The sequence below is a fragment of the Crotalus tigris genome, unplaced genomic scaffold (assembly GCF_016545835.1).
Source record: "Crotalus tigris isolate CLP2741 ecotype Arizona unplaced genomic scaffold, ASM1654583v1 scf7180000018954.1357295, whole genome shotgun sequence".
Lineage (NCBI taxonomy): Eukaryota > Metazoa > Chordata > Lepidosauria > Squamata > Viperidae > Crotalus > Crotalus tigris.
Window position 1 is genome coordinate 821174 of NW_024097293.1, and position 125553 is coordinate 946726.

Below are 125553 nucleotides of genomic sequence, written 5' to 3' on the forward strand. Positions count from 1 at the left end.
TGGACTATATACTGCCATCTAGCTGGGGCCCCAAATGAACTTAGACAAAAGAGAAAACTTAGAGCCATGATGGCAAACCTATGGCACGCATGCCAGACTGGGCACACATGCCAGAGGAACACTTCCCTCCCTCTTTCCATGTGCGTCTGACTAGCGGGAACTGGAGAGGGCAGGGAAACCAAATCCAGCAGCGCTCTCCCAGGAATAGCTGTGAGAACTGGGTGGTGTTCTGTCCCAGCCTATGTCCGTCCTTGTGTCACAAGAACAAACCCCTCTTTAACAGTAAGCTGGAAAAACCAACCTCTTTTTATTTCCAAAACAGTCCAGATAAGTTTTTCTCCAAAACAAAAACACAGAATACTTTCCTAGCAGATAATTAGTTACAAAAGCAAACAGAGCAAGAGTTAAACAAGAAATTCACTGGTAAAACAAACAGACCATGATCCCTGGGAGTTCTTTACAAACGGTCACCTTCAGCAACCAGCACTGCCCACACCTTCCCTTTTTATAAAGCAGTTCCAAGGCATGGCTTCTCAATGCCTTCTCCCCCCCCCCTGGAGTTGTCCTATTGACTGCTGGTGACCTGCTCTAGATAATTGCCTGTGTCTACGAGCATCAATAATGTCTACCAGCTGTGAATCCTCCAAGTCTGATTCATCTTCCCCACACAGCTGAGTTTCATCCAGAACATGATTGGAGGGGCCAGGCTCTTCATCAGATTGTGAGTCTTGTAACTCATCAGAGCCTCCCTCTGACTCTGATGGCTCTCCAAATGCTGCCTCCGCAGCTGCTGCCTCCTCCTCTGATTCCCGGGACTCAGCTGTTGGGAACACAGGCTGGCATGGAATCACCACACTTGGGGAGAGGGGAACTATAAAAGGAGCAGGTTTTGGCAGGAGTGCAGTGAGAGCGAGTGAGTGAACAGACAGCCTTTGGAAGCAATGGTGGGCATGAGTTTGGAGACAAGTAGGATTGGCATCTGCGCTTTGCAGAAGGCTAGTGAGGGAAGAAGGGCACCTAGCTTTGGAATTTGGAGAAAGGGAGAGAGAGAGAGGAAGGGGAGGGGGAGGAAGGCCAGGCCCACCAGTGCCACTGATAGATGTGCAGCCAGGCCTGCCCAGATGATGCCGAAGCCAGCCAACCCTTCTGTGGAAGCATGGGGGGAGGGGCGAGAGCAGCTACCACCAAGCACCAGGCCTGCCTCCCTTCGGGCTCCCTTGGCTTCTCCTCCCCTAGGCGGGGGCTGGTCAGATTCCACCCCCCCCCCCGGGTGGCGCTGCGCCTGTCCCTGGCCAGCCCTCCTCCATCCTCCTGCTGGCGGTCCGCGGCTTACCAAGCTGGGCGGCGCTTCTCCCTGCATGCATCCTCAGGCGGAGGAGCCGGGCAGCTGCGGCTCTCCCCTCCAGCTTCCATCAGTCCAAGGCCCGAGCCTGGCATGCCCGGCTGGCCGGCGATGGGTGGAGAGCACCAGACGGCAGCAGTTGCCTTGGGACGAGTGGTAGGCGGGGTGGGCACTCCTGATGTCCGCGAGGGAAGAAGTGGCGAGGAGGCTCCCAGCCCAGCCCAGCCCTGGCATGGCAAGCGAGGCAGCAGCCTGTGTGTCACCATGCGCGAGCGTGCCCCCGTCCTGCCAGAAAAGTGGAGCCGCATCTGCAGCAGAAGAGCCTAGGCGGGCAGCAGAAGGCATGAGGAAACCCGATCCCAGCACAGCCCCTCCACACTCTCCTCCTTCCCCTTTCGGAAGAGCTGCGGGGCTCACACAAACACAGTGACATGAGGGTGAGACAGACCATGCCAATCAGCCTTGGTGCTGCTGAACTGGCACCCCTGACTCAAGAGGGGAGACCCCCCTGCCCAGCGTTCTGCGATTAAGAGGCTCTGCCAAGTGTCTTGGGGGGGGGAATCAGAGGGGCAGTGAGCCCACCCAGATGGCCTCCAAGGACTGTTTGTATCACTGAAAGCTCTGTTACTGTGTTTTGGGGAGGTGGAGTGAGTGGGGCATTTTTATTTTTTTGCCTCATTTTGCTCTTTTAAAGAGAATGCGCCCCCAACACCCTCCTGCATAGCCAGAAGCCTTGGGCCATCACTGTTCACGTATAACGCTCCCCCAGCCCCTCTCTTTCCCTTCCTTTGAAACAAACAACCCCCCCCCCCAATCCTCCTGTTCCTGCCTTCTGAATTAAAACAAGAGAAAGCCAAGTTCTTTCTTTTGTGGTCTTTACAAATTTAAACCACAGCTAGAAGGAAGTGGGGAAGAAAACCATCGCAAGACACTCTTCTGTTTTAACTTTTTTTCATTATCGCTTTTTGGAGTTTTCATCCTGCTTTCATGAGAGGGCAGCATTTGGGTGGGGGTGTAGCTGCTCCCTTCCCCCCCAAGCCATCAGCTAAGCAAGACGCCCTCCTGCCCCACCAGCCAGAGATCCCCTGGATCTCCCCCAACCCTGCCCGGCCCCCACAGGTATTCCTCTCCAGGAGCAATGAGCTGGCCACACCCACTATAGCCACACTCACCTGGGGGGCCACACTCACCTGGCACCTGGCAATACATAAGTGGTTTTGGGTTGAAGTTTGGGCACTTGGTCTCTAAAAGGTTTGCCATCATTGACTTAGAGCAATAGCATTTGAAGCACCTAAAAACTAATTTTCTGCAGAAGAAAGTTTTCTTCAAAAGTTTATTCTCTATTCAAGCTGAGCAATATGCAATCACAGAAAATAGTCCTTAACTTACAACAGTTTATTTAGTGACCGTTCAAAGTTACAATGGCACTGAAAAAAGTGACTTATGACTGTTGCAGCATCCCCATGGTCACATGATGCTTGGCAACGAGTTGATATTTATGATGGTTGCAATGTCCTGGGATCATGTGATTAGCTATTGCAATTTTGTGATAAGCAAAGTCAATGTGGAAACCAGGTTCACTTAACAACCATGTTACTAACTAGCTGGGTTACTAACTTAACAATTGCTTAAGTGATTCACTTAACTATGGTAAGAAATGCCGTAAAATGTGGCAAAATTCTCTTAACAAATGTCTCACTTAGCAACATAAATTTGGGGTCCTAAATTGAGGATTAACTGTATATAAAGTAGTTCCAAATGTTTACACTAATAGTGGGAGGCTTATTACGACTATAGAATGTGTAAGAAAGCAGAAGAAATCTTGAAAATATTTAAATATATTTGATAAAATGCAAGGGTAGGCTCATGGATGTCCGTATAACAACGATCCCCCATTGTTAAATATGAAACAATTGGGAAGCTAATTGGCAGGAAAGCGGAATCTATATACGGATTTCTATGGAAACTTTTTGCTGTGCCAGCTGGATACAAATGCTTGGCTAATTGAAGTAGAAACATTTCCGGATAACCGCGGCTTGAGCACAGTGAAACGTAAAGAGAAAAAACAAAGAGATTTCCTCGCAACTCTCATTTCCGTTATGCACGTGGATGATTTTGTTATGCAGGGTCAATCGCCCTGCGCAAAAGAGGGCTGAGAGAAACATATTTGCTTTTCTTTCAGCATTCATAGGACATTTACTGAGACGAGATTTTAAGCAACTATACCAAAATAAACTTTGATACTTCCTGCTTTTTTTCCCCCTCTCCGCAACGCTTGCCCCGCATATTGCCATAATCAATTGGGAACCGGACATCTTAGAAAAGCGCTATGAGGCTGTGACTCTTGGAGTCCCAGAATTCTAAGTCGAGAGCCGAATGCCGGGCGGAAATCACTGCCTCAGATTCCTCAGCCGGAAGCCCGAGGAAATAGAAAACAGAAAGCCGAATCGGAAAATCTCCCGGGCTCCTTTAATAAATAAATAAATAAATAAAATCAAAGAAGGCTGAGCCCTCAGCTGGAAAGGCCGACAGCTTTAAAAAGCACCACTCGTCTCCAGCGAATGCATCTGAGTCCTTTCGGAGAATCGGCAAGTAGGCGGAGCTTGTGAGTATAAGACGGAAGTTGCCGATGTTCTTCCGGGAAGGGCCGAAGAGGGCTATCCGTTGCCGTCCGACTTACACACGGATCCCGCAATAGGAAAATCAGCACCGGCGGTCGCAGCGGCGGCGTTCTGAGGCGGGCCTGCCCTGGTTGCTTGGCCCTTTCCCTGGCTCGCTCGCCTCCCCGTCTCCCTTCCTTTCCCTCCTCGCCCGGCTTCCCCGCCCTTCCCCGTCCCGTCTTTCTCGGCCGGCGAGGCCGCGGGAGTCGCCGTCCCCCTACCTTTCCCTCCTTCTCTTTTCTTAAGAGCCGCGCACTATTGGGCTGGGCCTGGCTGCGGGAGCCAGTGGGACAGGTCGAGGCCAGGGTCAGAAGGGCGAAAGAACAGTTCGCCGAGCCACCAGAAGCCGGCCAAGATGATCAAGCTATTCTCGCTGAAACAGCAGAAGAAGGAGGAGGAATCGGCTGGCGGCACCAAAGGCTCCAGCAAGAAAGCCTCTGCCGCGCAGCTCCGCATCCAGAAAGGTTAGGGGAGGGAGGTCGGGGGACAGAGGGGCAGCTGCATTTATTTCTAGGGGAAAAGAAAGCCAGGCCGGTGAGGGCTGGGCTGCTCCTGTTTTTCCTCCTGTGCCACAAAGATAAGATAGTATTATTGTGGGTACCTGCGTCGGTGAACGCGGGACGACAGGATTAAAACTTTGCCCACCGGGGGCTTGCTTGTTCCCGTTGATGAACATCACGTTTTTTCATTTTCGAGCCTTAGTGTTTCAGCTTTTCTTAATACTTTTATCTAATAATCCTCAGCAGCCCTTTAAGGTAGGCCAAGCTTTGGTAAGTGGTTGGAAAGCCTTTCCTGCTAGTGACTGCTTGATGAGTTCATGGGAAATCATTGAACAGATCCTGATTCCTTTTGCTGCCAGAACTCTCTTGAATTTTAGGAGTCTGGCTTTTCAGGCTCACAAAACTAGGGTGGTCTGATTTTCTTCATAGAATAAGTTATAAACACACTATAATGACCTAAAGTAATTTGTAGATACCTGAATACTTTCTCAAACTGCATATTGCTGATTATTTTGTTTTCTTGTCCTTCCTCTACAACGTTTTGGCAATTGAACAACTCAATTTTTTAATTAATCTATCTTGGGCACATGCTGTTTTATCATTTCAAATATTTTGTTTAAAATCATTTTCTTTTTCAAATTAATCCATGCCTATAACTTACTGTCTTCATTTCATTATAGTAACTTGATTGTTCCTTAATAGTTGTCAGTACTCATGCAAAAGCACATTTTCTTTCATTTTGTAAGATATACAGTGCATATAAATTTCCAAAAAGCTATCCTTGATCCATTTTAGGAAGATTAGATTGTTATGAGATTGGACCAAATTTACCTTATGTCTTGTAGTTGGGGAAACTGACTTTTTTCCCCCTTTTCTAAAAGTTTTCAGAGAAGTGTATCAGTTTTTAACTAATGATCAACATAAAGAGCAATTATATATTTTAGTTTGGGAATAGAAGCTTTTCTACTGAGTCAGAAGTCTCTCTAATAAGCTGTCTTTTCTAAACTGGCAATTTCTTCTGCTTTTTCTGACAGATATAAATGAACTGAATTTGCCGAAAACATGTGAAATAGACTTTTCAGACCAGGATGATCTTCTCAATTTCAAGCTAGTTATCTGCCCTGATGAGGTGAGTGATGTCGGTATAGGAAGAAACTTTAAAATGTTACTGCATATTGTGCTATTTAAACCCTGGAGCCCCATTATTAGTGAGTTAATAGGCTGTGCTCTGTGCTGTGTGACTTTCTCCCACCTCCCCTTGTATGTTTTTCTCTGTATAATGGATGATTGATAGAATGGTTTGGAGAAAAACTACTTATTGAAAATAATTTTAATCATTAGGGCTCTTGTATTTGAAATAGTGAAGATGATACTGTCTGGGCCCTTTTAATATTGTTCATTATATCTTGCCATATTTTTTTAACTTCTTATACATAACCTTCTTAACTTGTCACTGCATCGTAAATATTAAACCTGTTTGCTTTTTTGTTTTTAGGGTAATTATAGTAATAGATTTCCCAAAATTGCCTATTTTTGAATTTATCTGTGCAGAATATATTATGGATATAAAAAGCCTACACACATGTTAAAATGCCAGGTTTCTGAGATGTAAACAATTAGACCAAGATGAGCTTTATCTTGGTCTGATATTTTTACATCTCAAAAGCCTTCCAACAATGAGATCTCTTTGAGGCTTTTGTAAATTCTATTCAGACCATGGTTTTTGCTGTAAAAGGCACCTGAGTAAATGTTAGAAAAATCTTATTAGAACAGGGGAACTTACTATGGCCCTGATCAGAATCATTTCAATTGATTGCAGGTGTGTACTAACTACTAATTAACATCAGCTTCAATGTGATTGGTTAATTTTAAACATAGCCATCTTCCTACTTATAAGAGAATGTGCAAGCTTAATGTAGCTATGTTATAATACATTTGTTATTGTTACTCCCCCCCAAAAGAGATTGCAGTTTGTTTTTCAGTTGAATTGTATGGCATATATGTTATTTTAAAGATGGAAAAAATTATGAAAGTGATTTATCTTGGTCTGATTTTTTACATCTCAAAAGACCTAGCATTTTAACAGAGGTGTGTAGAATTTTTATATCTACTGTAAATGGCTTTGGCCATACCACATGAACGTTTTACCAGTTCAGAAGCTGGTCTTAAGTAATGATTGGTTACTGGTTACTTTGGTTGAGAAACTTCATGAGTGGGATGATTCAGTAGACCAATATATTCTGTGATATTGACATTCATACCACTACATGTCTGTTATATTTTTACTTTTGTGCTTTAAGTCCATTATTGCTTAAAATTGTTCACATTTTGAATGCAATGGTCCATTTTGTACATAGGCTAACTGTGAAGGTAGGCAAAATGTTTTCACAAAATAACTTTTCTAAAGCGGGGAGAATGTTGGATGAAAAGACAATAAGGAGAACTTTAACACATTCTATTTTTAGTCAATCTGATGTGATAATCTTAAAGCACATGTACAAAAATACACAAGATGAATCTGTGTGACAGCTTTCCTTGCTCTTTGATCCAGAATATTGAAGCACAATCCCATTCAGAAGTCAAAATGTTAGCAAATAAAAACTCTGTCCTCTTTCCAGTACAATGTTCTGTCTTCTACCTTTTTTACTTCTTTACTTGCAGAAATACATGTAAAGCTAAGCAACTAAGAATTCCCCATTTTCCGTGTATTTTTGACCTATTCTAGATTGGGTGGCTGATTGTATTTCCAGGATTTGGGAGTGTGAAGTAAAGAGATATGCCCTAAAATGACAACCATCTAGGGAAGCTGATGGTTTGTGTTGGGGCATTGGAAAGTGAACTGCTTTGTTGTAACTTTAGTGCTGTCCACCTCCCATTTTCCCATATCTGAAATGTATGACAGTTGTTTCCTTCTATTTGGAGCCATACTTGCTTAAATTGTCCAATGTTTTCTTTACAGGGATTCTATAAAGGTGGGAAATTTGTATTCAGCTTTAAGGTAAGCAATCTGTCTCTGCTTGTTGTCTAAGATATCTAATAGGTCAAATACTGTATATGTAACTTTTTTGATGCACAAAATAACAGGGATAATACCGTTCATTGGAGTTCAGCCATCCTTGTGTAATTTGGGTAGCAACATATGGATGAATGGTGTCAGCATAAGAACAATTTAATTCAGGGCAGAGGTTGGGAATTATAGTTTGCCATAAATCAAATGTGTTTGGTTGCTTCATTGTTTTCTACTTAGAGCTGAGCTGGGTTTAGCTTCTGAAGTGAGGAAAATCTCTTACATTTTTGGACTCAGATCAGTTGATTGATTACTTAATGAGCAATTATGTAGAATAGCAAGTATGCTTGGAACTATGATAAAGATTATGAGGGGAAGTTAACAAAGTTTGCTCTAGGTATTTTGCCTGTTAAAGGGTGTTAATTAAAAAAAATCAGTTGCTGAGAAAAACATTTTGAAAAGAGTACTAATAAGAAATAGTCTTGAATTATTGCTGAAGAAAGCAATTCTTAATGGCTACTGTCTAAGATACATTGGATCAGCTTCTGTGTATGGATTTTCAGAAAGTTGAAGTGATTTGTATTTCAGAAATTAATTGTAAGTTAATTACATTTGAAAAAGTGGACATTGTGTTTGAATATATCATACTAATGACTCGTGGATTATTTGATAGTCATTTGCACATGACAACCTTCTATGTGATTTCTGCACAAATCATGAGATTAGAAATCAGATCCATTATTATAATTTTTGTTTCTTAAAATAATACCTGAAGAAATTGCTTCCATGATGTATTAAATGTCTGAAATATAGGCTGGCTTGCTAGCCAGCTATCCCATAGTCTTCCAATAATTTGGTTGTGTATATGTTCAGTATATACTTCATAGGTGTATATTGACATCCCAATAGCTTCAGTTTTCATTTAAAGAAAATACAATAATGAATATTAATAGATATCTGGATACGTAGATTGCTTAAAGCACAGGATAGTCAAAAATTGGCTTGGATTTGAATTGCTTTTATATATTAGAGGAACTTTTGCCAGTCTTTCTCATAAAAATGCTTAGTGTAAACTATGTATACTTCCCTTTGTGTCAAAAGTAAGTCTATGAAAATCTTACAACAATTGGATTAAAATAATGCTAATACAGAAAACTTTGAGTGTGTAGGTTTGAGAAAGCCTGTGTCTTTACTAACTTTACTAAAAAATCTGTTCAGTGAATCAGAACTATCACTAGAAATTAGGAAATTTTATGGCTGTTTGTCAGAAGAGAAAAGAAAGGGTCTAATATTCATATTTCTGCTGAGAATTCCAGGGAGAATCAGTCTTTCCTTCCGGAGGTGACAAAAATGAAATTGTAAGGATCTATTCCCTCAGGAAAGCAAAATTCTTGTCTCCATTAACGTTAATCAAAAGAACTTTTACTGAGAGATAGTGGATGCAGAAAAGTTAATCGAAATGTGGAGGTCTGCACAAAGTGCAAAACAATTCTTTCGTTTTTTCCCACACCCACCCCCCCATACTATCCACCAGCAGCCAATATGATGCCGCAGAGATGTTATGAGAACACTGAAGTGCTGGGTAGATAACAGATCACTCCTATGGCATGGTGACCTTGGAACCAGGCTTGAACCGGCTGAGAAAGGAGTCTGCTTCTTCTCTGAAAATAGTCCCCGTCCCTAATTTCCTAACAGTGCCAGAAGCCTTCCTCCGCCCCAACAGAATGGCAGGACACCTGCATGATCGACCTGACAGAAATATTAAAACAGTTCTAAATAAAGTGATTAGAGGGAAGGACTCTTATGGAAAGTTTTCAAAAATACCCAGTATTTTCAATTCAGTGAAAGTATTTAAGATCCCTGCCTGTTCATGAAAAAATGCTACTGTCTTTGAAACAATTTCATTTTTATTGCATCCTTGCAAATTTTCAAAGTAGTATGTATGGTTCATTATTTTACTCTGATTATTATTTGGATCTTTGTCAGTGTTTATACTCATAAAGATTTGGAGCTCATAATTCCAGCAACTTAATTGTAGCAACTGTTTTCATATTGCTCTACAATCAAGTTCTTAAAACAAAACTGTAATTAAAACAGCCATATAAACAAATGCTTCACACTGAAATCTTGATTGAATAGTGGATATCAATTATCTGGACACATTGCATTGTATACATTGTCAGAGAAGCCAGGATTCCTCTCTGGTTTCTCCATTCTAGTTTGGGCATTGCATAACTCAAAATATAATTTACCTTCTGTACCATTTAAATATGGCAAAACCCAAATCTACTGGCAGAAAATTAGTGAAGAATGGGAAAGTCATAGAACGCTGTGTACATGGCCCACATTTTTGGCAGCAATCTTGAATGGACAATACCTAACATGAAAAAACTGACAGAATGTCTTTCTCTTTTGTGTTTTGCTTGCAGGTTGGGCAAGGTTACCCGCATGATCCCCCCAAAGTCAAGTGTGAGACTATGGTGTATCACCCAAATATAGATTTAGAAGGCAATGTTTGCCTAAATATTCTCAGGTACAAAACATGTTCTGCTGTTCTTATATATTCTCTTTTCATTCCTATGTATTATTTTCTTGTTTGCAGGATTAGAGGAAGTTTTAAGAACAAATGTTGGGGAAATATCAGACAACTTATAAAATATTTTTTTATTTTGAACTGAGCACAATGCTTTTTGAGGCGACAAATATTCACTGATTGCTCAACTATATACTGAATAAAGGATGATTCACAGATCATAAGAAAAAGGAGCAGGCAAACCTTTGCCTGGGAACTCTGTCGCCCCCAGAGTTGCCCCTGCCCATTATTGCTGAACATTGGTGGCACATTTTTTTTTCACCATCTTAAGGCAAACACACAAAATTTACTGCAAGTTCTACAGTTTATCACAATTTAATCAAGTAACAATCCCTCCAAATTAAAAACAGAATTAGCAGCTCTCACTTTGAATCACTGCCAATCCATTGTGGCCCTAGGTTTTCACAAAAAATGTTAGGTGCGATCTCCAGATTTCAACAGTTATTGACTGCTGATCACATGAAGTGTTAATACCACTTTATAATGCTTTGGTAAGACTACACTTGGAATACTGCATCCAGTTTTGGTCACCATGATGTAAAAAAGATGTTGAGATTCTAGAAAGGATGTCAAACTCGCAACGTCACATGTTGTGATGTATCTCAACTTTTTTTCCATTGCTGGCAATGGGGTGGGCACGGTTTCAGCATGATACATCCGGCCCATGGGCCAGCAGTTTGACACCCCTGCTCTAGAAAGAGTGCAGAGAAGAGCGACAAAGATGATTAGGGGACTGGAGGCTAAAACATATAAAGAACTGGAATTGGGCATATCTAGTTTAATGAAAAGAAGGCCTAAAAGCGACATGATAGCAGTGTTCCAGTATCTCAGGTGTTGCCACAAAGAAAAGAGAGTCAAGCTATTCTCCAAAGCACCTGAAGGCAGGACAAGAACAATGGATGGAAACTAATCAAAGAGACAAGCAACCCAGAACTAAGGAGAAATTTCCTGACAACTTGCCTCCAGAAGTTGTGAATGCTTCAACATTGGAAATTTTAAAGAAGAGATTGGATAACAATTTGAAATGGTAGAGGGTTTCCTGCCTGAGCAGGGAGTTGGACTAGAAGACTCCCAACTCTGTTATTCTGACTTCTCTGCTAAGCTATGTTGTTTGTGTTCAGGCAAAACTTCACATTCAGTTATAATTTTTGTGTTTATGAATCTAGCTACACTAAGTGTGGAAGAGAGCTTGCAACAATCATGCTAAACCCAATGCCCTCAGGATGTATTGAACTGGCACATGCAGCCAGCATGAAGGCAATCTTCCATCCTAGTGGGTATATTTCTGAGCACTGCTGTTTTTTTTGTTTTTTTTTTAAGTATTTGGGATGTTGAACATATTTCATTTTTTAAAAAAAAATCCTCTTATGCCATCATAATTAAAAGGGTGAGGAGAAATAAAAACCTGAAAGAAGCCTGTCAAAAATTTTACTCTTGGGATATTGTCAATATTTAATTACATGAAAATGTAATTAAAAGTGTCTTATGTTTTAAAGGTCTAAGAACTGTTGACTTCATTTTTAAAGGATTTGGAATATTAAACATATTTCAATTTGGATCAATTCTCATAAAATTTTATTTTAATAATGTGAATTTAAAATTTTTGTTATTTTTGGGTAAACTTTCCTCAGTTGGTGTTCATTTTTTCCCCATTATTTTTCTGGCCCACAGAGAGGACTGGAAGCCTGTACTAACAATAAACTCTATAATTTATGGCCTGCAGTATCTCTTTTTGGTAAGTATATGTGGAAAGGAGGTCTGAAATAGTGACATTAAGGTTAGAGCACTATCTTCCTGCTCAGTCTCGGCAGGAAAATTAAAAGATTGGGGGACAAATGATACAGTAAGCAAAGGCAGTGTGCTCCTTGGGAATTCATAGTTTTCTAAGTTAGATGGATTGTGAATGAAAGCAAATTTGTATCATTACATTTTGGGAAGATGTAGCTGATGCTGTCTACCAGTTGGAATGGGAATTTCCCTGTACACAAGAATGTACTTGATAAAATCTGAAAAATAAAATGGTTGGAAGACTATAGGGTGTGGCTAATATGAAAACATTTGCATTTAAGTAGAGTGTTTTATTTCAATTTTTTAGCTTTCTAATATTGTTTTTCCTGAAAAACTCTGACTACTCACAATTAAAGCATTTGTTTCCAACCAGATGGAACTTTTCTATAATATCCAAAAGTATGAGCTCAAACTTTTTTGTCTTGTCCCTCCTGTTTTGCAGTATAGTGTCTTGGTATGTTAACTATGTTTGGTGAATATTACCTCAGTGCATTTATTTTTATGGAATAAATTGGAAATTAAAAAATATTTGGCATGCTGTATTTCTAAGATGGCATCATAAATTTGACAGTTCAGAATGTTCCACTTACTGAAATTTTTATTTATTTAAGCACATTATGAAATGAAGAAGTAAATATCCATGTGATTGTGTGATAGCCTTGAAGTGGTATGATGAATGTTACATCAGTGGTATGGTGGGGCTATACTCCAAAAAGTTAGTAGGGTAGAGGGAAAATATGAATATTTTGCTTAGGTTCAATTTAAATTGCTACATCAAATATAATTAATGTTTTTCTAGTTTTGTCATTTCAATTTGAGAAATAAAAACTGGAATATTTAGAACAGATTTAGATATAAATCCCTTTGGCCTAAATATTTATAGCTTAAATAAAAAGGGCACCCTGTAACCTATTGTATAAAGAATGCTAAATGACCTATTGTATTAATAATATTGTCCTTTTTCATCTACAAAAATAAGTTTTAATCATTTTAAAGAAGATGGATGAATTGGGTATTAATAATTTTGATATTTATAGAGCATTGCAGTACAATTAAAATCAGGTTATAAAATGGCATGTAATGTAGTTTTTTTTTTTAAAAAAAAAAATACACATGTATTTTTAAATGTATTAAATGGAATTTTTGACAACCTGACTTGCACAAATGATATGAAGTAGTACAAAAATTCCTCTAGGCTTTTAACTTTCTAGCCTATTGGCAAAAAAAGATCATTTTCCAAAAAGCAGTTTCATTTCATAACAAATAGTAATTTTCATATATTGGGAATCTGGTTCATCTTACAGTTTGGAGTTGATCGGTATAATGATATAGGAGAATGACCTTGGGAGATCAGGTGAAGCTACTTAAGGAATGACCAGAAATGAAAAAGCATAAGACACAACTGCCTATAGAAGGTGGAACAAGAGGCTTGGGAGGGATCCTCCCTAAATTATTAGGCTGTAAAAGAGACAGCAAGAAAATTATACTTTTGAAACTTGTATTATTTTAATATAGTTTTATAATAAAGTAGAATTAGCTTATCTGATGATATTTCCTGTCTGGTTTACCCAGTAAAGCTGACATAAATTTTGCAATTCTCAATTACAATTCTCCTGCCCTCAGTTTTATAGCCCAATAATTTAGGAAGGGTCTGTTCTTTTGGAGTGCTGTTTATGCTAGTTGGCAAATACAGGGCAAAATTATACTGAGTAAAGAGTGATTTTTTAAGAGATAGTAAGATGTTGTTTACTCTTGCAGCCTGATTAAAATGGATTCCTTGTACATGAAAATCTTTAAACTGCTACAAAACTGTGGCATTTAATGGTGTTCTCTTCCCTCTCTAGGAGCCAAACCCCGAAGACCCCTTGAACAAAGAGGCTGCCGAAGTACTCCAGAACAACAGACGCCTGTTTGAGCAGAACGTCCAGCGCTCGATGCGGGGTGGCTACATTGGTTCCACCTACTTTGAGCGTTGCCTCAAATAGAACTGACTGGCTCCGGGCACAAACTTGCTCCCTCTCCCCCTCCCCTCATCTCCCTTCTAGCTCTTCTAAGGGACTCAGCCAACACCGCTGCCTTCAAGGGGGCACAGGAGTCAGAAATGGCAGGCGACCCCCTCCATCTTCTTTTTTTCTTTTCCTTTTCCCCTCCATCTGCTCACCTGCTGCCCTTGCCAGCCTGGAGCTTCAGCAACCACTGTCTCACCAGATCCTTGTACCTCCCTCACTGCTCTCTCTCTCTGCTGCTGTGGGGCGAGGGCTGAGGTTACTGCTGCTTCTTTGTCTCACTCCTTATGTTGGGGTAGCCACCTATTCCTGACTGTGTGGAACCCTATCTGTCTTTCTGGGAACGGTGGTTTTGCTGCTAAGAACAGAAAGCTCCCTATGTGCTCTGGCATTCCTTCCTGCAGTGCAGTGTTATTCAACTGCGAGATCTGCAGGCCACTTGCCTCTCCTTTCCTCTCCTGCTGGGCACCACAGCTTCTGACCATAACTATTTATTAAATGGGGGAGGCTCTTGAGGACTGGTGGAAGGCCAGAGCAGGATGCTCAGCTGCCTTCACTCCACCCCAGGCATTGTGGCTCAAGGGGGAGGGGCTGGGCTAGGCCTGGGATATTTCTTCTAGGATCAACTCACTTGGGTGTTTGGTTTTTAAGGAAAAGCTAATAAAGCCATCACCATCACACCCACCAATGCTCATAGTAGTGGTAATAAAAGTAACAGGGAGACTGCTGATCCTATTGTTGTTTACCAGGGCCTGCCCAACAATGAACTCTACTCTGCCTCTCCAGTGACTCCTGCAAGTCCCTGGCCAACATAAAGCCACTGTAATTCTAGTGTGTCGGGTTATTAAAGGGGAACGTTAGCACATTCAATTTGCCTTTCATTTTCTGCTTCCTTCTTCCCTGGTTGGTGCAGGGGTGGAGAGGGCAGGGGAAAGTGATGTGTATTGGCTTGGACAGTGGTCACAGGGAAGTTCTGTGCCATCCTGAGAAATGGGAGATGGTCTGTGTATATAGGAAGGAACTGGAGGTGAATGCTAAAGAGGTGATGGGAACAACATTTTGACAATATTGATTTTGGCATACTAGTTGGACACATTTCTCCCATTAATAGTACAGTTGCCACAACTGATACAGAATAAACTGACTGCATACCTGGGCATCTGAGTGTAGGTGTTAGAACAGAATTGATTTTATGACTGTTCTATGATACAGGATCTAACAAAGATGCCAACTTTCCACCATAATAAATTCTGCTTTGCTGATAAAATCCCTTTCACAAACTGCCTCTAGAAAATTGTATTTCCTACCAATTAGTGATACTTCCTATTTGTTCTAAGCATATACATCCAATAGCTGTGCTGTAAACTTAACCTGGTCTGGATCTATGCTACAATTGATATGCTGGATTGCATTTGTTTTACTAGAATTGGAGAGAAACTGATGAGAGATTTTACGCAAAACTATGTAAACCCATCATAGCCTTGAGCTCCCAAATTCAAAAAAAAATCATCAGTACACCATACAAATATATATTCAATGCCTATATATACAAAGAAGAAAGTTATAAGAAAATCTAAAGAGTTCTATCTGTCCATCCTAACATTTCCCAGTCTCCTGCTGCTTACATTTTGAGAATTGTTAATAGACTAATGAAATTTTCTAATGTAGAGGTAGTCCTTGACCAACAGTTTGTTAAATGACTGCTCGGAGTTACAACAGCACTGAAAAAAGTGCCTGACTGCTTTTCATACAACAGTTGCAGCATCCCCATGGTCATATGAGCAAAATTCAGATGCTTGGCAACTGGTTCATATTTATGATAGTTGCAGTGTCCTGGGATCATATGATCCCCTGTTGTGACTTCCTGAGAAGCAAAATCAATAGATTCACTAAACAACTTTGTTACTAGCTTAACAACTTCAGGAATTAACTGTGGCAAGAAAGATTCATAAAATAGGGCAACACTTAAATGTCTTATTTAACAACAAAGTTTTGGCTCAATTGTAGGTCAAGAACTATCTGCTTTACTTTAGTAAATGAGCTTTTTCTCAACTTTCCATCCTTTCAAAATAGGCACTTTTATTTTGCCAGTTGTTTGTAAAACAACTGTTCAAATTAGCTCCAAGTGAAATACGTTCCCATCTTTCATGGTGTACTAGTAGCTGAATGAAGTCTACAGACAATCCTGACTTCTATGAAGTTTCTAGCTTCTGTTCTGAAGGTGCAGGTAGTGGATCTGAAAATTTAAGCCTATAACCTGTCCTGCATGAACCACTACAAATTCTGTTCAACTAATGCAGAGGTGTGGTAATCTGTGAATAGTTAATGATTCAGGATTGCAGAAAGACAAAAGATTTTTCTAACCTAAAACCTATAAAAATAATTTACAAACTGAAACATGCTTGTCTATTTAGCCCTGGGGTGTCTCAGTACTAATAGGTCATGACCATAATAAAGTGCTCTCAAGATAGTGCTTAATTGCTGTTAATAAAACAAAATTGCTACTTTTCTGTCTCCCACACCTTTTTCCTCTTTCATTTGTCATTTTTATCGCCTCAGTTTGTGATAGTATAAGGCATGTGTCTTAATGGCACACACTAGGAGTCAAGAAGACAATAGGAAAGGTCAGCTGTCATCACCACCTTGCTTCAAGATTTTCAGGAGCTTCTGTTTAGCTCTTACATCATTCTTGGGCATTTTGTGCTAACAGTCATATAAAATACTGCATTGTCCTCTGTTCTTGCTGTCTAATGAGATCATTGCTTATGTGCATCATGAATCCTTGGCTTGAACCAACTGTTATTTAAACATACTGTGTCTCTACATTTATGAATGGGTATGCTTATGCATAATCCTGGCCTGACTTGAGTGATGCAGTTGACATTTAATTTCCCACCATCTCCAGCACACCTGCCAATATAGCTGAAATATAGCTGACTGGAGGAGTTGTAGTCTAGTATCTTTTTTAAAAAGAAAATGACACTGACAAGGATGGAACTAGAAATATTATCTATCTAAACCATATTGCACAGTCACATAGCATATTTTTAATGCAGTGTTTTTAAGACATGTAATCTTAAAACACAGAGCTTAAAAAAATACATCCTGAAAACGGGGTGGGGTGGTTAAATTACTTCTTGCCCCAAAATAAAGATCAGTGTGATGCACTTTTTGGCTATGAACAGACCTGCAATGTAAATGATAAAATGTTTCACTGAATCACTTTGATCTCTGGCCAAGTGAAGGAATGACTGAAAAACAATTTTCTTTTTGCATAATTAACATAAATTCCGGCCCAAAAGATGAGATGTCATGGACTAATCCATGTAATATTATTGACAGCACCATGAAAGGCGTTTATCACTTTTTTAAAAATTTCAGAGTTCATTTTCAAGTTCTAACTACATCTAAGCCTGCTTACCTTTTTTTGAACTCAAAGTAGGTTAGCTATGTGCTATATCTAACATAGTTTTATATAGTTAACTCTCACATGGAATGAAATTTGACTGACTGGATTAAAATGACATATTTTACCTCACTGTGATCTGTAGAACAAAATAGAATCAAAAGAATCCTGACCAAGCACCCTGCAGACTCAGCCATATGTATTATGGCAAAAGTATATGTGTCAGAAAAACCAACACATGTCAATTAGTATGCAAAAGTAACAGAAACAACTTTGCAGGTGATCAGATAAAAAGAGATTTGCAGCAGGCTGCACAGCAAAATTTCCATACAAAGAAAGTGGAAGGTTCATTTGCTAACAATAGTGATCTAGTCCGGTCTAAGGCTAAGCACTGGCACTGTAGTTTGAAAAAATGTCCATATCTGCTGAATTTGGAAAAGCTAAATCTCCAAACTACAAAAGTTGAAGACTAATAGCATAAATAAGAATAAGAATGAATTGCTACAACTGCACCTTCAAACCTTTCTAAATATTTTTGGTGTCATTTTTATTTTATTTTTTTAAAAAATCAAGTCCTCAACACATATGGCACTGCCTATATAGGCAAGGGCACATGTAAAACAGAATAATTATGGGTTTTGATTTTCCTTCAACCATAGAAAACTCAATTTTAAGCCAATCATTTAACCAATCTATTTCTCAAGGTGGCAATTGTGAAAAAAAATAATTTTTAAAGAAAGGTTATAATACTGAAATTACTATTTTATGGCCCAGTCATATTAAGTCATACTAATTAGTCATATTAAGATATCAACACAATTGCATATTAGCCTGTCAGAAAAGGATATAGATGATTAAGTTTTTTAAAAAATCAAATTAAGCTTGCTGATTTGGGATTTTATTTTCATTGCTATTAAAGCTGAGTGGCAGCTTCATTTAAATTCCTATATCCACATTCACTGCTATGCTTGCATTTTCAAATCCCATTCCCCTCAAAAGTCTGGATCCAGATGGATTGTACCACATATTATGATCTGGTCAGTTTACACAAGCTCTTACTGAACATATATATGCTCATTGTAAATAGCAATGGAACAAATACCAAGAATTCTACATTCTCTTTCAGAAAGCGGTTCATTGATAGTAGGACTGATTTATTATTTTTGTGGAAATGCCTTCAAGTCAGTCTTGACTCTTCGCAGCAGCCTGGAGAAGTCCTTGCAGATTTCTTGGCAGGATTAGAGAGGCTGGCCCAAGGCCATCCAACTGAGTTTGTGATTAATCAGAACTAGAACTCATGGTCTCCCTGTTTCTAGACTTATGTGTTAATCACTACACCAAAAACTGGCTAATATACAACTTTTTTAGCATGAATGCTGTCCTTGATAGCTCATCATCCATCGGGGAGTAGACTTTACTGACTAAAAATGATGATTAAAGGTAGCATTTCCTCTCCACCCTATTGTGTTTTGTTTTGTTTTCTTTTTTTTTTTTTAACACGGCTCACTTTCGCCTCTGGTGGACAGTTTGGAATGTCCACCAATGGAAACCATGGGCGGGGGAGAAGGGAAGAGTCTCTTTATGCTTTTGTTAGATCTCTAACACAGTTGTCACCTAAAATTTCCTGGAAGTACCAAGACAGGCAGACAAGACTTTCATCTCCTACCGTTTCCTTCCCCTCCTTCTGTCTCTGTATCTAATTTCCGGTTGCGGCCCGCCTCCTATTATCTGAGCAAATCAGGGAGGCCTTCGGGTTTTTCCACCCGCGTGACTATGACGCCAAAATGCCACTCCCGTGACGTCAGTGGGCTGAGGCGGAAGAAGAGCGTAGAGGAAATATCGAGGTGAAGCGACGGAGTTAGGCGGCTGCTCGGTAAATAGTTTTGGGGGGGTGTCGGAGCGAGGTCTCGGAAGCTTTTATTGTTGGGGGAAGTCCTTTTCTGCCTTTCCCCCTCTTTTCCATCGTATTCTCCTTTGTTTGTGGTTAGACTTAAGAAAATTATGTCTATTTGGAATTGTGTTTGGGCTTTCCCCCTTGCTAGTATTCCCAGCGCCCACCCGCAACGCCCTACAAGCACAAACCTGCGTCGGGTACATCATCTAGACCAGGGGTAGGCAACCTTGGCTCTTTTATGACTCGTGGACTTCAACTCCCAGAATTCCTGAGCCGGCTGGCTTAGGAATTCTGGGAGTTGAAGTCCACGAGTCATAAAAGAGCCAAGGTTGCCTACCCCTGATCTAGGCGACTTTGTCTTGGACAGAGCAAGCCTCTTCGTTTTATATTGTTTGTCCCTTTTTGCCCTGCTATAAAGTAAGCTCATCTAGTCTGTCCTTCAGCTGTGACGGACTACCACTCATATCATCTCCACTGATGGAGGGAGGAGAGCACATCTGGAGTGGTGGCAAGTTCTGGAAGAGTACTGTAAAGATTTCTATTTGTATTTGATTGGAATAATGTATTGAATGGGTATGCTAACATTTGGGTAAGGAATGATGTTTTTTTCAATACTCTAATTTGTTGTAATTATTAAATTTATATTTCATTCAGAACCTACTGCCTTTGAAAAATAAATCCACAGTCTGTTAAGGTAAAGTAACATAGCTGAATTTTTGTACTCAAAAGTTTCTTAACCAAGGGGGCTTCATTGTGACTTTATGTTTAAAATTGTTTTGGTCCAAAGAGAAATTGATTTGATTTTATTTGGCTTGATTCTCTTTTTAATTCTTTGCTTTATCTATGGTGGGTTAGCTGATGTTTATCCTATTGATGTGTAAATGATGGTACCATCAGTTAAACCAAATAAATATCAGGCAGACCATCCTTTCAAATCATTTCATTTTAAGTTATTTAACATAGTGCAAATTTAATTTCTTTAACGTCCTTATAAATAAAAAAGAGTTAAATGGGAAACAATTTTTTGTTAGACAGTTTCTGAAGATGATTGAAAGATTTGAGGATTTCCAGACTGTATGGTTGGCAGGTCACAATCTTTAGTAACTATCAATACTATGACAAGATTGCTTGTCATTGTATCCACCTTATTCGGATGGATATTCTGTATGACAAAGATGTAACCAGCTGAAAGTTGCTTAACAACTCTCTCATTAATAAGTGGACTTTTTTCTAGCTCTCCTATTGACTACTGATGCTGGGAAATACTTCAGTAATATTAGAACACCTGAGGTTTCCTGTCATGAGGGTTTTATCTCTCTTAACCCAAAACCTTTACATAGATAATTGTAGATTAAATATATTTCTGTATAAGAAGGAAATATAATATATTTTTGATAGGTGCATTATTTACATTATTTAGCTCAACCATTGAGCCCCTTAATCCCTATCTAATGCTATCTAATTTATGACAGGCAGGTTCTAAATATTTCCAAGATTGTGACTCCTGATTTTTAGAACTCAATGAGAGTCATTAAAAATACAAGCCCATTTGTATTGTTCCATCCTTTCATTAGAATAGCTCTGTTTTAGGCTTGAGTCTAATACATGTAGAAACCATTTGGGAAAAGTACAAAAGTGTGACAAAGGTTAGAACCAAGAGATCTGGTTATATGAGATCCAGCAGTGACAATAAAGCTTAGTTTTAGTGCTAAAGCTTCATCTTAATATTAACTGTGTCCCTTATGTAAAAACTAATAAAAATTACTTATATAGAGATATGATAGATTATAGGTAGTTTGGTCCTTGCCCAGTCTAAATATAGATCAGAGGACTTTACCACCAAGAATTCCCATCTAACACGTTCATATCTTTGGAGGGTGTCTGGGTTGAGAAAAGATGTCTGAAAGAGCAAATGTTGTTTTGTTTCTTAGAGAAGGGTTACATTTTTATTTTTTGCTTGTAAATAAGTAGGTTTTTGCTCTGCCGTATTTTTTTTATTTCTCTTGACATAACTATTAGTAAGTATACCACATATTCAGATTGTGTGTTGGAGATGGCATTGATATGGGTTAATGATTCATTGCCACAGAGGGATCTACCTTCAGAAGTGTAGGTTCTCTAAATAAGAATGCATTTCAAAATATTTGATAACTGGATAAGGCTGGTTGAGTTAGATGGCAATAGGGAAGAAGTCACGATACGTCGTGCGATGTCACGTGACGTCACGAGTTTGACATGCCTGGTCTGTAGCCATGGTCCATGGCCACAAAAGGCATTTAAAGGGGATTGTAGTGAAGAAAAGATTGAGAACCGTTGAGGTAGAGCAATATAATAAAATACAATTTAACATAATTCATACAATGTAATACAACACAACACAAGGTTTTGAAGAATGAACAGAGGCTTTTTTTTTGTAATTCTGTTGAGTTTTTGATACATAGTTAGGGCAATAAGAAAAGTTTATATAAAAACTGCAGCAAAAACCTGGCTTAAGCTTGCTGAGTAATGATAGAACTAACACAGAGAGAATTTTCTCCCAGAACAGTGAATGTTGGCTAACAGGCTGCGAAATAGGCTGGCCAGTATGCGCACATGTGTGCATGTGGTCCCACTCACACTAGTGCCAATGCGGCTATGCAAATAGGGCGCTGTGTGACGAAAACAGGGTACTGCATGGTGAAAATGGGGCAGTGCTAGTGTCACGTGAGTGCTAGCACTGCCCCGTTTGCATCACATTTGCTCACGGCCCTGTTTGTCTGTGCGCATGCGTGTACGTGTAAAATGCTTTTCTCTCCCTTTCCCTCCGCCAATCGAGAACGGTTGGAGATCTCTGTTCTAGGTTGTTCCCATTCTGAAATGTAGTGTATTTATCATGAAACTCTAATTGTAATTTTAGTAATCTGATTGGGCGTTTCTTTGGTCGATGACTATATATTTTAATAAATTAGAGTTTCTTGATGTATTGGCCAAATGTTCTTGTAGTTTTTAATACGATGATACTTTGTTCCTATGTTTCCGCATCTTCCGTTTTCTCAAGACTTGTAGGCTGACTCGTTTTCTGTCAGGATGGATCTACTGTTTGGGCGCCGGAAGACCCCAGAGGAGATGCTACGGCAAAATCAGCGGGCTCTGAACCGTGCCATGCGAGAATTAGACCGTGAGCGGCAGAAACTGGAGACCCAGGAGAAAAAGATCATTGCTGACATCAAGAAAATGGCTAAGCAAGGACAGATGGTGAGTTTGGAAAGAAAGGACAAATATGGTTTTTGAACGTCACCAGAAGAAAATCTGTGTATCTGCTTTCTAACCTAGTTCTTCCATCTCAGGATGCTGTGAAAATCATGGCTAAAGATCTGGTGCGAACAAGGCGCTATGTTAGGAAATTCATCCTGATGCGGGCTAACATCCAGGCAGTGTCCCTTAAGATACAGACACTCAAATCAAACAACTCCATGGCTCAGGCAATGAAAGGTGTCACCAAAGCCATGGCTACCATGAACAGACAGGTGGGTAAGCTGCATACTAGTTAAGCTGCAGAAACTCTCTTAAACTGCTCCTTTTGAATCTATACCAGTGATGGTGAACCTTTTAGAGTCCGAGTGCCCAAACTGCAATCCAAAACCCACTTACGCATCGTCAAGTGCCAGATGGGTGTGGCCCATTGGCTGGGTGTGGCCCATTGGGTGGGCGTGGCTGCGGTGATAATGGCAGACTGGCTGGGGCTAAAAAGTTCAATACATCAATTCCAACTTTGCAAGATCTTTTTTTTCCCATGAGAAGTTGAAATTGACTGATTGAACCTTTTTTTTTTTGCACACGGCGGCAGAGGCCTAAAGTGAAAAGGTTTTATAAAACCCAGCTGAAGGCCTAGGACTGGGGCGATGGTGCATGTGCCCACAGAGAGGGCTCTGAGTGCCGCCTCTGGCACCCGTGTCATAGGTTTGCCACCACTGATCTATACCATACTCACTGATCAAGCATCTGATTGCATTCAGAAGGTCCCACTTTAAATCAATCTGCCTAAAATTCCAGAGAATCAACGACAGATTAGGCATCTGGAACTAGAAATCCAAATAATTTGATTTAATAAAAGGCAGCTTTCTAAAAGCTATTTTGTTATTAGAATAGAGTAACAGAGTTGAAAAGGATCTTGGAGGTCTTCTAGTCCAACCCCCTGCTCAGGCAGGAAACCCTATATCATTTCGGACAAATGGCTGTCCAGTCTCTTCTTAAAAACTTCCAGTGTTGGAACATTCATAGCTTCTGGAGGCAGGTTGTTCCACTTGTTAACTGTTCTAACTGTCAGGAAGTTTCTCCTTAGTTCTAGGTTGCTTTTCTCCTTGATTAGTTTCCATCCATTGGTTCTTGTCCTGCCTTCCGGTGCTTTGGAGGATAGCTTGACTCCCTCTTCTTTGTGGCAATCCCTGAGATATTGGAGCACTGCTATTTCTTTTAATAGTATATGTGGGTTGTTAAATAGATATTATATGTAGTCCTTGTTTAGCAACCGCCTCATTTTAGTGACCATTTGCAGACTGATGAAGAAATAATTTTGCAGTCCTCTCATTTACGATCTTTGCAGGTCTATAAAACAAAAAAACTTGAAAATGAGGTCATAAGTACAGTGGTGGTTTTGTTAGTGATCACTTCACGTAACCACTGAGTTGTTGATTACAGTTGTGGTTGCTAAATGAGGATTACCTGTAAAATCTGTTTTGTTTGTTTTTCAGAAAGGGAATGAAATTGAAACTGCTTAATGCAGAGGTGTCAAATGCCCGTCCGCGGGCCAGATGCGTCACGCAGAAGCCGCATCCACCCCATTGCTGGCAATGGCAAAACAGTCCCGATACGTCGCGTGACGTCACGTGACATTGCGAGTTTGACATGTCTGGCTTAATGGGAAGAACTAGACAATGGAGACTAGGCAGAAAATGTAGCACAGAAACATTTTAAATTGATTAATTCAGAAAATGTGCCACTTAAGGTATCATAACAAGTTTACAGATACTTTTTTCACCTTACATTGAATTGTTTTTCAGCAGGATTCTCCAGACTGGATGCAATCTGTCCAGAATTATTCTCACTATCACTTGGTCAATTAATATTTTTTTTAAATGAACATTCAACCTCTTAGTAACAGTAATCTGCTACTCTAGTGATGTTACTTCACTCGCTGTTGCTCATTCCTGATCACCTCCAGGACTGTTTTTAATGCAGCTGTGTGGACTGTTAATGTCGATATCTAGGATGGATCATGGAACAGAGTGTAATCTGCTTCTGGGTGCAATTCAGGGTGCCGTTTTTGACCTTTAAATCCCTACATGGCACAGGATCAGGTTATTTAAGGGATTGTCTGTCCATCTGTCATCTGTCCATCCCATCAGGTCCAGCAGAAATAGTATATTCTGGGTCTCATCTGCTATCGAGTTCCATCTGACAGGACCTAGGACACATGCCTTTTTTGCTTCAGCTTTTGCTCTTTGTAACATCACTTCCTATGAAGTGAGATTAGCCTCATCTCTATTAATCTTCCAGGAAGCTTTGAAAAGGTGGTTCTTTCATCAACCCTGAGGTTCTGTGGTGAGCCTGTACAATGGTGAATGAGGCCAAATGATGATTGTCCTCCTGTTCTCTTGGAGGTCTTTTATAGTTTTGTTTTACCTTTGTTATTTATGTCTGTTTTTATTAATTTCAGGTGTGGTTTTAACTTTTTTGCTTGTAAGCCTCCTACAGTCACTTTTTGTGTGATTGGCAATGATATACATTTGCTAAATAAATAAAATATTCCCTTCCTTTCCAAAAGGTGAAAAGCAAGTGATGGTTTATTTCCTTTTCTGAGATTTTATAACAGTGTTACTTCTTGCCTTCTTTTAGCTCAAGTTGCCTCAGATTCAGAAGATCATGATGGAGTTTGAAAAACAGTCAGAGATCATGGAAATGAAGGAAGAGATGATGAATGATGCTATTGATGATGCAATGGGAGATGAAGAGGATGAGGAGGAAAGGTAATTAGCATTAGAGACAGGAAAGCTCATAAAGGTTGCATATTGAAGAGAAAGTTTGGCATCTAAGTGGTGGCAAATGATAGCTTTTTTACCTTCAAATCCCTCCCTGAAATCCAGATCTATGCACAGTAAAGCCAAGCCTGTTAATTCAATCTGACATTGAGGAAAGAATTGAGATTCAGTTAAGGGAAGTGATGGATTAGCCATGCAAACAAGTGCATTTCATTTCTTGCTTTCCATTCACAGTGATGCTGTTGTCTCCCAGGTGTTGGATGAGCTAGGTCTGACACTGACCGATGAGCTGTCAAGTAAGTATTTGCATGAAATGAAAATTAAGAAAGAAGTACAGCAAGAGAAGAGACACTTGATCCACTTTGTGATTCAGTAGCCCTAGAAATTGAATGACTGAATAAATAAATAAGAAAGAGACCAAAGCTCACATAATTCTTGTAAATCGCAGATGGATAAAAATCATTATTTCTATCCAGTTGGCTGGCTCATAATATATTATCATAAAATCCAATAGACTTAAAACAAGATGGGATGTGGTCACTCTATACAGACAAACAAAAATAACAGAAAAACATTCAACAGTTAATAGTGTTCCAATACATCTTTAAAAACAGGTATTTCAACAAAGATTAAAAATACATTGTGAGTGGTAATGATGCCAGTAAGCCTGGGGCTCTTAAACTTTGTGCACTGTAACTCCCTAGTCACCATAATAGTACAACTTCAGAAATTTACCCTAATTAGTGCAATTTTAACTGAAGTTAAAGGGTAACACTTGAATGCATTGGTCCCCTTTGAAATGAATGTAATTTCTTAATTGTGAAATTAATTGTAGAAAATATGGTCCTGATTACTTTACTCAAAAAACCCAGAATAAAATAGGTTGGTATCTGTGTAGAAAGAAGACACTGAAAGTACGTAGAGAGAGATTTATTTTAAAAATGGACAGTCTTCCCCCGCTTCTTCCAATTCAAATGATGGTGCTATAGGGGTCTGTCTTGGTCCATGCATGCAAAGTCCAGTCCTGTCTTATAGGTTCTGGACTTTCCATCCTAACTTCCTTGGATTAATCTGCTTGTCCAGGTAGAGTAGGAAAATGAGCTTGTTGTTTAGTTCTAATGTGTGCAAAAAGTCATAAGTAAAATGCATTGCCCCTTGATCTGTTCAGAACAACAAGAAGCAATTCTGCTTGAAGGTTTTCAAGCTTTATTTTAGTCTGTTTGGGAGGTGAGCCAAGGCATGACTGTAAGAGAACCTCTTGGTTCAGGAAAGGGCACACTTGGTGCATTAAATAAATTTTTACAAAGGCTGCCACCTGCTCCTTGAATTGGAGATATGAATCTAAAAGGATGTCCTGATTTCTTACTAGTTCTGTTTGAGGTACTGCCACCCATCCAGAACCAAAGCTGGACAAACATTGGATCCAGGAAGCCCTAAAATCCTAGTCTTGCTAGGAGCTGAAGCCTGTTCTTCCCCATTCAGATCCCTACACCCTCTTGACATTGATACAGGACCTCCCCCAGGATCACTTGGTTGCCCAGGAATGGAGATGTAAAGCTGGGTATCATTAGAATACTGATGACACCTTACCCCATGCTGCTGAATTATCTCATCCAGCACTTTGTTTAATTGTTAAAACAGGAGTAGGGAGAGTGTTAAGCTAGACTTTTTCCCACTCATGAATTCCTTTTGGAACTGGTCTCCGGAAGGAAAATTAGCACAATACCGTGCCCCTGCTTCCATTCCTTAGCACCAAAATAAATAATCAATATCAAAGGGTGCTGAGAGATAAGGGGGAAGCAAAGATGCACCATTTTCGTCTTGCTCTTGCCAGAGGTCATCCATAAGTGTGATTAATGCTAGGGTTAAAGACATAATGTGATATGTCAAACTTTGCCCATTTTGCCATAGTTAACCTAACCATGATAAGTATGATGCATGAACTCCATATATACAGTAATCCTGATGCCACAGTCTTGGGCAGAGAGAACTGGGAATGGATGGGAAAATGGTGTTATTGGGTTGTTGCAGATTTCACTCTCTTCCTTGCAGATTTGCCTTCCACTGGTGGTTCTCTGAGCGTGGCAGGAGGAAAGAAAGCTGAAGCCTCAGCAGCCCTTGCCGACGCAGATGCTGATTTGGAGGAGCGGTTAAAAAATCTACGGCGAGACTAGGAGAGCAGTGCCCAGCTCCCTTGCCCTCCCTTAGCTTGGGTGGCTCTTCAGCCACTCCTGGTGTTAGGATTACAACTCTGCTGTGGCAGGGAGTCCTAGCTTCGCAAGCTTGTGTGAGGTTGACCGTGGGGGCATAAGTGGGGGGAAAGAAGGGTTAAACCAAGCTATATGGTGCTTTTATATTCCCTTTTGATTTGAAAGGACTTTCAGCATCACTTGGCAAAATTATACAGCAATTTTTTTTCTTTTTTCCCTATCATGAAAATGCCTCCATTTCCATGAGGCTGGATAGCTTGGGATCTAAAGGAAGTTTCCTTCCTGGGGGGAGGGCAAGAGTGGGTGACATTCCCTACTCAATACTGTGTTCTTTTAGTGATGATGGCAAGGTGAGGAGAGGAACACGGGGTACCTTGGCTGATATCCTGGCCATAGAAAAGTGGCCAAGGACTTTATGACTTTTCCCATTAAAGCTTTATATAAAACACTACCCCTGGGGGCAAGCAGGTAGGCAGGCTGGCTGGCCTCCACATTGCAATTCTTTGTCTCTTGTAATAAAGGTTGTAGTTCGTTCCTCTGGCATCTGCTGTTGCACCTGAAATGGAACAAAATGAAACTGGCCCCTGACCACAGTAGTCCTAAATGTCCTACACTGCATATTGGTCTCTCTTTGTGCAGTTGGTGACTTTTGGAGCAGGACATGTTTTATGTGAGAAATTTAGGTAGATTGCCTTGGTTCTAGATGTTTTCCTTTGCATCTGGGAGTATATAAAGACCATTGTAAGTGTCTTTTTATTCTACATATGTTTGAAAATACGGGCTCAGTGAGTTGTAGGCAGGATAGGTGGGTTAAAGCAAAGGAAAGACTCCTACAAATTTGGTTTGGAGCAGAGAGCACTAAGGAAATACCTACTTGAATAGTGCAAAATTAAGCTGTGAGATTCATTTCAGCAGAATAAAGTGATAGTTTTGACCTTTATTGCAAAGGAATTCACTTGTCCTCTATAACTTTGGATGTTAAATCCAGCAATCCCGGTTGCTGTACGGAGACATCAGGGACAGAAAAAGGCTGAAAGAGAGGAAGATTTCCCTTGAGTCCAGCCTGTGGGCATGCTACAGGAAACCTGAGTGCCTCCTGTGGAATCAGGATGCTGGATGAGAGGCTCTTTGGCTGATCTAGCAGGAATGCTTTGCGTTACTAGAATCCAAAAGAAAGGTGTACACAGTTGTGCCGGGGAATTGTTCAGATGGAGTTGGGGCTTTGTTGAAGAGCTCCAGAAGATGAAGGGAATTTGTGAGGCCTGCCGAACCTATTTTATGTGCCCAAACTAGCTTCATTCTAGACAGAAAACGGGAAGAAGGAATTTCTGGGATCTCTTCCGTTTTTGTTCACCTGATATATATTGACTTTCTGCAAATGATCCAAGGAGGCTGATTTTCTTTTTCCTTGTCTTTATTTTTAATTATTATTTTTGGAGGAGGGGTGCTTCTGATTCCCAGGATCCAAGGTGGAATATCATCTGAGATCTGAATTGTTTGGAAGCACAGTATCCAGGGTGTCCCAGGGATGGTGGAAGTGGTGGTACTGAAAGATGCCCGATCATGGGATGGGTCCGGTAGGTTGTTTGATGTAAAGCTCTTCCGCAGGTTTATTTTTCCTTAAGTGCTGCTGCACAAAGCAAATATGGCAAAGATGAGGGTCCCAAAATCTGGGAACATTATGCCATTAATGGAAAATCAGAAGACTTCCAACTGAATAAAGAACAATGACTCAATAATTTAACATGTCCAGTCAGAATAAAATGCAGGGGCTTTATTGAAGTTGGGAACTCCTGTTGCAGCGCCTGCTGAGAATATTGCATCAGTGCTGAGCTTTCTGTTGGTTGAGCACTCCGGAGTCCCTATGGGAAAGGAAACATAGCTGGCTGGGGTGTCCCAGTGATTTGGAGGCTGTAAAAATAATAAAGGAGAAAATAAATAGAGAAGTATAGGTATGTCTTCCACTGCTGTGGGATGTAATGCTTCTTAGGCTAAGCCATACCTTTCTTGGCAAAGAGGTAGGGGGACAGCTGCTAGCAAACATTTGGATTCATTACCACAAACTAGGATAATATGGAGTTTGTTGGCTTGTAATCAGTATATCAGCGCAATCAGTATATGGTGGGAACCCAACCATTGATTTCAGTGTTGTCCAAATTGGGCCATCACATAGTACATGTAGATACAGCAACTGTATTTGACAGCCAAATTATTTAGGAAAACTATTTCCTCCTGTAGTTTTGGGGGGCTTCTGTGTCAGTATCTGAGTTTGGATTAAGGGTTGCTAATGTTTTCTCTTGCAGGAGACATATGTCTTTAATATACACTGTCTTGCAAAAATCTACTTGAAGCTTTTGCCTGTCTTTTTATTTTCCTGTGTAGAAAGTATGTGTGGAGTCAAGCAAGATTCCTGTGTTCAGACCTCCCCACTAGTGGCAATACTGTTTATCTTCAGAAATTCCTTTCTAACAGAAATGGGATAAGATGGGATTGTCATTCATCCCACATTCCTGGTATTCATCCCCATTCTATAAATTGTTTTCCCTGTTAAGCACCCTGATATCATGGAAGCCTGCATTTAAAAAATGAAGTCAAGGAATAAAGTTTTGTTGTAGTAACTGCTACACTTCTACATGCCTTTTGTCCTTTAAATAAAATGAAAAGAGTGAAATTCTTTCCTCCAACGTAACATAATTGCTGCACACTCCCTTTTTCTGACTGAGTTCCCCATAAACCAGTCAATCTCTATTGCAATTTGCCATGTTCCCACTGAACACTGCCACCAATCCTTTTACCCCTGCAGTCTAAGCAATACAGGGACACTCACCTAGGGATTGTTTTTTAAATCCGGGTGATCTATGCCCAGTGCCCGCAAGCAGGAATAATATGTCTCCAGCAGCTCCTTGCATGCCTCTTTTCCCTTTTCTTTAACACTGCAAAGGTAAAGAAGTGGTGAAGAAATGAGAGTATTGCTAGTTTCTCTTACAACTGAACAACAGCTCAGAAACCTGGAGATCTTGAAGCTCTCCCTGCAACTCTCCTACCACACGCATAGTGGGGGTAGTGACTTGGTAGCTTCCCTAGGCAACCTTGGCTCTTTTATGACTCGTAGACTTCAACTCCCGGAATTCTGGGAGTTGAAGTCCACGAGTCATAAAAGAGCCAAGATTGCCTACTCCTGTCTTACGCCAAGGCAAGCACAAGTGCCCACTTTAAAATAATGAAATTTTTATTGTATTTTCCCAAGATCTGTTTTGCTTCTGTTGCAGGTCTTGCTCAATGACATAAGGATTATAGTTCTTGATTTATATATAGAATGTCTTCAGTTTGAAACTTAACATTTTTTAAAAAAAATATTTTTCTTCCTTTCCTGAAGTACTTATCTTTCTGCTAAACCTTTGGTTTTGGTTTTTTAAAAAATAAATGCACCAGTCCACTGTTTCATCGCTTTTCACATTCATCAGTAACCCATATGGGTGAGTAGTTCTGTCCTGTAGTGCGAAGAATCACATTTGAACTGAAACAGCAGGAGAGGCTGGGTTATATTTTGGTTTTTAGGTTGGTAATTATGTCCATTTCAGGAGAGAGGAATGTATATCATTTTATTTACAACTTGAAGCTTTTGGACTGGTTCAGAGGTCCAGTCCATTTAGAAGAAGTGAAAAGCCTTTAGAACCCGTGGAATTTCTTCGGTGAAATGGGACTGAAACTGATTGCGCAATACCAGAACTGAAACTGATTGCGCAATACCAGATCGTATGTGGTTCTACATTAGGGAACGTAATTTTCGTATTTGTTGCAGGTTGTACTTTGGCAGCAAGCTGGAGATACAAAGAGACACATTTTTTTTTAAAATTATAAAAAAAGATGAGGCCAAGTCAAATGCCAATTTTCATTATTTAAATCACATTCTGGGAATTGACGTCCATCTTAAAAGTTGCCAGGTTTAAAAACACTGATCTAGAAGATGTCTAGGATATGAAGGCTGTCCTGGAGGATCCTATGTTTTCCTATCCATTGCTGTAAAGAGCAAAGGTGCCTATTGATTGGATGATCTTAGAGATAGTCCTCAACATAACAATTGTAATTGAGCCTGGAATTATGACTCAAAGTTTCTGTGGTCATGTGGGTCACCATGTATCCGGATCCTATTATATTATATGATATTGTTCGCTGCTAAATGAATGCAGTCATTAAGCAAATTTTATGGATGTTAAGTGAATCAGTTTTACCCAATGGGGTGTTTTTTACTGGAAATGAAGTACATGCCAAAAATCAGCAAAAAAACCAAAATATTCAGTTGTGTGATCATGGAACATTGCAAACAGCCATGAAGGTGACTGAATTATCAAGTGCCCCAAATGCAATCCTGGGACCCTGTTTGTGCACATGCACGTGTGTGCACTTGCAGCTATCAGGTCATAAATAGCTTTTGGTGGGTCCATTATAACTTCAAATGGTCACCAAGCAATCAGTCTCAAGTCAAAGACTATTTAGCTAATATAGAACAGTGAACATCATGTTAGTCTATCAGCTGTGAGAACTCAGACCAAGAGTGTTTGCTGGTTGCTTCATGGATCAGAAATTTCAGTAAATGGAGTAAGCTATGGTTAAATATGAACATAGGTAATGTCTCCATGCCAGGAAAAACTTCAGCTACTGGTTTCTGTGTGTAAAAGAGCAGAAACAAAAGACCGCAGCATTCATTCCCTGCCCTTGTACAACTTGAATATTTTAGAGGTAGATGATTAACAGGATTAGTTGAAGTGATTTCACTTTCTTTCATCTACTTCAAATAACCATGTTTTCTTAGTTTTACACAGTCTCAATTCATCAGGGCACAATTTTATTTACCTACTTTTGAACTTGATCCCTCTGACCTGTTTTTTTTTTCCTAAGCACCATTTAAGCTTACTTTTTTCCAGAACTGTTTTAATTTTTGAGGACGTGGGAAGGCTACAAGTGGGAGTTGCAACAAGAAATTGTGAGGGTTGAACATTCTAGTTCAGGGTTCCAGCCAGCTGTGTCCTTATGTACTAATGTTCTCTTCCACTTTGATTTTCATCCTTTACTTTCCAATAGTAATATTATTCAGTGGACACTGAGAAAATTCAGACCCACATTTAGGGGCAGGCAACCTAATTTTTTTTAAATGAATTTTTAAAACATAATTTGAAAACAGTATGACGAGATAAAAGTTTTTAAATTATCTATACATGATATTATGTATAAACTATATATTATATAAAAAGTTTAATTTTGAGGAAAAGACCTATTATATAATAGATGAAATGTTGAAAAATAAATCCTATATTACTTAGATAGGAAAAAAAATCAGAGGGGGGAGGGGAAAGAAAAAAAAATAACTCGAAAGAGGATTAGGCAATTTTTTGCTTTTTAAATATTTTGGACTTTGAGTCTCATGGTATTGCAAACTTTTGTTTTCAAAATGCTTGTGCAGTATCAGCTTCTTAGCCTGGTTTAAATTATTGGAGTAGAGGAGTTTTATATTCTGAAAACAACAACAACAAAAAAAGGACGGTGGGTGGGCCATAACAAATAGCCATCTTCTGTCTGCACACGAGGTTATTTGTGATGATGGAGGCACTGAGCCACATTCTGTATTGTGCAGCAAAACTCTTGTGTTGCTTTTGGGACTGACTACATTCTTCCTTTCTGGCTCTACAAAAGTGCCTCAGGCTTGATTCCAGTCCATCTGAGCCCTGCTATTTTCTCTGCCTCTCCCTGGGCTTCTCATTCCTCATGCCTGCCGTTTTCCTAACTTAGCAATGGTTGGATGCATCTCAAATAAAAAAGCCTCAGAGTTGCAGTTGGAATCTAGAATGTTATTCCATTCACTGCCATTTTTAAACAATGTGGAGATAATTCAGATGTCTTGCTCCCAATGTCCTGCAGGTATTGGGCTGCCTTTTCCCACATGACCATCATAACGAAGTAGGTAATTTATGGTGTGAATGGACAAATGGCTGAAGAGAAGCAGACAAAGCCAATGAAGTTCACACGGGCTAGGCTGGGCTTGTATATTGTCAATCTTAATTTGTTGAATAAATCACTTTTGGCTGGATTCAGGCATAAACAATACTTAATAAAACAGAATGGTTGGACTTGCATGACATAACTGTAATACCAAACCCAAGATCTCATTCTGATTTAGCACCTTACACAAGATGATCTAGTCAGCTTGAATATTGTTTTATACTCCAAAACTATTACTCAGAACCTCTATATTAGTTGGGATAATAAATACCAGGAAGACATCCAGGTTCTGAGAATGGGATTACTCATCCAACACATATTTCCAATTTACAACCTAACTGTTTCCCATCACTAGCACTGTACATAGTCTAATTCAGGAGTCCCCAAACCCTGGTCCATGGACCAGTACCGGGTCGCAGCATGCCAGCAACTGGGCCTCACAAACAAGAAAAGCCCCATCTATGGGATGCAGGCAGCACACAAAACCATGTACCCGCCGGTCTGCGGAAAAAACTCTCTCCACGGAACCAATCCCTGGTGCTCAAAAGGTTGGGGGCCTCTGGTTTAATTCACACAACATGGTAAGACTAAAAATTTAGTTTGTGAATCTCTTGAACCCAGGCAATAGGATTAATAAAGATGTCTATTTGCCTAGGATTAAACTTATTTTTTATTTACGTATTGTATAAAGCTGCTTCAATCTTAAAAAAGACTACAAGTCACAGGAAAGGCTATTTCAAGATTTTAATAATGTCATCCAGGGTTACCTTGTGTGAATTGGGCAGATGTATAAGTGTATGTAGAAACAAACAAACAAACAAATAAATATGCAAACAATATAATGCATAACAATGAAATAATCTGGAATGACATTGCAATATATTATGCTACCATTTATTCTACATATCTGAAAGCCAGTTTGGTCTAGTGCAGGGGTAGGCAACCTTGGCTCTTTTATGACTCGTGGACTTCAACTCCCAGAATTTTCAGGAATTCTGGGAGTTGAAGTCCATAAGTCATAAAAGAACCAAGGTTGCCTACCTCTGGTCTAATGGTTAAGGCTCCAGATTAGAAAGTAGGAGACTCTGAGTTTTAGTCCCGCCTTAGGCATGAAAGTTGATTGAGTGACTTTGGGCCAATTACTCTCTCAGCCCATATATCAGGTTCAGGTGGTAATCTGGTCAGTCAACTGTTGATCCCAATAGCTTCCAGAATAGCAGGTCTTCACAAACTACTGACAGGCTGCAAAGAAGACATCATCCTTGATTTGTAGAAGCTATTCAGAGGAGAAGAACTACAGGTAATGCCTGTTTCTGAGCGTTCTCTGGCCATTTTTTCTGGAGACCTTCAACAGGCATTCCCTGTTTTCTCAAGTTGGATAGGCAGAATTTGTCTGAAATAAAAGTTCTCACAGGTCCTGAGCCATTTAGGACTTTCTACATAGTGCTTTGACTTGCATTTGAAAACAAAATAGTAGCTAATGCAGTTCTTGTAATGAAGCTGCTACAAGGTCATTCTTGTTACAAGGTCATCCCATAATCACACTGGATGCTGTATTTTAAGGCAGTTCAATGTTTCTGCGTCGTCTTCAAAGATACTTCAGGAAAAGCAAATTAGAGTAATCCATACAAGAGATGAAAAAGGTATGAGCGAACATCTTTTCATTTTTTAAGTTAAGGCCACCATCAGTCCAAGTTGAGAAAGTTCTTCCTGGCTGTGTCTTCACCTGCTTTTCCTGCAAGAGCCATGAGACTCTCAAACTGCAAGTCTGGTTTCCATGGGGAAATATCACCCTGTGGGGAGTCAAGCATACAGCCCCAGAATTAGAAGGTTCTGAATAAGTAGCCATTCTGTCTTGCATGGGTTGACTCTGAGCTGGTTTCTCCTTATCCAGGTCCTAACAAACCAATCTTAGTAATGTGTATGTTTTTGCCATCTTTTTGCTCCTTTGTCTTTCTTATTTTATTGTCATATATTTTTACTTCCTGAACACCCCTCCACCCCAGAGTCACTGGAGTTGGGCACTGTAGAATGTTAATAAATATATGAATAAATAACAGAAAGCAGAATAACAGTTGGAAGGGACCTTGGATGTTTTCTAGTCCAACCCCCTGCTCAAGCAGGAAACTATAGCATTTCAGATAAATAAAAAAGCAAACATGCATTATTTCCAAATTCCAGATAGGCCCACTGAAAAAGCTTTGAATCCTGAGTTAGTGTGTAGCTCATTCCTGATTGGCAGCTTGAAATGTTTTCTGTTAATAAGATGACTTGACATGTTATAGATCACCATATGGTAACAAGGAAATATTTAGGACAATCCTCTTTCATATTTCCTATTTGTTTAAAGTTGCACCTATTTTATATAAAACCCTGCAAACAATGCTCAAGAACTTTGAAGTATGGCTAGCCAGATTGAAATATTTATGGCTCAACCTGACATATGTTTTATACAGGAGGCTCTGGCAGAGAAATGGTTATTGCTGAGGACTATAATAATGATAATGACAAAGAATTGGAGAAGATAACAAAGTATTAAGATCTGAAAATCAAATTGAAAGATTATAGTATACACTGGCTGTAGTGGTCTTAGTGGTTATTGGTGCCATATCAAAAAACATGGCACTTCATTTAGAAAATCTAGGCATTGACAACATTTTTATCTTCAATTACAAAAGGTTACTCTCTTGATTCACATTTACAACGCTGATATGTTACAACATCCTAGGTTCTTGGGAAGAACACTGTATGTCTGAAACATGACACAAGTTAAAGAAGTGGCAGTTGTGATTTCACATGGTTGTGTATATAATAATAAGTTTTTATAGAACTTATAGTCTTGCACTTTCTCAGCCAGTGTCTTAACCCAGAGGTCCCCAGCCTTTTGGGCACCAGGGACTGATTCTGCGGAGAGAGGTTTTTCTGTGGACCAGAGGGGGCGTGGTTTTGTGTGCTGCCTGCATCTTGTGGATGGGGCTTTGCTTATTTGTGCAGACCAGTTGGTGGGATGCCATGGACCGGTACTGGTCCATGGACCGGGAGTTGGGGACCCCTGTCTTAACCACTATTCCAAACTGATTTTCTCAATTATTGCAGGGCAGCTGTCCATTCTGTTTTTATCCGAATAAAACCAGTACTAAATCAACACTTCCCTTGCTCCCTTTCTGCAAAGTTATCAGTCCAGGAAATGATTGTCTGCCTCCCAATTTCCTCTTTGCAAGTCTCAGTAAATGAAGAAGATTGCCATGACACGTGCCAGCTGGATCCAATATCTGGTTTCTCCTAGGGAAGTCTTTGTCAACTTGGTTATTTGTTACATGGTGGCCTTCTCCAGATTTCTCCCATTAGCTGAGCTCCCAAAGTTGTAGTTCAGGATTGGGAAAATTGCCTTATGCTCTTTATATACCTAGGGAGAACAGATGGTTTGAAGTTTTTATGGTAGTCCTTCAGAGTCAGTTTTGCAGCAGAATCACAGGGTCCTGTCTTGAAAGCATTACAGGAAAAGCCTGAACTAGCAAACACCAAAATGCAAGAAGAAGGAAAAGAAAAGATTTGGACTGAAAGATTCAAAGGGATATTCACCCCATATGAATGGGGATTCTCATTTCTAAAAGCAGATGCTCTGTGCAATGTACAGCAACCATGCTAACATATCAAATTAGTTGGACTGGAAGCTTCATCAGTTCAACCATAAAACAATCCACAGAGGGTTCTCACAAGCTTTCAGCGCATGCTTGTTGCTTTAAATTGAGCCAGTTACCAGGGCAACGCAGCAGGAGAGCCCAAATGTGGGTCAGGAACACGCTGCTGGCAATGGATTAGACTGGCTGTGTAGGGGCCATGTAGAAGGAGGAGCTGCTGGCTTCCTGTCACTTCCCATCATTTCCTTGGAAGCCTTGTGACAACTGACCTATCAGAACTGTGCTGCAAACAAGCCGAATTGAAGTCATGCTCAAACATCCATGTTAACCGCTGTATTTCCTATTGGAAGATGTTGCAAACTGCACCCTGTTCCTCTTTCCTTTATGCTGCTGTCCAGACTACTTTGCACCCTTGGCTAATCTTTGCAAAACAAGGATCTTGTCCCAAGATGCACTGTGGGGTTTCCTACAATTTGAGAGGGAAAACACTCAAACCCTGTATAGAAGCCATTCAAAAAACATGAGGGTTTATTGTATTCCTCAGAATTTAACATGTCCAGTTTTTTCAAATTAAGGGGTAAACTGTGATTGTATGTTAGGCCTCTTTCATTTAATGTCCGTATCAACCTATGAAACAAGAAGTTTCTGATCCTAGCTTCTACTGCCCAGTGATGCCTTTCCTTGCTATATGCAGATGGTACAAATATTCTTTCAATCTCAGCTATAGAGCTAAAAGAACCCTTTAGGTATTATTTCCTTTTTTTTCAAAGTAAAAAGCTAGTTAATACATAATTTGAAGATCAAACATACAGAATTCTTCAAGCATGTAATGAAATGTGGCCCGTAGATCAATAAGCATAAATTAGAATAAGTAAAATGGTTTAGAAACCTGAGGATTGTTTTCCAAGTCTCATTTCTTGTTGGACACAGACTATGCATTTTATGTGTCCAGAGATTTCTAGATTCCATGATTTCCAGATTTTTTTCAAAAATTAATGTTTTTCAGAGTACAGTATGTATTACCAAGATGATATGTAGTGCACAAGCCTATGGTCCTACAGAAATTGCTAAACTGAGATTCCAAAGTTTCAAATGATTGATTGAACTGCCATCAATGGTGAAAGCTGGCAGTCAGAGTTCAACATCCGCAGGGCCAGAAATTACCTATCCTATATCTAAATCATTCTAAGAGATTGTCTTTTGGAAAATCCACAACATCTGGGGAAGGAGAATGAGTGATCGATTACTCCAGACCTGACCTGACATAACTTCACTCATAGTATGATTCACCATTAAAAAAAAATCTAATAGATTCTTACCTTTTGTTCACGATAATATAGCAAACCATTTAAAATATACTGTATATATCAGTGTGGAGTCCTTGGTGCTATTTGAGCTTAGTTGTTTCATTACCCACCTAGGTAACATCATCAGTGTGAATAAGAGTGGGGTTTGCTCCTTGTTTACAAACTGGTAGGGCAATTTACTATATACGGTATAAACCAGGGAGCAAACCCTACATTCATTCCTCTGATGATGTTACCTAGTTGCGTAATGACACATCTGCAAGCATACCAAGCTCAGAAAGCATCAAGGACTCCACAGTTCAGTTCTGAGCTACATGTATTCTTTTCTATTGGAGATATATCAATATTTTGGATTTTCCTATATGCTCTGGTTATGTTGTATTATCACCACCACCACCACCATCATCATCAAGAAAAAAATACCCAGACATAGGAAGCAATGAGAAGAAAGTGTCTGTTGATTTTTTGGGAATCAAATGAATGTTGAGTCTACTCTGCTTCCGAGGATCTTAAAAAGGTCCTAGGAGCAGGCTCAGATACAGCAGAGTCCATCACTTCTCTAACAACATATTCCAGTACTAGGCTAATTTTGGGCCCTGCAGCTCATATTCCTTGTTGTGACCTTTCATTAGCCAGTGTCCTTAGCTCTCTCAGTTATGTAATTGATTGTCCACTGCTGATTTAAACTGCCTGCAGCTTCATTAGCAAAAAATAATGTTCCCTTCTCTGCTTCTTTCAGATCTAGCAGATGGTAGGTCTCAGAGTGTTTCTGTTGATCTGCATTATTCCTGTGATGCAAATCAGAACAGCCAAGTAACTTGTTGAGAAATGTTGTACAAGCAAGACAATACTTAATTCATTGATTTGATTCATTTACAGGGATTTACATCTCAGTCTTTCTTGTCCAAGAATTGATCTGTTGGAACAGCTATAAATGTAATGTAAATTGTAAATATTAATGAACAAAAATACATAACTATTATAGAACTGAGCCGTCATAGATCACAAGTATCATCTAGTTCAGTGTTTCTTGACTTTGGCAACTTTTAAGATGTGTAAATTTCAACTCCCAGAATTCCCCAGGCAGAATATTTTGATATACTTGCATACTAATATCAGGTCTTTCCTCAATCTTCTTCTTTTTTTTCACAACTGAACATCTTAAATTCTTTAAGCTTGTCCATAAACTTGATGCTCTCCAGATCAGTTGGGATGCTGGCTAGAATGTTTCCCTCTGAGCATCTTTGAAGGGTGTGAATTTAGAAGTTGGAGGTAAGGAACAGGGTAGAGAATTGGAAGGACAAGTTGGAAGGATGAATAGACAGAAACCACTACCTAAGTAAAAAAGGCTTAAACATTTTTAATATCTGGAACTGATGAGAGTTGGACAATATACAAGCTTATATAATGATGATGATGAAATCTAGAGATAATATTTGGAAATGGCTCATGCAGACACCTCCCTGATTTTAGTGGACTATAATAAGGAACAATCAAATTTGCAAGGTTCTTGTATATATAGCCAATCTCAGTAAAAGTAGTTTTGGTTTTCATGTGGAGTTCATTTCCTGATCTGTCCTATCTAGTGGGGCTGATATGTAGAATATGCTTGCACTACATGCTCAGCAATACACATGATGTGAACCATGAATAAGTTACTTATCAAATCATCCAATAGGGAGTGGATGTTTTGGATAGCAGCTCAGCCCTTTTTATGTTTTTCATATTTATACCTTAAAAATTGAAATCCATGCCCCATAAACACATCAGGGGGGAAAAACAAAGAAAAAGAGGATGGCTGCCAAAGATCTATTTTGCAGCTGCTATGATCATTAAACTCTGGCGGGAGACAAGATAAGTGAGTTGACTTCAAAGTAAACCTTGGGTGAAGGTCAGATAAAGTACTGAACCTAGGATAAAGTTCTTTATGACTCATCTCAAGTAGAAACAAAGATGAAGATGTTAGCTCAATTTTGTCCCAAGGTCTCAATTGGAGTAACACAGTAGGTACTGATTAGTGTGTGTCAAGTGTTGGCTGTGGTAACATGATGTAACTGCCTTAAACAAGAAGGTGGAACAGGAAACACAACAGCCAGGGAAGTCCTTCTCCTCTTCTTCCATTCTCTGGAGCTTCAATGGCAGTGAGGGAGGCCTCCCAAGGAAGACCTGTCATTGGTGTTATCTTAGGTCTGATATTGTAAGATGAGGAGTGATTGTTAGAGTGAAGGAGACAGAGCAGTGATGCCATTAGAGGTGTTTCAAAATGTAATGGCCCAATTCTTGATGGGATGGCTGCATTGGCGCATAATTATACCTATCTTGAAATTGCTGAATTGACTTCTGGCTGATTTTTGGGTCCAGCTCAGAGTGCTAATCATCACTTTTTTTTTACATAATTTTATTAAAAGTTTTTTTAAAAAAGCAATAAAAAGTAGATGCTAAAAGAAATGAAACAGGGTTCAAGAAAGCAACCCCCAAAGCAGCTTCCTACCCTGATTATGACATGTAAACAATTCCATATCTCTTCATGTAATCTTACTTAACATTTCATCCAAAAACCCATCTTTTAACAATAGGTAAATAAATTAAGTAACCTCATCTCCAATCTGCTTAGCAGCAAGACAGAACTCTAAAATATTAAGCTTAATTAATATAAAGTCAACATTCCACATCTCAGGTCTTAGCTATAATACAATCCCATTTAAGAAGGATAAAATACTCCCAGTATCTTAATGTAAACAAAATAAAAAACCCAGTTTAATGTAACATAAAGAGACCATTCCTCTTTACATGTGAAAAACCCCAGTACTCAAATGCTAGCAGTTCCCTTTAAAAAAGCCATTCTAAATGCAACATATTCTGTTCTACATCTTAGCTGTAAACTATAAACAAATCCACAATTCATATATACAAATGAATCCCATTACCCTAATGGAAACAATAGGTTAAAATATAACAAGGAGAAATAACATCTCCTTTATAGACAAATGTTTGTTAAACTTCCTTACTTTGAATTAAAAAAGACAAATATTATCAAGTTTAGATTATAAAATATAACTAAGGGTAAAAAACTAATTTAGTATGCCATATTTTCTAATTACAATATCAACAAATTCCAAAAGAGCCACCCATAATAATAACATCTCTCATTTTATCCCTGGTCAAATAATCCAACTATGTGCAAATCATCACTTCTAAAGCCCTTCATGGCATTGCACTGAGTTATATGAGGCAACAGTTTTTGCTGCTTTGCTGATTCAAATCCCTAGAGAGGGTCTGTCCACAGCACTCTTGTCTACCAGCTCCATGGGGTAACAATCAGATGATAGGCTTTTTCAGAGGTGGTCCCCATTTTTTGCTCTACTTTACCCCCAAAAGTGAGAATAATTTCCCTTTTCCCTATATTTAGAAGACAAATTAAAACTATTATAATACAACAATCATTTGAACTCTGGTATTTCTTAAATATTTTTTTATTTTTATCAGTTTGAACTTTATATTATGGTTTTAGCTATGTGTACTAGCTAAGTTGTATATTCACTAGGGTTGATTAGGGTGGCTTGGAAATACATTAAATAAATAATAGTTGCTGAATAACAATGTCTATTTGTATCATCATCAAACAATGGCTTGCATTTTTGCTTTGGGGGAGAAAGAAACTCGGATGACACATTGCAGGCTTCAGTTATAAGAGTGGTTTGAATATATAGAGATGTACAAGTTGAAATCCAAAATATGATTTTATTTTTTTTAAGTCTGCTTATTTATAATTTTTGTTTTAATTGTGTTTCTATGTAAAATAAGCCTTTGCATTGTCCCTATTATTTTTCACTGGGTGAAAAATATGTCTATCATAGGGAAAAATAAAAAGGAAATGATAAAGACCTTATGTCTGGCAGATCCAGTACAAAATCCTCTTCTTAGGAGCGCTAGGATTAGTTTGGTAGATGGAAATAAATAGGAGATTATGAAATCATTGTGATGTCACCAAAAGCAAAAGTGGGGCTCAGTGAAAGTGGGAATTTATGAAGAGGAGAGATTGTTCCTGAAGTTATAAAACAAAGCAAGATGTTGTGCTAAGAATGAAATGCGCCATACAAATTTATCCAGGTCACTTAGCAAACAAGAAGGAAAGAGTCCTTAATGCATCTTGGCTTATCTTGAGCATTAAGGGCAAACCTTGCATATTGCATATGACTGCATTTGCTTATTTTTTTTCATCTGTGGTTTTGTTTTGTTTTTTGCCTGAAATGCAGCTAGTTGAATGGAGTCTGAATCAGTTTGTACAAGTCAGATTTCCTCCTTTTATTTTTATGACTTCTCTTGTCTTGACTATAAGCTTCCTGGTGTGAAACCTTATTGGATCCAGGGGTGTCAAACTGACAGCCTGCAGATCATATGCATCATGCCAAAACCACGCCCACCCCATTGCTGGCAATGGGTAAAAAGTTACACTACACCGCGACATGTCACATGACATCGCGAGTTTGACATCCGTGCAATCCTGTTAATAAATTGTTATATATAATGATAGTGCTGTAAATAACTGTATATTTATAAAAGAGGACTGGTCACATGTTTATTTATTTTTCAAACTTACACCACCATCATCTATCTAATAAAATAAGTACCGTAAATGCCGGCGTATAAGACGACCCCCGTCTTTATAGCCGGGCCGCATTCCTAGAACGTCGTCTTATATGCCGGAAACTACCAGTATTTCCGGCGTATAAGACGACTCGGTGTATAAGACGACCCCGTCTTTGGCGCCGATTTCAGCGCTCGCGGAAGTCGTCTTATATGCCAGCATTTACGGTAAGTGACCATGAATAGTGGATGTGAACATTAAACTGATTCAGAAGATAATATACTAAGATCAGTTCGGTAATTTATTATTTATATCCTGTGCTCTCTGTTACATAACACAAAGCAGTATATTTATTTAACACTTCCATTAATTCAGTGAATTCAGATTAAAGACAGGTTGCTGGCAAAAATAGTTATTTTACCAGTTCTACTCTTTAAAGAAAGTTCCCATGAAAATGAAAGGTTCAACTACTGTTGATAATTATGATTATTTTTTAAAAAATTCATGTATTCTGTTCTTAGGTGGAGCTTCCACTTATTTGCCATTCAGAATGTTTATCAGACCAACATCTGCTCACTTCAGCTGCTGGCATTTCCAGACTGTTTAGTAGCTGTTCTTGCATCAATTTTTCCTTTGAAAGCTAAACAGTTGGTTTATGAATGGATTTATCTTGCTAGCAAAGGTAAGCAAAGGTCTTGCATTTTCTTCTCCAATAATTCCCAAGTTGATTAATAGCTTGATTCTAGTACTTTCTCTAAAGATATGCAGTTTTGCAATGTTTCTGAGCAAAGAAGCTGAATTCCTCAAAGTGCTTTTTCAGGTTAATTCTTAAAGGAAGATCAGGAGAATGAATATTAAAAAAAGTATTAAGAGAGAGCAGTGCTAAAACTGCTTGAAAAGGGGGGGAGCCTTTGATATAGTTTAGTGTCACTGATTACAGTGTTCCAGAAAGGGGGAAAAAAAAAGGCAGGAAAAAAATTGGTGTGTATCAGTTTGACTTGGGGTCAAAGTCCCCGGGCTGTCTGGGAGGCAAAGCCTGTTTGTCATGATCTATGAGTGCCAATAGTCAGTGACCTAGTTTATGTATTTAGTAATTTGGCTTAAAATAATGAGGACTTTCATAGGACATTTTCTGAAGGTACTAGATATCAATTATCACAAACTAGCCCTGGGACTCCTGCTAGGTTTGTCCAATGCTGCCGTTGGGCACCCAGACTAATCTCTGCCTTATATTCAAGAAATTGCTTGGATTCCATGTTCTCTCCCCCCACCACCCCACCTCTGCTCTGGGCATCCAAGCCATCTCCCCTGCGCTGCTACATGACTGCCTGTCATGTTTACCCTTGAATAACACTGCGGAACACCTCCGAAATATGGTGAAGTGGTCAAAACAAGGGGTGGGGAGTGGAAATCAGGGCATCCCATAATTGGCTTCAGTTTCCCACCAACCACTTTTCTTGTAGCACCTGTCTTTTTCTTCAAACCATCTTGTTTTCCTTCACCAGCACCTCCCCAGATCCAAGAATAATTTTTTTCTAACCCTCCCCCTCAAATCTACACATATCCCACTGTTGGTATCTTCCATGCCCCACTCACCATTTTTCAAAATTGGCTTTCAGTTCAGCACAGGGGGGCTCCTCTGGGGGAGCATCTGGAGTGCCTTGTCCTTTTGCAGGGACTTCTGGCTGGCTGGGACTCTGTGACATGCTGCAGCTCCTGGTCTGTGTGCTTGAATCTGCCCTGATCAAGGGGAGCGAGGAGCATTCTGGCTGGAGGCAGCCCTGCCCACCAGTCATGCGGGAGGGGTAGGCAGATAGGCTGGGTTGGTGGATCTTGGGTATGGGAGATATGCCTCAACAGCCTGCACTGCCTGGTTTAATTTGCAGAGCTTAGTTGGGAGAGGCACCATCTCTCCCGGGTGAGGATAGGATCTGCTAAGTGGAAAGAGGGGGGCATGGATGGTGTCTCTGGTCTGGAAATGGCCTCAGGTCAGATCCAAGGAGACCAGTCCCTGCAAGCAGGAAAAAGAGCTTGCATGGGAAGAAAGTGATCAGCAGATGCTTGCTTGGAGTTTTTATTTTTTGTACAAGTTCAGAATAATCAGTAGGGCTGAGGCAGTATGAAGGAATGTCAGGCTCTCCGGCCACCATTCCAAAGGAAGCTTATGTTCGCCGATGGGTTGCGTTCAATTAGTGACTAAGCTTCAGTTATGATATGTGGGCCAGGGAATATGTTTGGGGCAGTGTGCAACAATACAATGTCCATGGCCCATGTTGTTTCATCTGGTGAAGTGGAGATAGAGAATTTGGGAGTGGCTGGAATAATACATTTACCTAAAAAGAAAGAGAGGTGCCATCCTACTCTGCTGTGATGCCACTTGTACACAAGGATTGGCAGGCTGGAATTACTCCGAAGTGAATAGTGCCACTCTGCACAATAGTTTGAGAAACAGATCTCTGTTTTTTTAAATCTATAGGACTGAAAGCAAGGAACTACCTCGGGGAGTGGGATTTTCCATAAACTTTTAACCTGCCTCAGATTGAATCTTGAAAGTTTGGTTGCTTCTGTGTGAGTGTTGCTAAGATGATGAAAAAAGAAAGAAAGAAGAGAATGTGAAGGAGAATTCCATGGTGATATAAAGTTGGAAATTTTGGTACACGGCTCTGATGCATTGTTACGTCTGTATCAGACTTTCCTACTGTGGATAAGAAATGGTACCAAGTAGTCCTCGACTTACAACCACAGGTGAACCCAAAATTTCTTTTGTTAAATGAGACATTTGTTAAGTGAGTTTTGCCCCATTTTACGACCTTTCTTGCCACAGATGTTAAGTGAATCACTGCAGTTGATAAGTTAGTAACCTGGTTGTTAAGCGAATCTGACTTTTCCATTGACTTTGCTTGTCAGAAGGTCACAAAATGTGATCACATGACCTTGGGATACAGCAGTGGTCAGTTGCCAAGCATCTGAATTTTGATCACAGGATCATAGGGATGCTGCAAAGGTCATAACTGTGAAAAACTGTCACAAGTCACATTTTTCAGTGCCATTGTAACTTTGAACAGTCACTAAACAAGCTGTTGCAAGTTGAGGAGTACCTGTACTTGGTATAGTGGGCTTGACCAACACAGTCCAGAACGATTGTTATTATAGTTATTTGGAAGTTTCTCTGTTCAATGAGAAAAAAAAAGTGCTTAGTTTTGTCCTGTGGTTTTATTAGTTGTATAGCCCATTTTCCTTCCTTCAGGAGCTCAAGCTGGAAGGCAAAGCACTCTCTTCTCCTCTCCCCTCCCTTCCACAGCAACCTTTGCGAGAGGTGGGGCTGGGAGACCGTGATGAGCCCAAGGCCACCGAGTGACCTTCAGCCCTACTTCTTTCCCTGGCCTTGAAGCACAGGTGGCTTGTGGCCAGAGCCTTCATTGGATCTATAGGAGTGAAGGGTGCCTCCCGGAAGAGATAAGCAGCTTTGTGTTCATAGCTTAGCTATGATGTCTTTGGGTATGTAAGGATTTTTAAAATTGGTTAATGAACCTCTTGATAAACAAATTACATGGGTGATCTGGCAGCTCCACATAATCTTCTATGTGCCTACTGAGTATTAAGACTGATTTAATTCAGTAACTCCCAGATACATGGGCATAAAGCTATGATTCTAGGGGCCCATGTAGAGTTAAAGGGGTGTGTGCCTCAAAGATTGCTAATGTAAATATTCAATATAATGCAAAGTTTTGCACAACTTTGTCTTAGGGCTGAAAAGAAAATATAAATATTCAACAGCATCCAAACAGCATCATCAACAACAACAACAACAACAAAAAAAAAGGGAGAGAAAAAACTTCACTTCCGGTTTGGCAGGGAACGGGATGGCCATAGGAGGCTGGTTCTCCAGCCTCCCAGTCCGGTTTCGCTTCGCCTAGCATCTCTTAAAGGGACGGAAAGTTGCCCTAGAGGGGCAATGAAGAAAGAGGGATTCTTCAGGAGCTTGCTTTTGGTGGCAATCAATCCAAGTGTACTGAATTGCCCCCTCTAAAGGGGTGGAAGAAAGGTTGCCGGGAGAGCCTGAGGCAACCCAAGTTGTCTGCAGCCGGAAGGGAAGCTATGAAAAACAGCGGATCTCCAACAAGTTATGCCTGGGTGAGCTGAAATTTCTTCCTACTCCTTGTTCTTTAAAATATTGAGACTCTAAAAGGGAGAGCTTGAAAGAGTAAAGACCCGCAGAGAGACTTTTGGAGTGGCAATTTAACATTAAGGGAAAATGGTAATGAATAACACAACTATCGGTCTAAGGAGTGTGGAGAGTTGATAAATAAGCCAATGAGGACATCTACTAGTAAAAAATAAGAATTAAAGAATTAAAAACACAGTGACCTTGGAAAGCTTGAGTAAAACAAAGACTTGGTTTGAGATAACAAACAAAAGACTGTTCATAACTTTACTTGTTGACATTGGTTAAAGACTAAATAGTCACCATTCGGGAAGACGGAAAGAAAAAGAGAATATTTTAAACATAAGAAAGAGACTGGAGTAGGTAGTTTTGCCTCATAACAACTGATTCTTGATTACGTCTTGGATATAAGTTTAAACTGTGAGCAATAAAATGAGTACATCTAATATTTCTAGACTTGAAAAGAAAACTTCTTCAGTGCCCTCTGTCGGACAAGCCAGCCCAACAACTCAGAGTTCTGTCAGCACATTGCTACAGCGTGAAAAAGCAAGTATGGCTCAAGAAGAGACACTTCTTTAAAATTAATTCAACTGACCTTACAAAAAAACCATGAACAAATACAAAGTAAACTGGATAAAGTAAGTGAAGAAATTATGGACATAAAGGCACAATTTGAAGCTCAAAATCAAAAAATTATAAAAAATGAACAGAAAATCCAAGAAGTGGAACTTAAAACGCAAGACATTGACAAAAAGGTGGAGATGTTACTGCAAAAGAATGAAGGATTTTTACTTCAATAATGGCAGAGAGACTGAAAAGATACTTAGTTGAGTTTATACATCCAGATCAAAATGTCTTTTTACCGAAGAGACAAATCAAAAATAATTTAAGGGTGATAATGGACGTATTAGAATATTATGAATTACACCCAGGGAAACAATTAGCATTAGTGGTTTTAGACACTCAAAAAGCGTTTGACAATGTTTCTTGGCAATTTATGGTTCAACAATTACAAATAATGGATTTTGGAAAGAATTTTATAAATATGATAAAAACAATATATAGTAACCAGACAGCAAAAGTGATAGTGAATGGAGATTATATTGGGAACTTTGAGATAAGGAAAGGCATGAGACAAGGCTGTCCACTATCCCCATTATTATTTATCTTTACTCTGGAAGTATTAAATAGAAGGATAAGACAAGATATAGAAATTAAAGGATTGAAAATAAAAGATGAAACATATAAGCTACAAACATTTGCCGATGATTTAGTGTTTATTTTGGAAGAACCTTTAGAGATGATTCCTAAACTATGGGAAAAGATAGAAGAATATGGGAAAGTGGCAGGACTAAAAATAAATAAAGATAAAACTAAAGTAATAGTAAAGAACCTCACAGATAAACAAAAAAGGCAAATACTAGAGAAAACAGAGGTACAAATAGTGAAAAAAGTTAAATATTTAGATATTCATCTTTCGGCTAAATGTTCGTCAATAAAAGAAGACAATTATATAAAATTATTGAAGCAAATAAAGCTAGATTTGGAAAGATGGAAAAATCTCAAATTGTCAATATTAGGAAGAATTGCTACAGTAAAAATGAATGTGTTGCCGAAGATTTTATTTTTATTTCAAATGATCCCGATAAAGCTTGAGAGAAAATTCTTTCAAAACTTAAATTCATTGGTTTTGAACTTTATTTGGCAGGGGAAAAAAGCTAGAATTAAGATGAAAATATTACAAGATGCTAAGGAAAATGGAGGTTTTGGGTTGCCGGAATGGACATTGTATTATCAAGCATCTATGTTAACATAGGTGAAAGAGAGGATAACACTCAGAAATAAAAGGTTATTGTATTTAGGGGGACATGATTTACAATTGGGGTGGCATGCTTTTTTATGGCATGGGAAAAACAGAGTTCATAAGTACTTTCAAAATCATTTTATAAGAAATGCCTTATTAACAGTATGGGAAAAAATTAAAACTAAAATATATTCAAAAATTCCAGGGTGGTTATCAACGATGGAGGCATTTATACATCCAAATCTGGTAGACTTTAAAAAAGTATGGACATATAAAGATATTTAGATATTGAATCTAAACAAGAATTGGAAAATTTAGAAATAAATTTGTCCTGATGGGCACTTTTGCAGATACAAAGTAGATATGAAAAAGATGTAAAAATGTATGGATTTTACAAGGATCAAAATGTGTTTGATAAGATTTTGTTAACCTCAGATGAGAAATTAATTAAGAAAATATATAATTTTTTGTTAATTTTAGATATGGAAAGTGAACAAGTGAAAGAAACAATGATAAGAAGGGCAAAATTTTTGGTTATAATATAGAATTAGAAAAATGGCAAATGTTATGGGAGAGAAACTATAAATTAACAATGTCAACTTCATATAAAGAAAATTTGTATAAAATGTTTTATAGATGGCACCTTCCACCAGCAAGATTAGCAAAAATGTTTAAAAATATGTCAGATAGATGTTGGAAATGTAAACATAATATAGGCACATATTACCATATTTGGTGGACATGTGGGAAGGCAAAGGCCTATTGGAAAAGCATACATATGTGGTTAGAACAAATATTGGGTGAACAAGTGGATTTTAAACCTGAACTTTTTTTACTAGGCATTATGTCTGAAAAGATTAATGAGCAGAAATTATATTTAATTCTACATATTACCACAGCAGCAAGAATAATTTTTGCACAGTACTGGAAGAATGAAGGATTGCCATCAGAAGAAGAAATAATCACGAAAATATTGGAATGTGCAGAGATGGACAGACTAACTATGAGGCTGAAAGACAAAGAAGATACAGACTATTATAAAATTTGGAATTTATTCTATTCCTAGTTAGAGAAAAGAATGAAGGATTAGGAAGTGAACATGTATTAGCTTAGCAAACACCAGACAACTTGTTTGATTGGAAAAATTAACATATGTTGATGGAAAAAATATTAATAAAAAAAAGAAAAAAAAAGAAAAAAAACTTCAGGAAACATTTCTTTGGAATGTGTTCAATCTGACATTATCCAAATGTTAGCTTACTTTTGGACACTGTTAAAAAAATAGTTTCAGGAAATAGAAAAAATACAAGTAGTGCAGGATAGTGTGAATCTATGTGATCAACATCAGTGCACAGCTGTAATTGTCTAGGAATGCATGTGTTACATAAAAGTGCCATGTTTTCATTTCCCCTTTGATTCCTGGCCAGAGACTTGAAATTCAGCTTTCATAAAGAGATTGTGAATTTTTAAATATGGGTCTGTGCTGACCTCTGGTGGTCAGGAAACAAAAATGTAATATTGTAAGTGATCCTAAAAAATATTTAGTCAAGTCTTCAGAAAAGCTTAAGTTTAACTTTTAATGACATGGAGCTGTATGGGAATTATAGCCTTCTTAAAAAAAATTAGGAATGGAATTATGGGGATTACAGTTGCAGTAGCAATTATATAATTTGTGACGACAATTCCAACAAGTGTTTCAAACTCAAGTTAACCAAATGCTGTAATGAAGCCATTCTCAAGTTTATATTGAAGGTGAATGTGATTTGAAATTTCTCAGCTGAAATTTCAATTTTTTAGTACTATTAGCTACTTAGAGTCGTATTTATTTATTTGTGAAATTTATTTGCTGCCTATCTTGCTATGGGGCTACTGCTTTCATATACTTGAAATCTACCAAACAGATGTATTTATGTATTAGATTTAAACTCTGCTCATTTAAGAGTACAAGATGGCATAGAGAGACCTCCCTTTCTACCCAACCACCACCACCTCAATAAAGACTTCAGGCCAAAGTTATACTCAAAGACTGTAAACCATAATTGTGGCTTAAGTTGATGTCCTGATTTATACAACTTGCGGAGACATTGAATAGGATCCCTTAAAACCAAGTCACAAACTAATCGACTTCTGGGTAGCTCAGTCCACCATTTTTGTGTAATCCAACTGTAGAGTTGAAAGAAGCCATTAAGAAGCCATACTTCACATCTTTAAATCATTTTTGTATATTTTTAATGTTACTTTTGTACAATAGCAATATTTCACTAGAAATGAAAGAGAGTTCAAAGATCAACCATTGGAAGAGGAGGAGAAGATAAAGACTAGAAAATGCAAGTTGAACACAAAAAGAAAACAGATACATTTTATAATGGAATTTTGATGGTCATAGAAACTAGGTAATATTAATTCCAGTATTACCTTTCTCCAGTATAGCTTATTTAGGTCAGCCATAGTCATAAAGACTTAGTGACTGCATTCATATAATTTTAATTAAGTTTTTTAAATGGCTAATATGTTGAACAAGCCCAGTCTTTTAATAAATTCAGTGTAGTGAGAGAATCCATGAATTAGATTATTTCAGGAACTAGGCTGAGCATGTGTGAGAACACAATCATTAACCTGGCTAGAAGATCACTTCTGGGATTTGTGTACTACATGGAAGTGCATCTGGGATAGGTTCACACCTCTTGATCACTGTTCGTACCTGAGCCACGACTGCATTGTGACTGGTGCCTTGGATGGGGGCAATTCGGGTTGCTCCACTATGATAGTAACGAGTAGCAGTGGCATTGAAGGGAATACTTGCCCTCATTTTCATGCCACCCATTTCCAGTTCACAGCTGTGGTTAGGTGGGACTTCAACTTCAACTGTATCAGAATAAGTGATCGATTCACTCTGTGTGTAACCTTTCGTCCAGTTGAATGTTTTCTCTGATGAAATGCCCCATGATATTCCAAAGACTTCAGGTATCCCTGCTGTCATTGTAAAGCCTATGCCCTGAGAGAAGGAAATGCCCACATCCCAGGTATGTTCAGAAGTCACGGTTCCTGATAAGGTGGTTGACTTCTTCACTGTCCTACAATCATGGTTGGTAACTTTGCTAGAGACTATAGATATGCCTCCCTCACTGTAGGATCCCTGATTTAGCTCATAATTGACATTGGAGATGCTCTGAGAGCGATAGTCTTTATTAATGGTCAGAACATCATAGTGTTTATACCAGTATTCCTTGCCATTCCAACCAAGGAAGAAAGCTTGATTTTTACTATCTACCTTCCCTAATCCATACTTATTTTTACCAACAAATAAATTTATACCTGCACAGGTGTTGATGGAATTGGGTGGGACTTTACCCCAAGAACCCCCCTTCCAGCTTAGGGATTCAAAGTCATGTCCGTTCACCAAAATCCAGAACTCAGAAGTGGAATATTCTTTGTTTCCATATGGGTAATAGCAATAAGGACCCCGGCTGGGACTGTAGTAGCCAGCAGCACAGCCCGGCTCAATGCAAGGATATTCCCATCTGCCAGCATAGCTATTCCAGTGAGACACAGCTCCGGTGGGGACAGATCCTGGGAACAAAGTCCAACTCATAGTAGTTTCATAGAAAACACTAACGTTTCTACTAGAATGTTGGATGTCATCATTCTGGTCTTGAGCAATGTGGGTTTCATCTGAAAAGAGAAAATATGTCAAAGTTAATTTTTATGAAGAAATATAAGCATATTTTCTGGAGATCTTTCTCAGCCATGTCAGTAACGTCTATTACTGTATATCTATGGAGATTCTCAGATGTCCAGGTCATGGTTGTCCCAAAGATTGTCTTTCTTTCAAAAGACAAGAAAGTCCAATTGCCTTTTGAAAGACAGCATCTTTGGGTCTATTACTGTAGGATTCTAACATAGTTCCAATCCATCTACTAAATTATTTATTTATATATAGGTATAAATACATTCTCAAATTACTATGTCCAAGATTTTCTCAAGGGTTCATGAAATCAAAATTGAAGAATTATTTGAAAAAATATTAAACAATGTTACTCTCCTCATCATTTTTATTTGTTAAAACATGTACGTTTTTTTATAAAAAACATTTTAAATTGATATTTAAAGTCTTTCTGGGTCCTCCATAATTTTTGTAAGAGGGAAAGATTCTTCAGATAAAGGTTTTGAAAACATTGATCTACTGCAATTTTGAAGAATTTTTTTTTTAAGGTTTCTGTTCATTTTAATGGAAAAAAGTTATGCTCTGGACTAGAATTTATGTATAATCCTTATATATAAATACATTTGGGAAACCTATTGCTTGTATCCTATTTTGGGTTGTATTTGTTGTTCTAGCTGCCCCATATTTGGACTCCAGTTTATAAAATATGTAATCTACACACTAGATGAGGAGATGGCAGTCAGAATCTTCACTTAACCTTCACGTAACCTTGTACTTTCTCTTTCTCTCTTAATAAAGACTTGCCACGATACAACAGTTTACCAATCAGTCTTGAAGATTTCAGCATTTGAGATTCTTTATAGGAAATGCTATGAGACCTGCCTTATTCAAACACTCTATTTATTCTTTGTATTGATGTATGGAAATTTTTCAGCTACCAGAATTCCTCAACTAGCATGATGCTAACCCAGAATCTGATGATTTGCTGATCTCATAGGATATTTGGGCAAGTTAAGTTTAAAAAATTAGTTGCAATATTTAGGATACATTGTAAGCTCTGAGCACCATAATGTGCCTTGCTTCTCCCCACTGTGCAATTTCATTTGGTTGAATGGATTTCAGTGAAGTCAAGTCAATACACTTCTTCAAACAAGGAGCCCATTTCTACAACCACTGGCTCAAGATAAAAGAGATTGTAGACAAAAGGAATTTCTCCATGGATGAAGCTCGCTTTATATACCTGGGATCAACTGAGGGGGACTTTTCTTCACTGATCTCTTCTGGAGTTTAAGATTACTGTTGATTTCATTGGCCAGGGGGCCGTCTATGATCAGGGAAAGGAAGAGAGTGCAGAACAGTAGGTGCATCTGAAACATAAATCAGAAGAGCATATCACATTTTGGAAACATTGCCAATAAATGGCCATTTTATCAATTCCCTTTCTCTCTGTCTTTGCTAATTGCTCTTGTATTTTAAACACTTGTCTTACATATTAAAGAACAAAGAATAAACTTTTATACAGACATTTTTTAAATATTTAGCTATAGGTAAGTATGGATGGAATTAGAAAAAAATGGGTCAATTTGAGTAATAGGAAACAAGGAAAAAAGTGCCAGGCTTTCCAATATCAAATGCACACTGCATAAGCTATTTTGAAGACAACAATTCCCCATTAAATAAGTCACCAATGCAACTTACTCTTAAGTAACTGTATATAAAATCATAATCTGAATGATTAGATCAAATTGGTAACTTACTATGAATAACCGATTGAATTGAATTGTACAGTGTGGAGGAGACAGATTTATATTTGTTCATTTTTTTTTTTTTTTGCTTCTGCAATGCTTGGAGGGAAGGGATTATTTCCATTACAAGCCTTGCAGCCAATTAGAGTGGAGGAGTTGCCTACAATGAGATGAAGCTCAGAAGGTGAACTAGATGTGGCTGGTAGGGCCAACATAACTTTAAAAAAATACCATTTTGATCTGTAGCAGAAAAAGGTGAGTGGAAGTTTGCCTTCTTGGTCATGGAAAGATTGAGCATTTCAGACTGCTTTTAGGATTATCATATACAAAATGTAGCTCAATTTTTACCCCTAAAAGATGGCTTTTAGAGAAATCACTGTGTCAGCCTACTATAAATAATAAAGTATAAATGACATGGCTACTGAGCAAAAATAAAGGTACTGATTTTAAGCTGAAAAGTATGAGTAAAATGTCACAAGGATATTATCTGCCCTTCTAAAAGACAACATCTATCCACAGGTCATGTTAGTTAAGCTGCATGAAATACTGAACTCTTACTGATTATGTTTATAATGGAAGCAACTTACCTTGGGATCTCTTTCGGAAGTCCAAGGCTTTTGATATGCAATTGCTGCCCTATTTATATAATTAACAGATAAAAAACAAGAGGGTTACTGGGTGGGACTTCTTTTGCAAAGAGAAAAATCCTAATTGGATAGTGATGCGAGTTTCAAAAGTCATTGAGAATATTCGTTTCTGATTATCACAAAATGGCACCTTGAGAATGATTTATGGAAAGTGTATCTCATGAACCTTCCAGTTTCTAAAGCAAATATTTGAGCAGAATTTTCAGGTGTTCTTTTGACACTCCGTCTCATACAGATGAACATACAGATTTTTTCAGACGCTTACAACTGGAGCTCAAAAGTTCAGCCCTCCATCCTACTCCTGTCTGCCCAATGATATTCAGAGCCATACAGGTTCTGAAAATGCTGGTTTTGTAGAACCACCTTAACTAAAGTACCTGTAGAAAAATGAGCATCCATTTAGTTTATTCCCTTGGAAAAACATCTTGTTAATAACCATTATCACACATTCTGGCAATGAATTCAATAAATATGTGTTGCATGAAGGAATGCTTTCTTTTTTCTGGACCAAATCAATTTTATTTCATACTTCTGCTATTACAGAAAGAATTAGGAAAATTCTGATTAACTTGTTTTTTTCCCATCTTGTGTATAATAGATGATTTTATTGTTGTATGACTGATAGTTTTATTATTGCTCTAAAATGGCAAATGTTTCAGCCCTTTATAATAGAGAAACTGCCCCAACATTCTGAGTTTTTTGCTCTATTCTCATTACTATATGTAGTAATGAGAAAGAAAGAAAATAACACAGAAGTAACCCATTCTGCCTGGGTATTGTTACAGCAGGGGCAAAGTCTAACTACTATGGAAATTCTTACAGAAAGAACAATATAGTAGAACATACTGTATTGTTTTAGTTTCCCCAAATTCACAATTTTCCCTTTCCTATAAAATTATTTTCTTAGTCTGGCAAAAGTGCTTAACTGCAGGTAAATTTGGCAGCCCATGTTCTTCTAAATGATGTAGAATTATCAGAATGAGATTAACAGAATCTTGTCTTCTAATATTTCATATTACTTAGTCTTCAGAGAAAAAAACTTTTTAGCTGGTTCATACCCAGTAGCTATAAGAAATACTATGGATAGCTCATGTAACATTTATATTCAGTCATTGATTTCCAACATAGTAGGTAATCATCTGGCTGGTAAATAATTACATACCTCCATGTCATTTTTAGGCACTCTGATCTTTAGTCTGTGTGATACAATATATGCACATCAAAGGATAGCAAGGCTACACTTCAGGAATTGGATTTGTATAATCACCATCATATTCATCTTTGCATAAGTTCCTACTTAGATACTATGTATAATTCAGAATGAAAGTTTTGACCTCAAGAAATTTTAAAGCTGATGTTTACATTATCAATGGCACTTAGACTTATATACCAACCCTTAGCACTTTACAACTCTCTCTATTTACAATGTAAGCATATGACCCTCAACAATCTGGGTCCTCTTTTTACCAGCCTCAAAATGATGAAAGGCTGAGTCAACCTTGAGCCCCATCAGGATCGAATTCCAGGCTGTGGGCAGAGTTTGCCTGCAATACTGCATTCTAACCACTGCACCACAAAGACTCCTTGATTAACCTCCTGATAGCCTCAAGAAGTTTAATGCCATCTAACGGGGACATTTGGGGCCTTCTGGATCCTCCTAGAATGGAATACTACTCCCAGATAGTTAAAGCTATCGACTGTGTATCTGTTCTGTTCTCTTCCTTTTAACGATCCATCCTTGGAGTTTGCAATTTTGATTCTTAGAGATTGCTGGCCAGTGTGTTCTGCTTGTAATACTGAACTGTAACCCTTACTGCTCTTTAACTCCATAGATGAATACAAAATGACATTATCCATAAACAAGATTATGGGAATATTGTACTCTACATGGAAATGTGAGTTTCTTAGAATTTGTTTTTTTAGTAGTAATTTCATTTAAATTACAATAATTAAAAATAATAAACTAAAAGAATAAAAAGAAAGACAGAAGATGCAGAAAAGAAAAAAGAGGAAGAAAAATAGAAAAGAAAGGAAAGAAAAAAGAAAGATATAATATAGGAAAAGAAATTACTTTGTCCCTCATCACAATAAGGATAAACAATTTTATACACATATTATTCTGTTCCAAACTGAACAGCTGCTTTCTGGGGGCATCTGAAGAAAGGCCAGCCAAATTCTTCCTATTACCATGTTACTGCTAGTGGCCACTGAGAGAATGTAGAGGTACAAATGCCCTCCTGGCAACCGTACTGCTAGTGGCCACTGAGAGAATATAGAGGTACAAACTCCCACCTGGCGACCATTGAGTTGCAGGCTGGAACTCTGGGTCATCAGCTGTGATAATAAGCAAGACACTTGGTTTTGCTTTCTTCAACTTGGTCCTAAAGTGAATGAGTACTTTGGCAAAGTTCACTCTGTGCCCTCTAGGGGGTGTTGGTAGCTTGGGATAAATTTAAGTAACTTGCACTTTAACTAACAGATTTACTCTGTGTAGTTAGTGATGCGTGCAGTGAAGTACCTTCTTTCCCTCTGTTGTGTGCTGAATTAATCGTGGCTGTTGTAATCTCAGCTTTAGATTCCAAAGGGCAAAAAAAAAATCGCATAAGGGTGTCATGAATAAGTTGACCACCAGGGGTGCTTCTGCAATGCTTTTGGGGTTGGTTCTGCTTCTGTAACCAGATTCCTCCTTATCCCATAACATTGGCTGAAATTCCAAGCTGTGGCTGGGAGAAGAGGTTAATTGCTTTCCTTAGTGACTTGTTGCTAGGGCAACTGGACTAATAAAACAGCATTCAGCCGGAGATTTAATTGCCCTTTTATAGCCCTCAGGGGCCTCTTGCTGTTCTCTTTGATGTTAGAAGTCAGGCTTTACATGCAAAAAACAATAGTGTAGATTTCTCTTTTTCTACTTTGTGATGTGAACATCACAATATTTCCTTGTAAACAGATCCAAAAGCAATTTATAACAAACACAAAGCATTTTATAACTTTACTTTACTTTGAAGCGTTGGCTAGCAAGCAGAGTTACTAGCGAATTAGCAAAACAATGCCTCTGAATCATTCCTTGAAAGCTGTCCTTTACACAAACACGCTGGCTTTGCTATTCCAGAGATTACTTTGCAGGCAATTGAAGGAGATTAGTCACATAGAGTTACTACTTGCAAGAAAATATCTGCTTTACTTCCTTAAGGGTTAATGTAGAGAAAAAGCTAACAAATTTGCTCTCTTTCTTCAAACTGTTGCAGCTTTGAGAGGAGAATTAATCTTTATCAATTTACTATTCTGTTCCAAACTGAACAGGCTGCTTTCTGTACAATCCAAACAGATAGATAACTCAGAAGAATAAACAGAAATATAGCTTTATTCTGGGAATTCTAGACAATGACTTACAGTCACGTGGAGATGCATCCAGAAGTACATGTTTGCAATATTGGTTTATTCCACAGGTAAATTGATATTGGATTTTCCCCTCTTCTCTTCCTGAGCGTCACATGTTGGCGAAGACATGAGGCTGGATGACAAAGACATTCCCATCTGGCTTGTGTCCAGGAAGTCTCCTAATGACCTTTGATACTCCTCCCACTGACCCATCAACATACGTAGCATTTAACCCAATAACTGCCAGATATTCTAACATCCTGATACATGCTCTCTAGTTAGGGTTACATGGACCTATATGGTCCAGAATACATATTAAAATTGCCAAGTCTGAAAAGCATTATCTATACCATTTGAAATATTAAGATGCAAACAGGAAAGAGCAAAGATAAACAATTCAGATAAATATATATGTATACTTAATGTGAAATATAAAATTCCTTACATAAAAACTCAGAATTTCCATCTAGAAAAACTCCAGTACAGTAGTCTTTTAACTAGAGACGCTAACTGGATGACTTTCAGACATTCTTTTAACCCAAAGTGTCTTAAGGTTTCACTCTCTAATGACTTTATCCATATATTGCTCATTATGACTGTATTCTATTCTGTCCCTCTTGCCAATTCTTTTTCTAGATTAAAAAGGCAGATATTATTATATCTTATGTAAATCTTATGTAATAATATCTGCCTTTTTAATCTAGAAAAAGAATTGACAACAGGGACAGAATATGCAGTAATAATGAGTAATATATGGATAAAATCTGGATTTTAGATCTGGATGACTATTATTAAAAGCAAGAAACAAAATTGTTCTGAATTCATCTAAGAAGATAAAATTGTGCTGTCAGCTCATGATAGGAAGTATAAGAGATTCTACCTGGCAATTTGGGTCTGTGTGGGATTCAGTTCTTCAGCTCGGACTTTCTCCAGAATTATAACTGAGCTTACATACTGTATAACTGTCAGAGCCAATACAGTATTGACAATAAGGAGAGAGATCCTGACCCTGAAGTTAATAAAGATCTGGAAGTCTGCATGTTATACATTCATGTTAAGGTTCAAGGTCTTCTTCAGGTTGTCAAAAACTCAAAATTAACCCATGTTGTGCATCAAAACCCAGTGTTTTTTTACGTATTTCATAACCAAATGGATGATACTTGTATACGTTTCCTCCTTCTCTCCTCATTTCTCAGCATGGATTCCTCAAGAATCCATACAGATTCTGTGGAGGAAAAAAAGATTGTACTTTTGCCTAGCTGGATCAAAAGATTGGCTGAATTATCTTACTTCAGCTTTCAGAGATTTTTTTTATTCCTTCCAGGAATGGAATGTTGAAAAACCTTACAGCTGTTCCATGTGGATCACTTCCATGTCCATAGGCCTTTGTTCCTAACATTTATTCTACAACCTCCACAACAACCAAAGAAATATTGGTAGCATATTTTTCATTAGCATAGTACTACAGTTAGCACTGAAAGAGTTGCTACAACCTCATTGCTACAGCTTCAGATTTTAACAAACCTGGCAGCTCTATTTCATCACAATATTTTAATGTTCTCTTTTATTTCCCTGTTTGTTTTTATGGAACAATTTAGTAATCCATCAAGGATGTATGTTTCTCAAGATTGCTTGAGGAAACCAAATAAAAGAAGGAACTGCTGCAGTGGGTAAAATAGCATCTGTTCACAGGCCACAGAAAGAGACTGGCTTTCTTTTGTACATGGAGTTTGTGGTAAGTATTTTATTTATTCAATGATCTTTCTCTTGTCTTTCCTCTATGAGCTCAGGGAGATATTCACAATCTCCCTCTTCAATTTCTTTCTAAGATTCCTAGGATTTCCATGGCAAAAAAAAAAATATTTTTGTTCAGCATCTCTCTCTCTCTCCTAAAAAGGGTCTGAAAAAAAGCTTAAAGTAAGTAGGTTTCTTTTTTCCTGCCTTTCAAGAGGAATAGGAAGTATATTTGGAAATGGATGATCCAGTTAAAATTCTTGCAAATTCTGGAATCTAAAGACAATGCAACTTTCGAACCCTAGCTTTGGCATTATAACTTTCTGTTTGTCCTACAATTACATTCTATTTTTTTTTCAAAATTAAAAATCCCTAGATTCCATTATTGGTTTTAAAATAATTCCATCTTACTTTAAAAACACTGGAATATAACACTTGACATTAGTATTTTTGAATATCTATTATCTCTTGGACATTTGAGAAGATGCTCTGTGACAAGCCCACATAACACTTCTGAAGGCAGTTTAATTTTCCTTCTTTTGTATGCTTCTCTTGCCTCTCTCAAAATGGTTCTGCATCTTCTAATCACGTGAGCTGGCAGCTGGTGTATAGCCAGGTGGTCAGGTTAATGTGCCCTCCACAAGTGCTTAAGTCAGCAGGCACACATATTTTCAATTCAGAATAGAGCTGGAAGGACCTTGTAGGTCTTATAGTCCAACCCCCTGCTGAAGCAGGAGACTTTATAACATTTCAGATGAGTGACTGTCCAGTCTCTTCATAAAAGCCTCCAGTGATGGAGCACTGACAACTTCTGAAGGACTGGTTACTTTTCCTCACTGTTAGGAAGTTTCTCCTTAATTCCAAGTTGCTTCTCTCCTTGATTAGTTTCCATCCATTGTTTCCTGTCCTGCCCTCTGATGCACTGGAAAATAAGTTGACCCCCTCTTCTTTACCCCAGACCTTCTTTTCTCTAGATTAGGCATACAAATTCTGCAAATGTTCTTCATATGTTTTAGTCTCCAGGCCTTAAATCATCTTAATTGCTCTTCTCTGCACTTTTTCCAAACTCTTAATATTTTTTGTAATGTAATGACCAAATCTGGACACCATATTCCAGGTGTGGTCTTACTAAGATTTTATAAAGTGGTACTAATACTTCACATGATTTTGATTCTATGCCTCTGTTTATGCAACCAAGGATTGTATTAGCTTTTTTGGCTGCTGCTGCATACTGCTGGCTCATATTTAAGTGATCATCTATTAGGAATCCAAGGTCCTCTCATAGTTATTGCTTCTGAGCCAGATTTTGCCTAATCTGGACTTGTACATTTAGTTTTTCCTGCCCAGGTGTAAAACTTTGCTTTTCTCCACATTAAATGTCAATTTGTTGGATAGGTCCCTTGTTCAAGTCTGTCAAGATCTTTTTGGATCCTGAGTTTGTTTTCTGGGGTGTTGGGTATTCTTATCAGCTAGTGTCACCTGCTGATATCTTCCAGTTGTTAGATTAAAATTCTCAGAATGTCTTCTCAGTGGACACCCAGCTTGGTAATTTAATGAGATAGTGACTTTTTTGTGCTTTATTACAAAAGCAGATTGCAAGCAAAATTATATAGTAGTTCAATTATAGCACAGCAAAACAGTAACTGAATGTCAGAGAAAAAGCTACTTTGTTGGATCAATGAGGGAAAATGACACCACAAGATCTAGGCAGCCAATAATTTCCTTAGTAATTTATTCAGCTATTTTTTTATTTTAGAATATTTTGGTATCTGTTTGGTAAGATTTCCATACAATGGCAAGGTTTCAGCCCTTTCTGCCTGGCCATCTTGCTCTGTATCAAGAGTGCGGATTTCTTCACAGATAAAAGTCATGTTGGGACTTCTAAGATGTGCTGGAAATGTAACAAAAATCCAGGTTTATTTTACCATATGTGGTAGTTTTGCAAATATGTGAAAACCATACTAGATAAACATAATAATAATGATAATAATGATGATGATGATGATCATGCAGAAAATACTTAAGGTACAAATATTAATGAAACCTGAAGCTTTTCTTTTAGGTATTATGGATAAGCCAATTGAAAAACAATTTGGGGCTATTCCTTCAGATAGTGAAGGCTGAGAAGATTGTACTTGCCAAGCAGTGGAAAGGAAAAGAGATGTTGAATGTTGAAGAATGGATTTTAAAATTGACTAAATTAGCAGAGATGGCAAAATTTATAAGAGACTGAAAGCTGTTTGTGGACTTTCTATGTGTTAAATCCAGTAACAGATGGTTAATAGAGGGATCTGAATTGATTAGCTTAACCTGTTGAGTGTGTGTGTGTGTGTGTGTGTGTGTCTGTAAAAGGGGAGGAGAATTTGTTTTTTCTTTTTTTCCAGTGTCCAGAAATCTATATGTTTAATGATAAATTTATTTGATAAATAAAACTTTTTTCTCTTTTTTTTATACCAATCTTCTTTCCTTTTTGTGGTTCCTAGTGCTGAACATAGGTTTTTTTTGTGTGTGTGTGTTTTGATTGTTTTTCTGGTTTGTATTTTATCTTTCATGATAAAACAAAATAAATATACTTAACAACAAAAGACATGTGGCAGTAATTGTAATTCAGACAGTAATCTGAAGTTATACTTATGTTTTTCTATGTATCTGATAAGTTTCATTAAAGTGCAGTTCTGCCTAAGGGCATGGAAACTCTTCAGGACTTGCTTGGATCTACTGATCGTTCCCAATCCTTTTTTCTCTCCAAAGTTGTTCTCAAAAGCTTTTCCAAGGGTTTGGTAAAATTGTCCATCCCATCTCTTCCCTTGAAAACATCCTTCAGTTCCAGACTCAAAAAAACACCATTTCCTCTGAGCCACTGCCCACACTTATTAATTCCCCTGCTACAGGATAGGAAAAAAAAGGATGTGGAGGATAAAAATCTGCAAACCCTTGCTGCTCATATTATACGTGTATGTGTATGTGCATATGTATGTATGTGTGTAAAGTCATCTTCTCTATCTGTCTCTGTTTCTGTCTCTGTCTCTCTGTCTCACACACACACACACACACACACACACGCACGCCCCTGGTCCAGGATGTCGGTCTATCCAGTTCCGTAGTCACCCTTCATTCATAATAATGCCTTTGAATGATCTTTTGAATTCTACATAAATGATGAAATTAAATTTTGCTTATCTTCTTTTGCATATGTGGAGCTTTTATGATTTTATGATACCGAGCCTCTTCCTACATTTGATGTTCTGAATAGCATCAGATACAATAAGCAGATTTACATTCCAACCCAACAAATAAAAAACAGAAACTCTTCCATGAATCGTATCCTTCATCTGGTAGTATTTGACACCTGCCTTTCTGGCATCAACAAAACTATTCTGGGAATAAACTAGCAGAAGAGGAATTATATCAGAATATTATTTTCATCCTTTTGTCTGTTCAGAAGGAGTGGGACTAACTAGGAGTCACTTAGGTGAATCGATCAGGATAGAAATGTGATGAATGAATGAATGAACAAATAAACAAATGAATGAGCAAATGAATGAATGATCCCTCTATTTGGAAAAAGGACCACTTCCATGGGAAATTTTAAGACATTGTTTAAAATCAGATTTCACAATAGTATAGTTCAAAACCTCACACCAATGTTTTTTGGCATCTAATGTGCTTTTGGGGGAGAAGAATTTGGAAATTGCATGGCTGTTTAAAATATATTTAACTTTAGATGACATCACTAGATCAATCACTTATGAGATTATTATGTAAATGTGACAGTTTCTAAAACAGAAGTTTGAGAGATATTGTGCGAATCCAAGCGCCTAACCAGGGTTTCTATAGATTCTGCAGTGCATATATATCAACTGAATTGAAATCCACAAATATTCTGAAGCAAAAAAATTGTTCATCCCTTATTTTCCTTGCCAGCTTTAATTAGAGAGCCTTTTTATCTTCTCATTGTTTAAAATTTATGACCTTTGCTGCCCTGCATTTATCACTTACATAACTTTTATATAAGAGTGATCTTTAGTTAATTTTATACTATTAAAAAAGTGACTCAGTGGAAAAGTTTTAGATATAAATACCCTTGGAAATAAATTACCTTGAGAGCGGGAAAGATCAAAATAACAGTATGAATTTTATATCTTTATCCTCTGAAGGCCACACTTGACATAGTGTAGTGCTGATTATATGATCAATGTGTAGAATTTGTTTAAGCAAATAAGAAGTCACATGGAGAGGAGAACTGGAATAAACTAGTGGCTCTTTGGGAGCTGGGTGTAAAAACCTTTCTATCTCAAAGTAATTGGAAAAACGATGAAACATTTTTTCAAAAGCCCAATCTCAAGCTCTAGGTTTTAAAGGATACTAGATATGTTTTTGAGACATAAGAACTCAGCTAGCTCAGAGAAAAAAATCCAATGTCTAAAAGACATTGTGGAAGGGGAACAAGTTCTATTTAATAAGATTGAGATTGAGTTGAAACTGAATTTACAAATGATATGCTATAAAAATGATATGGAAAAAGAAGCTATACTGGCATACAAAGGAAACTGGTTAATGTCTTAACTATTAAAAGTGGCATACAAAAAATAATCTAAAAATAACCTGGATAATTTTTATATATTGGATTTACAAACAAAATGTTAAAATTTTGAAGAATATCATGAGAAAGATTTAAAAAGTAAAAAGAAATTAAATTCTATGGCATTATTTGAATGAACCAAGGATTAAGATTGTTAGAAGTAAAAGGAAAAAATATAAAGTTGGTATATTTGAACAAGATTAAAATAGATAGGTTGTTATTTCTGGTAAGAGTTAATGAACTTTTGCTGACACCATGACAATACTTCATAAAATAAATAAAAATGGGATATGAAGAGAAGAGATTATTTGTTGTATTTTAAGAAAAGTTGGTAAGTTACTAAATTTATACTTCTTGGAATGAAGGGAGGAAGCTACTTCTTTATATTTTTCTTTTGTTTTACTCTATTCATAATTTCTTTTCTATCTCTTTCTATTTTTTCCTCCTTTTTATTTTCTGTATTTCCCCTCTTTTTATTCTTCTATCTGTTTTTTTTAGCTTGCATTAGTTTTTACTTTTGTACTTGCTTTTATACTCTTTAATAAAATTATTACATTTTTTAAAAATGAAAATTCAATTTAATTAGAGACTTGATGGAATCAAATTTTAAAGCATAATATTTGCACATCACACATTAATGCAGTCACCCACACACATTTTTATATATAAACACAAATACATACATGATATGTGTGTATGTAAATATGTATGGAAAAGTGCAAACAACTAATACATTAGATTTTATTTCTGTATGCCTTTGAGTCAGTTTTTGACTTCTGGAGACTGCCTGGACTAGAACTTGCAGGGGTTTTTTTTTTGCCAAGATTTCAGAAATAGTTTGCCATTGCCTCTTTCCTAGGGCTGAAAGAGGAAGACTGGACTAAAGTACTCTTTGTGTCTTTGTGTCTAAGGCAGAACTAGAACTCATGGTTGTCTTGTTTCTTGCTTGATGCTTTAACCCAGTGATGGCAAACCTTTTAGAGACTGAGTGCCCAAAAACTGGTCCTGCCCCCACTCCACCCCCTGCCCCACCCCCGCTCCACCCCATTCTGCCTGCCTGCAGGGCCACTCACTGCCTCCAGGGCCTACTGCAGATCGCCCAGGCAGCCCAGCAGCACCATGGCAGCCACGCCCTCTCCCTCTGTCCCGCAGCATCAACTGTGCATGTTGGGGCGTGAGGGCAGAGTCTTGTGTACACTATCTGGCTGCCATGTCCTTGGCTGTGCTGCTCTCCATGGACCATGCTCAGGGGCGACTCTCCTCCAGGGGGGCTGCTGGTGAGGAGGGGGTCGCGGGCAGAGGCAAGGCTGGGGCAATGGCACGCGTGCCCACAGAGAGAACTCCGAGTGCTGCCTCTGGCGCCCGTGCCATAGGTTCACCACCACTGCTTTAACCAATACGCTAAATTGGCTCATTGTAGAACATGGGTTAATATAATATTACAAGATTTCTTTTCTTACAATATCTCTAAGCTATGAGCTATGAGTGTGGGTACTCTGTGCCCAGCATCTTACAGGCAGCAAAGGCCAATCAGTTGTAATAAGTAATAACTATATTCTAACAGCCATCCTGACCAAGGTGGAAATTCCCTGAAAACTAAATGGAGAACAAGGATCCATTTGGATCTTCATTCTGTGAACATTCATTTTATGACTAAACAAACATTAGAGATATACCAAGATCTCTGGGTGCCTTTTTACAAGAAAACAGGCCCTATGAAATCTTGCCTTGAAATATATCATTCGTGAGATAGAGGGTGTGCATGTAACAATATTAAAGATTTAGAAATGATATGGAAAGATCAATTACAATTACAAGATTGAGATCAGCATCTTGCTTAGAATCTTTAGCTACAGCACATCCCATCTTAAGACAGAATTAAGAAGCTGGAGAACCAGAATTTTTCTAACCTTCAGGAATAAAATGACCAGCCACTACTGCACAAGTTTTAGAAGCTTTAAGGCAAGTTATTTAGCAGGTTTCTGTTTAACTTTAAATCATGTGAGTTCTCTAAAAACAACAGATTCATATTTTTCAGAGGATCAGAGGGCAGCCAGAGTCACCAAGGCCCAGCTGCATCTTTCATAAAACCTTCCACAAAATCTTTAGATATTGGGGAAACCAAATTATAGTAACAGCTGCAAAATCTAGTTAAATATTTGCTTTAGAAACTGGAAGTAGCTATATGATAGCATCAGCATAAATTATTAAAGTCTTCATATTTTAAGAGGAATATTTTAAACACTTATACAACTTTCCACCCCACCTCTAAAAGTCAAACAAGATATCTATTCCTTTAATATACAAATTGAACCTCCTTCTATTGGGATGGATATAAATAGAGAGAAGGAGTGAAACAGCAACTAATTAAAGGATTGCTCTGCAACAAGCTGCAATGGATTCTAAGGTAAGTTGGTAATCAGTGCAAGGGGGATCATACAAAATGCATTCCCATATGTTTTTAAAATAGTCTTAGCCAAGTTTTTTCCTTGATGTTTTCTCAATCTCGAAACACTGCACTGTTTGGGAGTGAATGAAATACAGACATTTTCATAGACATTGGTGCGGGATTTTGAAGTATTGTTTTTAAATCTTATTTTAAAATATTAAAAGATTCAATGAGAAGTGATCCTTTCAGGAGAAAACTCTTGCAAATTTCATGTGGGAAGGTGAACTCAGATTCAAATGATTCTTCCAGCATGGAGGGATTATAAGAATCTGTTCATTTCCGGGAGAAAATCAATGCATATTTTATATTAAGATCTCACATGCTGGAATTAAATATAAAAATATCTTCCTCTTTTTTATGGAATTATTCAAAAACTAAAGGTCTGGATAAGTTTAATACTATAAGGTGGCAGTTATTTCAATTACATCTTTTGAAAGTATGAAATACAGTACTTTTCTGATCTTTGTTTCAGATGTGTCTTTTACTCTCTGCTCTCCTCCTTTCCCTGATCATCAATGAGTCACTGGCCAATGATGTGAATATTAACTTTAAAGTCCTAAAGAAAACAATGGAGAAAAGCCTTCAACAACTGAAACCAGGTACCAAGATAAGCACAACGATGGAAAAATCCTCCTGCTCTCTCTTTTAACATCTGAGCTAGTGATGAGTTAAAAACTTGAGCAAGAGAGTCTATCACCTCAAAGGCCATCTGTTCTATCAATGAAAAACCATTAGAACTTTTTTCTCATATCAAATGAAATCTATTTCCAAATAATATAAAACTGTTGTATCTCAACTTTTCTCATCTTCTCTAGTTTAAACATCTGCAGTGCTTCCTCTCTTTACCTACAGATTTTTCCTTCCCAAGCTACTTAGCATATTGGTCACTGTCCTCTAGGCAGAATCCAACTTTTCAAATATTTTCCTAAACTGTGGTATCCAGACATGGGCAAAATAATTCTATCTACCTATGTTTCAATCTTTAAAACAAAAATGGAGTTGAAGCTGCTCACTTGATTTTGTCTGGGAAGAGAAAGACATGCTACAGTTACTGGAGAGGATTAATTTAATTTTTAAATTTGTAAGGCCACTCAATTCAAATGAATCTAGACAGCATTGTTACTCTTCATTTTAAGAAGGAAGGATTTGACTCTGGCAAATATTATTTATGTATGTATATATTTATTAGATTTTTATTCCACCTTTATTACTTTATAAGTAATAAGCCAATGAATATAACATAATACTTTTTCTCTTTTTCCCCAGACAATCCTTTGAGGTGGGTTCGGCTGAGACAGAGTGACCAGTCCAAAATTAGCCAATTGACTTCCATGCCTATAGCAGAACTAGAACTCAGAGACTCCTAATTTCTAGGTCAGCACCTTTAACCACTACACTAATCTATAGTAGGTATTCACAAGTATGAATAGCCTGAGGAGTCTACTGTTCTCAGAAAACATTAATCTCATTGTAATTTTTTATTTTCCTCTACAGTTCAGCAGCACAGATCAGGGGGAAAATATTCCACGGACCAGATTCATTACAGTTTATGTAGGTTATTCATCAGGGTTACAAAGCATTGAAAGCATTATACAATGCAAAAACAATTGTTTTGCACAACTCACATGCTTTAATCTACCATCATTCAGATGAATTTCAAGTTCCTCTGTTCAACTGGGATAATTTTAGAGTGTGCACAGAATGTATGGAAATATGTGATTTGCCTGGAATTTTTCAAAGGACTTATATTGAAAAGATAAAGTATATGCCCCCCCCACATTTCTTCAAGAAATATCAGCTGATTTTCTTTGTTTCTATTTCATTTCCCAGGTAATGCAAATAGTAGGAGTGTAGCAATGAAAGAGAGAGCAGATGAACAGCCTTCCAATAGAAGCCTTGATGTTTTCTATGGAACAACTATGAGCTGGGCTTGGTTTTCAGGCTCTGTCCTCAGTGGAGCTGTGTCTTACTGGAACAACTACTAATAGGGCTGAATATCCTTGCATGGTTTCAGACTGTTCTGCTGGCTACTACAGTCCCAGATGGGGTCCTTACTGCTATTATCCATGTGGAAACAAAGAACATTCCACTTCTCAGTTCTGGATTTTGGTGAATGGTCATTACTTTGAATCCCTAAGCTGGAAGGGGGGTTCATGGCGCAATGTCCCATCCAATTCTATCAACACTTGCTCAGGTGCAAGAGTATATGTTGGTAAAAATCAGTATGGATTAGGTAAGGTGGTCAGTGAACATAAAGCCTTGTTCATTGGTATGAATGGCAAGGAATACTGGTATAAACACTATGATGTCCTGACCGTTAATAAAGACTAACGCTCTCAGAGCATCTCCAATGTCAATTATGACCTAAACAAGAGATCCTACAGTGAGGGAGGCATGGCATTAGCCTCCAGCAAACTCACCAACAAAGACTGTAGAGCAGTGAAGAAGTAAATCACCTTGTCAGGAACGGTGATTTCTGAACATTCCTGGGATGTTGGCATGTCTATCTCTCAGAGCATCAGCTTTAGTATGACAGCAGGGATACCTAACATCGTTGGAGGATCATGGGGCATTTCATCAGAGAAAACCATTAACTGGAATAAGGGTTATACATACAGTGAGTCAATCACATATTCTGAAACAATTGAGATTGAAATCCTATCCAACCACAGCTGTGAATTGGTAATGAATGGCACAAAAACGAGGGGACAGGTTCCCTTCACTGCTACAGCCACCCGTTATTATTACGATGGAACCCATTGGAGTGCCACTCTCTGAGATGTCAGCTACAATGTAGTTGGGATAAAAGGAGGTTCACAAATTGAACGCTGTGTCCCGATTCCGAATGCTCCCCTCTGCACTCGATAGATCCAGAACGCCTGTGTAACTGTATTAGTTTGCAACAAGAATCCAAGTAAATTGAATTATTGTTGAGCCCTTAGAACAGTGGTTCTCAACCTTTTTAATGCCGCAACCCCAACCGGTCGTAAGTCGAGGACTACCCAACCAGTCGTAAGTTGAGGATTACCCAACCGGTTGTAAGTCGAGGACTTTCCCTGCCCGGGAGCGCCGTGCATGCGTGGTGCCGCCCCCTGCGCCAGCCAAGGCGTAGCTGGCCCAGCCCAAGGGAGGTAAAGCACCCGCTGGGCCCCACACACACCAGCAATCCTCCCTGCGCCCGCCGGCCTCCCACCTCCCACCCCTGGCCCTCTTTTACTTACACTTTTAGTAGTTGCTTAGCAGGGAGGGGTGGAAACTTCCAGACAGCTTGTCTTCGCTGCAGACAACTTGCAGCACCGTTTGCAGAATGGGACTTTTGGCGGGCTCAGCAGGGCAGAGACAGCCTGGACAATTCCTATTGGCTTTTGAAAGCCAATAGAATTAGACTCTATTCAAGAGTAAAAGGGAGTGGTACAGCTAAGGAAAAGGGGAAAAAATGGTGGACTGCGTTGTTTGGCGACCCCCGTGAAATGGTCGTTCAACCCCAAATGGGGTCCCGACCCACAGATTGAGAACCACTGCCTTAGAAGGATTCATTGTAAATTGAGGTTTGTAAATCCAAAAATAATGATTTGCACTAAGCTGATCCTTTTGCTTCATTGGTATCAGCAAAAAACCAGCTAGTTTTGAGTTCCTTTGAACTGAGTTTGCTATGAAGCAGTTCTTAGAAATTGGTCTTAGACTTTAATTCTACACTATCAATTCAGTATAAATGCAAATCATGCTCATTTGTTCATAGCAAAGAAATCTCCATGCAAAATAGTGGTGCTATATTATTTGAGCACTGTACTCTTGGGAACAATGCTTGAGGTTTTGTGAAACTGACTTTTGCCATTAAATGATAATCACTATCAAATCATTATTGTCCATGGTTTCATTATAAAGAAGCTCAGTTTAAGTTAATGTTCTTAATTCTTTAAAATTTTAAATATGGATCAGACTCCAAATACATAAGTCTATTTTTATCCTTTTCCCCAGATTTTTTTTTGCTTTGAAATTTGTCTTCTTCTGCTATTTTTCTGTTCTTTGATTATAATATTCCTATTCTTAAAGTATAATAAAGACTCTTATAAAGTATTTTACTGTAGTTTGAAAATTAATATTAAAGATCAACCATGCTTTAAAAAAGTAAATGGATGCACTTCTTCCATTATTTTTATCTGATACATTCCCTATCAATACAAATAATCCTGGAGTTATGGTCATTTTATAAATGACTGTTCAAAGTTCCAGCAGGGCTGAGCAAAAGGACTTATGACTGGGCCCCAGAGTTATGGCTATCGGAGTGCTCCCGTGGTTACGTGATCAAAATGTGGGTGTTTGGTATCCTACCCATACTTACAGCCATAGGGAGATTTTAATTCTCTCCCACCTGCCTATTATCCTTCCCGTCTATGCCCTTTTGGACCCTTGCACTCCATGGCATCTGCCACTCTAACTGACCTTCCCTATTGACCAAGCATGTTTGACCTAGCCCTTGGCGAGGCAACTACTGGCCACATGAGGCTTTCTTCCAAGGTTGTGCATGGCGGCTTCCTTATAAGACCTGAGGTCTATGTAGTCAGCAGCTGCCTTGCACAAGGCCAGGGTGAGCATGCCTCATCAATAACAGGAGCAAGGAGACAGTGAAGGTCAATTGGTATGACATGTAAGGTGGCAGAGGCCATATAGGATTGGGTGGCAAGGGCTACTGCACTTGGGGCCAGCCCCTGGGGAAGTTGGGGCTTTCTGGGGCAGAAGGGCTTCCCGGGATGATTTTGACATCATACCAAGCTATGCTGTTGAGCCAAGTTGGAGGGTACTGAGGTTTCCAGGGGCATCAGTGGTTCATGCTGCACTGCAGCTTCAGGGTTTTTTTTGTTTTTGTTTTGCAATCCCAGGGCTGCAGTGTGCCAAAAAGCCTCTCAGCCACAGCTTGGCAATCAACCTCAGAGTTGTGCAGTTCTGTGACTGCTTGCTGCTCTGCAAGGAAGCATTCAGCGTGGCAAAAGAGCAAAAATGCTGCGGGGGGAAGATAGGCATTGGGAGAGAATTAAATGGGAGGCAGTCCCTTAATGTGGAGGAACCATTGCTTGAAATAATAGGAAGGATCAAGGCTACCATACCTTGATTTGGGGCAGATCATCAACTAAAGACAGGTACAATTCAGTTAACAATGGTGAGCAGGAGTGCTGGGATGCCATTGCTAAGTGACATCATGTTTTGTGACTGCATTGCTTAGTGATGAAAATTCCAATCCCAATTTTCACTGTAACTTGTTTACTATGTGTACATGCACTTCTTGTTGCATGTCCATGAGTGAAATTGATCCTGGGCTGCAAAAGATGTGAAATTGATTCCTGCAATACAACAAATGACACCAAGAATTCATTCTTGTTCAGAGATGTTGTCTTTGGGAAAACTCTTGCATTAGAATGAATGCCATTAATGATGGCAGTTTAGTAATAGTAATAGTAGTAAGGTTGGAAGGGACCTTGGAAGTCATCTAGTCCAACCCCCTGCTCAGGCAGGAAACCCTACACCATTTCGGAAAAATGGCTGTCCAGTCTCTTCTTAAAAACTTCCAGTGTTGGAGCATTTACTGCTTCTGGAGGCAGGCTGTTCCACTGATTAATTGTTCTCACTGTCAGGAAGTTTCTCCTTAGTTCTAGGTTGCTTCTCTCCTTGATTAGTTTCCACCCGTTGCTTCTTGTCCTGCCTTCAGGTGCTTTGGAAAATAGCTTGATTCCCTCTTCTTTATGGCAGCCCCTGAGATATTGGAATACTGCTATCATGTCCCCCCTTGTCCTTCTCTTCGTTAAACTAGACATACCCAATTCTCGCAACCATTCCTTATATGTTTTAGCCTCCAGTCCCCTAATCATCTTTGTTGCTCTTCTCTGTACTCTTTCTAGAGTCTCAACATCTTTTTTACATCGTGGTGACCAAAACTGGATGCAGTATTCCAAGTGTGGCCTTACCAAGGCATTGAAGAGTGGTATTAATACTTCACGTGATCTTGATTCTATCCCTCTGTTAATGCAGCCTAGCACTGTGTTGGCCTTTTTGGCAGCTGCAGCACACTGCTGGCTCATATTTAGGTGATTGTCTACTAGGACTCCGAGGTCCCTCTCACAGTTACTACTATTGAGCATGGTGCCACCTATGTTGTACTTGTGCATTTGGTTTTTCTTGCCTAAATGTAGAACCTTGCTTTTTTCACCATTGAATTTCATTTTGTTAGTTAGTGCCCAGTGTTCAAGTCTGTCCAGATCCTTCTGTATCTTAAGCCTATCTTCTGGAGTGTTGGCTATTCCTGCCAGCTTGGTGTCGTCTGCAAATTTGATGAGTTCCCCATCTATCCCTTCATCCAAATCGTTGATGAAGATGTTGAAGAGTATTGGATGGCTCTAGTGGGATTGCACTTTTCTAATTTGGTCTGAGGTTTCTGCAAACAGGACCAATGGAATTATACTGTAATGCAGGGACCAATGAGCCAGTGGAGGAATTGTTTTTTTAACAGTTTCTTCTTTAGCAAAATACGTAACAGTTGAGCATCTGATTTTTAAGCAATTGTCACATACAAAATTTTATTAGTCTGATTAAGCTATATTTACTCCTTATGTATCAGTTCAAAAAAGCAATGGGGAATATGGTTTAAAGTTGAGAACCTCTGTATTCAGAACTGAAACATAAAACTAGGTCAAAAGTGGGTAAGCCTTTTATGGACGAGTGTTATATTTTTGGAGGGAGGGTATCAATAGGGGATAATATAATTTCCATGCAAATAGAATTCTTTCCCTGTTTGCAGTTAGGTGAAGGTAGTTGGTATATTTTCTTTTTGTTTTTAAACTATATTATGGCTAATGTGGATTTACATATTTTTCATTTTCTTTCAAAATGTTGGGAAACTTTTTAAAATAATTTTCAGCAGGTTCAGGAGAATTCTGAAGGATTACTTCACTCTGTACGTTACTTAAATAAGATTACTTAAATAAGTAGAAGATATCTTTTGAAAATAATCTTATTGCCAGAAGCTCCATTATAGTATCTGGTAACAGGGAGAGGGTCTCTGTATGGACTGCTGTCTTCAGGGAAATACTTGCATCCTTCTCTTTCAGGATTTAGTAAGGTGGAAAATTATCTAACAGTTTTTACTTGTTAATTGATTTAAAAGATCTTGATTTTAATTTCATGTTATATAAAGTATGCTTTATATTTACCTGTTTTTAGATAACTATTTTGTGGGAGGCCAATTATCTATTAGATAGATCGATAACCTGATATACTTCAAAAAACATTACTCTTGATTAAACTAAGGTTTAATCAATAACTCACATAGTAGAAGTGTGTGTTTGTATGCATGCACACAGATGTACATGCATGTATGTAGATTATTCAATCTACTTGGAACAAAGTCACTGTTAGTGCTCTGGCCACTGGAGAACCGTTTTTATTTCACCGTTCCCTAAACATACAGTTATCAAGCATGTCAGTTGTCTGCAATACAAAAACAAGGTAGTCAGTGTTATATTGTTTACTTCATACAATGCAAAAGTAAAGAAAAGGAAGACCTATATTAAGGCAAAGATGAGTCCTTGACCAATATTTGCTTTAGAAGCATTGTGTTAGTTGTCTAATCTGTTGTTTAAGTTTAAATCTTCTTTCTCTAAAAGTCTATGATGAAAAAATCAAGTGGTCTGGGAAGATATTTGACATTGCTATCTAATGTGCTGTTGGCCGCCATTAAGTAGAGGGAGGATAGCTCTGAGGATTCCAACTATTCCATGGAGCATTAAGCCCCAGAGCCAGCTATGAGTCCCAGAAACAATAGCAGCCCTCAGGAGTGGAAGGAAGAAAGTAGAATTCCAGAAAATCATTTATCACTTTGGCCTGTTGAATGGAGATGTGGTTGACTTGGTACCTGAAGTTGAGGTGACCTTTTGTTATTTTGTTCTCTGAACAGCTCCCTTTTTCAATGGATGATCTATTGATTAGCTTTTGGAAATATAGTATCTTGACTCATTAATGGGTCTTAATATGAACCTGTAGAATCTGTCTACAGCAATTTGGGGATATTTGATGTTGCTGGATTAAATATTCCGTCATCACCTATATCCCCATCTTTAGAAGCCTCAGTTTGGGAATAGCTGGCTAGAGTAAATGACATATTATTACTGGTGGGTAATTCTGGAATCACAATCCATGTCATTATTTCATGTGATCATCAGTGCATGGTGATCTGAAAGGTCCAGGAGATAATGGCAAATAGCCACAGCTGCTTTGCAGGGGATGAAGCAAGAGAAAAATGTTCTGCTTTCATGCCTCCAGAAGGGAGGAAATGTTATATAGTGAAGGAAGCATTTTTATGTTTCACTTCAGCTTATTGCGTGGACAAGAAGCGATGGTTGCCTGCCTGCTTCGCCTTCTATTTGCCTGCAATCTTCTGCCAGTCCTCTTGGCTGGCAAAGGTAACACTGACACTATGGTTTTAGAAGATGAAAGAGCCTGGGCAATCTGCTGTTAGATCCCATATATGCTGTTGAAAACTCTCCTCCTCAGTTTTCTTATGGGTACTCCTTCTTTCTTCTCATTTCCTCTCTCACTCCTGGTTATCTCTTACTGTTTTCTTCTCTCCAGCTTTACCAGCTAATAGTAGTGGCATGTCACTGAACTTACAGGTCTTCCAGGCAGGACCTATCTAGTCTTGTCCATTTCATTAAGAACAGGATATATTTTTCAAATTACCTTTTCAGAAAACTGCAGCTAAGGATTGTATGATTAAAGCATGTACATTTCTGAGATGATTTTAGTTGGCTCTTAATTGCTGTGTTGTAAGAAGAGGCAATGCTGATATCAAATTAAGAATGGAAGAATGTATTTTCCAAATTTTAATCCACCAGTATAAGATGAGATTGTTAATACTAATCGTTCTGCATTTTCTTTTTTCTCCTATACTTTCATCTTACTTTCCTTTCCTTTAGATCAAGATTCAGCTTCTGTCTATATTATGAAAGGCTTTTAACTTTTATATGTAGCAAAACACATTAAGGACATTATTTTTTAGAAATTTGCTTGGTAAATTGGATTTAAAAGATGTTTGAAGTATTTGTTCTAAGCCTTTTTTATGTCTATGAGATGTTGCCTTCTATCATGCTGATTAAAAGATGAGGAAGATTTAAGAAGTAATCTATTTCCATGCAGTTCAGCATATTTAACACAGCTGGGATTTCTAATGCACATTTCTAATATAATTTTATCTCCATTAAATATCTTTTGCTTGTTAATTGAATCTGTTTAGTGGGTCAATGCCATTAACTTCTACAGTTATTAACCACATATATTAGCTCCAGGCAAACAGAGTCCTGTTTATCTTAAGGCAAAGGAAGCTCCATATGTGCAGCATGATTACATTTAGTTCCGTCTCCAGGTGTCAAGGGAGCATTTCATTACAGCATTTGGATACAATTAGAACAACTTAATTAGGTTGCAAGCTTTGAAATAACAGATTTCCAGGGGTAATTCACTTTTTATATGCACGTAAGCAGATAACTTCTATAACAGAATGGGGCAATTGAACATGGCTGCCTTAACACACCCACTTCTTCTCCGGTACTCCACCATGGCGGACCCATCATGGGCAATTTTATTGGGCTGGCTCTCCGACGGCGCTCCTCTCCCACCACTGGTTCCACCAGCAGTCTTCCTCTGCCACTTCATCCTGGGCATCTCCAGGAGGGATATTTTTCCATGGCCATTTGGCTGTGTGGGACATTTAAACATATATCAGGGCAGCCAATCCGCAGGCTCAGAGATGTGTAGGACGTTGCTTTGATGTATATGCAAGGAGAAAAGAAAAAAAGGGGACTGGGGTGGTGGTGGTCAGGGGCAGTACCTCTCTCTCTCTCTCTCTCTCTCTCTCACACACACACACACACACACACACAAACACACACTGAAAGAATAAAAGGGAGCTTCCCCCCTTTTCCCCTTTTTTAAAACCTCTTCTCATTCCATCCACATGCCGCTGAAGGAAAAGAGCGAGAAGGGGGAGAAAGTGGGAAGTGGGAAGGATATGTCTGTGTGTGTGTGTGTGTGTGTGTGTGTGTGTGTGTATGTGAGAGAGAGAGAGAGGGGGGGGAAGTGGGGAATGGAGAGCATTACAGATGCAGTAAGGGGAGTTAAGGGGATTTCTCTCTCTCTCTCTCTCTCTCTCTCTCTCTCTCTCTCTCACACACACACACACACACACACACACACACACACACACACTGAAAGAATACAAGGGAGCTTCCCCCTTTCTCCCTTCTCTTTTTTTCACCTTTCCCCACCTGTCCAGGTGCTGGAGGGAAAGAGTGAGAAGGAAGAAAAAGCAGGAAGTGGTGTGTGTGTGTGTGTGTGTGTGTGTGTGTGTGTGAGAGAGAGAGAGAGAGAGAGATAGCGTTCCCCTTATTCTATTTGCAATGCTCTCCATTCCCCACACTTTGCTTCTCTCTCTCTCTCTCTCTCTCTCTCTCTCTCTCACACACACACACACACACACATTTCTCACTTCTTGACTATGACACAAAAATACTCGCTTTTCCTCACCTATTGCATCTCCCCCACTGCTGAGGTTTTTGGTGTGTGAAGAACTAGTCTTTGCCTGTGTTTCTGTGTATGTAAATCACCTGATGGACTGTTGAGAGAGCCAGTTTGGAGGGGGGGGTTATTTACGGTTATGGTTTGTAAGAGGTAAAATATATATATACAAATATATAGATTAGAAATTGCTTAATGACATATAATCTTAATAAACTTAACTAAAATTTTAGGAGTGTGTTTATCAATTATAAAATGGAGTAACTTAGGCTTTTAACTTTAGGGGCTTTGGCACATGCAAGATAAGCTGTTGTGGTTTAGGTTAAGAGAAGCTAGGCATAACCCAAGCAGAGGAAACACAAAAATAAAGATAGAGCTTATGTTAAAATAAAGGCCATGGTTAAACGGTTAAATGATGCAGGTACAACAGGTGCAAGGGGCCTTTTTCCTGGGAGTGTATGAACAAAATTTATTGTGATTAAGTGCTTCAGATTAGCATATGGGGGGGGGGAAACAGGTGAGCTTAAGTGCGTTAGGGGTGGGAGGAAACCAGTGTCGTGAAAAAAGTATAATATTTATACAATTAATTAATTTATACAATTAATGATTTTAACAATTAATCTCCTATGAGAGACTAAGACCACCAACTTTTGCAAAAGTTTTAAATCTCAATAAAACTCTGTTCCTGGAATCCCAAGTGAGTATTTGAATTTATTTATTTTTAAAATTCTGAGCCAAAACGCTCCAAACAGGTCTAATCCTTCTCTCAAAATTAGCCAGCCTATTTTGCATCCTCTCTTTTCAACCAGTGATTTCAAGATTCTCCCTTTAAAGAACTGCCTTTGAAGAAACCAGGAATCTGCAGCAATTGTTTCAACATTGTTATTTCTCATTAATATTTGGAAATAAATATTGGCTGTGCTTTATTTACAGCCATGTGGCAAAGCCAAATCGAGTTGTTATTAACCTTTTCATTACGCAGAGCGGAGGAGAGGCAGCCTGCTGAAAGACTGGGAAGGGAAATGCCCTGCCCCTAACCATCACCACCCCAGGCCGCTTTTTTTCTCCTGTTCTTGCGTAGACATCAAAGCAATGTCCCCTGTCTCCCAGAGCCTGAGGCAGCCCACCCCTTGGCATGTGGATTGGCTACCCTGATGCACATTTAAATGTCCCACACAGCCAAAAGGCCCTGGAAAAGTATCTCTCTGTGAAACGCCCTGGGAAGAAGGGGTGGGGGAGGAGCGCTGGTGGAGAGCAGCTGAGTAAGAATGCCCATGTTGGGTTAGCCATGTTGGAATGTCCGAGCAGAAGTGGGCATATTAAAGCAGCCATGTTCAATTGTTCTGGACCTCTTCTAAAATTTAATTCATGTACTTAGTTCTGAAAATCCCTTCTTTGATAACTACAGATCTTGTATTAGATGAATGATCACTTTTCTTGTATTAATTTTTCAACCAGTGAAATTCCAGACATTTTTAATATCACTGATGCAGTGAAAGATGTACTTTAGTTTTCTAAGATTTGCAGTTCCAAACTGGGGACTCAAAACAGGAACTGAAGCAATCCCTTAGGATGAGTAAGAAATAAAGATAAAAAATAAATGGTAGGATCTGCTGGGAAAAAGTGGATAATTCATTCCTTGGAATATCACCTCAGGATACACATATAGGATCACGTTTAGCTTAATCAGAAAAACAGATAGCATTGGCCTTTTCCTGTCTCAGTTCTTGGCAGAATTTAGAAACATTCTAGTTGGATTCCAGCCATTTATTTATTATTTTGTGATTCTGAAGTTTTAATACATGATTCTTTCATTTCAATTATAGTTTTTTCCCCTCCAGCTTTTTCTTCCTGTGTCTTCCCTTTTGTCTTTAATGGGAGGTCATATTCATCGTGCACGAGAGATGGAGCCATTGATGAGCAGCTCTGGTGCAGCACAACAGCTAACTATGACATAGGTGGCCAGTGGAAGCATTGCATTCTTCAAGGTAAGTAATCCAGAATCCTATCAGAAATGAGTAATCCAGAACTCTGTTAGAGCTATCTTCTTCTCTGGGCAATGGTTTGATAGGTTACATTTGAACAACTGGCTCATGGCTTCTAAGCAAGATATGAAATATAGAATTAACATCACAAATAAGATAGGGCTACTGTTAGTTACTGTTATCTCATCCCTTGACCTAATTGCTACTATGCTGAAGTGTCATTATGATAGATGGCTGGAGAGAATAGCAGTAACACTGTCATTAGATTGAAGTAGTTGCCTCTACAACATGCTGGAATCTGGGAGTAGTGGCACCATAAATAACTGGAAAATGCAGTGGTATGTGCCAGGGAGTCTGTCCTAAGTTCCCTAAACTAGTCTTGTTCTTAGATGTGATGGGGGGGGGGGGAAGCCCAATTGGCAGCAGTCAAATAAAAAATTATCTGCTTGAGTGTAATACTTCTATAAATAAATGGAGAGGCAGCAACATTTTTTCACCTCAGGTAGTAAAAGGTGCCAGACCAACCCTCAAAAAGTAGTCAGTTTATGTAATTTCTAAACCCAGTAGAAATCAGGAGAGACATAGAATAATTTGGTATTAAAAAGCATGTGATCCTGTCCTAATTCACAGTTTGAATTAGGAATATTCTGACTGAAACAGGGGTGGGCAATTTGCAATGTAAGCCATTTTTAGTAGCCTCTTGAACCCCAGAGATTTCATTGACAATATTCAGCAAATTGCCAAATCAAAGAAGCCTAATTTCACAATGTTTTTTTTTCTACAGGAGAGAAGTAATGTATAAAAATTCCAAAGTGTAGAAACTTCCAGACTGATTTAACACATTATTATTATGTAAGGATAATTGACAGATTCACAGACTAAAACTGATGGGAACTTAATAATTCAAATTCTAACCCAGGACCTAAGAATTATTAAAATGGTATCTACTTTAGGAATATAAGTAGTTCAAGCAATATGGAGGGTTTTTATATAAAATTAAGGGTTTGGGTATAATAATTTTTTTTTTTTATTGAGAATTTTTAACATTTTACAAAATAAATCCCCTCCCCAAACCCGCCCACCCACCCATACCCTCCCCCAACTCCCCAAACCTCCCTAACCCTCCCCTGAGCCTCCCAGAGTTGATTACAGGCTTATCCAAAATGTTTCAAAAGAAAAAAAAAAGAAAAAGAACTTAAAGCACATATAAAACTTAAAACACCTAAACAATCCTAAGTACCTTAAATTAAATAAATTATTTCTAGAAAATAATAATAAACACATTATAATATACTCTAAAAATCTTCTAATCTTACTTATAATATTATCCATCCTTCTACATAAGTTTCTTCCAAGACACAATTTTAAGCACTGCTTTCTTTAAACATCTATAACTACCATATAAAGTCTAACATAAATCATAAGCAAATCTAAATACATTTAGTTAAACAAGTTATAGTCCCTCCAAAACACAAATTTAAACAATCAAAACTTGAAACATTAGAACAAACAAATTATAGTCAATCAAAAACACAAGTCTAAACATTACTTAAAACTTTAAACATTAAAAACCCCACCCAAACACTAAACACATTGTATTAAAACTTAAAAAAGGAAAAAAAAAAAAACAAGACACCTTTATACTCATTTAAATCTTATCAGATTCCATCCAAGGTAGACAGTTTATAACAAATTCGACCCACAAAAAACACTATAACAAATTCCATCCACCATAAACACAATAGATAATCAAATCTTCATCAACAACAAGTTGCAACCACAAAAAAAGTCCTTATCAATCTCAATTGTCCATTTTCATTCTCCATTCATTATCATACTGATACCATCACTGTCAGCCTCGATTATCCATCTTCGCCATAAAGCTTAAAACAAATGCTTTAGGATCTGTCCTCAAAAGCTGCTCCAAATTTTCTGAGTCTCCCAACGACTCAGAAGCCAGTACATGTGGGGATTCCTTAAGCTCCTTATTCTGTTGGTCTTTTTCTTTACAATTATATGTTGCACAGATTTTCCTCTGCCCCTTCCTCTCAACTTGTTGACACCCCTCAGGCTGAAATTTCCCCTTTTTCATCTCAAATGACCCTTCCATCCTTGAAGATTGCTCCAAAGGATTTATAGGTCTTGCTTCTCCCGCAGATTCAGCAATCACTAGGTGTGAAATTTCATTACTCTTCTTCAGTTGCTGCTTTTCTTTACAGTTTTGTGCTACACAAGTTGTCTCCTGCTCCTCAATCTGAACATATTGAGATCTCTTAAACATGGGTTGCCCAATTTTAGAGTCTTCAAACTGTAATTCTACATCCTTTTCTTCCAAAGTTTTAAACTTAATAGATGGAGATGAAGATGCCCCCAATACTGAAGTGTAAAAATCTTTTGCTTGAGAAACAGTATTAAGTCTGTAACATATTCCCAGGTAATTCACCACCATTCCAATCGGAACATCCCATCTAAACAAAATTCGTCTCATTTTAAGTTCATTTGCTAAAAAAGCAAACTCCTTTCTTCTTCTTAAAATTTTAGATGGGATCTCCTTTAAAATTATAACATCTTGTGAAGCAATTTGAAATCTCTTCTTATAAAAAGCTTGTATAATTTCATTGCGTAAAGATTTCTTCCCAAAGTAAATTACCACATCTCTTGGCAAATTCTTTTGTACTGCCACCGCAGAATTAACTCTAAATAGTTTTTCAATTTCACTAAGTATTCCTTCTTTTTCTTTATTCAAAATTACAGCAAAGTCCTTTGCAACCATCTCTTTCAGATCTTCCTGCAAGGACTCTTCCAAGCCCCTAATTCTTAAGGCGTATTCCATTTGACCATATTGAAGCATAAGAATCTCGTTTTCCATTTCTTTTTCCATACTTTCAATTTTCCCCTCCATTAATTCCACTTTTTCAGCTACTTCTTCCACATGGGAATTCAACTTTTCAAGAACAGAAGCAACTCCTTTTAGAGCCAAAACTATGTCTTGCCTCAAAATCTTATTATTTTCTTCCAAAATCTTTTTCATTTCTGCCCTAATTTGAATTGTAAAATTTCCCATCATTTGTTGCATATCCTTCACAGTTGTTGGCTGGGCCACAGAGGATTTAGGAACTATGAAATTCACTGAACGCTTTGGAGCCATCTTAAAAAAAAAACTTTACTCCTTCTTAAAAATTACAAAAATTTCTTCAAAAAAAAAAAAAAATCATAACTCCCTCAAAGAAAAATCTTTAAGATAATGAGATCCAATCGTTAAAGTGAAAAAAAAAGAAAAGGGGGAGGGGAAACCAAAATGCCTGCCTTTTAAAAATACAAAAAGCAAGACAAAAAATCAGACCAAAACCAGAATACCTGCCCTTTAAAAATACAAGAGACAAAGCAACAAATCAAACCAAAACAATAATAATACTTCCAATTCATTAAAAAGAAAAAAAAGGAGAAAGTAAAAAAAAGCCGATCGCCACTCTAGCTTCCCCCCAAAAAAAAAAACAAAAACAAAAAAACAACAAAAAAAAAACGCTAGAAGGTCTCCCGATCGCCATTTACTTTCTCTTTCAACAAAAAAGCAAATAGTGGAAAAAAAGGACTATATTTAAAATAAAATCAAAAAAGACGAAAAATAAATCAATAAAAGAAATTAGAATACACACTCCAATCGTTAAAGTGAAAAAAAGAAGGGGGGGGGGAAAAACCAGAATGCCTACCTTTTAAAAATACAAAAAGCGAAACAAAAAATCAGACCAGAACAATAATGTTTAGAAAATTAAACAACAAAAATTAATAATACTCTAAAATCCATCCAGTCCTTAAAAAAAGGAAAAAAAAAAGAGAAGGTAAAAAAGCCGATCGCCATTCTAGCTTCCCGAAAAAAAAAAAAACACTAGAAAGTCTGCCGATCGCCATTTTACTTTCCCTTTCAGCAAAAAGCGAAAAATAAAAAGAAAGACTATAACAAAAGAATAAACCTTTAAATTTAAAATACATATAAAGTCAAGGAAAGCAAAAAATAAATCCTCTAAACAACTCTGTCCGCTTCTTAAAAAAAAAACTCACTAGATCACTTTAAACGCGGAGGTGGTTGCGAGGGCTTGTTTTGTCCCAAGGACAAAAGCAGCTGGGAAGCGGAGACAGTCTGAACTCCGTGGGAGCACTCTGTCACCCCCAAAAAAAGAAAATTGGGGGTACATAAGAGGCTCTACCACTATTCAGACTACCCTCTGCCCCCCCCCCTTTGCCCGGGAGGGGGATTTTGAACCGCTGAACAGCTGATGTCTGCTGTTCATAGCGGTTCATTACACTTACCCAGGAGGACGGCTACAAAGTAGCCGCCATCGCCCAACGCAGATCCACCGGAAGTCGGTATAATAATTTTAATAATTCCAGATACTGAGATAGTCTTTTAGGTATTGTTCCATGTGCTCCAATCGTGATTGGTATAACAACATTTCTTTTTCTGTAGTTCAGTTTCAATCTGCAAGTCCTGATATTTTTTCCATTGTTTTTCCTCAACCCTAGCATCACCAAAATAGCAAATTTGATGAACCAGATTTTTTTTTTTCTTTTAAATAACTGTGCTATCAGGCATGTTCTAAACAAAATGTCTATTTGTTTGGATTTTAAAGTCACATAAGATCTTAACCTATTCATTCTTCTAAAACCTTCTCAAGCTGACAGTCACTATACTTTTCACTACAACTGAATCTAAACCTCTGGCAAAGTTTTCAATGAATAATTTTGGCAATTTGGTCATGATGTTATAGTCAGCTTGTGAAATTTTGCTTCAGCAGCTGATTAAATGATCAGTTGTTTCATTCTTTTCACTACAAAGGCAACATTTGCTATTGTATGTTACATGTTGAATTTTTGCCTTCATGCAATATGTGGGCAAAGCTTGTTCTTGAGCCACTAGAATAAATTCTTCAGTTTCTTTCTTTAACACTCCTGATCTGACCTTAACTAACTCAATGTGGGTTTTTAAAATCAGCTTTTCCTCTACGTACTGACTAGGCACTAACCTGTACTACAAATACAGCCATTCATATATATTGCATCATTATCCTGACCTTTACAGGAAAGATTTAAAGTTTAAAAATTGAAAGACAAAAAAAGAGCATTCTTCACATAAATTTAAAATCATTTGATTGCCTTTAGGTTACAATGATGAATGGAAAAGACAAGATATAGAATTGAACGTTACAGGAAATATAAACAGAAGCAGAATTCTTAGCTATCTCTTGTTCACCTTTTTTTCTTTCCATCTATATCCATACTTTCCATGTTTTCAGAGCATGGAGGCAATTCTGGCGGCAAATCCTGTGTGTTTCCCTTTGTCTACAAAAACCAGACATTCTACACATGTACTAAAGAGGAGAAGGGAAGATTCTGGTGTGCCACCACAAGAAACTATGACAAGGATCTTGAGTGGAGCTACTGTGCTGACACCAGTAAGAACAAGATATTGAGTACTATAATTATTTGTCTTACAGAAGGATGTAAGAGATCAAGATCTCCAAGTCGTCAGTTTCAAAAGCTTCTTTTCATTATTAATTCAAGCTTGGGAGACAAAAGGTTTCTTCAAGAGTAAGAGAGTAAAAGAGACACAAACTGCATGCTAGGAAACATTTAGCAATGTGTGAAAATTCATCTGTGGTAGAGCCAAAGGAATATGACTAAAATGAGTACAGTATAACCTGGACACAGAGAGAGATTTAGAGAATATTTCAGTTGTAAGTCGTAATTTAGTTGGAGAAGACATTTGAAGGAAGAAAGAGGCTGGTCTTAGATTTAGATTTGAAGAACATGAAGAATAATAAATAAATTATTAAGGAAATGGAAGCTCTTCTGGTATTTGAGAGCAGAATGGCTGGATATGTGAAAGTTGCAGAAAAGGGTATAGATATAAGATATAAAGTTGCAGAGGGAAGGGGATCTTACTTAGCCATGGAATTTTGAAAGCGAAAATAGATGAAAAATTATGGCCCAATTTTCATACTCATGATTTTAATTCTTGTAAGAATTTTCTGATAGCATAGTAAATAGCAGTTTGTGAAATGGTACACTATGATGTCTTTTTTGCATACTCTGCACTGATTACCAGATTTAACTATAGCGTTAATTCTGATGCTGAGGTGAACTTGTAAAGTGAAGGAGGGCAATACTTTCCATAGGCAGCCCTGAGCTTCTCTTCTTCCCTTCTTTATAGACCCTGGAGAAATGGGGGTGGGTGGGAGTATTTTATTTTTTATGATGATACCTACCATGTGGAATACTTTGTCCAACGAAATGTATCAAGCCAGATCTCTCTGGGAAAGAGTGATTGTTCACCAAAGATTTTGATTGAATGCTCATTTTAGGTTTTATTTTCCAATCCTTTTCCCAGCAATGATATGTTCTTGCTGCTTTTAATATTAATATTGGGGGTGTTATTTGATCTGTTTTAGAAAAGGTAGATGGAATACTTATTTTTTTTATAAATAATGTTTTAGTTGCCTTGAATTTCTTTTTTATGGTGTGTATTCTTTAAAATGTTTTAAAATATTTTTGTTTTAAAATACATATTTTGAAAATAACACTGGCTAGATGAAGTTTGTACTCCCCCCCACCTTAAAAAGGGGACATTTTCTTGTCTTTGTCTAAATACCCCTGTAAGAGGAAACTAATATTCATTTCTGCACAGGATTAGATGCCAATTCTAAGGGACCATGCGTCTTTCCTTTCATCTTCAACCACACATCTTATTCATCATGCACAACAGACGGCATTTCTAATAAGAAGCCATGGTGCTCTCTTACCAAGAACTATGATATTGACTTTCAATGGACCTATTGTGAACCTTCTGGTAGGATGGTGGCATGCTGAGTGAGGGGAAAAAGTTATGTGTACATGATGTTGGATATTGGGTTTTGGAGAAAGAGTAGGAGATTAAGACAGGATCTAAAAAAAATGAATGGATAGTCTGAAGCAGACAGAAAAAAAAAAAGACTTTAAAAAATATATATAGGGAAACACTTGCAAGTGGTTACTTTGGACATAGGACCATGACAAAGCAGGCATGTTGTTTCTGTGGTGCTTGAAACATTGATTCTTTTGTTGACTTTTGTGGAAGGCTAGCATTTGAGGTGTCAGGTTTTATGTGAATACAACTAAGTTTTCCATGCTCCTCTAAAAGAATTCTTCAGCTACAGTGGTTATACAGGTAGACCTCGCTTAATGGCTGCCCTGTTTAGCAATTGTTCATAATTACAATGGCACTGAAAAAGTAACTTTATAACTGGTCTTTGCATTTATAGCTGTTGCAGTATCCCTGCAGTCACATGATCAACATTTGCATGCTTTGCCACCAGTGAGTGTTTATGGCCATTGTAGAGTCTTAGGGTCACATGACTGCCCTTTGTGCACTTCAAGGCCAGCTTCCCACAAGTAGAATCAATGGAGAAGCTGACAGTAAAATCACAATCCTTGTTCATATGGTGTGTCCTTTAAAGACTGTAGGTGATTTCCTTAACAACTGTAGTAAAAGTGATGTAAGTCCAGCTTAGTCATATGATTATAAACAACTGTCAGTCCCAATTGTAGTTATTAAGCGAGGTACACCACCTATAGGAACATTTGGTTCCTCCAGTTATAAGTGAAATGGGAGGAACAGAGAATGTTTTATTTCATTCAATACCTAAGGACATGGAGAAAGATAATTCCAGTATAAAATAGATGATTAAGGTTCAGGGCCTGAATATTCTCCCAGCTAGGAGAAAATTAACTTTTGAAATTTAAACACTACTTATGCCCTGAGACTGGATTAATCCACAAATGATATAAACAAGTTTCTCCCTGCTATACAAACACACACTCTCTCCCCCTCCCCCTTCCCCTCTCTCCCTCCCTCCCTTTCTCTCTCCCCCCTCTCTCTATATAGTTCTCTCTATTTTCACCTAGCTACCATGTGGCAAAAGTAGAGTGGTGGGTCATTCCAGATCCCTTTTAGTCTTTCTTCTTATGTCCTTGCTCAGAACATTCCTCTCTTTTACCAGTCAGCTGATTGTGTATATGAACATGCAATATGAATACTTTACATGTGTTAAAAGGGAGTTAAAGCGCATTATATTTGTTTATCTACATAGTTGGTTAATGCTAGTTAGATTATGATTATTATATTTTTTTATCCTGAATTCAGCTCTGGGAAGTGGGAGAGGGGGGAGGGGGGAAGGGTGAGTGGGGTATATTTTGTAATTTTTGTAAAACTTTTTAATAAAAAAATATTTTACATGTTCAGCATGTAAATATAAGAAAATGGCAAGAACTGAAAGCAACTTCTTGCCTTTGGTTACATCTAGTTTTGGCTTCTTTGCACTTTAAGTTTAGGCTATAGATTTCTGCATTACAAAGTTATTCTTGAGCAACTGGTATTCTCTATATGTTTTCCCTGTTTTAACTATTAAACATCAGAGCCAAAAGAAAAGGTGGAGGATCTATCTTGCGTCTTCCCATTTGTCTATGATGGCAAGCTTTATTCTAGCTGCACTACAGAGGGGCGAAGTGATGGGAAACGTTGGTGTGCAACCACTATCAACTATGATCTTGACAAGAAATGGAAGTTCTGTCCAGAGGAATTGGGTAAGAGAGACAAAAGAAGAAAGGGAAAAAAGAAACAAAAACTCTTCTTCCAATTCACCTTTGAGGAAATAAGCTATTTTAACACATGATTTAATGCAGGAATCTTATGCTACTAGTTTGTTTGGCTCCAACAATAGTTGTTAATTAAGTTGTTAATTAGCCAGCCATTATCATCCTATTTAAAAACTAAAAGCTGCACACAATCCAGAATAGTATAAATACAGCAAGTAGAACAACCCAGTGTACAAATTTTGGAGAGAGACAGAGGTTTCCTGATGATGGGCTGCAGCATAAGCCCGAAACCTTGGAAGAATAAACCTTTAGTCCCCATGACTGATTTGAATTGGACCATTCAATGGCTTTGTTGTTTGCAAATGCCATATATTGCTACTGAAACATTGGCATTTGATGGCCAAATGCCATCTGAAGGTACAATAATATCTGTTTTTTTGCTGGGAAATCCATATATCTTTCTTCATTTGCTTTTTGTTTTAACATTTAACAGGAACAGAGCCACAGCAAGATGATCCAACTTGTGTTTTCCCATTCATCTATAAGGGCAAGTTCTACAATGTGTGTATTAATGAGGATATGGATAATGGGAAGTTCTGGTGTTCCACAAGTAGCAACTATGACAAAGATAAGAAATGGCAATATTGTAATGTCACCCGTAAGTAATAAAATGAATGTTTTGTTCTGTAGATTTTAAGAAGTGGGCCCAGTTAGATCAAGGAATGGAAGCTAGTCTTTAAAAAGTTATCTTATCAAATATAGAAAACACTTGATGGAATTTAGTGTGTGTGTGTGTGTTTTTAATGTGTGGCATTGTCAATGTGCATTTGTTTCTTATTTATAGTATATAATCCTCATGACAATTATGAAGAGATAACTACATGTTAAATTTTTATAAACTTTGAAATGCAGGGCCACAAAAGTTTCAATATGAACAAATAATGCCATATTTAACAAAACCTCTTTTTAAAAATTGAAGACGGTTTAAATAATACTAAAGTACACAGAATAATCCAGAAGTCTATTCCATGGACTATGGGAAAAGGTAGTATTTGCTGAAACAGAAAGATAGAACCATAGTTGTGCTACAATGTCTGGAATCTATAGGTCCTAGGACTGTGGTGGCGAACCTATGGCAAGGGTGCCACAGATGGCACGCAGAGCCCTCTCTGTGGGCACGCGCACTGTCGCCTCAGTACTAGGGCTTCAGCTGGCTTTTATAAAACCTTTTTGCTTTAGGCGTCCGCTGCTGTGTGCAAAAAAAAGAGGTTCAATCAATCAATTTCAACTTCTTGTGGGAAAAAAAGATCTTGCAAAGTTGGAATTGTTTGATTGAACTTTTTAGTCCCACCCAGTCTGCTGTTACCACTGCAGCCATGCCCACCCAATGGGCCATGCCCATCCAGTGGACCACGCCCACCCAATGGGCCATGCCCACCCAATGGACCACGCCCACCCAATGGGGCACACCCACCCAGCACCTGATGATACATAAGTGGGTTTGGGGTTGCAGTTTGGGCACTCGGTCTCTAAAAGGTTCGCCATCACTGTCCTAGAAAATTATATGTCTATAAGAACCCAATATATCCTACTATTTCTATAAAAGGAAATTGGTCTTTCACCACAAACTCATTTGGGAGGGAACTGCAGAAGAAGATCCTGACTGTTTTCTAATATACTCAGTATCATTGTGAGGATATAAACAGATAAATATTTTCCATTCTATGTTAGTTTCACATGTATTCACCAATGAACATAAATTATATGTGAAAGGTATTCATAGCCTTACTTTCACCTTTTTCTTTTAAGATCCAGAACCTGATCTAATAATAGTGAATCCACTTTGTGTATTCCCATTCATCTACAAAAGCATCTCCTACAATGCATGTACAACAGAGGGCATGAGTGATGGGAAGCTGTGGTGTGCCACCACAATCAACTTTGATTTGGATAATACATGGGTGTACTGCAATATCACAGGTAAGATTAAAATAGACAATTTTTTTTGCAACAGAAGTGCACAATTTCAACTGCAGATCCAGGACTACATGTGTTGCACCTGGTCCTGTACCCAGAATTGATACTGAGTTTTTGTTTGCTTGTGTGAATATTTAACGTAGCAGATATGAGTGTATTAAATACACTGACAATAAACGTATTAATCAATAGTAGTTTCTTTATTGTTAGGTATTAGATTAGTTAGCTCACTGGGTGACTCTCTGGCCAGGAGTTGTACTCATTCCCCCCCCCCATCTTTCCATAAGCTTCAAGAGAAAAGTCAAAATAAACCACAAATACAACATTTAAACATTTCCTGGGTTAAATCATGCTTTTCCAACTAGGGTAATGAGAGTAAGACAGAGAAACCAGGGAAGAGTATATAAATTATGAAGATATATATGTATTAGGGCCCCCAAGTTATATATTCTTGCAGGTCCTTCATGTCCTGTCAGCAGCAGCTCTAGTTTATATTTTACCAGTGGTGAAGGGAAATTATCCTGCTTCTTAGCTGAGGACAGTGGAACAATTTAGGGCAAGGATGGATGTCCTTTTGATGTGTAAGGGCTGACCACAAACCTTTTAGGTAGCCATGAACAACAATGGATATGATAAGAGTGCAAACTAGATGAGGCCAGTTTTTTCTGAGTCTGTTTTCTTTTATGACAGGAAATTTATGAATTTCTTAGCTTTTAAATAGTTGTTTTCTAGTAAGTCTATTTTAGGGCTTTCCCTAAAAGTTTTGATCATATTATCAACAAATGGGAGGAAATTATGTCATCATTTTTTTTAGCATCTAGAGTTGGCTGTGGATAATCACAAACAATGGACTTGAAGCCCACTTTAGGCAATGGGATTTCATCTGTCCAATGCTCCTTAAGAGTTCTAGGGCAGATAATCTGGGATAGATAGTCTTGTTCTCCAAAGTAAAAGTATGGCTAAAGTTTGTTGTTATTGTGTCTTATATATTATTGAACATATATCCCTAAGATGGCATTTGTTGTTATTGTGTCTTACATACTATTGAACATATATCCCTAAGATGGCTTCTTCATACTGCTGTTCTTCATAGAGCTGTTCCTGCCTCCAAATAGATGCTTTTGGCTGAAACAGATCTACCAAGATCTGGAGAATCCACTGTAATGCTTGGCATTCATATACTTGCTTTAGGATATGACTTAATGTTTTTCCTTTTTGTACAAGCAAAATTTCTACTAGGTCTCAGTTTGGGCCTTTATTTACTTTGGGCCTTTATCATTGCCCTGTAACATTATCATTGGAGAAAAAGAACATGATTGGTATCTGACAACCAACATTAAATTCAAATGCCATGCCTGTAATTGTTTCTATATTCAACACATTTAGCTCAATTAACATCATCACAACAAATAGTCATGTCATCAATTTATGACTGCAATTGAGTCTGCTGTTAAAATAATAAATCACAATGGCCATTAAGTGGGTAACCACATCATCATGCTTAATTTTACAACTTTTTTTGCAGTGTTCATTAAGTGAGTGTGACAGTCCTAAAGCTTATTAAGTGAACCTATTGTTTTTTTGTTTTTACCAGAAACTGGAAGTAAATGCTGATGTCTGACAAAAACATTGTAAACTGCAGCTACATGGCTGCAGGTACATGTGGGATGCTGCAAATAGCCATGAGTGCAGGCCGGTTGCCAATTGTCCCAAAATGTGATCATTGTTGACCATGGGGGAGGGACAGCTGTTGGTATTTTGAATCAGGGGTATAAATAGCTTTTTTTTGGTATCCATCTTAACCTTGAATGATTGCTAACAGACCAGGCCATAAATTGAAGATTACCTATATACAAAAAATCTGATTCCTCCTAGTATGTGTGAATGGCTGCTTTGCTTTCTTATTTAAAGTTTACTTTCACGGTGTATCAAAAAAAGTTTCTAATGCACCACAGATATGACATTTGAATCCATAAACATAAAATTAACCATGTTTTGGATGGACAGTGTAAATCATTTTTTTAAAAAGACATCAGTGGAACTGAATGACCTGAGGTCTTATGAACGTTATCTCATATATTCTGTAGATGCGGATCCTAAAGAAATGTGCATCTTTCCTTTTTCGTACAACCAAAATTTCTACTTCATGTGCACCACAGATGGGATGTTTGGCAAGACACCTTGGTGCTCCCTCACCCAAAATTATAATTCAGACCTGCAATGGACTTACTGTGAGCCATCAGGTAAGGAAGAATGGTGCAGAAGTAGAAGCAAAACTTTTTTTGTGCATAGAATTTTCACGAGGGTCAAATGAAACGCTGATGATAGCATTTCCCTGAGTTGAAATATTAAATGCTCCAGTTTTATAGCAAACCATGTCCAATTTTAAATGAAAATAGATATTCACAACAAGTACCCAAATATATCCCCAAAGGTAAACACTTTTCCCCAATTAAGTGCTGTTAAGTGGGGCTTTGTTTTCTTCACAACTCAAAGCATGTTCCTCAAGAAATGGAGAATGTGAATAACGAACAAAGCCCCACTTAACTCATAGCAAATAATTAGCATGACTTCAACCATTTCTGTGTTGCTCAAAAAGAAACTAGAACATGAAATATGAACTTGGTGGCACTCCATATTCCTACTTCTTTTATTTCAGGACATCAACATTTTTATGAGGAGGGGAGGGAGTGTTTCCTGGTGAAACTGGCCTATCAGAATAACCTGGTCTACCCAAATATGAGACAGAGCATACTACTTTCACCTTTCAAACCCAATCTAGGAGCCTTCACAGGCAGTCACTTCTGCGACAAACTATTTCTGTGTTAAATTTAAATTTACCAACAAAGAATTAAAGAGAGACTAGTATAGCTGTTTATTGAGAAAGGATGAAAACACACGTGTGATATCACTGTTATGTCAGTGTAATGAACTGGATGCTTACATCAGATATTGTGATATAGTACATCAGTGGCACTCTACACATTTCTCAGGTGTAGTCATTTAAAAAAATCGTGGCTTGCTATGGAAACAGTTGTTTCAGAACATTGTGTTGTACAGTGACTATATATCGCTGTTTGCTTCATCAAAAGTGAATTATATTAAATAAAACTGAGGAAATATCAGGCAAAAAGCTGAAAATTTTTATATTAAACAAGGTATTATATGCATTGGAGAGAAAGAAGCACACAGTAGAAGTCACTGCACTCTTATTTATGTATGCATGATATATTTATTGAGTGTGTGGGATAAATTGTCCATTGCTCAGCAAAGGTCTAACTTATGTGAAGTCCTCTCTGAGGTTGGTTGCTTTCTTGCAGATGTTTAATTACCAAACATCACTGCTAGCAGCAACCAAACTCAGAGGGCACCAAGGATTCTACAATTCAGCCTTCAGCTACAAATACTCTCTTCTATCAGTCCAACTAATTCTTATTCCTATCAATATGTACAGTAGGACATCTAGCAGGAATTAAGCATACAAACATCCATCCAAACTTTTCAAAAAATTAAAAGACATCCAAGGAGAGTATCTGCATGTGATCACTCTTCCAGGCACTTAATAAATCCACTGGGCTGTGTGCTCTGGTGTACATTCTTCTATCTTCAGATAATTGAATGCTTGGACCAGGAGTTACTTTATTGCAAGGATAATTCTGATTAATTTCCTTCTTCTTTTGTATTTTAAATATCAGGCCCTGGTGAGATTATGGAAAGTCCACCATGCATTTTCCCATTCATCTATCAGGGAAAGCTTTACCGAAATTGTACTGCAGATGGGCGGAGAGATGGGAAGTTCTGGTGTGCAACAACCCAGAATTATGATGTTGATAGGAAACTGAAGCTCTGCCAAGATTTAGGTAAAGAAATTAAACGTTACAAGAAAAAAAATAGAAGGACATAATAAAATATATAAGGGAATATGTATGAATTGAATGACTAAGGGAGATTTGAAGCATGGTTTTGCACATTCTAGATGTAAACCAGAAAATGGAATCATGCCTTTGATGTTGCTCCTATCTGTCAAGAGGTAACTGAATATGAGCAACTGCTTTTGGGTTAATGCTTACCATCATCAGTGTCATTCTACAGCTTCTACAAAACCTCCTAAGGATCTGGACTTCCGGTCCTGCATCATAACGACACAGCCAAGGGATTGTGGGGCTCTGCACCTCATGGCTGGTTTCGCTCTGCCAGGGGACCCTAAATGGTTTAAAGTTGCTCCGGAGGGGCATCGAAGAAGGAGGTCCCCCCAATGATCACAGAACGATGGTGGTTGATCCGTTTGATCTGGGGGGAGCCATCCAAACCGACAGGAGAAAGGCTAGCTACATCTCAGTGACTAGCCCAAGCTACCGGTAGCCGAAGTCCAAAAGCACTAACCAGAACAACTGTGAACAACATGCTTGGAACTGGATGAGAATATCAATCTTCTCTTTTGTAACTGATTTCCTGGAAAAAATCACCAAGAAGCAAAAAATCCTCTGAAACTGAGAAGGGAGGGGACAGCATCCCTACCCTTCCATAGACGGAAACGGCAATTTAATTTTTATGGGGGACAGAAATATACTGAAATGAAGTTAATAATACTGCAGTCTGGATAAATCTGAAAATTATGAAAATTGTTAAGATTCCACATCTGAAAGAGTATTGATGAAATTACAAGAACATAATTCTTTGTTTTAAAAGTTGGAAAATGAATAGCTACTGACATCTAGTGGAGGATTAGACCATAGAAGAACAGCTGCATCGACTCAGAAATTGGCAAGATGCCCAGAAATAAAGAACAACTTGTTCCTTTGAACCTCAATGACTTCTAGCCAAATAGAAAATAGCTGGGAACAGAGGAAAAAAAATACACTGGACCACCTACTACAGAGTGAGAACTATATTTGTTTTAAAAACTACTGACCTAGGATTGTAAATACTTACTGAGCTGTGATTTCTAAGCTCTAGAATTGTTTGCAGAGAAAGAAAAACCTTGATTTTTGGCTAATCTTCTAGGGGGAATTTACTGGAAAGCTCTTAGGTGGTTAAACATTCTGGACTGCAAATTTGGCTGGCTGATAATTGTGAGACCCCTGAACAGAAGAACCATTATAAAATACTGCTTTTAGTGGTGCTTTGACAATTGGATACACATTGGATTATAAAAACCATATATAAAGATAAGAACTATATAGGATTTGGTGTTTGGATTTTAAGATTGACTGGTATGACAAGGCTAATCTCAAAGACTATGGAAGTGGTGGCGAACCTATGGCACGGGTGCCAGAGGCAGAAGTCAGAGCCCTTTCTGTGGGCATGTGCACTGTTGCCCCAGTCCTAGGCCTTCAGTTGGGTTTTATAAAACCTTTTCGCTTTAGCCACCGCCGCTGTGTGCAAAAAAAAAAGGTTCAATCAGTCAATTTCAACTTCTCGCAGGAAAAAAAAGTACTTGCAAAGTTGGAATTGATTGATTGAACTTTTTAGTCCCACCCAGTTTGCTGTTACCACTGCAGTCACGCCCACCCAATGGGCCATACCCATCCAATGGGCCACACCCACCTGGGACTTGATGATGCATAAATGGGTTTTGGGTTGCAGTTTGGGCACTCAGTCTCTAAAAGGTTCACCATCTATGGACTATGGTATGGTGAAAGACTATCTGGAGGGGGGATATAAAATGGATATTGCTTACCTATCTAAAAGTGGCAGGAAACCATGCCTAATATTTCCTTCTGAAGATCCCAGCCTGGAACATCAGAGATCTGCAAGACAAGGCAAATACTTTCCAGGAGGAAATGTATGCAATACTGCAACAGATTCGAATGACAATGGTTTCAAATCATGATGAGACTAAAAACAACTTTGAGGACATAAATGAGCACACCTTTAACCTAAATGTACAATTAAAAAACTCAGAAAATGACGACAAAGAATGAACAAACAAATCAGATAACAGAACACAAACCAGAGGACAGTAACCCAAAGAGGGAAGCTACAAATGAAGAGAACCACAGCTTAATACAAACGAAAGAAAACTTGCAAGATTTTGCTACAATAATGGAAATGGAAAAGATATTTTATTTTTCAGGGCTTCAAAAACAAATTTGAAGATAAAAAAGAAAATCTAACAAAATGGATTATAGAGCAGTCAGAGGAATCATTAGAGTTTGGGAGACAAAATACGCACATCCTACCTAACTTGTCTTTCCTATTCCCAACAACATTCACAAAAATACAGGAAGAATCCCCTGGCAAACTGAACACACTGACTTGGAAAGCTACTTAGCAAAAGGCTAGAGTTAGATTCAAGAGATTTGATGCAACTTACCAGATGGAATACTAAATGATTACACACTTATTTGAATATATTTAAAAGAATAGATAAATTACGGATATAAAGGGGTCCTGCAGGAAAAGGGATAAGATATATAACTAGTATGGTATTTTTAATAATATATGAAATGTAAAAATATTGGAATGGTGTATGTGAATGAAAAGTTGGGATATTTAAAGGTAATTAACTTTGAGAAAATTATAACTGATAAGAATGGCTGGAATACAGAGGGGAAATTAAGCTTAAATAAGAATCTTGTAAACAGGACATATAGTGACTTAGTAAGATGACTTTTACAAATACAATTGAAAAATAAGCTGATCAGAAAAGATGTTATATGCTGATGTTACTGTTATTTGTACAAACACAAGAAAAATGTTTATATCCAACCTTGTATGTAATGAAAGTATTAAGAACTACATTTGTTTAATGTTGACAGAATGAGAATACTACTGGAAAAAGAGAAGATCAAGGAAATATATCATTAATTAATAGATTGATTATGGAATTATAGAAATTAATCATTATTGTTTTTTAAATATAGGAACCCAGACAACACAGTGTTTACTAAGCACTAAAGATTGTTATTGTAAAACATCAATAAAATATATTTTAAAAAACCTCTTAGGATCTGAAGCACATTCTAATAAGAATTTGCTCATATTCAATATACCTCAGTCGATCTCCATAGAAATGTGGCAGGAGAGAGAGGGGGGGGGGAGGGAGGGAGGGAGGGAGGGAGAAAGAGAGAGAGAGAGAGAGAGAGAGAGAGAGAGAGAGAGAGAGAGAGAGAGAGAGAGAGAGAGAGAGAGATGTAACTTGGAGGGCATGAATTTTACATGTGGCAAGATATCTATATACTGTAAATAGAACACATTGTCAACCAAACAGAATGGAAATTCAGTGAGCCCAAAGGTAGGTAGATGTCAAATAGGGCAATAGAAAATGTCCCTGTTGCTCTATCAGAATGTCACCTTGGACTAAGGATGGGGAGCTAGTTTTAATACCAACAGCAAATTGTAGAATAACATCTGGCTACCAATATCTGTTTCTAATAAAGATGAAATGAGCAACATGGTGTTTCCTGATAGTCAATGTAACTAAAAACATCCCACAGGATATGTACTGGATAAAATTGACAAAGTCATTTATAACTCCATACATGGAGGCATGACATAAAGTTAACATACGTGTCTTTCTGCTCTAGGAGTTTCAGAAAAGATGGGCTCTATATACCATTCTGATAATTTCTGTTTAAAAGTGGTATCTCTAAGAATGAATGACAGGATATGTCCCTGGACCAGCCAAGGAACACAGTACCCATTTTTTCCCAACAAAATTTCTAAATATCAAATACTGAATGTCTTTCTTCCTCTTTTCCCACCCACCCCGGATAACTGGGATAGAAAAAACTGAAAAAGAATAGCTAGAAGATGGATGGATGGATGGATAGATGGATGAATGGATGGATGGGGCCCACAAATGATATTTTGTCTAGGGTCCTTCCAGTCCCAGCAATAATATAATTAATACTTACTTATGCTGTTTTGGGTAAATTCTTACTTGCCTGACGTAGAAATAAAGGAGAAAAATGAATGCTTGAAAGCATGTGAGCAGACCATTTCAATTGTGGGCATTGACGTTTGGCTTTATTTATGACTTTTTGTGGAATCTATGTTGGCATTCACTATTGATAGGAATGGATCACATATCCTTGTACTCACTTGCTTTTTTGTTTAAAATCCAGGGCCAGATACAATGATACAAAGCCCATCATGTCTCTTCCCATTCATCTTCAAGGAAAAAGTCTACAGTACATGCACTAATGAAGGCATGAGTGATGGGAAATTCTGGTGTGCTACCACCACCAACTATGATGTAGACAAAAAATGGACATACTGTAATGACACAGGTAGGACAAGAACATCAAATAACTTTACAAGATAAGTTCAAATAAAACCTAAAGATTGGTGAGTGAGTAAATAAGAATAATTCTTGTAATTGTCAAGTAGAATAAAAAAGTGTTTTTACCTCAAAATAAAGTTGGTACACTATTTCTTTCAAAAATGCATTTTCAATGAAGATTTTGATTTCTTTTAAACCAAAAATGTGTGCAAAAATCAGCACTAATTTTTATGTTAATTTAGGAATGCTACATGCTAAATTGCTTGGCTTTCCTGTGTGACAGAGATATTAACATCAGAAGTGCACTAGTATAATTCTTTTTAATCCTTTGCTCTAGGAGAACATATTTCGTCATGTGATTAGCTTTATTACTGTCTTAAGCATGAGTGTACAAAATGCAGTCAGCAACATCCATTTCATGATTGTATTTTGCATATGGAAGGTTCTAATGGACAAATTGGGTATCTTAAACTGCAGATACTTACAGTATTACAAACACATATCTGAAGTCCCTTCAGATAATGGATAGTGGCTTTGTCTTTTGGATGTAGTTCTTAACAAGCTGTATAAGTGTGGGTCTTGACCTGATAGAATTTGCATGACCATGATCTGAGGATTGTGGGATATAATCCAATTTCTGTAGAGTAAAATGGGTAAAGCATTGTTGGATAAAGCAACTGTAATTAAAACTCTAAAAAAAAGAACTTCTATTTCTGAAAATAAGCAAATAATATGTTGGAGATTGTTTTGCATAATTACAAATTCTTCTTTCCTACTATCAGGACCTGATGAGAATGTGGAAAGTCTACCTTGTGTCTTTCCATTTGTCTTCAAGAACCAAGTTTATATCGGCTGTACTACAAATGGCCGAACTGATGGAAGATACTGGTGTGCCACCAGCAGTAACTATGATATTGACAAGATGTGGAGGTTCTGTTCAGAGGAATCAGGTGCTCTCATGAGAAATGAATTAAATGTAGTAATAATAATAATAATAATAAAGTTGGAAGGGACCTGGAGGTCATCTAGTCCAACCCCCTGCTCAGGCAGGAAACCCTATACCATTTCAGACAAATGGCTGTCCAGTCTCTTCTTAAAAACTTCCAGTGTTGGAGCATTCACCGCTTCTGTAATTCCATTGGCAAAAGTGGCTGGTTATGTATATGACAAGGTTCTGCCTTGCTAGATAAGATTTTGCCAAATAAATTCTAGTCTGTGATTTCATGGATTCCTCTTAGAAATATTCTGGTATTTTGGAGGTATAGGAAATGGAGGAAGAAATGTTAGGGCACTATGCAGGAACTACCGTATATTCCGGCGTATAAGGTGACTGGGCGTATAAGACGACCTCCAACTTTTGAGAAGATTTTCAGGGTTTAGAAAGTCATCTTATATGCCAGAAAATACAGTACAATATTGAATTTCTGTTTATAGATGAGCACAATAGGAGGTCCATTCCTTTGCTGCTAGAAAGCGAGTGTTGCCCACCACTGCTTCCCTAATGCTTCCTGAACTCAGCTGGTATTTTTCAATATTCAATATTCAATATTCATATTCAAACAAATGTTTCTTTTTTAAATATTCTCTCTGGTAGATCCCATAATCTATTTTCTTAATTTTCACTTTGATCTTTTTCCTTTGACCAGTATCTTTCTTAATCAATGTGATTTGCTGAATCAAAAAGTTTTTCCATATATTCATGACTGCTGCTATAGGTATAAGAAGTAAATCAAATATTTCTTTTTTTTTTTGTAGATGTAATGTCCTTAATTTATATAGCTTACTGTTTTCTACTAATTGCTTTTCCTGAAAAAGAATAAAGTGATGGGCGATGTAGAAAAATGTATGCTTTGTCTTATTAGTGCTTATTTCTGTAAAAAAAAGTAGGGCTGGCAACTAGGGGGCAGATTGGTTTTAAATTCAGAGAACAGCTACCCATATATTCTGGTGTATAAGACAACTCCCGACTTTTGAGAAGATTTTCAGGGTTTAAAAAGTCGTCTTATACGCCGGAAAATACGGTACAATCATATGTTTTACATAATAGAGCTTAAGATGGGAGTAGCCAATTTGATGTCCTCCAAATATTTGAATCTCACCTACCATCAATCTCACACCTTTATTAATGACTAATGATAAGAGATTGAGAGAATTGGAACCCAAAATATCTGGAGTTACCAGCTGGCATATACCTGGCATGGAAGGAGCTCTGTATAAATATTGTTTGTATCCATGCAGTGTTTATTCTTAACAGACACGATGCAGTTTGTCCTTTTAATGGCCATCAAAGCAAGTTGCTTTTGCAAGAGAAGGGATACATTCCAGTTGGGGCTTATATCTACTACTCTTCAACAAAGACATATGTAGAGTCTGCTGCCATGTCTTTAGTATGATGAGCATAATAAAACAAGGATATCTTCATGTTTTAAATATTTGTATGAATTTTTTTCATTAGGGCCAGATCCAAATGTTGAAGATCCAGTGTGTGTCTTCCCATTCATCTACAAAGATAAATTATATACAACATGTACTGCAGATGGCATGAGTAATGGAAAATGCTGGTGTGCAACTACTAGCAACTATGATGTAGATAAGAAATGGACATATTGTAATATCACAGGTAGGACAGCAGCAGTAGCAAAATAGTACTACTACCATTAATTACAACAGCCACCAGTTTTTTTTGGATATAATTTATAATAGTAACTGATAGGCAACATCAACAATCATAAATGGAAATACACTAACAATTTTTAAATAATTTAAAAATATTTTTTTAAATCTAGCCCTCTGGACAGTAGGTGTCAGTGGCTCTAGATTTGTTTTTAAAGAGCCAATATAGTGTGGTGATTAAAATGCTGGGATAGGAACAGGAATATTATGTTCATTCTCTTTCAGTCCAACCTATCTCATAGGATTGTTGTGGAGGAAAATGGGTGACAGGAATGCTTCCTACTTTAGTTGCTAAATGAAAGCAGGATATATCTTTATTAAATGCATAAGAATCAAATTACACCAGGTTTTTGGGAAGCCTTTATCTCATTTCTTTCACTTCAGAGATCCTTGTCACAGGATAATTGGTAGATAAAAGTCCTTACAGAAGAGTGGAGGGGAACAAAAAATATTGGGACAAAGAGGCAAAAAAACAAACATTCTAATGTCCTGATTGCATTTCTAATGTCCTTGATTTTAATTCACAAAATCTTCAGCCAACTCCATTATTTGAGAAGAATCCCAACCTATTAGAAAATACAGGATTGGGCAGTTAATTTAGGAGGAAGGGCTGCTTCTCTAATTAGCAAAATTTACACCTCATGATTCTAAGTGAGAAATAACTTTTTGAAAGGCAAAGAAAGGCATCCAGGTTGTCTACTGATGAGACCTTTCTTTATTGTCTTTTTCTTTTCCAAACTTAATACATTTACCTTTGAAAAAGAAAGAAAAGACTAGAGGCATTGCCATTCAAAGATTCTGATCCCTTAGGAAGCACCAGATCCAAAGAACTGACAGTCTTGGAAATCAATGTATGTCTGGTCTAACAGGCAGTTGAAATTGCAGCAAAAATTTTCCTTCAGAGTTTGTGTTTTCATTTCTTGATATAGCATTTTATTCTCTCTAAATGATACTCACAGTTTTATGTTACTCCTTCAAATCCAGTGAGCATTTTTCCATTGTGGTTTTAAAATCCAGATCCAGATCCAAGGATAGACGGTCCAACTTGTGTTTTCCCATTCATCTACAATGGCAATTCCTATAGCACATGCATCAGTAATGGTATGAGGGATGGGAAGAAGTGGTGTGCCACTACTAGCAACTATGATGTGGATAAAAAATGGATGTGCTGCAATGACACAGGTACAAAAAGAGTAATGGAGGTGTTTTATTTGGCCTAGAAAAAAAGAGACCTATTTTTGAAAAATCTAAATGACAAAGATTCTAGGGTTGAACAATGGAAGGCACTTTGTCACAACAAACACACTTTCGTTTTTCATTAGTTCCTACACTTTGCAGATCTTTCTCTTGAATTTTACTTCTTCACTTTTCTTCTTCTTCCTTTTTTTTTTTTTTAATGCAGGGCCGGGCACAACTGAGGAAACTCCCAAATGTATCTTTCCATTCACATACAATGGTAAGAGCTACAACAGCTGTACAACAGATGGACGAGAAGATGATAAACTCTGGTGTGCCATCACCAAGAACTATGATGTAGATAAAAGGCTGACTTTTTGTACCATCACAAGTAAGAGAATGAAAAGAAACAGTGAAGAGAAGAAACTTTTTTGACTGATTGATTTTCACTCATGAGAATTCTAAGTTCTTTTTTTTTAATTAAAAGTTTTGCAAATTTAATACAATATAAACCCCTCCCACCCCTTCCTCCCCTCCCCCACTTCCCATAGCTGATTACAGGATACCAAATAAACAAACGAAACCTAACTAACATTAACCAACTATACTATCAATCAAAACCATAACACACTTTAACCCCTTTTCGAAACAAGTATTAACAATTCTAAGTTCATATTCATTCAAAAACATTGGGGATTGGTTTTGGATGGTGTAATTTTGTTTTCATACAGTGATTACATTTCTTGCATATGTCATTTGTGAAGTAATATATATATATTTTCTCCTTGCCAAAATAAATCCTACTTTCATTTCCGGGGATAGCCAGGGCTTGCATAAACTCTGTTATCTATTCAGAATGAAAATACATGAGATAAAAATCACATTTCATCTTTACAAAATACTCTTAACTATAATTTGTGAAGTGTGTTTAGTAAAACAATGCATTTGATGAATTACTCATCATGATTCCTCCCATTATCCTTGAAATGGACTCCCTTGCTTTTTCTTTTTCTCGTCATTTGTGATGAGTTCTCAAAAGGATCTGTATATTGTTTCAACTGTGCTGTAATTGGCACCCTCAATATCTCACCACAATTCTGTAACAAACATAATGAAAAACGTCTTTATGAAATTTATGGAATTCTGACATCTGCAATGGGGTATCTCTGGCTAAGAAAAGTGAACTCTCAGGGGCAGTGAAGATGAGGAAAAGCACATTTTACTCCATAATGCCTAGTATGGCATGAATGAAGAAATAGAAGAGCCACCTGTAATTTGACTGCAACACATATTTCACATTGATAAGAAGAACCAGATCTAGTTAGATTGTTAACCTATTGAATAATGTTTTAAGTTATTCAAGAGAGTTCCTGACCTTTCTAAGTTTCCTGAAATGAAGTCTACTACCAGCACTATACAGGAGATGGTGGGCAGGGAGACTGAAGCTGAGAAAAAGCTGTAGTTTTTAAGGAAACTTTCCAGATATAATGATCTACAGTTGCCAGAACTACTGCTCACTTGGACCATGCTGACTGGGCAGGACTTTTTTTTGTCATAGAACACCCAGAACGGAGTTCCGGCACCTTTTTTGGATAGAACCTTGCAGGGTAGGCAAGGCAGGTTGTATGACATGTGTGAGTTCCGGCACCTTTTTTTTTTTTTTTTTTTTTTTTACAAAAAAAGCACTGGTTGTAGGTATTGTAATCTGGCAGAACTGGAGGGGATCAGATTGAAAAACCTTTTCTCGTCTTGTCTTATTCATTGCTGCCATATGATTCAAAGAGAGATTTCTTGATTATAGACAACCTTTTATCCATAATGTAAATGAGATTCTTTAGGGATGGACTTGTTGCATATAAAGTCTGCAGATACTCCTTTAGCGGGAGATAGTTGCTGATTGCCATAGAATGACTAAAAACGAATGGACCATAATTTCCTTATATAGGCATTTCTTTTAGTCTTTGCCAGTTAGTGTTCTCTGCTGCCACCTTGTGGTAACTGATTTTTAAAAATCTTGTTCTGCTTTAATTAAATGGTTTTCACCAAGAAGATGAAATTCTGTGAGAGAAAATAAATTCAGATTAACAGCGGCGTTAGGCTGTTAGGAGACCACAATAAGATTCATCAATGTTAGAAGGCTTGCTATGGGAAGCTGAGTTTTACATTTACCACGTATTCTAATCTCTTAGTTGTGCATAATCTTGGAAAATGGAAAACTTTTAACCTTGCCACAGATAAGCTCCACAGTTCTGTAAATTAATGTATGTAAAGTGATGTAATCTACAGACTTTACAGATTAATATTTAGATATAAATTTAAGATATTTTTGGCCTTCACATCAACATCCTTCTTGGATGTTCCATAGAAATTAGTTAAAAACAGAAGCACACCATATATTTCATCTCAAAATAAAAAATTCAAAGACATTCAAATTCCTTCATATCTGCAGTTACCCTGGACTAAAACAGAACTTCCTTATAAAGAATTCAGATTAATCAGAATTTGTTTCCAAAGGTGCATTTGACAGAACTCACATGATTTATTAAGTGAAGAATGAATTCAAATAAATACTGATCACTCTTTTGTCTTGTTTTATCTTTTTTTAAAAAAATTCAGAAACAGGCTGTGTCTTTCCTTTCATCTATAAAGGAAAACCATATGAAAGCTGCACCACCATGGATCAGATTGAAGGAAAAGCTTGGTGTGCCACCACTCCGGACTATAAAAGTGGTTTGAAATGGAGATTATGCAATGGTGAGCCAAAGGGCAGTGCTAGGAAATTATTATTATGTTTTTTATGTTATATCCAACTATGACTTTCCTATAATCAAGAGATTAAAAATATGCATATATATATATATATATATATATATATATATATATATATATATGTTTTAAATGTCATTTTTTTGCAAAAGCACTGTAAAATGTGGTCATGTGACTGCAATATGCTGTAATATGAAAACTGGTTGCCAAGCACTTGACATAGGTCATGTTACTGCTGGTATTAGTGGGGATGGCTGTCGGAAGTTCAAATCTGGCTCAGAAGTACTCCTAGGGAGGTCCGTTGTAACTTTGAATGGTTGCTAAGCAACTAGTCATAAGTCATGAATTACTTGTATGATCTTATAGCAAATCTTTTGTGATTTGAACTGACTATCAGTACAAGTGGGTAGAGGTAAGAAGATTGAAGGAATATTGAATTATACTAGTTTTTATTTTTGAATTTGTACCCTCTACATTTTGGAGATGGCTTAAAAAATGTTGTTTGAATTCTTCATTTTGTACAGGAGGAAGATATGTAGACCAAGCAAATTAAAAAAAAACCCTTCCATTTTTTTTATTCTTCTTGCCATTTAGAAGCAGATTGTGTCTTTCCTTTTATCTTTCGTGGCCAGTCATATGGCAACTGTACCAGTGATGGGCGTGCCGATAACAAACGATGGTGTTCCCTCACCAGCAATGTTGATGTCAATCATAGTTGGCTTCTGTGCTGAATTGGACTAAAGAATTTCAGGTGGGGATGGAGAAAGTTTTCATCAGATGGGAATGGACAGGGGAGGGGACCAAAGTTATCTTCATCTTGGTATTTCTGACATTCATTGCACTACTGTTGTCAGCTGATTTTCTACCTGTTGGAGATGCAAACTGTGAACTGTGAACATCCTGCTACGCTAGTGGATTTGATACCGTGGGTCTGTAGTGGAAAATAAATTTTCCATTCATTTGGATAGTGCCTATGTTTTTGAAATCAATTTTCTCATACCATTTTTTTTAAGGATTACAGCAAGATTGCAGAAACAATGTTCCTGAGGTTGCCTATATTTCCCGTGGAAAATCTGGAGCAGTTTTTGAGCTTGCAGCCTTTTTGCCACTAATTTTTAGCCCTGTTACTAAAGCATGATGAAATTGGCAGTTTCTGAGTTGATGACTTAATTTTTGCTGTCATGCAATATTTGTTTCCTTCACTGGAAAGAAAAGGGAAGTGCAGATGACAAAGGAAGAAGGAAATTTGCAAAACTGTATATGAAACACAAGAGAGAACAATCATTTTACTTGAACCACACAAGTGTAATTAGGTAGCAGTAAAGAGATATGTGAATCCTGAGAAAATAAGGAAGAATAACAGTTCACAGTTTTCCCAACATGCATGTAAGGCCTCATATTATCTTATCTCACAAAGAAACTGCATCATTTACAAATAAGTGGCCATTTAAAAGAAGATTGCTTCATATTGAGATAAAAGGATACCTAGAGGTTATATGAAAACAGTACCTTGCTAAGAAGGACATCATGTAGATTTCCAGAAATCTGAAAATGTTAAATAAAAAGCAATGACATCGTTCTAACAGTTGCATGCTTTTAGGGTGGCAACTTTTTAAATAGGCTGTTTTGATTAGAGAGTGCAGAAATATTTCTTGGTATGCTTTCTAAACTGGTTTGAACATGTAACTTCAGCATTTCCCTGGACATGCTAGAATAGCAGAAAGACATCCAGTCTATTTTATGCTTCTTCTGCTCTTGGTCTTCATTGGCTGATTGGCTAATTCCCACATTTAAACAAGCCAGACACTTTCCATTGTTCCTCCAGTGAGGACTGATTAGGCTGGAAGAGCTACATTCTACTAATATACTGCACTGTACTTATAACACACCGATCGTGCCTTTGGTTTTGATCTTCTCCCTTCTCATTATAGACCTTTCTTATAAAAGACTGGTAAAGAGTGACTTTAGAAATGTAGATACTACTTAGTGGTTGCATAATATTAATGTAGGTAGAGGAGTAAAAGATAAACAGTTATGAAACACTGTTTTTAACAGGAATTTAATGCAGTGAAGGAATTATACGATAAACTTCATGAGTGTATGCAATTGCTTTCATTGTAGCATTAGTTAATGAGTAATCTGACTATAAATAATCCAAAGTTATGGGCAGAAATCTCCTAGTCAAAGCATATCCTGGCTGAGATGAGCTGTTTTGGATTCTTTCATTAAAAATGCCAAGGATTGCATTTGACAACTTCAACTTCCAACATCTTCTGTCCTGGGGCTTGATAATATGACTTAATAGTGCATTTCATTGAAAAGGCTATATTTCGTCTTGTAGATAAAATGTTTTCATAAATTTTATCTTATACCTCCTAGTCTGTCCTGAATTAGCCATCTACTGTCTTCCACAGTGAACTCTGTATAGAGTTGACACATTACAATGACACACCGACTGATTGCATATTCCTTTGTATTTTGGGTTGTCTTTTCAGCTCATGTCCTCAAAGATAGACCAGCCGATCATCAGGGCTTGCTGAAACTTTTCAATGGCCAGGATCAATATAGTAAAGAAGTTGACTTTTCTTTGTTTTGATGAATTCTAGATCTGGAAATAAAAATTTTCTGTAACTCTCTGGGGCAATTATTATTATTATTTGCTTGTAATTGCCATGTGGTGGTAGCAGGGAAACATATGCATTCCCTAATCGATATATTTCAGACCTTCTGACCAGAACAGAAAACAGACACCATAAGGACTACTTGAGAATTCTGTTGTTAAAGGTCTTTAGCAGAATCTGGAAAGCCTGATATTTTTCCACTGCCTCTTCTTATAATAAAGAGAGTCAAAGTGGATGTTTACCTTGCATTTCTTTTTCAAAGTTAGCTCTTTCTCTAAGGAGTGTAGTAATATCCATCACAATCCCCATCTATGAAAAGAAATAGCTAAAGGTCAATTCACAACTTGCAGCTGTAGGACTATGTAAACACTTCCAAAATTTTCACCGTGCATCCCCAAAGGACCTTCCCAAATGGAAGTTTTTATATTTATAAATATAAATCAGGTAGGGTTAAATCATATTAATGGCATATGGTGAAATTCAACCCGATCATAATTATACTTTGTCTTGGCCTTGCCACCTTTTTGGAGAACAACTCTTTTCATGCCATTTAAGGCCAAATAGGCTCCTCAGCATGAATAATAATAATAATAATAATAATAATAATAATAATAGTAGTTGGGCATGGAATGCTACAAGTACATCAGATGGTTGAAGAAGAAAAAATGGCTTTGGAAGAATATCTGAAGAACAATGATGAAGATGCACTGAAATTAGTATATCAGGAAGGCTTACTAACTACTGGAGAGACCAAACTGGCCTACAAGAAAAACCAAATGAAGAACAGAATAGAGGCATGGGAAGACAAAGCACTACATGGCCAATACATTAAAAAAATACCTGGGAAAGCAGATAATAACAAGACCTGGCAATGGCTAAGAGCAGGAAAATTGAAGAAAGAGACCGAGGGACTAATTCTGGCTGCACAAGACCAAGCCTTAAGGACAAATGCATACAAAGTCAAAATTGAGAAGACAGCAACAGACAGTAAGTGCCGCCTATGCAAGAAGCTGAAGAAACAGTGGACCACTTGGTAAGCTGTTGCAAGAAGATTGCACAAACTGATTACAAGCAGCGGCATGACAAAGTAGCAACAATGGTGCATTGGAAGATCTGCAAAAAATATCATTTGCCTGTAAGCAAAAACTGGTGGGATCATAAAATAGAGAAAGTCATAGAAAATGATAAAATTAAACTGCTCTGGGACTTCAGAATTCAAACAGACAAGCACCTGCAACATAACACCCCAGACTTAACAATTGTCGATAAGAAAGACAAAAAAGTCTGGATAGTGGGCGTGGTAGTGCCTGGAGACAGCAGAATAGACGAGAAAGAACTGGAGAAGATAACAAAATACAAAAACCTACAAATAGAAATAGAAAGACTGTGGCAAAAGCAAGCAAGGGTAGTACCAACAGTAATAGGCTCCTTGGGTGCAATCCCAAAACAACTGAAGCACCACTTGAACACCATTGACATTGACAAGTTCGCTATTAGTCAATTGCAAAAGGCGGCCTTACTAGGAACTGCTTCCATCCTGCGACGGTACCTGTAATACCATCAAACATCCACATCTGCCTATCCCAGGTCCTAGGTAAGGACTCGATAGGTAGACAAAATGCCAAATCCAGTCTGAACATCTGGCTGACTGTACGATGATCCATAATAATAGCAACAACAACAACAACAACATTTGTAGTATAAGTAACTCTATTGTTACACCTGTCATGGCTGCCTTAGCAATGAAAATTCATTGGGTATCTTGAGGCTAGGCACTCATTCTTATCCAACTTTAAGGAAAAAATGAGATGAGGAAGTGCTATATATGCCATTTTCATTCTTAAAGGAAGAGCAGGATATACATATTAAATACAGTAAGATGGAATGGACTGAACCACTTGACATAGTTTGCAAAAGGGGACTGCTTCATGTAATTCTTACTTGTATTAAAGAACTAAAAACAAAAAAAGCCCATCACGAAATCGTACAAATATCCCCACTAGGGAAAAGAGGATTGTTTCATAGTTCAGTTTTTATGTCTATGGTGAACTTTTCAAGATTGGGAACCTTGGAAATAGTAATACTATCTGGAGCCTGAAGGGAAAATGTCTATTGTGCTATTGTTTAGCCAAGTGATCCTGAGAGAAACTGCAGGTGATTTTAGCATTCTTTTGGAATTAAAAAAAGAGTACTTTAGAATAAAAGGAAAAAGTAATCATATTTACTTTTATTTAATTTCTATGGTTGCCCATCTCAACTAAATGACTCTGGGTGGCTTACAATTCTGAAATAATAAAACAGGCAAAATCAATAAAAATAATCCAAAACAAATATATACAGCAGCTGAGATAGTTGGCCAAATGACAATAAAGTGAAGAGACAGGGACTGTAATGTTTTTGGAACCTCATGCCCAGGTACAAAGCCAAGTTTTTAAAGCCTTCTAAAAGGCCAACAGAGTTGAGGCCATTCTAACATCTGAAGGCCTCAACAGAGTACAGCCTGTGGCTCAGTCCCCACAGAGCAGGGGCTGCAGCAAAGAAGCTCCATCTTCTGGTCCCGCCACCTGACACTCTTTGGCCAATGAGATCTGCAGCATACCCGTCTGCTGGACTGAACTGAGTGAATCTGAAGGATTATTCTATAGTCCAACAGCGAATTCATTCTCTGAATGCTGATTCTTTGGTAGCTGAAATGGCATAACTTAAGACCAGCAATTTTATGAGTAAAATGTAAGTTTTTCAAATATCAAGCAAATAACAATGAACAACTGCCAACAGACCACAAACAAATACATACAAAATAAAAGTCCAGTCTAAGAGAGAGGGCAATTAGGCATGCTGAATGCCTCTAGAATGCTGGTGCTGTGTAATGAAAAAAAAAAAGTAGATTATGTTCCCCAATTCTTCCACTAGAAAGAAAGACCAAAAACATATTTTCTTTTCTTTGGGGAAACAGTGCTCAAAATATTTGGGGATTTTTGTAATCCTTGTGGCAATTATAAAAAGTCAATCCAAATATAAATGGAATGCGAGAAGCATTTGTAGATCTACTAAATGTTAATTTAGACCTGTCCTTAGAACTGCTTTCTAGCTGTAGCTTGTTCCTCTTTTTCAAAAACATCCTTTCGCTTTTCTTGCAAAACTGCCAATAACTGTATTTTCTTCTTTATATATTATCTACTAATTCTTCTCAGCTGAGCAGGATCACATTAGTTAAACCTGAATGGATTCCTCATTTAAAAACATCAGTACATCATAATCATTACTTCCCAATGTGGAAGCATCATGTAGCTATTATTAACCAGGTATGATTGTGTTGACTAAGTGGCTGCTGATAGCATACATAGACTTTTAAACATTATACTTGTGAGAGGAAGATGTAGTCAAATGGGATTTGAAAAATATCTTTTCTCACACTTTCTCAATTATCTCATGAAGGTAATGATCCCTTTTAATGCATTGGTTCTATGTAGCAGGGCTCTTCCATCTTGATTTCCAGTTTGTCAAGGTTAGAAACAATCAGTTCTGATTTCTTGCTTCCTTCTCCCTCTCCCTTTCCACCCTTCCTCCCTCTCCCTTCCCCCTTTCTTCTCTCCCTCCTTCTCTCATTCCTTCTTAATTACTTCACACAAGTAAAGTACGAAATCCCCACAATTCCTTTACACAAATAAGGCATCAAATATCTTGCATAAAGGAAAAATATCTGCAAAAACATGTCTTGGCTCGTATCAAATTGTTAAACATGACATGCTCTCCTATGCTTGATGGAATAGCTCAATTTTATCTCCTAAAACTCAGAATGGGTTGTCAAATTGGATTTGTACCATTTTTGGCTGTAGTATATTCAACTTCTGCATTTGTAGGGCAAATAATGATTGGAGGGGAAAAAAAAGACAGCTCTATTTCTATGAGCTTTTGTCAAGGTAATTGCCAGTGCTGGTCACAGTGTAATTCATTATCCAACAATTTTACCACAAATGCTTAAGAGTTCATGGTGTTTTATGGTTGTTTTATGGTTTCTTTCCAGTTGCTTTTCCAATTGTTTATAAGCAGGAATCCTAATCCCCTTGCATGAAAGATGGGGCTGCTGATTGGCAACTATGGTGGGTCATGACTTTTAATTATGACAAAAACTGCAAATGAAAACCACATGCTCCCTATGGTGAAATCTGCAGAAAAATAAATTTTTATTTTCTCTATTGTGTACTGCCACCAGTTCTTGCTTGTAGGCAAATGGTATTTCTTGAAAATATTACAATGCACAATTATTACTGTTTTGTCATGCCAATGTTTAAAGTTAGTCTATGCACCTAGACTTTACAGCAATCACCTTTACAGGTGATACATTTTTTCCCCAGCTTCTTTGCACAGGTAGCATTTGCTATCTAGCTGTCATCTCAATTCTGGCTTTGCATGCATTTATTCTTAAGGCAGCCAGAATTAGCCTCTCTTCTTCTTCACCTTTTCCACTCTTAGCTATTGACAGGTTTTGTTGTGAAGTTCTTTGCCTACTAACTTTTTAATGTACTGGCCATGTAATATTTTGCCAGGCCAGGTCTCTTTTTTATTCTTTATTTATATTTCTTTGCCAATTTAGTTCATCTGATACCCTTTTTCTTCTTCACCATCTGATGTACTTGCAGCATTCCATGTCCACTATGCTCCTTGGTAAGTAGAATTTGTTAGTATCTCTCTCTGTGTGGATGAAGGGCATGATTCATTGTCATTATGTCATTTCTTGTCTTCCTATCCAAGGCTCTTAGTTCTGCTTGAACCCAATCCAATATTCCAGCTGTGTATCTAATGACTGGAATTAACCAAATATTCCTCTGTTTTATACTTGGGATTTAAACTCTCTAGGGACAGTGTCAATTGACTGCTCAATGTATTGAAACTGTCTGCAGAATTTTCCCTCCTAAAACCTCTCAACTAAGGGAATATGGGGAGAATGGCAGGATTTGGATTCCAAATTTTGGTGTTTTGTCAAAACCCTCTATGAAGCTACAGAAATTATATAAGTGGACCCAGTTTGCCCAATCTTTCCATCAATTTAAATAGGTATTAATGTCACCACTGACTTTGGGCTTGCCTAATTTAGAGAAACCCTTTTCTCTTTCCGTAAATGAGCAAAAAGTAATCATGAATGGAGCTTTAACTCAGAAATTAGGAAGGTGGGAATGCCCTGTGACACATTTTTCTAAATAGGAATAGAATAGAGCTGGAAGGGACTTTGGAGGTCATCTAGTCCAGCCCCCTGCTCAAGCAGGAGGACCTATACTGTTGAGTCCTTGGCGGGAAGCAGACACGAGAAGCAGTTGAAGTTCTCAGTTTCCTTTATTCAGCGTTCAGCTTACAAGTAGATGGCTTCAGCAGCTCCCAAAACCTCCCAGCTTCTTATATAGACGCTTCCCGGGTAAATGTGATACTTTTCCCGCGCCAGCACCCGCGCATGCGCACGGTGCTGGCGACAGCCTGTCTGGTCCCGGGCAGCTTTGCACCTGCCCGGGACTGCCTGCAAACGCCCGAGCCGTTTGCAAGGCTCGGGACATAACACCCCTTTCCCCCGGGCTAAAACTACTACCAACATATAATCATTTATTTTATGCAGTGTTCTGCTTCTCAGTGCTCCTATCGTTACCTGGCTTTTGTTTAGCCATCAATGTTATGTAATCCTCTAAGTATTTAGGAGACTTCTTTGCTCTCTGTGACCTTCTCAGCTCTGGGTTACTAGCATGAGTTCCCTGACTGGAGGGAGATGTGAGCCTGTTCTCCTTATTTTGCCTTGGTGCCTTCCAAGGACTGTGCCCCGCTGCCTGGCCTGCTTGCTCGCCCACCGGGCTCGTCAGGCCAGGGCTTCTGTCACTTTGTGACCTGGTTGACCTGCCTAGCTGTAGACCCTCGGGCCCCTTGAAGTGATAGCCACTGCTGGGCGTCTCTGTTGAACCTCCTAGGTCCGTCCAAGACCTGTCAGGAGGCTGACCATTCCCTGAACCCCGTTCTGTGTCCGGGCTTGTGTGGGTTTCTGTACTTTCCCAAAACTCAGTTACTCCCTGATTTGGGCTAGAGGTGTTGTAGTCGGGACTTGGTTCCTCGACCACCTCCCTGTATGTTTGACCCCCTGTAGAATTTGGGGTAAGGTCAGGCCAACCTTGGGGATTGTGTGCCAGCTCTCTTGCGGGGAATGATTTGTTGAGATGCCCCCGGGTATCCTCCGTGACTGGAGTACTGTGTGATGTGTGTGGAAAGTGAGTATGCTCCCGGGGTGACTCCCTGGCTGGAGTAGGCGTGGATGCCTGGTAGTTAGGTAGGCTCATAGAATTCTTGTTCGGAGCTCTCGCGGAACCCTGGGATGGGCCGTTTGTGGCTCCATCAGTGGAGATGGGCAGCAGCTCGTGCCCTTCCCTTTGCTCCAAAGGGTCCCCCTCCCCCCCTGGAAAAGACCCAGGAGTCTCATCTGAAAAGTCCCGCCTAGGGCGGAGTTGGTCGATGTGCCGACGCAGGACACGACCGTTGTCCAGGGCAACCTCGTAGGAGAGAGGACCTGTGACCCTGGAAATAGAAGCGGGGACCCAGGTATGACCAGGCCCGTAATTGCGAGCCCAAACCGGGGCACCCACAAGTAGTTGTCTAGGTGCCCTAGGATGTGAGGTAGATGAAGGCAGTCTGTCCGGATGCAACCGGTCAAGTTTAGTAGTAAGTTGACGCCCCCAGCGAAGTTCAGCTGGGCTTCTCCCTGTAGAAGTGGACGGTGTGGTGCGATAAGAAAGGAGAAAGTCAGCCAACCTGTGATGCCAGTCCCCGTAGGTGAGTCTTTTCAAGGCGTCCTTTGTGATGCGCACCATACGTTCAGCCATACCGTTGGTGGACGGGTGGAAAGGCGCAGACGTGGCATGACGAATCATGTTAGCCTGTAAGAAAGCTTGGAATTCGGAGGAAGTGAATTGAGGGCCGTTGTCAGACACGATGACATCTGGAAGCCCGTGTGCAGCAAAAATCCCCCTCAGTACCTGAATAGTCTTTGCAGTGGTGGTGGAAGAGACAGGTACAACCTCAAGCCATTTTGAATGGCTGTCAACAAGGACCAAGAAGAACTGGCCCTGAAAGGGCCCAGCGTAGTCAATGTGCACCCTAGACCATGGGGACTGCGTTTCCTCCCATTTATGCACGGGAGCTTGGGGCATCTCTGGGCGAGATCGTTGGCACAGGTGGCATGCATGCACCTTAGCCTCAATATCCTTATCTAAAACAGGCCACCACAAGTGGCTGCGTGCAAGAGCCTTCATACGAACAATGCCAGGATGACCCTCGTGGAGGGATTCTAAGACCCTAGTCCTCATTGAGGTGGGAATGACAACTCTGTTTCCCCAAAGCAGACAACCCTGAGAAAGGGACAACTCATTTCTTTTGGACCAGGGCAGTGCTCAGGTCAGCCGGACAAAACCCAGGAACGGACACGTGAAAGTGTGTGATCTGTACCTGTTTCAGCGGCAACATCCCTGGCACAAAGAGGGAGCTCGGGCAAGGCTTGGATTGATATAATGTTGACAGCTGGCACAGGGTCAGCTTCTACTACTGGCAGAGGCAATCTACTGAGGCCATCAGCATGGCCCATTTCTTTCCCAGGCTTGTGGAGTAATGAAAAATCATATGCAGACAGAAAAATAGACCACCTAAGCATTCTAGGGGAAATGATTTGGGGAGTCTGCTTACGTGTGGTAAACAGTCCCAGCAGAGGCTTATGGTCAGTGAAGACCGTGAAATGCCTGCCATATAGAAAATCGTGGAATTTTTTAATTCCAGCAACAACAGCCAGAGCCTCCCTGTCTATCTGAGCGTAGTTGCGCTCAGCAGAAGACAATGTTCTGGAGTAATATGCAACAGGAACCTGAGTTCCATCAGACCTGAGGTGGCTCAGGACAGCTCCTACCCCGTAAGGGGACGCATCACATGCGATGCACACAGGAAGAGATTCGTTGAAATGTGCAAGTACACTGTTAGAAGTGAGCAAGGCCTTGACTTTGTTAAAGCAAGCCTCATGTGTATGTGACCACTGCCACACTGCTTGTTTGTCTAGTAGCCTGTGAAGAGGCTCAGCTACACTAGCTTTATGTGGAAGAAAAGAATTGTAGAAATTCAGGAGGCCCAGGAAGGCCTGAAGTTCGGCCTTGGACTTTGGCCTAGGTGCTTCTAAAATAGCTGTTAGTTTGGATTCAGCAGGGTGAATCCCAGCAGCATCAATTTTGAACCCCAGAAATTCAGTAGAAGGCACCCCAATCTTGCATTTGTCTTTTTTGAGCTTGAGGCCTGACTTCCTGAATCTTAACAGAACAGCCCTTAGCCTTTCAGCTAGAATGTGTGTGGAGTCTCCTGCAATTAAGACATCATCAAAGTAGGGGCAAACCCCTGGTATACCCTGTAGTGTGTTTTCCATTACGCTTTGGAAAATCCCAGGAGCGACATTCACTCCAAACTGCAGCCTTTTTACCTTAAAGGCTCCCCTGTGGGTCACAATAGTCTGAGCTATAGCAGCATCATCATCAACAGGCAGCTGTTGATACGCTTGAGCTAGGTCAAGCTTTGCAAAAACGCGCCCCCCCTTGAGGGAGGCCAGAATATGACTGACCACAGGAACAGGATAGGCATGTTGCTGCAATGCCTTATTCAGAGTGCATTTGTAGTCAGCACAAATGCGAATGTCCCCATTTGCCTTTAGAGGCGTGACAATGGGGGTCTCCCAAGGACTGGAATCAACAGGTTCTAGGATTCCCTGTTGAATCAGTTTGTCTAACTCAGTGTCAATTTTACTCTTTAAAGCAAAAGGGACCCTTCTTGCTTTAATTCTAATGGGAGTGACAGTGGGGTCTAGCTTTAAGGACACAGGGGGTCCTTTGAATGTGCCCAGCTGGGGGCTGAAAACATCTGCAAATTCTTTGCAGACTTCCTGTAGGTCGAGTGTTTGTAAGCTGTTGAGTCCTGTGACGTGTATCCCCAGGGCCTCAAACCAATCGAGTCCTATGAGACTCGTTCGTTCACCCCCTACTACTAATAAGTCTAGTGGACCTTCAAAACTCTTGTATTGCACGTTAAGGGTGGCCTCCCCCTTAACACACACTCTTGAATTTTGAAAGTCTGTTAACACAATGTCAGAAGGCCTTAACTTGGCCTGAGTTCCACTACCGGAACAAATCTTCCTAAATGTATGCAATGAGATAATTGAAAAGGCAGACCCTGTGTCTAGTTCCATAGATAATGGAACCCCTTGTAGCTTCACCTTGAGTGACAGCTTTTTCTTAATGGGCTTGTGTGTGCCTGTCCTAAGGATGCTTCTTCGCGAAGCGCAAAAACCCTACCCTATTCTGGCTGGGGAATCTGGTACCTTTCAGGCGCAGTTCTTCCTGAGGTTGTACCTTTCGTCGGCCCAGACACACAGCTGCAATGTGTCCTTGTTTGCCGCATGCCCGGCAGGTAGCGGAGCGGAACTTGCAGTCGGTTCTCCTGTGGCGACCTCCACAGCCGATGCACTTGAGCGGAGCTGAAGAGCTTCCCTTCTGTTTTTCTTCCGTCGTGGGGTGGAGACGGTCGACTTCCTCGTCCGGATCCTCCTCGGAGTTTCTTTGGGCGTCTTCCTGGTGCACGGATGCAACCTCTGGACTGTTTCTGATCGGCCGCATGTTCTTGACAGCGCCGCCTGCTGCTTCTTCTGCGGTGACTTCCCTTAAGGCATCTTGGTAGGACAATTCTTCTTTAGCGAAAAGTCTCTGTTGTAGATCTCGATGCCTTAACCCGCACACGAATCGGTCCCTCAGTCGTTCTTCGAGGTCTTTGAACTCGCAGTGCTTGGCGGCCTTCCGTAATGCGGCGATGAATTCTTTGGCCGACTCACCGGGCGTTGATCCCTCTGCTCGAAGGTGTGGCGCCATGCGATGACGGACATCTTGGGGTGGAAGTGCTCCTTCAGTAGCTTCTTCAGATCTGCGTAGCTGACAGACTCTACTGGAACAGGTGCTGCAAGGTTTTCTGCGATGTCGAAGGCGTCTTGACCGCAAACACAAAGCAGGGTGGCAGCCTTCAAGCTCTCTTCCCTCACTTGGTTTGCCTTGAAGTAGTTCTCCACCCTGGCTATGTATGACTCCCACCGCTCTGGATGTGAGACGTCGAATTCCAAAAGCCTTCCGATTTTCGCCATCTTCAGATCTTCAGGAGACGGGTCTATCAGCCAGCCTACCCCCGAATGCGCACCGGATTGGCGGGCAGCTGCCGAGTCGACGCCGTTCCTTTCCGCCGCTCAGGACTCCTTGGGTAAGCTTACACTTCTTCCTTTCCAGGTAGTGCAAGGCATCCCACCTTCGTCGCCAGTGTTGAGTCCTTGGCGGGAAGCAGACACAAGAAGCAGTTGAAGTTCTCAGTTTCCTTTATTCAGCGTTCAGCTTACAAGTAGATGGCTTCAGCAGCTCCCAAAACCTCCCAGCTTCTTATATAGACGCTTCCCGGGTAAATGTGATACTTTTCCCGCGCCAGCACCCGTGCATGCGCATGGTGCTGGCGACAGCCTGTCTGGTCCTGGGCAGCTTTGCACCTGCCTGGGACTGCCTGCAAATGCCCGAGCCGTTTGCAAGGCTCGGGACATAACATATACCATCTTAGACAAGTGACGGTCCAGCCTCTTCTTAAAAATCTCCAGTGATGGAGCGCCCATGATTTCTGGAGGCAACTATTCCACTGGTTAATTGTCTTCAATGTCAGGAAGTTTCTCCTTAATTCCAGGTTTCTTTTCTCTTTCATCAGTTTCTAACCCTTATTCCTTGTCCTGCCCTCTGGTGCTTTGGTGAATAACATGACCCCCTCTTCTTTGTGTCAGCCCCTCAGATACTGGAATACTGCTGCCATCTCTCCCCTATTTCTTCTTTTCTTTAGACTAGCCAAACCCAAGTCCTGCAGCCATTCTTCATAAGTTTTAGCCCCCTTTAACCATCTTAGTTGCTCTTCTCTGAATTTTCTCCAAACTCTCAACATCTTTTTTGTGATATGGTAACCAGAATTGGCTGCAATATTCCAGATGTGGTCTTATTAGGGTAGAATGGCCATCACCATTCTGATTGAGACTTGTCTTGGTATCATAATTGGGATCCAGCATACTGAGGAACTTATCTAGAAACTGTATTTGGCCAACACTTTTGTTGTGTCCTGGGCCTGATGAGGAAACTCAGCAGGCCCAGAATTGTTGCAAATGATCCTGTGCATTCTAAAAGCTGCCCAGGACCAGACAGAGCGGCGCCAACCTTGTCCGCATGTGCAAGGCGCGAAGAAAGAAGAACTCTTATTGGTTCACTCTATCTGGGTTTCAAGCCCTATAAAAAGGCCTGCGTGCCTTTTGCTTTTTGCTTGGAGTTGGAGTAGGAGAATAAAGCATTGTTAGTTGTCACCCTGTGTCTTCATCATTCGCACGCGAACGAAGGATTTAACAACTTTCAAGTCCATACAATCAGTTTCTACCAAAATAGTCAAAAGCTCCTTTTGTTCCTTGAATAGCGGTTATCTCTTATCTGCCTGGACTATTTCCTTCAGAAAATAAAATACTGTTACATGGAAGTCCTGATCTAAAGTCTTTTGGTGATGCAAAGAAAACAGATTTCTTGTAAATAAAGAAGTGGCATTTCTGAGCTTCTCTAAAAAAAACGCACTTGTAATTAACAAATTCTTGCCTACCTCATCCCTATCTACCAAACTACTTCCTTCATAACATAGAATAGTGAAATAATCATAATATGTGTACTACTTCACATATTTAAAACTATTTTAATAATTAAAGCTGAACATGATCTAAGAACCTGTCTTCCTACTTAAAAGTAGCCTAATTTAATAAGAAAATTAAAAACTGTGCTGCCTTATGACTCCCAAGTGGCAGAACTGCAACTGATTTAACTTTGGAAATGATATTATTTGGATTTAGGGAAAGCCTGTGTATGGGGAAAATATTAGAATCAAAGTATACTTTGGAGAACTGTACTGACATACAGTATTTTCAAGCATAGGAAAAAAGAATTAAAAGGAATCATGGATCAATGGAATTAATATTAGGCCCTGCAGAATATGGATTGCCAAGATCATATGGTAAATAAAAATGCTGTTCTTTAAAATGGTGTGTGAGAGTTAAGAATTTATCCATTTATGTAAAACAGGGTTCTTCAAACTTGGCCCTTTTATGACTTGTGGACGCTGGCTGAGGAATTCTGGGAGTTGAAGTCCATAAGTCATAAAAGGACCAAGTTTGAAGACCCTTGAAGTAAAACATTTTAGCCTCAAGCTGTTCAAGCAAAAAAGCTCCAAGAAGAGTTTAGAAGGACTAATAGGGGAAGTATCCCTGCTTCAGGAATAGTATTCTAAAAAGGTATGGCATAAGATTAAAAAAAAGACATAAGAAAGGAGAAGAAAAAAAACAAGTTCAAGCACAGTTATTGTTATGTCCAGAGCCTGTGGAAGCAGGCTCGGGGCATTGCAACGGTCCTGGGCAGATGCAAGCTGCCCGGGACCAGACTGGCTGTCGCCACCACTTGTGCGCATGCACGGGTGCTGGCGCACCAAATGTTGCAGATTGGCCCGGGAATGGCCTATAAAAGAGGCCGGGAGATTTGGGCGTTGTCGGCGTCTTGTAACCAGTATGCTGAACAGAAATAAAGAAGTTCCTGAGAACTACAACTGCTTCTCGTGTCATTGCCATGTCGCGAAGGACGCAACACTGGCGACGAAGGTGGGATTGCCTTACATCGACCGAAGACAGGTGTAAGCTTACCTGAGAGAGTCCTGAGCGGTAGGAACGGCATTGACTCGGCAGCTACCCGCCAATCCAGCGAGCATCGGGGGTAGGCTGGCTGATAGACCCTTCCTTTTTCTACAAAAATGGCAAAAGTTGGAAGACTTTCAGAATTCGACGTCTCGCATCTGGAAAGATGGGAGTCCTACGTAGCCAAGGTGGAAAACTATCTTAAAGTCAACCAAGTAAGAGAGGATAGTTTGAAAGCCGCCACCCTGCTGTGCATTTGCGGTCAAGATGCATTCGAAATCACTGAAAACATAGCAGCACCTGTACCTCTAGAATCTGTTAACTACACAGATCTCAAAAAACTACTCAAGGAACACTTCCAGCCCAAGCTGACCGTCATCGCTTGGCGCCACACCTTCGAACAGAGGGATCAGCGACCCGGAGAATCAGCCAAAGAATACATTGCTGCGCTGAGAAAAGTCGCTAAACACTGCGAGTTCAAGGATCTAGAAGAATGGCTGAGAGACAGATTTGTATGAGGACTGAGGATAGAGAATTACAGCAGAGACTTTTTGCTAAAGAAGACTTATCATTCCAAGATGCCTTGAGAGAGGTTACTGCAGAAGAGGCAGCGGCCATCAAGAACATGAGGCCGATCAGAAGCACTCCAGAGGCTGCGTCTGTGCACCAGGAAGGAGCCCAAAGGAACCCAGAGGAGGATCCTGATGAGGAAGTAGACCGTCTCTACCCCACGAAAGAAGGGAAACAGAAAGGAAGCTCTTCAGCTGTCCCCAAGTGCCTCGGTTGTGGAGGTCGCCACAAGAGGACTGACTGTAGATTCCGCTCCGCTATCTGTAGGGCATGCGGAAAGCAGGGACACATTGTAGCTGTGTGTCTGGGCTGTCAGAAGGTACAACCTCAGGAAGAATTGCACCTGAAAGGTACCAGGGTTCCCAGCCAAAACAGGGTGGGGTTCTGGGCTTCGCGAAGAAGCATTTACAAGACAGGCACACACAAGCCCATCAAGAAAAAGCTGTCACTTAAAGTGAAGCTACAAGGGGTTCCATTGGCTATGGAACTGGATACGGGATCTGCACTTTCGATCATTGCCATGCACACATTTAGGAAGATTTGTTCTGGCAGCGGATTTCAGGCCAAGCTGAGGCCTTCCGACATTGTGTTAACAGACTTTCAAAACTCCAGAGTGTGTGTTAAAGGGGAGGCCACCCTTAACGTACAGTATAAGGATTTTGAAGGTCCACTAGATGTAATAGTAGTAGGGGGGGAACAAATGAGTCTCATAGGACTCGATTGGTTTGAGGCCTTGGGAATACATGTCACAGGGCTAAATAGTTTGCAAACACTTGACCTAGCTCAGGTGTATCAACAGCTGCCTGTTGATGATGCTGCTGCTGTAGCTCAGACCATTGTGACCCATAGGGGGGCATTCAAGGTAAAGAGGTTACAATTTGGAGTAAATGTCGCTCCTGGAATTTTCCAAAGCGTAATGGAAAACACACTACGGGGTGTACCAGGGGTTTGCCCCTATTTTGATGATGTCTTAATTGTAGGGGACTCTACACACAACTTAGCTGAGAGATTAAGGGCTGTTCTGCTGAGGTTCAGGAAAACGGGCCTCAAACTTAAGAAGGACAAATGTAAAATTGGGGTGCCTTCTACAGATTTTCTGGGATTCAAAATCGATGCTACCGGAATTCACCCTGCTGAATCCAAACTGAAAGCCATTATGCATGCCCCTAGGCCAAAGTCCAAGGCCGAACTACAGGCTTTTCTAGGCCTTCTGAATTTCTATAACTCCTTCCTCCCAAACAAGGCTAGTGTAGCCGAGCCTCTTCACAGGCTCTTGGACAAACAGGCAGTGTGGCAGTGGTCACAAAAACACGAAGCAAGTTTCAATGAGGTCAAGGCCTTACTCACTTCTAACAGTGTGCTTGCACATTTCAATGAATCCCTTCCTGTGTGCATCGCTTGTGATGCTTCTCCTTATGGGGTGGGAGCTGTACTAAGCCACCTCAGATCAGACGGAACTCAGGTTCCTGTTGCATATTGCTCCAGAACCTTGTCTTCGGCTGAGCGAAATTATGCTCAAATAGACAGGGAGGCTTTAGCTGTTGTTGCTGGAATCAAAAAATTCCATGATTTTCTTTATGGCAGACATTTCACGGTCTTCACTGACCATAAGCCTTTGTTGGGACTGTTTACCACACATAAACAAACTCCCCAGATCATCTCCCCCAGAATGCTGAGATGGTCTATGTTTCTGTCTGCCTATGATTTCTCTTTACTTCACAAACCTGGGAAGGAAATGGGCCATGCTGATGGCCTCAGTAAATTACCCCTGCCGGTAATAGAAGCTGACCCTGCACCAACTATCAATATCCTCTCCATTCAGGCCTTGCCTGAGTCTCCTTTATATGCCAGGGATGTGGCCGCTGAATCAGCCACAGATCTCACACTTTCACGTGTCCTTTCTTGGGTTTTATCTGGATGGCCAGAGAGCTGTCCTGGCACTGAGTTTCAGAGTTTCTGGTCCAAAAGGAACGAATTGTCCACCTTCCAGGGTTGTCTGCTTTGGGGAAGCAGAGTTGTCATTCCTACCTCAATGAGGACTAGGGTCTTAGGTTCCCTCCACGAGGGTCATCCTGGCATTGTACGCATGAAGGCGCTTGCGCGCAGCCATTTGTGGTGGCCTGGGTTAGATAGAGACATTGAAGCTAAGGTGCATGCATGCCACCTTTGTCAACGCTCGCGCCCTGAAATGCCCCAAGCTCCTGTACATAGATGGGAGGAAACACAGTCTCCATGGTCTAGGGTGCACATTGACTACGCTGGGCCCTTTCAGGGTCAATTCTTCTTGGTCCTAGTTGATAGCCATTCAAAATGGCTTGAGATTGTACCTGTCTCTTCCACCACCACTGCAAAGACTATTCAAATACTGAGGGGGATTTTTGCTGCACACGGGCTTCCAGACGTCTTCGTGTCTGACAATGGCCCTCAATTCACTTCTTCCGAATTCCAAGCTTTCTTACAGGCCAACATGATTCGTCATGCCACCTCTGCACCCTTCCACCCGTCCACCAACGGTATGGTTGAACGCATGGTTCGCATCACCAAGGACGCCTTGAAGAAAATTACCTATGGAGACTGGCATCACAGGTTGGCTGACTTCCTCCTTTCTTATCGCACTACACCGTCCACTTCTACCGGGAGAAGCACAGCTGAACTTTGTTGGGGGCACAAACTGACCACCAAACTTGACTGGTTGCATCCGGACAGACTACCTTCCACACTCATACACCCCAGGGCACCTAGACAACTGTTTGTGGGTGCCCCAGTTTGGACTCGTAACTATGGGCCTGGCCATTCATGGGTCCCTTCCACTGTATCCAGAGTCACAGGTCCTCTGTCCTACGAGGTGTCCCTGGACAACGGTCGTGTCCTGCGTCGACACATCGACCAGCTCCGCACTAGACGGGACCTTCCCACTGAGACTCCTGGGTCTTTTCCAGGGGGGAGGGGGACCCTTTTGGGAAAAGGGAAGAGTACGGGCTGCTGCCCATCATTAACGAGGAAGCTACAGACAGCTCATCCCAAAGTTCCGCGAGTGCTCCAAACAGGAATTCATGGAGCCCAACTAGAACTCAGGCACCAGTGCCTACTCCAGCCAGGGAGTCACCCCGGGGGCATAATCACTACTCACCCGCATCACTCAGTACTCCAGTCAGGGAGGATATCCGGGAGCGTCCAAACAAACCACACCCTGCAAGAGAGCTGGCACACATTCCCTCTAGTTGGCCCGACACTACCCCTGTCCCTAGAAGGGGGCAAGCACACAGGGAGGTGGTCGAGGAACCAAATCCCAACTACAACACCTCTGATTTCACTCAGGGGACAACTGAGTTTTGGGACAGCACTGAAACCTCCACAAGCCCAGGGACAGAACAGGAACAAGGGGAAGGACAACCTCCTGACAGATCTTGGTCGGACCTGGGAGGTTCTACAGAATCACCCAACAGTGACAGTCACTTAAGAGGGCCAGAGAGCCTGCAGTTAGGCAGGACAACCAGGTCAAACAGAGAAAGAAGCCCTGGCCTGACGAGCCCGGTGGGCAAGCAAGCAGGCCAGGCATTGGAGCACAGTCTTTGGGAATCACCAGGGTGTAACAGGGGGGACAGGTATGCATCACCCCTCAGCCAAGGGGTACTTGGCAGGTACCCAGAAGTCAGGAGGTCACAGAGAGCCAGAAGATTTCCTAAGTATTTAGAAGATTTTGTAACTCTATTGACAAAACAGAGTTAACAGAGAACATTCCTGTACACATAGGAAAACAGAACACTGGGAACAATAGAAGCAGAGGGAATAACTGGCACAAGGTAGTATGGGCACCACGCTCACATTGGGTTGTATGTTATTATTGTATGATCATAGTCTTAGCCGGGGGGGAAGGGGTGTTATGTCCTGAGCCTGTGCAACGGTCCTGGGCAGGTGCAAGCTGCCCGGACCAGACTGGCTGTTGCCAGCACTTGCGCGCATGCGCGGGTGCTGGCGCGCCAAATGTTGCAGATTGGCCCGGGAATGGCCTATAAAAGAGGCCAGGAGATTTGGGCGTTGTCGGCGTCTTGTAACCAGTATGCTGAACAGAAATAAAGAAGTTCCTGAGAACTACAACTGCTTCTCGTGTCATTGCCATTTCGCGAAGGACGCAACAGTTATATTGATTATTTGAGATGCGAATACTTCAATATTCCTGTTTTTCACTGATGACCAAAGGAGATCAAGGACTGCTGTTTCTATTTGTTTTTGTCTATTTGATTTTTTTTGGGGGGGAATAGATCAATAAAGTAGAAATATTGAGAAATAATGATGCAATATTTCTTTAATGTATCAAATGGGATATATTAAAATTAACTGTTGATTCAGAGAGCCAGAATGAAAATTTTAGAATAAAAAATATGATTGTATGAGATCAAACTTGGGGAGAGGCAAAGAGAAAAAATTATTTATTCCCTCAAAGCAAAACAGTATCTGTAGCTCA

At 39.0% G+C, this 125553-nt stretch overlaps 5 protein-coding genes and 1 pseudogene across 7 annotated transcripts; 4 read left to right on the top strand and 2 right to left on the bottom strand.

Annotated features, from left to right (window-relative positions):
- The first annotated feature begins 3721 nt into the window (after positions 1-3721).
- Positions 3722-14766, top strand: UBE2M (ubiquitin conjugating enzyme E2 M). Its single transcript, XM_039357817.1, has 7 exons — positions 3722-3947; positions 4249-4466; positions 5537-5631; positions 7462-7500; positions 9939-10042; positions 11774-11837; positions 13735-14766. Exons 1-7 carry the CDS (start codon positions 3904-3906, stop codon positions 13873-13875), a joined length of 705 nt encoding a protein of 234 aa, XP_039213751.1. The 5' UTR covers positions 3722-3903; the 3' UTR covers positions 13876-14766.
- A 4269-nt stretch (positions 14767-19035) lies between these two features.
- CHMP2A (charged multivesicular body protein 2A) lies at positions 19036-30049 on the top strand. 2 transcript variants are annotated; one of them, XM_039357818.1, is made up of 7 exons: positions 19061-19175; positions 19851-19890; positions 22234-22430; positions 22523-22702; positions 25071-25201; positions 25448-25509; positions 27266-30049. In XM_039357818.1, the coding sequence occupies exons 3-7, from the start codon at positions 22263-22265 to the stop codon at positions 27385-27387; spliced, it is 663 nt and encodes a 220-aa protein (XP_039213752.1). In that variant the 5' UTR covers positions 19061-19175; positions 19851-19890; positions 22234-22262; the 3' UTR covers positions 27388-30049. The 2 variants fall into 2 exon arrangements, with proteins under 2 accessions (XP_039213753.1, XP_039213752.1); XM_039357819.1 differs by lacking the exon at positions 19851-19890 and having other exon boundaries at positions 19036-19175.
- LOC120314567 lies at positions 28863-70183 on the top strand (annotated as a pseudogene).
- Positions 51132-54978, bottom strand: LOC120314566 (natterin-3-like). Its single transcript, XM_039357814.1, has 3 exons — positions 54922-54978; positions 53830-53956; positions 51132-52597 (listed from the first exon to the last, which is right to left on the bottom strand). The coding sequence occupies exons 2-3, from the start codon at positions 53954-53956 to the stop codon at positions 51546-51548; spliced, it is 1179 nt and encodes a 392-aa protein (XP_039213748.1). The 5' UTR covers positions 54922-54978; the 3' UTR covers positions 51132-51545.
- A 5262-nt stretch (positions 70184-75445) lies between the features above and the next one.
- LOC120314564 lies at positions 75446-107730 on the top strand. 2 transcript variants are annotated; one of them, XM_039357811.1, is made up of 17 exons: positions 75446-75574; positions 79526-79672; positions 84961-85119; positions 86352-86513; positions 88118-88285; positions 88791-88955; positions 90107-90277; positions 92362-92517; positions 93970-94134; positions 98344-98508; positions 99284-99451; positions 100957-101121; positions 102192-102356; positions 102577-102741; positions 104967-105104; positions 105711-105867; positions 107612-107730. In XM_039357811.1, the coding sequence occupies exons 1-16, from the start codon at positions 75472-75474 to the stop codon at positions 105845-105847; spliced, it is 2499 nt and encodes an 832-aa protein (XP_039213745.1). In that variant the 5' UTR covers positions 75446-75471; the 3' UTR covers positions 105848-105867; positions 107612-107730. The 2 variants fall into 2 exon arrangements, with proteins under 2 accessions (XP_039213745.1, XP_039213746.1); XM_039357812.1 differs by lacking the exon at positions 86352-86513.
- Positions 107731-114582: 6852 nt separating this feature from the next.
- LOC120314565 (uncharacterized protein K02A2.6-like) lies at positions 114583-116753 on the bottom strand (the record flags this gene model as incomplete). The annotated part of the gene is made up of 3 exons (XM_039357813.1): positions 114583-115157; positions 115334-115815; positions 115909-116753. Coding segments are annotated over 3 exons (1902 nt in total), but the record flags the coding sequence as incomplete, so codon positions are not given.
- Between the last annotated feature and the right edge of the window lie 8800 nt (positions 116754-125553).

Coding starts and splice junctions, on each gene's coding strand:
- UBE2M (XM_039357817.1), top strand. CDS start 3,904: ATGCATCTGAGTCCTTTCGGAGAATCGGCAAGTAGGCGGAGCTT. Junction 3,948..4,248: donor TCGGCAAGTAGGCGGAGCTT/GTGAGTATAAGA, acceptor TCTTTTCTTAAG/AGCCGCGCACTATTGGGCTG. Junction 5,632..7,461: donor TAGTTATCTGCCCTGATGAG/GTGAGTGATGTC, acceptor TTTTCTTTACAG/GGATTCTATAAAGGTGGGAA.
- CHMP2A (XM_039357819.1), top strand. CDS start 22,263: ATGGATCTACTGTTTGGGCGCCGGAAGACCCCAGAGGAGATGCTACGG. Junction 25,202..25,447: donor GAAGAGGATGAGGAGGAAAG/GTAATTAGCATT, acceptor TTCCATTCACAG/TGATGCTGTTGTCTCCCAGG. Junction 25,510..27,265: donor ACTGACCGATGAGCTGTCAA/GTAAGTATTTGC, acceptor TCTTCCTTGCAG/ATTTGCCTTCCACTGGTGGT.
- LOC120314566 (XM_039357814.1), bottom strand. CDS start 53,956: ATGCACCTACTGTTCTGCACTCTCTTCCTTTCCCTGATCATAGACGGC. Junction 52,598..53,829: donor TCCCCCTCAGTTGATCCCAG/GTATATAAAGCG, acceptor TTCTCTTTTCAG/ATGAAACCCACATTGCTCAA.
- LOC120314564 (XM_039357811.1), top strand. CDS start 75,472: ATGTTTCACTTCAGCTTATTGCGTGGACAAGAAGCGATGGTTGCCTGC. Junction 85,120..86,351: donor GAGCTACTGTGCTGACACCA/GTAAGAACAAGA, acceptor ATTTCTGCACAG/GATTAGATGCCAATTCTAAG. Junction 88,956..90,106: donor GCAATATTGTAATGTCACCC/GTAAGTAATAAA, acceptor TTTTCTTTTAAG/ATCCAGAACCTGATCTAATA.